Source organism: Mauremys reevesii, linkage group 3 (genome assembly GCF_016161935.1).
Source record: "Mauremys reevesii isolate NIE-2019 linkage group 3, ASM1616193v1, whole genome shotgun sequence".
Taxonomy (NCBI): domain Eukaryota; kingdom Metazoa; phylum Chordata; order Testudines; family Geoemydidae; genus Mauremys; species Mauremys reevesii.
This window is the reverse complement of record NC_052625.1, coordinates 140,068,108-140,212,286: the sequence shown is the minus strand read 5'-3', so window position 1 is coordinate 140,212,286 and position 144,179 is coordinate 140,068,108. Positions and strand designations below refer to the sequence as shown.

The 144,179-nt window shown below is 41.2% G+C and overlaps 2 long non-coding RNA genes across 2 annotated transcripts; both read right to left on the bottom strand.

The window, feature by feature from the left end:
• Nucleotides 1–32,559: 32,559 nt before the first annotated feature.
• LOC120400021 lies at nucleotides 32,560–40,726 on the bottom strand. Its single transcript, XR_005595470.1, has 3 exons — nucleotides 40,493–40,726; nucleotides 36,113–36,321; nucleotides 32,560–32,849 (listed from the first exon to the last, which is right to left on the bottom strand). It is a non-coding gene; the product is annotated as an uncharacterized LOC120400021 (long non-coding RNA).
• A 31,920-nt stretch (nucleotides 40,727–72,646) lies between these two features.
• On the bottom strand, nucleotides 72,647–125,197 carry LOC120401801. The gene is made up of 4 exons (XR_005596743.1): nucleotides 125,092–125,197; nucleotides 76,368–76,434; nucleotides 75,652–75,736; nucleotides 72,647–75,145 (listed from the first exon to the last, which is right to left on the bottom strand). It is a non-coding gene; the product is annotated as an uncharacterized LOC120401801 (long non-coding RNA).
• Between the last annotated feature and the right edge of the window lie 18,982 nt (nucleotides 125,198–144,179).

The window sequence follows — 144,179 nt, the reverse complement described above, 5'->3', positions numbered from 1 at the left end:
TCTCCTGCTCCCTATGCCCTGACCACCCCGCCCAGAACCTCCGCCCAATCCAACCGCCCCCTGCTCCCTGTCCCCCGGAACCCCCTGCCCTTTATCCAACCCCTCCACCCCCTTACCATGCTGCTCAGAGCAGCAGGAGCTCACAGCCATGCCGACAGCACTGCCCAGCAGGAGTGGTGGGCCAGAGTGCTGGCAGCATGGCACATGGTGGCTGCGGGGGAGGGGAGACAGTGGGGGAGGGACTGGGGGGCTAGCTTCCCTGGCCGGGAGCTCAGGGTCTGGGCAGGATGGTCCCATGGGCCGGATGTGGCTCGCGGGCCGTAGTTTGCCCACCTCTGCAATAGATGCTTTCAGAGACCTTGATGGTGGCATTTATATGCCGCACCATATGAACGGAGGAGTCTTGATTTTGCATTGCCTGCTTGAGAAGACAAAAGTTATGAAGACAATTATTCACACATTACTGTTTACTGATGACTGTGCTTTATGGGCCCATAATCTCAGGGACATTCAGTTGCTCACTGACTGCTTTGTGTATGCAGCAAAATGTTTTGGCTTAGTGATCAGAGAAGAAGAGAGAAGTCATGCTCCAGCTTCAACCAGGAAGTGCTGTAACTATTCTAATTATGTCCATTAACAATGTACCACTCAAGGTCATTGATAAATGTTGCTTCCTAGGCAATGTCATTTAACTAGATGTAATGATTACCAATGACATTATGAAGAGCATTGATTCAGCCTTTGGAAAATCTTCAGCATAATCTGTGGAAGAAGCATGGTGAATGACTGCAAACAGAAATTGATGTTTATTGCACATTTATTTATTTTAGTTTATTTATCATCATCACCACACTCCTCTATCACTCCGATATGTGGACTACTTACCAGTATCACATAAAATGATTGTCTATGTCTATGGTGAACAATGGGAATTAAATGGCAATATTTGATTTCAAGCACCGAGGTCTTTGAGTGCTGCAACATAGAATCATAGAATCATAGAATATCAGGGTTGGAAGGGACCTCAGGAGGTCAGGCACTGAAGCTTTTATAATGAGAGTGCAGCTGAGATGGCATGGTTATGTGATCCATAGGTCTGTAGTAGAATATTGTTGGCAATCTTATGGAGACTGGCCCTTGTTTTAGGGGCAGACCAAGAAAATGTTACAAAGACACTCTCAAATCTTGCATTGTTGACCTTAACACCTGGGAGCTCTTAACCCATGACAAGATCTGACTGAGGCACTTCTTCTATCTTGGGCCTGGTCTACACTAGGAGTTTATGTCGAATTTAGCAGCATTAATTCGACTTAACCGTGCACCCGTCCTCACCAGGAAGCTAATTAGTTCGACCTAGAGGGCTCTTTAGTTCGAATTCTGTATTCCTCCCTGACGAGGGGAGTAGCACTAAATTCGACATGGCTATGTCGAATTAGGCTATGTGTGGATGGAAATCGACCTTAGTAGCTCCGGGAGCTATCCCACAGTGCACCACTCTGTTGACGCTCTGGACAGCAGTCTGAGCTTGGATGTTCTGACCAGCCACACAGGAAAAGCCCTGGGAAAATTTGAATTCCTTTTCCTGTCTGGCCAGTTTGAATCTCATTTCCTGTTTGGACATGGTGGCGAGCTCAGCAGCACCGGCAACGATGCAGAGCTCTCCAGCAGAGGAGTCCAGGCAATCTCAGAATAGAAAGAGGGCCCTGGATCTGATCGCTGGGTGGGGCGATGAGTCTGTGCTTTTGGAGCTGCGCTCCAAAAAACGGAATGCAAAGACCCACGAGAAGGTCTCCAAAGCCATGAGAGACAGAGGATACAGCCGGGATGCAACGCAGTGCCGCGTGAAAATCAAGGACCTGAGACAAGGCTACCAAAAAATCAAAGCGGCAAATGGATGCTCCAGAGCCCAGCCCCAGACATGCCGCTTCTACGAGGCACTGCATGCCATTCTCGGTGGGTCTGCCACAACTGCCCCACTAGTGTCCGTGGACTCCGACGATGGGATAGTGTCGACGGCCAGTTCCTCGGCGATGTTCGCGGACGGGGAAGATGAGGAAGGAGATGAGGAGGAGGAGGCAGTCGACAGCGCTTACAACGCTGGTTTCCCTGACAGCCAGGATCTCTTCATCACCCTCACGGAGATCCCCTACCAACCCTCCCCAGCAGTTACCCCGGACCCTGAATCAGGGGAAGGATCAGTCGGTAAGTGCTTTAAACATGTAAACTTTTATTATTAATGTAACAGGAATCTGAACTATGTGAAAAGGAGGTCTATATATATGGGGATAGAACAGAAATCCTCCTGGGAGATCTCCACGAAGCTCTCCTGGAGGTAATCGAAAAGCCTCTGCAGGAGGTTCCTGGGGAGAGCTGCCTTATTGGGTGCTCTGTGGTAGCACACTTTTCCGCGCCAGGCTTTATTGAGGTTTTCTGGGAGCATTGCCTCCATGAGCATGGCAGCGTAGGCCCCTGGTTTGTGCTGGCTTTCACGCAGCATGCGCTCTCTATCTCCTTCAGTGACCCTCCTCAGGGTGATCTCGCTCGGCGACTCCTGCATCTAATTAGGGGAATTAGTGTAATGTTAGGCCTGGTCCAAAGTATTTTTAAAAAATCTCCAGACAGACGCCATAGCAGAGACTCAGCACGCCGCTGCGTGACAAGTGTAACGGAAAGCCAAAGAATCAAATGGACGCTCATGGAGGGAGGGAGGGAGGGGGGACTGAGGACGCAAGCTATCCCACAGTTCCTGCAGTCTCCGAAAAGCATTTGCATTTTTGGCTGAGCTCCCAATACCTGTAGGGTCAAACACATTGTCCGCGGTGGTTCAGGGCATAGCTCGTCAATGTACCCCCACCCACCACTCCCAGAAGGAAAAGGGAAAAAAATTGTCTCTTGACTCTTTTAAATGTCACCCTATGTGTACTGAATGCTGCTGGTAGACGCGATGCTGCGGCACTGTACTGTAGCATCCTCGCCCCCCCTGCTTGGTGGCTGACGGTACAATATGGCTGATATCTGTCATCATCATCAGCCTTGTGGCAGATGGTGTAGTGCAATACGACTGCTATCTGTCCTCGTCATCAGCCCATGAGTGCTACTGCTTCGCAGTAGATGGTGCAGTATGGCTGGTAACCATCTTCATCAAAGCAACAGGAGGCTGAGCTCCATCAGCCCCCGCCCTTCATGTGTAAAGAAAAGATTCTGTACTGCCTGGACTATCATAGCAGCAGGATGCTGGTCTCCTCTCCCCCACACTGCTTAATGTCCTGTCTGGACTATCATAGCAGCTGGAGGCTGCCTTCCCCTCATTTCATTTCACTAACAAGTCACTGTTTCTTATTCCTGCATTCTTTATTACTTCAGCACACAAATGGGGGGACACTGCAATGGTAGCCCAGGAAGGCTGGGGGAGGAGGGAAGCAACAGGTGCAGGAGCAGGAGCACCCCCTGTGAATGGCATGCAGCTCAAAATTCCTGCATGATCTGACACGGAGTGGCTGTGCTCTGGTTCTCTGATACACTGGATCTCTAGTACACTTGCCCCATATTCTAGGCAGGACTGATTCTATTTTTAGATACCATAAAGGAGGGATTGACTCAGGGAGTCATTCCCAGTTTTGTCTTTTACGCCCCCGGCTGATCTCGGCCAGGGGCACCTATGACAGCAGCAGAAGGTATAGTGCAATAGGACTGGTAACCGTCATCTCATTGCCAATTTACAATGGCATGGTAGACGGACAGAACAGCTGCTAACCATCTCTGCTGTCATGCAAAAGCAAATGAATGCTGCTGTGTAGCGCTGCTGAATCGCCTCTGTCCGCGGCATCTAGTACACATATGGTGACAGTGACAAAAGGCAAAACAGGCTCCATGGTTGCCACGCTATGGCGTCTGCCAGGGCAATCCAGGGAAAAAGGGCATGAAATGATTGTCTGCCGTTGCTTTCCCGGAGGAAGGAATGACTGACGACATTTACCCAGAACCACCCGCGACAATGATTTTTGCCCCATCAGGCACTGGGATCTCAACCCAGAATTCCAAGGGTTGGGGGAGACTGCGAGGGGGTGGAACAGGGGCAGAGTTTATGCTTTCTGGATTGCCTGCAGCAGGAGTGTGCACGAGATAGGTGCTGTGCATGGTCTTGATCACAGAGACAGACTAGACTGTGTTCATTGTTCGCAAAAATGTATCTTTGCAAGGAATTCACTCCCTTTTTCCCATCACAGAGCTTCGGCTGTCTCCAGACCTGCCCCAGCATCCCCCTCACAGAGGCTGGCGCAGATTAGGCGGCGAAAGAAAAAGACACGGGACGAGATGTTCGCTGAACTTATGGGCTGCTCCCGAGCCGAGGCGGCCCAGCAGAGCCAGTGGAGGGAGAAACTCTCTCAGTACCAGCGCTCACACAGCGAACGGGAGGAGAGGTGGCATGAGGAAGACAAGCAGGTGACTCAAACGCTGCTTGGACTAATGAGGGAGCAAACGGACCCACTCCGGCACCTTGTGGATGTTCTGCAGGACCGCAGGCAGGAGGACAGAGCCCCCCTGCACTGTATCTGCAACCGCCCTCCCCCGCCACAAAGTCCCAAACCCCCCTCACCCAAAAGAACAAGAAGGACGGGCGCCAGGGGCCATGAAAACTGTCACCGCACCCCAGCAGAGTGCTCAATTACCCAAAAGCTCTCATTCCCTAAATTTTGAGAAGTCCTTCCCTTCCTGACTCACCCAAGCCCCAATCCCAGTTTCATCCCCTGTCTAGTTGATTATTAAAAATACTTTGCTGTTAATTACTGTTTCTGTCATGTTTTTGTACAGAAGACTGTGTTTGAAGGGGGAGGTGGGAAAGGGGGTTGGTAATTGCATAGGACAGTCACCTTTACCAGGGTACAGACATGGGGGCAGGATCAGCAGCAGGTCACACACACAGTGCAGTCAGTAGGCACCCTGGTCAGTATGGGAGGTCGTTTCCAGGTTCTGTGTGGGTTGGGGGGTACGTGACTTTGTAGCGGGGGAGGGTGCTTACAGATCTTATGCAGCGGTCCTTGTCCTGGACCACAGAGCCACGCAGCAGGGGAATCTGTATCCGTCCTCCTCTGCAACAAGGTCACATAGCCCCCGCACACAGAGTCCCAAAAAGGAGGGATGGCAGGCTCCGTTGAAACAACCAGTCCGGCACTGCGGACCGCTCTAGGAGCAGGAGCCTGTCATTCCTCGACTTTAGAGGCGGTCTTTACATTATTGCACACCCTACCCAGCACAGTCTGCGTCCCAGTTTCAACCCTTTAACGCAAAGTCATTCATAAAGAAACCTTTGTTAAGTAACAATGGAACATGTATTTTATTTTTACACGTGTGTTGGAAGGGGGGAAACGGGGTGAACGGGGTATGTAACTGCAGAGGATAGTCAACAGTAACTGGGTAAAGAAACAGGGGCAGGTTCAGCTTCTCTGTAAAGAAACTGAACAGTCACAGCTCACGTTGCTCGCTGAGGAACCTAGCTTTCAAAGCCTCCTGGATGCACAGCACTTCCCGCTGGGCTCTTCTAATCGCACCAGTGTCTGGCTGAGCGTAATCAGCAGCCAGGTGATTTGCCTCAACCTCCCATCCCGCCATAAAGGTCTCCCCCTTGCTCTCACAGAGATTGTGGAGCACACAGCAAGCTGCAATAACAATGGGGATATTGGTTTCGCTGAGATCCGAGTGAGTCAGTAAGCTTCGCCATCTCCCCTTGAGACGTCCGAAAGTACACTCCACCACTTGCTCAGACAGTAGTTGAAGAGTTCCTTGTCACTGTCCAAGACGCCTGTATAGGGCTTCATGAGCCAGGGCATTAGCGGGTAGGCTGGGTCCCTGAGGATCACTATAGGCATCTGCACATCCCCAACAGTTATGTTGTGGTCCGGGAAGAAACTACCTTCCTGCAGGCGTCTAAACAGATCAGAGTTCCTGAAAACACGCGCGTCATGAACCTTGCCCGGCCACCCGACGTTGATGTTGGTAAAACGTCCCCTATGGTCCACCAGTGCTCGCAGCACCATTGAAAAGTAGCCCTTTCTGTTAATATACTGGCTGGCCTGGTGTGCCGGTCCCAGGATAGGGATGTGAGTTCCATCTATAGCCCCACCGCAGTTTGGGAATCCCATCGCGGCGAAGCCATCTATGACGACCTGGACGTTTCCCAGGGTCACTACCTTTGAGAGCAGTAGCTCAACAATTGCATGGGCTACTTGCATCACAGCAACCCCCACGGTAGATTTGCCCACGCCAAAGTGGTTCGCTACTGACCGGTAGCTGTCTGGCGTTGCAAGTTTCCAGAGGGCTATGGCCACTCGCTTCTGCACAGTCAGGGCTGCTCGCATCCGGGTGTCCTTGCGCTTCAGGGCAGGGGACAGCAAGTCACACAGTTCAAGGAAAGTGCCCTTACGCATCCTGAAGTTTCGCAGCCACTGTGATTCATCCCAGACCTGCAGCACTATGCGGTCCCACCAGTCCGTGCTTGTTTCCTGGGCTCAGAATTGCCATTCCACAGCATGAACATGACCCATTGCCACCATGATCTCCGCGGCGCGGGATCCCGTGCTTTCTGAGAGGTCTGTGCCACTCTGAGACTTCATGTCCTCACCGTGCTGCCGAAGCCTCCTCACCTGATTTCTCAGCAGCTGACTGAGGAAGAGGTAGATGATAAGGTGCGAGGAGTTGACAACGGCCATAAGTGCAGCGATGATCACAGCGGGCTCCATGCTCGCAGTGCTGTGGTGTCCGCGCTGTCACTGACCAGAAAAGTGCGCAAACAGATTTCCTGCCGGCGCTTTCAGGGAGGGAGGTCAGGAGTGACAGTTGAATGATGACAGTTACCCAAGACCACCCTCGACACATTTTCCTCCCAGCAGGCATTGGGGGCTCTACCCAGAATTCCAATGGGCAGCGGGGACTGCGGGAACTGTGGGATAGCTGCCCACAGTGCACCGCTTCCAATGTCGACGCTTGCCCCGTTAGTGTGGACTCACAAAGTCGAATTAGTATCCTTAGTGTGGATACACAAATTCGACTTTGTAAGGTCGATTCCACAAATTCGATTTAAGTTGAATTGAACTACTCTTGTAGTGTAGACATACCCTTGGTCTGGAAGATTTCAAGAGCTTCTGGATTGCTGCAAAGAAGGAGGGATGCGCAAGGCATAAACTAAGAGCAGTGCATATTCATCTACAATTGTCTTCACCTGAGGCATTTGCACATGAGGCTATAAGTCTGAAATTGGCCTTTGGTCTCAACTCAGGACCTACCATAAGTGATGGTAGCTAATCTGTTGAGCTTGATGGGAGACTCCACCATCATTATAATTACAGACTTTACTATGGAACATTAAAAATCTGATTCCACAATTTGGGCACAAAGATTGCAATGAGAATAAGAAATGTGATGAATACATACATTTTCTTGACAACCTTAAGATTCTAATCAAATCGTTGACTTATGGGCCTTCTCAGAGGATATACTTCTCAGAGGTAGTGTTTCACAGTGCAATCTGGGAAGTCTGTAATCATATTATTTGTTTATAATGGCAGATGTCAGAAAAGCATATGTAATAAGTTAAATTCTGCTCACGCTAAGGAGAATGACTCTCCTGTTTATACAGTGAGATATATGCTGGTGAGTGCAACAGATGTTTTTTGGAAGATTTTACAAGGATCATCCCTGAGGATTGTTTGTAACTATTCTTTCTCATCTCACATCACTCAAGAATCTTACCCTCTGTAGTCTGTTGGGGGGGAGTGGTCCCTCCCTCTCCGGGTCTGTGGGCAGCCAATCCACCTCACTATGTCTCTGGGAGGTCGCCTGACTTGGGGCGATCAGAGACATGAGCGCAGGTCTGATCAGGGGCAAACGACAAACACAGTTGCAGAGCCCAGACCCTGCATCGGGGGGCAGGGCAGTAAAGACTCTGAGGGCTCAGGCCTGCACTCAGGCTGAGCCACAAACAGTTGGGCCTTCTAGCTCTGGTGGAGGGCTGACAAGTGCCTTGCCTAGGAGAGGAGGAGACTGCCACCCATGGATTGGGGTGGCAGGGGAGACACAGGCTCACTCTCTCCACTGCGTCCTGACCAAGGGCCCTAGCAGTGGCAGACAGGTCAGCAGGGATCCTGACTGCAACACTGACTCACTCGCTGACAGCTCTGCAGTCGGCTACCCCTGGGCCACTGCTCCCCACTTCCACCACCACCACCGCTGCCCCACCACCCTACTTACCATCAGGACCTGCTCTTCGCCTCTCAATGTGGCTGTTTGCTTCCCTCCTGCTTACCACCTGGCACTGATTGCAGCAGCAAATGACAGACTGCATATCACAAGTACACGTGGACGCACATGCCCGTAGTTGAGGGTGCAGAGCTTGTTGAAGCGCCTGGGCTTGGCATCCCCCTCATGTATCCGGAGATGTGTGGAAGGGACAGGGTCCTCTACACCAGCCTCTTCTCTCTGGATCCAACCAATGCAGATGCTTTCAGGGTGCTCTGGGACAGACTCCTGATTCCCAACACGGGCGACCAGGACCAGATGGAGCTGCCTCTCATTCTAGCTGAGCTCTCAGAAACCCTCCATCTCATGCCCACCAATAAATCTATGGGCATGGATGGGCTGACCATGGAGTTCTACAGTGTGTTCTGGGAGATCTTCGGCCCAGACCTCATCACCATCTGGGCCAAGTCCTTGAGGAGCAGGGTAGCTGGCATCCCATCTCGCTCCTCAGCATGGACTACAAAGTCGTAGTGAACGCCATCTCGCTGCGGCTCGGTTCCATACTGGCAGACGTGGTCCATCCCAACCAGACCTACACTGTTCCGGGCTGCACCATCTTTGATAATTTGTATTTGGTCCCGGACTCTTGGAGCTCGGGTGTTGGGATGGTTTGTCATTTGCCCTCCTGTCCCTGGACCAGGAGAAGGCGTTGGACCGGATGGACCATTCTGTGGGCATTCGGCTTTGGGATCTGATTTGTGTGTTTTCTCCAGGTGCTGTGCACCTCCGCTGAGTTTTTGGTCAGACTCAACTGGACCCCGACCGAGCCGGTCAGCTTTGGACGGGAGGTGCGTCAGGGTTGTCCGCTGTCAGGCCAGCTGTATACTCTGGTGATCAAGCCCTTCCTTTGTCTCCTCTGTCGAAGGTAGATAGGGTTTGTGCTCCATAAGCAAGAGTTGCGGTTGGTCCTGTCAGCGTATGCCGACAATGTTCTCCTCGTGGTCCAGGACCTGGGTGACCTGGTGCAGGTGGAGGCCTGTCAGGTGATCTACTTGGCAGCCTTCTTCTCCCGGGTCAACTGGGTCAAGAGCTCTGCCTGATGGTCAGGGGAAGGTTGGCAGACAAGCTCCCTCCCATCTGCGCTTCAAGCCATCCAATTGAGTGTGGCTCCACTGCTCTATCATGGTGTTTACCTCTCCACCACGCATCCTTCTCTGCCAGAGAACTGGCAGGATTTGGAGGACAGGGTGGGTGAGCGGAAATGGAAAGGACTCCTCTGGTGCCTCTCCCTGCAGGAGAGGGCACTGGTACTGAACCAACTAGTCCTGTCCATGCTCTGGTACTGGCTCAACACCCTGAGCCTGGCCCCAGGGATCCTGGCCCGGCTCCAATGGGTAGCTCTGAAGTTCTTCTGGCCAAGACTGCACTGGGTCTCTTCAGGAGTCCTGAGGCTTCCCCTAGAGGAGGGAGGACATGGCCTGGTCTCCCTCCACAGCCAGGTCCATGTCTTCCGCCGCCAGGACTGCAGAGACTCCTTTACAGTGCAGGTAGTCTGGCATGGAGCACGTTGGCACATGCCTTCCTCCACCGTCTCTGAGGGATCTGATATGACTGGCAGCTCTTTTTTCTCCACCTGATGGGTCTTCTGCAAGACCTCTCTGAGCTGTCGGTCTTCTACCAGGACTTCCTCCAGACCTGGAAGCCGTTCTCAGCAACCAGGTCCATTGTGGCCACTGAGGGGGGCGGACCTCCTCTCAGGGCACCTGATACACAACCCCTACCTTCGTGTGCAGGTGGCAGAATCCCCCTCGGTGCACCAGAAACCACCAGAATCGGAGACTTCCTGGATTACACCAGTGGGTACTGGGAGTATCCCCGAGCGCTCAGTCAGTGCCTGGGGCTCTCCACCCTTCTGATCCCTTGTGTGTGCTTCAGGAGGTGTCCCCAGCCTTGTTGCCAAGCTTGAGCGGGCCCTGCAAGATTATGCTTCCCACCCACCCCTAACCCCAGGCCCTCTGGACCTTTTCATCAGGCCCCTGTCCCACAAGCCCCCCCAGCTCCCTCCATTCCATAACCCAAGCTGGCTGCGTGCTCTGTTCAAACTGCACCACAAGACTATCTTTACATGCTCATGCTCCACATACTTCATTTCCTCACCCTCGTGTCCCACCCCGATACCAAGTGGCGGGACTATCTACCACCTGTAGAGGCAACAAAGAGTCCTGTGGCACCTTATAGACTAACAGATGTATTGGAGCATAAGCTTTCGTGGGTGAATACCCACTTCGTCAACCTCTGTTACACCCTGGTCCCACGGCCCACCGGGGATATCGGTTGGTGGCTCCTCCATGGAGCTGTGAGCACAGGCATGTACCTGGCGTGGTTCATCCTCATCCCCGATGCCTGTCCCTTTTGCAGTGTGAGAGAGAACCTGGCACATGCTTATCTCGAATGTGCCAGGTTTTAGCCCCTATTCCAGCTCCTCCATAACCTCCTGTTGAGGTTCTGGATGCACTTTTCCCCACACCTGTTTATATTCTCACACCCTGTCCATGGCCCCACGGAGTTGAGAGACCTCCTCGTCAACCTCCTCCTAGCCCTGGCCAAAGTGGCCGTCTTCAACACCATGAGGAGGATGTTAGATGAGGGGGTGTTCTGCGACTGCAGGGCCTATTTCTGCTCCTTCCTGGTCTCACACATCTGGGCAGAGTTCCTGTGTGCAGCATCCGCTGCCTCCCTAGACAGCTTTGAGGAGCAGTGGGCACTGTCTGGGGTTCTCTGCTCGCCTAATTTTGAACCTGTGACCTTCCCCCCCGTCCCTGTTATTTCTTAGTTGTCCCCCATATCTAGCTGGATCCCGGGTCCAGTGGTCCCTCCCTCAAGGCTGGGGAAGGGGCCTTTAGACATGGGCGGGCTTGCACCCAACCACCTTCCGGTGTTTTCCAATAAGGCCTCACTATACCCCCTCAATGAAATGTAGAAAGAAAACACTGGGGAAATATTCTCCAATTCCAGGAATAAACAGCAAGGAAAGATATAGTCGATGAAGAATTTGCCTTTTAACTAATATGCCTTTTAGCTAATTACATTTATGTAAACTGCTATCACAGTATCACAGTTGATTCTCTAAAGCAGTGACAGTAACTATGTGTTAATTTCCCAAGTATTCAAAATATATAGTCTCTGATTAATTTAAATGCACTGCAGTGTTTAAACTATATTAACAGCGTTTGAAAATGCTCTATGGTATGGAAATGTTTCCAGCCCCTTTTCATGAATATGAACCCCTTATTCACATATGGGTCCTAACCTATTGGAGTCATGAGGTATTTTGTCACTGACCTCAGTGGGCAAGATCAGGGCCTTGGCGAGCAGTTATGCACAAAAATAGCCTCACTGAAGTCAGTGGAGCTTGCTTTCAAGAGTAAATGGTCGTGAATAGGAGTCAGGGACTCACAAGCCAGCCCTAAGTCCTGAGATTCAGCCCTGCATGTCATACGTAAGGCGTATTTGTAGGTCATAGAGGAGACAGAAGGGGTTAAAGCAAACATGAATCAGAATGAAAAATGTGGCTGCTAGGAAGACTCAGCTGGACAGAACAAGGCATGTATCTGTTTGTGCAAAGTGTGTCTCTCCCCAGTGAGCAGAGTGGAACAAACAGGCTTCATAGACTGAACAAGTGTTGCCCATCGATGTACGTAATAAATCATCAGTCAGGAGAAGTTGTCAATAATGTTCTGCCCTAACCATCCCTATGCCTGCAGCATTAGATGCATGCTATTGCAACTACATGAGTTCTCAAAAAGCACAGTGCAATAAAAGAGAGTGGTTTATAGTGGCAATATATGGTTTTTCAAAGCCCAGATATTTTAGCTCATGTTCCTTTTCAAAACAGTGTGGCAAAATCTATATTTATTTAAGTTAATAAAAGAAACAGACACTAGGAAGCACCCATCCCAGGTGGTATACGTCCCTTACGAAGCTCAAAATTCTTGATGATCAGGGAAAACACATTAAGTGTGTTAAATCCACCTTCAGTGCCCTCCCAGATCTTCATCATTCTGGTCCTAAAATGTAAATGTGCTATGCTATAAACAAGCTCATCCAACCAGGCCATGTGCTCATTCGGATAGTGGCATGGGGTGGAGTGGCTATGGCAATGAACTAAGGATCAGGAGACCTGGAGTCTATTTCCAGCTCTGCCACTGACATGTTGTGTAGCCTTGAATAAATCACTTGACCCCTCAGTTACTTTTCCTATCCTTTGTCTATTTAGACCGAACTCTTCAGAGCAGGGACTGCTTCTTACTGTGCATTTGCACAGTGCCTGGCACAATGGCATTGCAGTCTTGGTTTGGCTATCATGATACAGATAATATGCCCAAGAAAATAGATGAGCTTTGCAGCATGGCCAGAAAGCAAAGAAATCCAGGCATTGAAGGACCAAAATGGGGAAGCACATTCCAGATTTAAGGTGACTTCCTGGATAATTGTGATGTTTTGTTTTGGTTTTTTTACTATCTGCTATGCTTACTTTCCATGCCATCCATTATTTTCATGCATATAAATTCAGTTTATTCTGGAACATAAAGACAATTCAGACAGAGTGAGGGAAGGGTGAAAATTGTGGTGAATCAAAGTGAAATACAGTGAATGAGGGAAACTACCAGGCACTTCTACTTACCTCTTCTCTTACAGCAGAAGAACAAGATGACTCTAAACACAATTGAAACACAGCAAATTTAAAACTGCAATACTTTTTCACAGCTACAATTAGCCTGTGGAATCTATTGCCACAAAATATCATTGGAGCTAATAATTTAGCAGGAGTTAAAAAATGAGTTTGGACCTTTATACAAACAGGAAGGACATCCAGCATGTCATTAGTAAGGAGTTTCCAAAAAGATTTTGGAAGGATTGTAAATCTTCATGCCTTTGTGAATAAGTCATCAGCTAATAGATGAGGATTGGGAAGAAATTTACCCTATTGGAAAAATAGTCCATAACAGGCTACTGTAGCGTTTCTTGCTTTTATACCATGGAGATTAAGAAGTGAGAAAAAATTGCTGAACATATAAAGAAGAGCAAGCCAACACGATGGAATTATTGAAAAACAGACTGCAAACTAGTTATTTTCTTTCTGTTTTCAATCTACTGCTTTTTACCACTCTTTCAGCTATTAATTTATTATTAATTCTGATGATGATGATGATGATGATGATGATGATGATGATTTTCTGTAAAGGTATTTTGATAAGGACATTGTGGGCTAAAACATCAGACTCTATTTTCTGTTTTCAGGGTTTTTACAATCCATTCAGATTGCTTTGAGGTACTTTGACTTCCCAACAGGATGCTGCAGGTTTTACCACAAAGTCTACTTTTACACTCAATATGAGGCCAAAATAAATATACTACAAGCACGAACACTGTTCTAGGAGGACAGGAGGATCCCTGCTTGTCATAGCTAATGATGGTGATCAAAGCCAGCCAGGTGCTTACACTGACCCTGGGCTTTGATCATTTACTACATTTTTCAATATCTGAGCTTGAGAGTGAGTTGCCCTAATGGCCTCTGATTACATTTGTGGCAGGACAAAGGAACAGTTAATAAAAAGAGGGAGAAGGAGAGAGGAATGTCTAACTATGCAGCATGTGTGTGTCTAAAACACCCACTCAATTAAAATGAGTCAGCTCACATTCAAAACTTTCCCGACACTGTAAATGTTAATGCTATTGAAATACTCAGTAGGCCTTGTAACCCATTAGTTCATTTTATCATCCATTTACCATTGTGCTATGTGATGTTATGGCCAATTTACATGCTATTTCATATACAATCAATGTATGCTAAATAGGTTGAAGTTGTAGAATTATAAAAGTATAGGATTGTAAGTGATGACTGTGGTTAGGTATATAAGTAAAGCATGGCTAAAACACAAGGCCCACAGACAGATTGAGACCTGTATAATTGTAGCTTAGCTATACCAGACCATAGGCTTAAGAATGCTTGACATGAGTGGGTGTCCTAGGAATGACCATATGCCCCAAAGTTTACAAGATTACAGTAAAGATGTGCCAATAGGTTATTGCAATAGACTGCTATATAGTGTCCAAACCCACAAAACAACTAATTGTAACATCTTTGAATGTCTGCCTTGACTGCAGGATGCATGCAATTGTAAATGCTAATAAGAATAAAATAAACTACAAAAAACCTATGAACAACAGGGCACCCCAATATTCATGGGGTGTGGAAGTACAGATAAGGAAAAGAGGGATGACACCTTCATTCATATTCATAAAGTATTAGGCGTAGTTAGAATTACAATATATAAAGATTCCCTGGCTGGGTAAAAGTGGGAATACCCATGGGAAAAACTCCAGCAGGAACTATCCCTCTACTAATGATCAATTGGTGAAAGGTCCATCGCACCCTGGAATATTGTTGAGGAAGAGAGCATGACTACAGTTATAATTATTGCATAGGTTTTATAGAATTTTTAGATGCAGGGTAATTGTAACTTTATTGTTTTAATAAAACTTGTACAAATAACACTTTGTACTCGTGATTATGTCTGTGTCCTTTATCCTTGGACTTCATGTGTTCCTAGAGCTTCCAAATTTGAGAAAAGCACCAGAGGTAATTTCACTATGTTGAGCTTGAAACTGTAGCAACCGGAGCCAAACCCATAGTGCTGGAATACAACCTCACTACATTCACTTTAAATAAAATAAAAGGCTACAGTCTACACATCACAGGCTTTTCACAAAAGCAACTCACACAAGGCAAGGTTGTGAGCCCTTACTCACCTTGGGGATTACTTCCTCACCTAATTAGACCCATTGCTTCAATGGGACTATTTCTGTGAGCAAGTGCTCGTCTGTGTAGGGAAGGGTTGTACAATCTAGACTTTTTAAGTCCCAAGTGTTTAATCTGACACACTGTGTATGGTCCTATTGACTTCAGGTCCCTGCTACCTACTGCTGGGAGCCTCTATCCATGACAGTTCCATCTTGCAACCCCAGAACTGGAAGTATTGATGCCATTATGCATTATTTGTTTGTGCCACTGCCTTGCCATGCCAGAAAGTGTTGTAATTAACTCTGGGTACAAAGCACTGATTTGAAGAATGGATTAAATGCTTGTGTAGATCAGCCAAAGCCATTCTGGGAAGATTTGCTTCCATAAGGTTGGAATCACATTTGTGTGAACTGCTTTGGAAAACAATGTTCTTTGGTCTATGCAAGTTCTCTAACCATTTTTAAAATCATTCCATGTCTCAATATTCTAGCGTAGTCGGGATCTAAGGCTGTTTTGTATTATCTGAATATTCTCCATGGATAGAATTAACATAACAGGTGACAATATTGTCTGCATGGGCCAAAAACCCATAAAGCCCATAAATACGGTGCTCAGTGTTTAGGTTATGGTTTGTCTAAAAGCAGGCCACAAGTGTCAACAATGATAGGGAAAGGCAGCTCTGTCAACATTTTTACAAGACTCCCCTTCAGCAATTCCAGAAGGGTCCAAAAGCATCCCTGCCCCAAACTCCCTTTTTAGAAAATGGGGGGTAAAATGGATGTATTTACCTCCCGATATACACCCCAATAGCAAGCCAAGCATTCAAGGCTGATGTTTGTCTGCACATATAAGAGAGAGAAATAATTGCTACCTTCAAAGTGACTGCACTCCTAAGTGAGGGGGGCATATTCTCTTGTACCACTGCCATCACTTTTGGTTGGAGGGCAGACTTATAGAGGCCTGCTCCTGGAGAAAGCTAGGAACTATTCAGCACTGAAAAACTTTCCCATGGCTACTGGCCCACCTACTATCATCAACAGTCATGTTAAAAATTCTCTCTAACTAAAATAGACTGGAGAGCATCCCAGCTAATAAAAAGCAGCCGCAGATGGAATGGGCCAAATACCTATCCTCCTGAGGCAATTTCATCAGGTCACTATTTTATACAAATGTTAGGTGCCAGCATTTGCTCAGCAGAGGCCTGAGAGTTGAGACAGTTAAAATGGGATACTCTTGGTGTTCTCTCACTCTTCCCAAACATGACATTTAAGTTTTCTAGACCAGTCGGACCACCGGAGTACTGTCTGTCACTACCAATGCACCAAATGTTTGGTTTTTTGTAGTAACCATTTCTGTAAAATAAGCCCTTGTAGTTTCTTTCTTCTCACCCTTCAACTGTGTGTGCTCAAGAACTTATGACAGTAGCTGTCACTGTAATTCAGGAAAACTGCCATGGGGAATAGACTGATTTTTTTCAATCTGGAATTATGGTCAAAGCAAAGAGGTAAAGTGAAAGTCAAACAGAAATTGGTCACAGGTATTCAGGTAAAGCCTTCATAGATTTAAACCAATTCAAAATAGTATGTATGGTGCTCAATATCACAAATACCAATAAAATGAAAGATTTGGTCTTCCTTTGAAGTGTCTTTGCTATGTAAATTATCTGCTTAAGGCTTGAAGATCCTGCAGTGCATTCCTTAGTTGCATTTTCATATGGCTTCAGAAGCAATGATGCTAAATCAGAAGTAGGCATTTGCATAGTGTCAGAGTCCACCTCATCTAATGCTGTCTCACAATAAATTATGAGTCTTTGGTTGCTGCAGCATTTGCAACTGAGAAACCTCAAACTGTACACAACATTTGTACTAGGTGATGCCAAGGAGCTTTGACCTTGATACGTAATGTGAGAGTCATTCCATATATTAACACTGATTGATGGAAGTGTTTAGCAATGTCACAAGTAATAAAGAAGAGCTCATTCTCTCTACCATGCTTTCCAAACCATAGTTCACCTATGTTACCTATCAGCTCTGTGTTCGTGGGGAACCACGGCGCAGTATCCAGCCTGTATGACTCACAAAAGACTTCCTCCCCCCAGCCTCTGCTTGAACCAAAACCGATCAGAAGAAAGACGTACAAAAAGCAATGAAAAGGCAGTGGGAGACACACCTAAACCCCTGGGACAAGGGTGACAGGATTAAGGAAACTCCTCTAACCTCATTTGCATAGAAGATGGGACAGGGAGGCATCTCCATTAGCATACAGAATGGAGAACAGAGATTCCAAGGCAAGTACTGCACTGAACTCTGGGACCAGAAAAGCAGCGAAGCACTGCATCATGGGGGATCTCTGCTCCAGATGTTAATGAACCCACATCTGCACACACCCAGCTCAGTAGTTATCAGCATGTCCCTGGACTCAGTAGGCTGGGTCAAACAGCATTTCCAAGTTGCCACACTCATAGGCCCTTGGATTCAGCAGGCTGGGTCGAACAGCACCTCCATGGGCACTGGAATAGAGAATGCCTGAGCAGGCACTTTCAATCTGCCACCCTTATATGTCCCTGGACTCAGCAGAGTGGGTTGAGCAGCACTTCCAAGCTGCCACCCTCATATGTTCCAGGTTCAGCACGTCCCTATCCTCACTTTCACGTTACAATTGTTCTGATTGTAACCCACTTGATGAGCAAATCCCAAAGGGGTTTTGGGCGCTGCAGGGATCTTTAGCTTAGGTATGAGGAGCGTTGCTGAAGAGCAAATGAGGAAGCCAAAGAACACCCACGAGGGGGAGAGACAGAGATAGAGAGAGAGAGAGAAGCAACCAGCCTAACCATGAAAATTATTTATTGCCAGGTAATAACCATAGGGGAGCCAAACAAACAAAACAGTTATAATATTAAATCTAACTTAAATTTGATTCTAAAAGTCAGGTTTAGAAAACTAACTGATCACACAAGGCCGGGTCAGAAGGCTATACTGACAGAGAGAGAGACAGAGAGAGAGATGGATTCTCACCACTCTGTGAAGCTTGAATGGATTGGGGGTCCCAGGTGGTGGTGGTAGCTGAAGGTCCGGAGTGCTGGAGACAGGCAGAGCCACCAGTGCGATCAGTCAGGAGAAGATGAACTCCCAATAGAACTGTTGCAGATTTTGGATCCAGGCATCAGAACACTTACTTGAGCATGGGTAGGGATTTTTGTAGAGAAACAACAATGGTTTATTTTTCTTTTATTCTACAGGTAATTATGCTGTGATCACTGGAATCAGTCAAAGATGCATGAGTTTTTCTAAATACTGAGATGGACTTAAATTTTCAAAAGTGACTAGAAATTTTGGGTGGCTCAGTTTTTGGATTTTCAGTATGGGAAACTGCAGAGAGGCCTTGTTTTCAGAGGGCACTTACTCATCACATTTTGATAATCAAGCTTCTTTAATGTATTTCAAGTTTGGCACCAAAATGCAGGCATTCAAAATCACTACTCACTTGAAAAAAATGCAAGCTTTGTGTTCCAAATCCCACACTGAAGGGATATAATGCTTAGTGGAGCCTATGGAAGTTATTCATCCTCCAGCAGAAGGATTGAGCTCCAGGGCTATACTGAAACCATTATTTATAAGGAAGGGAATCCACACACGATCACTAATCTCCCAGGAGTCATCTCTTTGGCCTCACTGACTCCTCTTTAGTCAGGACTGGGAACATACAAAAAAGTGCTAAAAACCCCTCCCTTCTGAACTAGGTCCCAGTCTTGAAATTGGTGGCAGGGAAAGCTATCAAAAGCATGTAAGTGACTTGGCACCCTAAGTCCAATTTTCAAAAATGTCTTAGGTACTTTGTAGTTTAACTTTGACTTTGAGAGCAATGGGAATTATGTACCTAACTGGCTTAGGCACTTTTGAAAATTCCATTAGGCACCTATCTGCATCTTAGGACGCTAAAAGCCTTTGAAAATCAGGCCCTAAATCACTCTCTAAAAAGGGACTTAGGCTTCTATGTCATTTAGGTGCTCTTGAAGAAGTTACCCAGTGTACAGGTGGACTGCTGAGTTAATACCTATGGTTTTCTATCTATTCCAGCCAAGTTCCATGGCTTTGAGAGAACAAACATCTGGGAAATGGTAAAAGTAAAACAAATCTTTAAGAAGGGGGGAACAAGTTTAATTTTATGCATGCTTGATCTGTCTGTTTTCTCTGTATGCTATGATCTAGCCACAATCACAGCTATACCATTTTATTCTTTTTTTGGTGTGCTTTGGAATTGACAGCAGCTGTAATAGATTATGTCTGAATATGTTCAGAACTATTACATTTAACAAATAATCAACACTTATGTATGATGGCCTGCAGCCAGACAAAAATGTTGAAAACAAACTATTTTCCCAGTTCTACAAAGATTTATGCATGTGCTTAACATTACACACACTCTCTGAGTAATCCTATGGACTACTCAGTGCGTAAAGTTAAACATGTGCATAAATCTTTGAAGGATCAGAATCTGTAGCCCTGACCAGGCAAATGACCACATGCAAGTTCATCCTTGCACTTGGGCAGAGCTCCACTGAAATCAATGGTGCTTATGCAGCACAAGGATATGCCTTCACAAAGTGAATTGCAGGACCAGGGAGCATCTGTTTAATAGTGTGCTGATTTCTCTTCACCTAAGTGTTAAAGACATGGCACTCACCTCAGTAATTCAGTTAGTTTCTTTTATTAACACAGACAGTGGGAGCTGGGATGGAGTTCAGGTAATAGTATCTTTGTAGGTAGTCAGTTTGGTAGCATAACATGGTACAGTAGTGGGGTATTCCAATAAAAATAAATGCTGTTTATTTTTCTTTAATTCTACTAGTAATTGTGCTGTGATCACTGGAATCAGTCATTTAGATTGGCAAAGAAGAATTTCTTGGTATTATAGGGTCATACAGTATCTGAATTTACCCACACAACCAGTTTTACACTGGTGACACTGGCTTATCTCAAGTTGCTCTAGATTGAAATCAGTGGAACTGAAATCAGAATCTAATTTGCTGTATTTATACACTGCAACAAAGTAAGGCAAGAGATATTTTGTTCAATTGGCTACTATATGCAAAGAGTTTCAGATATATATGGATGGTGTAGTAGATAAAAAAGGCTGCTTCTAGAATGTTTGTGAAAAACAGTACTTTGCAGAAAAAAAATACTTATAAACTAGGAACCGCAAAGATATTTGCTCAGATTCAGCTCTATTTAAAATGGATGTCTGTGGGAAATACAACTTGAATAACTGAAAGGAGCACTGGTCCCTAATTTCTGAACTTTTCAAGAAGTTCCAGTTAAAATATTCCTCCCTCCAGAAACAGATGATTCCAGTACATATAACTGAGCTGCAGAGTGTTACAAATAGATCTCAAGGAAAAAATGTAGAAACATTTTTCATGACATTTTGAAATGTGGAAGTAGAGCAGTAAACACCACACAGTATTTTAAGCTATTCTTGGTGTGGGCCAGGCTCCACTGATCCCAGATATCCCTGTGGCTAGACAAAGCTGCCAAACCTTCATCTAGCCTTGACTGTCCCATAATCCCTGTCATGTTGGAATCTCAATCGCCAAGCAAACTATCAGGGATTTGTCTATTGACAGACCTGGGAATGGATTGTCTAGGGTTTGCACATCCCTAATCTATATTCTTTTTTTTTTTTTTTAAATTGGAGATATACCAGTCTCCTAGAACTGGAAGGGACCTTGAAATTTTTTCCCCAGATCCCTAAGTAGCCCCCTCAAGGATTGAACTCACAACCCTGGGTTTAACAGGCCAATGCTCAAACCACTGAGCTATCCCTCTACTGGTCTATGTCTTCTTATTTACATTTTGTACAATCTTCCTTATTTTCTAACTGTCCAAGATTCTTCTCTTTATTTGTTTAACACCAGATTTTAAATAAGGAGTTCAGTATCATAACTAATTTGGAGTTTTCATCAATTTTAACCAACTCTTTTCTGCCAATCCCACCAGCATCCACAGCTAGATTTAATCATGCAGTGACATTAATAAGTGTTCCTTATGTGCAAGATTATATCTGTCCTGTGTATTTATAGTTCCAAGTCTTATCAAAGTGTGTGATCTGGTTCAAAGTATACCAAGAACACGAAAAAGGCAGAGGGATATATGCAATGAACATTAAAAATAAGCCACTGATCTCACTTCTACTTCCTCAATGTCACAAAACTGTGCCATTCTAAATCCTTTGGGGCTGCAGGAATGCTGTCTGCATATTCCAGGTTTTATGTCAGCTTGATCTCCATCTGTCCATTTGCTGGGCACCACTTCCTCTATCATTTTTGGTATCTCTTCCTCTGTTCAAATTCAGTGAAATAAGATGGTTGTATAGGGCAAAATATCTAGCCATATTCTGCCTCTCATTCACAGTGGTTTTGGTCAGTGGGGAGAAATACTGGATCTGGTATCCGCTTGTGCTGTAGCCTAAACCCACTTGAGTGTTTCTGGAGAATGTTCTGGTGCCAGGGAACAATTTAATTCTAAAATAAATAAGTCAGCACACATCATTTTAAATATACCCTGAACATCAACATTGTATGCCAATGTTGTTCAGTCAATGTAATGTTTTGGTCTTGGTCAGTTGTCCAGCTAATCAGATTGGCAATAGGCGATGGAAGGTGAGATTCTGTTTTGTGCCTCTAAGAAGTACAGAACAAAACTTGCAAATAGGGATTTCAGGGAGAGGTGGGGAGGCTAAGGTAGCTTTAAGACACCTTTGCACTCTCCTGATTCTGAGATGCTCGGGCCCCAAGACAGTCTTGGGGACTTGTTTTAAATTACACAGCTTCCCTGGCTTGTCCTGTGGGCCACGGTGTTGCCCAGAATCTCCTCAGCTGTGCTGTTAGCTCGTCCCAGATATGCCCCACCTACCGCTGGTATGGCTTTCACCAAGGCTTGCAAGGGGATTCTGAGAGGAAAACCAAGGGATATAATTCTTCTGCTGGCCAGATCCAGGGCTTTTAGAGTCCCTTTACATTGCTCTAGCCCTTTTACTTAGTGTAAAGGGGCTGGATGGGGATGGGAGGGGGTGAGATTCACCCAGATTCTTTCAGTGGTAATTGACCCATTTAAATCCAGCACAGAATGACAGTGAGTGAAAGTTGTTACCATCCAACAACCCAGTGGGCTGAGCCTAAAACCAGTCAGATGAATGAAAAAACTATTGACTTGCAAGGGATTTGGATCAGGCCGCATATAAACACCTACTAGCAACCTTGAAACCAACTTTTGAGAGTCTCATCTGAGAGGCCAAGGCTGGAGACCCTTCCAGTGACTTCATTTCGCATGGCAAAGCATTTAAACATATAAGACCATGGAAAATATCCTCTCACTTCTAGAGTTGCTTCTCTCAGGTCGGGGACAAGACCGGGTGGGTAAGCTATCTTGCTATGGTACATTCCCTATCTGTTCTGTGTCCAGAGGTCAAAGTATCTGGTTCATTTTATTAAGAAAGGAAGAAAGAATCTGTGATCGTCTAGGTCATGACACCTCCTAGCCACTTGGAAAATACCTAATCTACCTGCAGATAAGATGACATGCCTATTTGTAAAGGTATCTGAAATGTTGATTGTTTGTGTGCAACATTTCTGTAAGGCCAATTTTTATATGAGGACTGGCACAAATTTCAATTTCTGACTAGTTGTGTATCTAATGTTTTCCCTACCAAAATTGATTTCTATGTTTAATAGCACAGTAAAAAAAAATCCATATTTCTGCACTGTGCAATTTGCTTTTAAGTTAACAGATACATGTAAAATATCTAGTTCATGAATCTTTTAATGAGTCTGTACCATTTGTGATCAGAGGTGAGACATGGGGGGGGGGGTCAAACTGGGTCAGAGGCCCCTCAGATTTCTGCCAAGTTTTATATGCCTTGCTCTGAACCCAGCTGCATATCACCAGAACCTTTAAATCAGAGGTTTTCGAACTGTGGGGTGAACCCCACTACGGAGATGCGGAGGAATGTTTGGGGTGGGGGGTGAACAGTGGCACCAAGTGGCTTGGGGTTCAGCGCAGTGGGACTCGGGGAGGGAGTGCCACCTCCACCCCCAACTCACCTCTTTTTATCTGGCGGAGGGAACAACCAAAAATTATAACTCAAAGAGGGCGCTCAAATAAAAAAGTTTGAAAACCCACTGCTTTAAATGGTGCCCCCCCACTATCAGCCGTTACACATTGTCTCTGTTGTGATCCTAAAAAGATAAAGGTTTTAGAACATGAAGAAACTGCTAATTTTGAAGATAAAAATCTAATTAATAGATTTATTTGACTTTGTAAATTAATTGATTTGTTTACTTAATTAACAATAATGGTGTGAAATGCCTGAATACAATGGGATTTTGGGGAGTTCAAAGAATGCAGAATCAGGTCTGATGAGGTTAGATAACATGCGTTCCACTAGAAGCTTGATCCAAAGCCCATTGTTGTCAATGGGAGTCTTTCCATTGATGTCAGTGAACTTGGGATCAGATGCACCTCTGAACCCTGGGGCAACCACAGTGAATGGGGTATGGTGAGAGAGCAGAGAGGGGCCCAGAAAAGGAACATCTCCCACCTGGGGAAGAAGGCACCCTGCTTGCCTGTGCTGGCTGCCTCGCCAGCCGCGGTTCCTCTCCACTGACTGCCTCACCAGCTGCTCGTTCTGCTCCCTGCCTAGCCAGCTGCTTATTCATCAGCCAACTGTCAGTCACCTTCTGCTGCCACCTGCTGTGACCTCTGCAGGTCAGTCTCTTAGTGATTTTCAGCTCTTTGCAAGCTGGGCAGAAATGGAAGTGGAAGATTGGACAAATAACCAGGGAGGAGTATAAAAGTATTGTTCAGGCATGCAGGAGTGAAATTAGGAAGGCTAAATCACACTTGGAGTTGCAGCTAGCCGGAGATAGGAGTAACAAGAAGGGTTTTTTCAGGTATGTTAGCAACAAGAAGAAAGTCAAGGAAAGTGTGGGCCCCTTGCTGAATGAGGGAGGGAACCTAGTGACAGAGGATGTGGAGAAAGCTAGTGTACTCAATGCTTTTTTTGCCTCTGTCTTCACAGACAAGGTCAGCTCCCAGACAGCTGCACTCTGCAGCACGGTATGGGGAGGACGTGACCAGCTCTCTGTGGAGAAAGAACCACTTAAAGGAGGGGAAAGTGATCAGGAACAGTCAGCATAGATTCACCAAGGGCAAATCATGCCTGACTAACCTAATTGCCTTCTATGATGAGATAACCGGCTCTGTGGATGAGGGGAAAGCAGTGGATGTGCTATTTCTGGACTTTAGCAAAGCTTTTGATACAGTCTCCCACAGTATTCTTGCCAGCAAGTTAAAGAAGTATGGGCTGGATGAATGGACGGTAAGGTGGATAGAAAACTGGCTAGATGGTCAGGCTCAACGGGTAGTGATTAATGGTTCCATGTCTAGTTGGCAGCCGGTATCAAGTGGAGTGCCCCAAAGGTCGGTGCGGGGGCCGGTTTTGTTCAATATTTTCATTAACGATTTGGAGGATGGTGTGTGGACTGCACCCTTAGCAAGTTTGCAGATGACACTAAACTGGGAGGAGTGGTTGATACGCTGGAGGGTAGGGCTAGGATACAGAGGGACCTAGACAAATTAGAGGATTGGGCCAAAAGAAATATGATGAGGTTCAACAAGGACAAGTGCAGAGTCCTGCACTTAGGACGGAAGAATCCCATGCACTGCTACAGACTAGGGACCGAATGGCTGGGCAGCAGTTCTGCAGAAAAGGACCTAGGGGTTACGGTGGACGAAAAGCTGAATATGAGTCAACAGTGTGCCCTTGTTGCCAAGAAGGCTAATGGCATTTTGGGTTGTATAAATAGGGTTTTTTCCAGCAGATCGAGGGATGTGATCATTCCCCTCTATTCAGCACTGGTGAGGCCTCATTTGGAATACTGTGTCCAGTTTTGGGCCCCACACTACAAGAAGGATGTGGATAAATTGGAGAGAGTCCAGCGGAGGGCAACAAAAATGATTAGGGGGCTGGAGCACATGACTTATGAGGAGAGGCTGAGGGAACTGGGATTGTTTAGCCTGCAGAAGAGAAGAATGAGGGGGGATTTGATAGCTGTTTTCAACTACCTGAAAGGGGGTTCCAAAGAGGATGGATCTAGACTGTTCTCAGTGGTAGAAGATGACAGAACAAGGAGTAATGGTCTCAAGTTGCAGAGGGGGAGGTTTAGGTTGGACATTAGGAAAAACTTTTTCACTCAGAGAGTGGTGAAGAACTGGAATGGGTTACCTAGGGAGGTGGTGGAATCTCCTTCCTTAGAGGTTTTTAAGGTCAGGCTTGACAAAGCCCTGGCTGGGATGATTTAGTTGGGTTTGGTCCTGCTTTGAGCAGGGGGTTGGACTAGATGACCTCCTGAGGTCCCTTCCAACCCTGAGATTCTATGAAATGCTGTCCCACCACAAGTGATTTCAGGTCTCATTTGAGCACTTTAAAATAACAAAAGGCTCCTAATAAAGCCTATCTAGCTTTGTCTTTGAACTGTGGGGAGGAACAGATTAAACCAGACTGGGGACCCTTAGGGAGACACCACATCTCCTGGCTGGGGTGGGGCCCGGCCTGGCCCAGCCTGCCCTAGCCCTCTTTCTACTTTCACAGAAGTTTGGCATTTGAGCCCCTGCCTTCAAGAGTTTCTTTCAACTGACGGTGACCCCTCAATCATGACAGGCTCAACATAGTTTTATTTCCCTTTACTCATACAATAGAGATAACAACATAGATAACACCATTTCACTAGCCGTGCATTCAATACTACAGTGTTTTGTAACCCAACATCAGCCAAAGTTGATCACTTTTGAGCAACACAGCTCCTGTTTGCTGGATACCTATGCAGAGTAGGTGTGCTTCTGAAGTCTGTCCCCCTGCCAGCTAGCTGTCAGGGTAGAACTCATTCAGACCCTGCTTACACAAGTATTTAAGTGCTTTCCTGAATTGAGACCTCTGAATTGGGCCTACAGTGACTGTCAGCTAACTTGTGCTCGACCAGGTGTCATTGCTTTCTCAACCAAAAAGTCTTCTGGGCAGGTCAGCATCATGTTGCTAATGAAGGCACTTCCAATCCTCAGACTGAAGCTATATTAGTCACCACAAAGGCTCAGTGAATGATCAACCGGGCTCCTTGTATGGCCCTTTTCACCTAGGCCAAAGAGCAAGTGCAAGGCCCACATTTCTGGCTGCTCTGAGCCTCATTATTATCTTTTCAAATACTCAGTGCATCAGGAACGCTACAGGGATCTGATCATTTTCCCAGAGAATAATTAAGGGATTAGTGGAATTTAGACAGAGATTGAATCTGCATGGAAAATTGTCCATGCTGAGTTCTATTAGAAGGTGCTGCTGTGCAAGATTTGTTGCTAATCATAAGGCAAAATTACAACAAGCTGCAGAAAGAAGAAACTAGTAAATAAAATAAGAAAAGTCATTTTAATTATTAAACTACAGTATTATAAATTATATGCCATGCATCATTGCCATAATGAAGTATAAAAAAGAGCAGAAAAATCTATATGCTCTATGCACTCTAATTTAATTTTGCATAATAAATTACTATATTACAGAATTTTAAGAAATATGAATAATCACCAAATTACTACCCATTTTCTCCAGCCAGTTTCTAAATTTTAATATAGACAGTTATTACAGATAACCATTGCTTCCTATTGACTGAAATACAATAAAAACTCAAAAGGATCTCATAGACACAATCCCAGTTATCAGCCACTAATGATGCTAAATGATGAATTGCTACATTTTTAATAGAACAATCAGAATGTGGTATTTTCATTATCATTCTCAGAACACTTTGTATGCCTGCTATTGTTCTGCTGATTAGCCAATACTAGTGTGGTACTATTTGAAAAGACATAGGAAATGGTGAGTTAGATGTGACAGGTAATTATATCTGTGCTATTTGGGGGGCGGGGGAATGTGTTTCCTGATACAAGCTATAGTTGTTATTCCATCTTTTTTCAAAGCCATTGAAGTAACAATGTAATTCTACCAAAGAAATATTTTTATTTAATCTCAATGCAATCTGTGGAAATAATATATAAATAAATGAATAAACGCAAGAGAGAAAAACTTCACTATTTGCTTCTAAAGCTTAATATATATCAGTCACTATTAATAATCTATTTAGGTTAATATTCATTGAGTTTGTTCTTCTAAAGTAAGAAAACTCATTTCATTAAACATTTATGACAACTGTTGTCAAATGACTCACCCTTCATAAAAAAAAAATAGAAAATACTAATCCAGAAGAAAGTAGACTATTTTGTGATTAACTTTAATCTCCCCCGCTCAAATACAGAGTTGAATCAGCAGAGAAAGACCATTCACAACTTTAAAACAGAAAACATAAACACTTAACATTATAAAAATGAGAGAGAATATTTAATAATTCAGAGACAGGTTGTGATACCCTTACTCATGTTGAATACTCCAAGACCTTCTCCACTGAAACCAAACTATTTGAATAGTTTGGTAGTACTCAATGTAGCTGACAAAATCTAGTCCTCAGAGATGCTCACTGCAAGGGAGACTTGGTTCTCCTCCAAGTATTGCTCCCTAAGTATACCTAGATGTCACTTCTGGTAGGTGACTAGTATCATTCTAAAAAAAGGATAGGGGGCCTCATATTTGAAGTTTAGGTCCCATCCTGGACAGTGAGTAGACAGATCATCATATATAACTTCAAAATCCCATAGAAGTCACACTGATGGTCTTGCTTAGTGCTCGCTTTCCACAGCTTACTATCTTAGGAGGATTCATCCAGACATGATTGTCTTCTTACATGTAGAGTAGGACATTTGATACACAGAAGAAAGGCGTAGTTGGTGTTCAATTACTTTGGGATGGGTTGCAGGCAGCTCAGGAGGGGTTCTCCATGACATGCTCCCCCGTGTACTTCACATATTTCCAGTAGATCCAACAGTAACTGGTCTCCATGTCTTCAACCATTGTGGAGTCACCCGGATGAAACCTAATTGCAGTGCAGCTTCTAATGGGGTTGTGCGGGTAAAGCAAAGGAAGCTGCAGCAGTGCTTCAGAGGACACCAGAGTGAAGGGATGGGGCCTGGTTTTCCTGCAGTGCCTATGGCTCTGTGGCATTTCCTGGCCTTACCTGTCTCTCTCCCCTTTACAATCGCCCAGATCCCTCCCCTTTAAATGGAGTACACTGAAGGAAGTCTTTGAGATGGAGTATTGAGTTTTCTGAATTATTTTTCCCCTCTGCATGTAGTAAGTATGTAGACCTTACTTAGTATATTATTCACTTGAAATAACCTGAACTGGAATTTTGTGCACCTTGAAATGCACTTTATTTGCTCTCTCAGCATGGCTTGGTAGATAGAGTACAGGGTATGCTGCAGGGATGCAGATGACTTAAGCTGTGAATAAAACAAATTACATTAAGCTGGAGACACAGCAAAGACTATTGTTTTAATTACTACAGAAGAGAATGATCTAGGAATGAATTATAGTATAATAGTGTCTTGTAAATGATACAGCCAAGAACACATGGTGGTGCTATTTGCATTTGACATAATGTCTATAGAGAGAGCTGGATGCAGTGTGCTGGTGTAACCCACACACCTCCTGGGTGTGGTGTGCTGTCCGATCCAGTAGCACCAAGATCATTTAAAGAGAGAGATAAAAGGAGTCTGCTTAACAGCCAGCTGGCTTTTAGTTCATGCCATAGAGGCTCATGCACTAAGCTCGGGAGGTCCCCAGTTCAATCCCACCAACCGTCTATCGGCATTACACAGGTACTTCAGGCTGTGTTGTTTCACCAACTCTCTCCAGCAGCTTCATCTGGAAGTTGAATCTGTTGGGGGAGGGGATTGACCCTTGCTGAATTCCACAGAAGAGGATTCTGGAGGTGAAAGGACATCTCCCTGTAACTTCTCTCTGGAGTTCATTTTGACAAGAAAGACAGGAGCTATTGAAGGGCATTTCTGTTCACCCTTGCAATCTCTTGGAAGCAGGACAGCAACATTAGATTATCTGCTTATCAAATGCCACAGAGGTAGAGCAGTATGAGAAATTATATCTCCCTCTCAATGAACAGAGGAAGGTTAGAACCAAAGCAATGAACACTGTCTCTAGACCATTCCCTGGCCTAAACGCATGACCTGACCAGGATACTGTCAGCTGACAGGTGGCAGTATAGACAACTGTTAACTTCTTCATTAGCTTGCTTACAAAAGGAATGTTTAAATTTGGGCCATAATTCACAAGTACACTAATAGTACTGGTTGGATTATTCTAAATTTCAGCGTGGGTGGTGGATTTCCCTCTCCAAAAAAGGTGTTGGCAATCTTATGGAATAATTGCCCAAAGAAAAGAATAAGGGTTTTTCTGAAGGTTGTTTGGAAAGAAGACAAAATTATTTCACCAAAATTAAAAATTGTCAAATTAGTACAAGTTACCACCACAACAAAAAACATAAGCAAAGCAGAATTGTTTTTTAGCATTGATCCATAAAATCCATTGCACCATAGAGTAGAGAATTATTTCTCTCTAAATATGTTAGCCAGCCATAACTTTTAATTTAACTCCTTTCACTTTAATTGGAGCCAAACAACAACAGCAAGCAATTAAAGAATCAAAACCAAAAATAGTCAGATTAACTCAGTGTATGTCTATATAGCAAAAGCTGTGCATGGGCTAGCACAAATAACAATAACAGTGAAGACAGTACAGCACAGGCTTCAGCATAAGTAGACCAAGCATGGCATAGACCCTGGGTATGCACTTGGCTCACTAGGCTGTTCAAAAGTCCACATTGGGTTGTCTTCACTGCTACTGTTAGCTGTCCTTCCTGGATTCAGGCTATCTTGGATAAGATAGCCCATGAAGACCTTTTGATGTGGACACATAACCTTAGTGAGAGGATTCCTTCTTTATAAACTCCAATTTATTCTTAGGTTCAATATCCAACTCAGATTCTTATTTTAACTGCTGCCAACTGACCAATCTCTACTTCAGAGAGACAAGGTGGGTGAGGGAATATCATTTATTGGACCAACTTGTGTTGGTGAGAGAGGCAAGCTCTTGAGCCACACAGAGCTCTTCTTCAGGCATCAAGAGTGCTGTGTGGCTCAAAAGCGAATCTCTCTCGCCAACAGAAGTTGGTACAATAAAAGTTATTACCTTGCCCAACTTGTCTCACTAATATACTGGGGCTGACACGGCTACAACTATACTGCATACTAGCTGTAGCATTATCAAAAAACATTTTTTTTTCATTTATTGAAATTCCCAGATTTTAGTAAACAAAAAGTGTCAATAACATCTAAATAAAAATATTGATTAAAATATTTCAGACAAACAATTGACTCTCCCTCTCCCCAAAAAACTGGTCCATTTCAAACTTCAAAATAGAAACAACTTGGAAATTTTGATTATGTTTGTTTTTTTTAAATAATGTTCTTAACAGCTCTAATTTTTACCATAGGTATAGGTTTCCGTAAGTTTGTGTTTTCAAGGCTACCTTTGCAATGAAAAGGGCTAGAAACAGTTATGGGAAGGGGAAAAAAAGAAAGGTGAGACTCTTCTTTCAATTTGTATTTCTAAATCAGTGAAACATACAGATGTGGACTTTGAGATCCAAAATCCAGTTTTCTCTTAATTGAAGAAAAAGTCACTTCCAGTTTGGAGAAAACTAAGACTTTCAAACAATTAAAAAAATTAATCACAATTAATCTCACTGTCAAACAATAATAGAATACCATTTATTGAAATATTTTTGGATGTTTTCTACATTTTCAAATATATTGATTCCAATTACAACACAGAACACAGTGTACAGTGCTCATTTTATTTTTATTACAAATATTTGTGCTATAAAAACAAAAGAAATAGTATTTTTCCATTCACCTCATACAAGCACTGTAATACAATCTCTTTATCATGAAAGTTGAACTTACAAATGTAGAATTATTTACAAAAATAACTGTATTCAAAAATAAAATAATGTATAACTGTAGAGCTCACAAGTCCACTCAGTCTTATTTCTAGTTATGCCAATCACTCCGACAAACAAATTTGTTTTCATTTACAGGCAATAATGCTGCCTGCTTCTTGTTCACAATGTCACCTAAAAGTGAGAACAGGTGTTCACATGGCACTATTGTACCTGGTGTCACAAGGTATTTACGTGCCAGATGCACTAAACATTCATATGCCCCTTCATGCTTCAACCACCATTCCAAAGGACATGCATTCATACTTATGAGAGGTTCTGCTCGATAACAGATATCTAAAGCAGTGTGGACCAACCCATGTTCACTGTCATCATCTCTGTCAGATGCCACCAGCAGAAGGTTGATTTTCTTTTTTGGTGGTTCGGGTTCTATAGTGTCCACATCAGAGTGTTGCTCTTTTAAGACTTCTGAAAGCATGCTCAACACCTTGTCCTTCTCAGATTTTGGATGACCTTCAGATTCTTAAACCTTGAGTCAAGTGCTGTTGCTATCTTTAGAAATCTCACATTGGTACCTTCTTTGCGTTTTGTCAAATCTGCACTGAAAATTTGTCCGAGCAATTGGCTGAACAAGAAGTAGGACTGAGTGGACTTATAGACTCTAAAGTTCTGCATTGTTTTCTTTTTAAGTGCAGTTATGTAACAAAAAAAATAGCTACATTTGCAAGTTTCACTTTCACGATAAAGAGATTGCATTATGGTACTTGTATGAAGTGAACTGAAAAATACTATTTCTTTTGTTTATCATTTTTACAGTGCAAATATTTGTAATAAAAATAATATAAAGTGAGCACTGTCCACTTTGTATTCTGTGTTGTAATTGAAATAAATATTTCTGAAAATGTAGAAAAACATCCAAAATATTTAATAAAATTCAGTTGATCTTCTATTGTTTAACAGTGCAATTAAAACAGCAATTAATCGTGATTAATTTTTTTGAGTTAATCGCGTGGCTTAATTGCGATTAATTGACAGCTCTAGAGAAAACATTTGCAGGCTCAACAATATCCAATAAAACTCTGCTGCTTTGAATATTATGTGTGAAAACAAAACTTACTTAATTGGCCTCTCAGAGTTGGTAAGACAACTCCCACCTTTTCATGCTCTCTGTATGTGTATATACCATATATCTCCTCAATATATGTTCCATTCTATGCATCCGAAGAAGTGGGCTGTAGCCCACGAAAGCTTATGCTCAAATAAATTTGTTAGTCTCTAAGTTGCCACAAGTACTCCTGTTCTTAAAACTGGGGGAGTTTTGAATGGCTTTGGGTTTGATGCAAACATTTTCCACAGCTTTAGAGGAAATTTTAGAAAGCCATCATACTTGGGAAAAAGTGGAACACTACATGATCTTCCCTTTACCTCAGTTAATGGCTCCAACTACCACGCTCTACATCAGTGTGAAGAATATTTTTGAGGGGAGAATTAAAAAAAGAAAAAAGAAAAAGAAAAATTTGCCAGTACAATTGGCTATTTAAAGAGCAGGGAAAATAAAGTTTTTGGATTTCTTTCGGTTTTCAGTAGTGTCTTTGAAATCTTTGTTCTTTCAGACTTCAGCTAGCTAGTGTCTCTTTAGCACTCAAGTTTAGCAGCAGTCTGTGCTTTCCACTTCTCTTCATTAGCCTCAATTTATGCAGTCAGCTTTTCTTCTACCATTTTGCTGAAATAGTTGTTTTCTTAAATTGCTTTGTCAAGTACTCTGTATGTGCTCTTCTTTCTCAGCTGCTTGCTTTAAGACCTCAGCTTCACAAGACAATTGCGCTGCAGTTTCCTATTCTTAAAAAAAAAAAAAAAAACAGAACGTGAAAGATTCGTCTTCTGAAGAAGGTAGTGATGAAAGTCTGACATGCTTTCTTTCCAATTAGGACCATCAATTCAAATACCTACCCAAAGACACTTTTTTTTTGCTGTATCAGGAGTCTGAAATGTACTTTAGAAAGTCAAATAGCTATAAAAACCCTGGCCAATTCAACATTTATAGGGCAAACTCTCTTTTGTAAACTCCCTAAAAATGAATATTGTTAGAAAAGATACGTTATCTTCGTTCTGAGAAATGGAAAAGTGTATTCTGCTAAGACTTGTGGAGAAGAATCATGTCTCAATAGGTCATCATGTTCATTTCACAACTGACACAGAGTATAGTGGCCAAAGGGGTTGATCATAAGAACAATTTTCCAATCTTCTGTCTATGCTGATCACTCAATAACATAATGCCAGAAAACGTACTTTTTTTTGTACATTTTGTACATCAGAGTTGGTGTACTGTAGGATTGGCTACAAAATACGAACAGTTCCTAATTCTTACTTCCCATTTAGTTACCAGTAGATAACTAATTATATTATTTGATTATGGAAGCATAAATTCACCTGTTTATTGGATTCAAACATGCAGAGCTAAATGGGACATTTAATTAAACTCCAAATAATAAACAATACTAAGAAAGCTACTATAGAGAAATAGGTTGCCAAAATATTTCCAAGATTATGAAAGTAAATTTCATTGCAACTTTACATTATGATTTAATATTATAAGACCAATACAAGTGGAGATTTCTTCTTTCCCAAAATCTTCTTCAGCCGATTGATTTATATTCATTTTAGTTATTTTCCTCCTGAATAATTCAACTGGTAGTGCAGGAAGAATACACCTCTTTAAATCAAAGTGCTCCTGCCTTCAAGTGTTGATGTTGATGTTGGTTTACAAGTGCAAACCTTTCAAAGACAAAGTTGTATATGTATTTAATTCTATTTAAACATGCTGAGCCAGATCCTTATTTGTGGTAAATCAGTGTAGTTCCACTAACTTCAATGGAACTACACGAGCATATAGCAGCTAAGGATCTGGACCACTATTTGCCAATGATAAAAGAAAAAAAAATTGTCCTAAACATTAAATTTTCACATTTTCCAAGATGTATGATCTTAGATTTAAACTCGGTTGCTTTCCCTCTTATGGCTATTTGATATTTGTTCTTTGTTTGTTTCTTTAATCTAAAATAAAATAATCTAAAATCTTGAGTGAAAGTACATTTGGCTCTTCATATATGGAAAACATAACACTAATTGCATTGTATTTTCTCTTGATTAACAAACCATTCACAAATGCCACCACCATCTGAAACTGGAATGCATTTTATAAATACAACAAATACATGGGAAAATGTATTTCTCTGAGAGGTAATTGGGAACATCCATGACAAAACAAATTAGCAAACAAAAACAAATTGAAGTGTAAATGTTTCCAGATGTTATATTTCCTCTATGGTGGGAATAATCTCAGGGTTTGTGGGATGACACAGAATGCCCTCTGTGGCATGGCTACAGATCAAGGGCAATCATTTCTGCTACTTTCTTGTATATAGATAGCATGGTTGGATAATTGCAGGATGTTTCACTGCTTTTGTGGGAAACTTCTTAGAATGATTCTGTCTTCCCATGCAGGATAGTGAATCGTAAATCTGTAGTGATTGCACTGATGTTTACTATCAATGGCATGGTAGACTAAAATGCTTTGGTATGCAGAGCAAAAATAATTTCTTCCTTTCCAGTATCCTGTTCTTTTTCAGTATAAGTTCAGCTCTGTTATAATTTATTAGAAGTTATAGGAGAGATGTTCTATTACTATTTAATATAGTGTAAGCTTGAGCTGTAAGCATCTTATTCAGTGGTTTCAAGATGAAAAACAATTTTGAATAAAAAAAAACAGGGAAAGTTCCTTTCTTTAGCCAGGTTGATGAACCTGTCACAGCTGGCTACATTCCCAGGTATTTGGCGATCCACTTTATTATGGTTTCCAATTGGCTTTCAAAAAGCTCCATCCAATTGGCTTTCAAAAAGCTCCATCATGGCTTTGGTAGTGATGTAGTTAGAAGGACTTGAAGACCGACATGTATGACAAGACAGTCATGGCTACACAGAAAATCATTAAGGCCAGTTTATTCTGCCAGTAGAGGTTATGCGTTCCGATCACAAAACACGATGCACAAGTCCAGAGAATAGCCTTTTCTCCATCTTGTGGAATGCAAGTTTCCATGCTGTTTAGAATGAAACATTAGGTGCTTGTCTTGATTTGAAGCCCGTTCAAGAAATTGTTTGACCATAATATCATTATATGTATGGCCATTGAAGGCTATTTTTTGATGAAAAAATATTTAATTGAAAAATTCACAGCCAACTCTAGAATTAGGAAGATTAATTAATTATAATCAATATCTGCCCAGATTTGTTTACATTGTCTATCAACTAGCTTACCTAGGAACAGAGGCGGTGTTCAGACTCCTGGTAGATAAAATAGAAAAGAAGAAAATCCGTCTGCCTTGCGTATAGAATTTCAAAAGGCTTACTATGAGTCAGATAAAAAACAACACTGTATACTATTCAGGCGGTTTTCCAGGGGAAGACAAAACAACTCACAATTCATTCAACCACACTATACACCAGAATATAGGAAAAATAATTGCCCTGGATCTGCAGCCACACCACATTGTAAAGAATATTGGCTTCCGAGACTTTTAAGATGTATTTGGGGCATATTATTCCTTCCCAAGCAAAACACTCTATCCGATTGCATGCTTTTTATTTATGATAACTTATTGATCAAAGCAAGGAATGTCTTCAGACAACAGAGAAAGAGTCATGCAAGGAGGCAAACAACTGCATATCTTTCATTCACAGCATATGGGCTTTGCTTTGATTCTATGATAGTGAGATGCACTTATTTAAAGCACAACTGCTGGGCCCAGTATCATGGCTGCTGCCACCACCACCACCAGTAAGCAGAGACTCTGTAGCAAAAAATAATTAATTAAATACATAAATAATAAATAAACTAAAAAATGGGGGATCTGGTCTAAGGTGTATAATTCATGCAAACACACATATATGAGAACATTTCAAACTAGCTAAAGTAGTTGGGGATATTGGGCTTATTGCCATCTGCTGTTTTGTCCATTTTTCTAACAATGACTGGCAGGCATCATACACCCATGCTAAGTTTATGTCCAATTTAACCACTCAACAAAAGCTTTTGAGACTCTTACCTGGTATCAACAAAGGAAAGAAAGCACTTCCATTGCAGCTGCTCATTTTAGATCCCAGATGAAATTCTGCCTCGTTCATTACTGAACATTTTATATATCAGACAGCATCAATCATTGCAGGAAACTTGTTTAATCCACCACATGGTCATCTGCCCTCATGGTGCTCACTATGGAAAAGTTTACCGAGCGAGGGCGGGATGCGTGGCAAGCTTCATGGTTCAGAGAGAAAATGACAAATAATTATCTTGTCTCAGACCCCACTCAGCATTAACCTGGGTTTGATTTACCACGAAGGCAATGAAGCCTTCTCAACCAGTTTCATATCAGACATGAAATTTGTGCTGCAACAGAATTTCAGTGACATTTTAGAGACAGTCCACTATGTCAACGTGGGCAGCAACAAACCAGGACAAAAATTGTTGAGGACTGCAAAATGAGTTAACTTCCTGGAGGTCTTCCTGCCTTAAACATTATTGCTAAGAATGTTGTGGCTTGTCTTGAAGGGATTGCATACACCAAATAAAATAAATAATTAAATAAATACATTTCACCTGGGAAGGCATTTGCACTCTACAGAAGCCCAAATCTAAGGCCCAGGAAGTGTAGCTCTGGCATTATCTCACACCTGTTCCTTGTACGTATTCACAGTTATAAATATCTGTTTATTTTAGACACAAATGTGCTTATATTTTTTAATCCTTGCTTGCACTCTAGATCCAACATTTTTCTGAGAGAATGAGCAGGATTCAGTTCTGCCTCACAGAGCAACTGAATGGTTATGTGCCAACTGCAAAGCTACATTCTGACATACTGCCTTCAAAATAGTTTCACGGGTGTCACTGAGGGTATGATTTGAAGGTTCTAGATGGCAGAAGGTGGCCTGTAGGGTCTTTACTACTTGTGACGATGTGCAAGAAGGAATGAACCCACCTTGACTATCATCTCCCAGGATGAATTTGGAATGATGGCAATTAGAAATAAGAACGTAAAAATCTTTTTACTTGTGAGCTCAGAAAATTTTATGCAGAGTCACAAAGAGAAAATAATAATGGAATCTCACAAAGCTATTTTTACAGTCACTTGTCACAACAAACTTGGAAGCCATCATTTGGGTAAATCCTTTAAAATCTGTACAGCTTTGTTTAGAAGACTAAGAACTTGGGGAAATCTGTGAGCAAGACTTTGTAAATATATACATATATATTTAAATCTCATCAAGTTTGCAAGTTCAGCAAGAGCTTAATTAAAGTCAACAAAGAAAGCTCAAGAAAATAATGAAGTACTTAAAACATACATTATTGATATTCTGGGCTCACAGAGGCTCTCTTTCTCTCAGCTTGATTGGTCTCACTGAATTAGACAACTAAATAAAATATATGGTTTCTAGCAATCTTCTAGATTATTTGGCACCACAAAACCAGTAGCCAAGTGATAGATGTTTTAGAAGCTCTTGTTCATTAGAGTTTGACTAAGGCTGTGATATTAATGTTCTCATTGCTGCATGTTTCGTTTGTCATGCAGTGCCTCCATATTGTTGGAAGTCTGTAATAAAATGCTGCCATTATTTAGTTATATGTATGTTGGTCCCAAACAAAAAGTGTGTAAAATATAATCACCTTAACCCTCCCCAAACCTTGAATAACTTTGTTTCCAGCAAATGCATGATCATTAATCAATGCTATTCTCTGGGCTAGAGTCAAGAACTCATTTGCAACACCATTAGGCAAGGATGTGGTAATGCCAGAAAAAGGCCACAAACTGACCTTCTATTGTAAATGACGTGCCATAAAGTGCAAACACAGCCCAAAATACATTGCAAGGAAAAGGATGCGTCCAGGTAGCAAGGGGATGTACTGAATCAGTTCATCTCCTCAGCACCTGCTACCAGCAGGACTGCTACGGCGTTCTATCTGTGACATGAAGTCCATCTTACCCCAAATCCTATTTGCATAAACCAAAAGGAGGGTGGTAGCAATGACGTTACTGCTTCTGCCTCTCCATACCAACACTTTAAAATTTTTTGACCTGCCCGTTTAAATTAGTGTCAACTCTCTGAGACAGAAACACTGGGTTTGATCTTATATGGAAAAAACTGTCATTTAATTGAAAGAGAGATTTGTCTGCACAAAGAGTGGGTTTATTTTATGTATTGATTTATTTAGAGTTTTAAAATAACTAAAAAGATGCCTATCCAATCCCATAGGAGCCTAACACACATTAACAAGATGATTTAGATCTCAGCAGCATTGAAATGATCATTGTTGCAGGTGCTCAGCCAGCCACCTGTGAAACTTCTTTCCACCCCTTAAATATCTAAGAAGCATGCCCTCAGCTGACTTCCAAATCTCTCTCAAAGGGATATCTATTAGGAGAAAGTGAAGTAAATAGGGTAAAGACTAAACAATACTAATCTTGCTTCTGGCCTTGCTTTTTGTTTAAACAGGCTGAATAAGCAAGCAAGAGAATATAAGTGAAAGCACAAGGCTTCACCCCTCTCCTCTCCCCCACCCCAGCTTGTAGCCTTGCCTTTCAGTAACAAGAGAAGATAAGGGGCTAATCGAGCAGTGGGAAGGAGTAAGGAGGAGACACAAAGTCTGCAAGAAAGTGACCAGGGCCACAAGTAACCTTGCTCCTTTCCTCTCCCATGAGGTACAAAAGAAGTGGTCTTATCGACCCCAGATCCAAGACCCCTCAGAATGGAACATGACCATATATTGGAAGGGGTGGTACCAGGTGAGGGGCACTACAAGTATAATTAAGTTTCCCAAGAAGAGGGAGGGGAAGGAGGGAACTCTGTCGGCGTGTAGAGCTAGGGGTTAGGAGAAGAAGGGGGTTCTATTGGCGTATAGAACAGTAGTTGTGGGAGGGGAAGAGGAAAACTCTATTGGTGTATAGAGATAAGCCCAACTGGTGTGGAGGGCTTTGAAACATGGTTAAACTCTATAGGCATATAGAGATAAGCCCAACTGGTGTGAAGGACTTTGAAATATGCTTGCTTGTTTAGCCCCAATAAATTCATCAAATTGCCTGCAGACTGGACTCTGGACTGTTATTTTTCCAGTGAATTGTGTCTGGGAACTGAGAGGGAGGAGGGAGCTGGACGCTCGCCAACAATGTCCTTTGCACCATGCCTGGAAAGTCACCATGTTCAGATTATTTTAGACTAAGGGGGAGCAAATTCTTATCTTCCTTATTTTTGTGAGGTGCTACGGACATTTATTGTGTGACACTACAAACAAAGTATTCTAAAAGCCCAGTATTTGATCTACTGTGTATTCCCCAGCATTGTAATTACAGATAGATTTTTTGTAGATCAGTAGATATGCTGCAGTTCTCTGTTCATTGTCCCCAATGAGGTCCTGATGTGTATGTTTTTTTATAGAAAAGCTGCCTCTGTGTGTATATATATATATATATATATATATATTTGTTAAACTCATTTGAGTTCTTTTCTGTCTTTAAATAACATTAGCATATAATCCATGAAAAGTTTTCAGTTGAAGGCCAAAACCTTTTATCATGGGCCTCAGATAGATGTAGACCCTGATTTCCCAGGACATATGCAATAGAAAACTATTTCAGACAAAAAGGAAAATAAGTAAATAAATAAATAAATAAATAGAAAAAAGTTACAGAGAAATATATTCCAAGGAAGTAATTTTTAAAAAAGTTGGTTTAATGTGATACTTGTCAGACCCTATACATTTATTTCTTCTAATGAAAGTTGCTTTATCATAGCCATTGTGTAAAGGCATGTTTAAGCCTGAATACATTAGTAAAAATAAGCAATAATGATCGGGGCACAAAGCATTTCCCCAGTATTGATGACTGGTTGGAATGAGTTCATGGCCTGAGGTTCTAAACCTCAGGCCGTGAACTCTTTCTAGCAGGTCATTAATCCCTTGGAAAGACCTTGTCTTGAGGTACTTACTACCACTGTAAGATGAAAATGAATAAACAACACTGGTATATGAATTTTTCTTTATGTGTGATGCAGTATAATTAGTATGTACAGGGCACTTCTTTAAAAAATTGTGCCCTGTACATTAGCCAGTCAAATTGATTGAATTATCTCTCAACATTCCATTCAGCTTATAATAATTAATATACACTTGTGACTATGGCTTGAATAATAATAAATATGTCAAAAATCTGTTTCAGTTATGAGCCACATACTGCAGTTAAATAGACATGGTAAGTTTACCATAAAAATTGAAAATACATCTTGTTAACATCTCTTTCAGCTTATGAAAAGTGAAACATGCCACCCATATTAATCATGCAGAATGGCAGAATGCGAGAGGACATGTTACGAGAGACGATTTCTTACTGTGTTCACCAGCCTATATATCTTATCTTGCACTTGCTTTAAATACTTACTTTGTTACAGCTGCAGTGCAAATGATTGGATTTGAAGCCAGTGCCTATCAGCCTTGACAGTAGTGCCAACAGTGATGAATAAGGCAGACGATTTACTATTCAATTTTTTCTGATGGATCCTTTTTGAGCCAAAGCTGCATAACTGGCAAGCTAGTGTACATAACGTTTCTCTTCCCTCCCCCCCTCAAAAAAAAACAAAAAAACCACACACACACACAAATGGAGCCTGATTGTCCCATCATGTGCTTCTGTCACAATGGGTCAAAATTACACCAAAGACCCTTGAAGTAAATGTGTTACTTCAAAAAGCCATGTATAGTTCTCACTCTGTAGAACTGCCATATGTTCAGGGTAAAATGCCTTACCCATTATGGTCCCCCTGAAAACAAAAACAAATAAAAGTAAATTTGCCTTGAGTGAACACTAGAACTGGTCGGAGAAACTTATTGAAACAATAAAAGAAACTACATGCATGCTAATAAGCTTACTTGAGATTACCACCTAACCCCAACAACGATCTGATAGGTCCTTCAAATTAGTCCTTCAAATACCAAGAGTTTTTCTTTAGTTACAAGTTCATAACAGCAGTTAGCTCACAACAGATACCCCAGGAATCTGAGAGCCACTTTTTTATCCAATCTAGGCCTCTGATTTTGTCCTCATGTAACAGGTAATCAGCAGACAATGGATTTTTCTGCAGAGTGCATCTTTAAGAGGATGGATCAGGGAGTGGGCAATTTGCATTCCTCTCCTCCCAAGTATTTCCTAGGAAGCCCACTCAAGTAAACATTCAATCTTGTCTGGATTATTGTTTTAAAAGAGTCTGAAATTCATAAGACTTCCCAGGATTTACATTAGTTACACACAATTCTACAAAAATACTTAAATACATTTTTAATGCAATGAACTCCTACAATACTTAAACTTATTTCAATAAGGTTTAATTTTATTCAGTAAGATTTGTTGCCAGGATATGTCAGTCTCCTGCAGTATCTGTCTCATTTACTATTTGGAAATAAGACAAATTTTGAAGTCTCAAAATCCTTTGTGAAATGGAACTTCAAACTGCCACACAGCTGTAATGGACACCTTTTGCCACTGCCATTCCTGATGCTGGCATAAGTTTACTTTTCCTTTGGGTGTCTGAGAACATGCAAGTTGGGCTCATGAAAAAAATGTCATATTAGTGATTTGTGATAGAGATGTCATATGGATGCCGGGGTGAAAGTAACTTACAGGACTTACCGGTACGGCCAGAGTCCTGAGGGGGTGTGTGGCCTCAACCAGAAGAGGCGAGACCTCAACCAGAAGAGGTGGGGCCTCTCAAGATTTAAAGGCCCTGGGGCACGGGCTGTGGCGGGAGTCCCAGGGCCTTTAAATTACCCCAGAGCTCCCAGCTGCAGAGGTGGCTGGGAGCCCCCGGGGCTCGGGGGTGACTTAAAGGGCCCAGGGCTCTGGCCACCACGGAGCCTCGAGCCCTTTAAATACCCCCCACAGCTCCGGCAGCCGGGCTGGGGTGGGGATTCAAAGGGCCCAGAGCTCCTGCAGCTGCATTGGGGATTTAAAGGGCTCAGGGCTCCCTGCAACCATGGGAGATCCGGACCCTTTGAATCCCCGCCCGAGCCCAGCTGCCGGAGCTGCGGGGTGTGTGTGTGTTTAAGGGCCCGGGGCTCCCTGCAGCGGCCAGAGCACCGGGCCCTTTAAATCCCCACCGTGGAAGCCGGTGCAGTCTGGCATGGCATACCGGCTCTTGCCGGTATGCTGGACGGGACAGGACTGGACTGGCTTACTTTCACCTCTGTATGGATGTCCCTGATAATAGGCCTGAAATTTTACTCTTTTCTCAGGCAAAACTCCTGCTGATTTCAATGGAAGTTTGGCCCAAGTAGTAAGAGCAGATGATTATAATGGACCAATATGCATTGAGATATGTGCTGCATATTGTTCAAGTGTATGCAAGTGTGGGGCATTGCATATGGTGGATTTGTCTTTACATGGGTCATATTTCTTTCATGGATATGATCCCTGGTCATCTTGCTGATTTTTTGTCACTGGCTGTTACCATCTATCAATACAAATACTACTTCAGAGCTTATGGGCATGCAGGGATACAATATAATTCAATCTGTGTGCCTGATTTTCAGAAATAAGCATGCAAATTTGAGTGAAAACAAATTGTAGGAAATTGCACAACTAATTTAGATGTACAAAACTGGTTATTGGCTAGGTTGACACCTAATTATCAATTTACATATACAAATACCAATTAATACATGCAATCATGGTAACTGTGCACATAAATTACCGAGGCAATGACACACATATTTTGCATGTGCAATGATGCCTACATGTTTTTGAAAATAAGGATGTAATTGAGTACTAGTAGACATGGCATATTGCAGCACTGTCTGCACTCATTTGCATCAGATTCAGGAAATCATTTCTTTTCCAGTATTTCTAACATACCTCTATTATTGTGGACTATTTCATTCCTGGGATTATGGACTCCTTTCCTACTGTTTATTCATCTTCCATATTCTAGTTGATATAGACAGTGTCTTGGGTAACTAAAAAAATCACATCAGTATTTTCAGACTTTTAAGGATTCCCTATAATAAATATGAGAAACTGTGGGGAATACTGCAAAAACTGAGGTAATCTGATCCATTTATTTATGGCAAAGTTAACAAGTTTTGTGCATAGCCACTGTATATTTACATTATTTTCTTCTACTATGATCTAATGTTAGAGGTCTGGTGTGCTATTCTTTCTTACATTAAGAAATACCTTTATTCTGCAAGTAGTCTCACTGGACTCAATGACTATAGGCCAAAACCTGAAGTTCTTACTCAGTTTACTCTGTCCTTCTTCAAGCAAAGTTCTACATGAAGTCAATGAGAGTTTAGAAGTTAAATATTTGTCCCTAAACTACTTTACAAGAAGACCATTTATAGAGTAATATATTATTCACTATAAGTAAAGGTGGTAGAATACAGCCTTAAATTAGCAAATAATCATATTAAAATTAACATTTTCACCTGCAGGTAGCATCATCCATCTGTGGGCTAGATTCTCAGATGGTTCAGATCAGCATAGTTCTACTGAAGTCAATGGATCTATGCCAATTTACACCATCTGAAAATCTGGCCCACATGCTTGTTCTGATTAAAATGGCTTAGGGCCAAATCCTTAAGTCCCTAACTTGACTTAATTGAGAATTTTGCCTACATTTTTAATTCTGTTACAGAGAAAATGTGGCGGGAAGCAGCGGTCAGCACATCCCTCGGCCTGCGCTGCTTCCCACAGCCCCCATTGGCCTGGAGCAGCGAACTGCAGCCAGTGGGAGTCACAATTGGCCGAACCTGCTGACATGGCAGGTAAACAAACCGGCCCGACCTGCCAGGATGCTTACCCTGGTGGGCCATGTGACAAAGGTTGCTAATCCCTGGGCTATTTTAAAGATGTTGTGGAGCCTTTATATGAACAAACAAACAAACAGACAGACAAACAAACAAACCTTATGCACAATAGTAGAGGGAGGATCTGAGTTCCACTCAACATTCCACATTGATTTAGTTCTCATTCCATATTTTCTGAGCGGACTAGAGATAACAGCTTTGCTGTTGCTTCTGTTGTGTTATATCTATTCTATGTTACTTTGCTGGCATTTCTAGTTACAATGTTGGAATGTCATGTATTGTCATCTTGATACATGTGGCTACAGTGAATTGGTACATTTGTCCCTAACATACTAACAAAGATACTATATACAGAACTGCAAATGAAAACTAGATTAATTTCCTCTTCTGAACAGATAAAAGGCACTTATCTAGCAAGTTGCTGTGACCTAGTAACAGTATTTAAGTATTCTATGAGTGTCAACTTCATGGCTAGTTTTTTTCAGCTTTCAAGATATTCTTGTGCCCTTTTTAGTCAAGTCTGTTATTGAATGGTTCGAGAAATCATCAGGTTCTCAACCTATTTGCTTTAGATATCTGGTTATAATTTCATTTTTTTAATTAACCAAATAATCATTATTTCAACCAAATTAACTTATTTTCTCCCAAGGAAAAGCAATTATTTAATTAAAGTTTCTATAATGATTATGCAAACTAACTAGACAGCATGTGTGCATATAGGATACATTGCAAAGGACTTGTTCTCGCATTTGTGCACAAAAATTATTCTCATTGGGCTAGGTTTGCTTTTAAAGCATCACCCCAGGAGCAGCCCCGGAAGGCAATGTGACTTACAGAGACACGTCTACATCATTATTTCTCCTCTGCTTCCTTTTATTTTCTTGGGGTAATAATTTTCTGCTAGCCTATACCATGGTGCTAGACAGTGAATAGGAGGTAGAAGCCTATGCTTTGCCCATTTCCTGTCCCTCCTTGCCCTTCTGCAGTGATGGGTAGGCCCTGATTATACTTATGCACCTAGACCCAAGATCTGGGTAGCCTGTCTAAAGGCACAAAGAAAAGTGTTTAATTCCTGCAATTTGCCTGCACAGGCATATAGTGCTAGTCACAGTGCTAGTCACTGATATTACTGGGAGTTACATAATACACATTAGTTAAGGGGTAAATAGATAGTAGACCTCCAAATCTTTATTATTGCAAGATTTTAAATGAAATATTTTTTCAAACAAACAGAGTACATTCCAAGGCAGTAACACATTGTTCAAGGCTATTATGATGCTGGACATTTTGATTCAATTAGCTCCAATAGTAAAAAAGATATATATGCCTTAATAGAGGAAGACCAAGGGGGCTATAATTATATAGACACATAAAAGCTCTGGCATTTCCATTCATAATTTTTAGGTTTCTGGTTTTTCCATTAGAAAACCAGCTTATGCTATAATTTCCTCTACTGTGTATTACAGTAGTTGAAATAAATGTTTAATTAAAAACAAACTGTAAAAAGTTTGTATTTAATTCAAATAAATACAAGATAATAAGCAACAAAGTTCTGCTGGGTGTTTTGGAAGATATATTTGTTAAACATTTCTTTGTAACCAGCATTGAAATCAAACACAGTCAAAAAGAAACAAGTTATTCTTCGTTGTGGCCTTGAACTTTCACTTAAGCCCTTTGGTCATCTGGTGAACATATGGGTATTGTTCATCTCATAGCTAAGTGTGGTCCAAATCCACTGATACGTTTTTGTGATGTTTTTAGAACTGAAAGCCAGACAAGCCCATTACTTGCGTCCCCTCCCTGGACTTAGTCAGGTGGTGGGAAATACATTACCACTGAGGTTGTCAGCTGGATTTATTCAATGGATTTTGAGGGTCTCAAGAGTAGGTGTTGCATAAACATAGACAGACAACAATATGGTACAAAAGACTTTGACCTTAAACCTTACAAACTCCAGGACCTAGCTTACGTTGGGAATCTCAACCAAAACAAACAAACAAACAAACGAGTCTTGCCGCTGCTAACCTCCTTTCCTTTCTCTTTACTCTATGTTATAGTGAGTCATCTCAGAGAAAGTAGAAATTTGCTGTATTATAATAGCACAGGAATTCTGAATAGAATTCCTGTGCTATTATTAACATTTATATATGTTAATTAGTATATTGTAGTCAGTGAGTCAAATTCAGATCTGATGTAACTCAGTTGAAGCTGGCTTTTCATTCATTCTCAATTATTATGTGAAGAATATCATTCTCCATTTGTTATTCTACATATCCTACTTTGAATAGACTGTAGGGGACAGAAGCAATCTTCTGCTGGCAAAGAGATGGATGAAATTACCTAGTAAGCCTTCTCCAGCACTCATTTAAATGATTCATAGACTACAAATAGGGCGAGAGCACCAGTTGAATTCTCCCATCATCACACAAAAACATGTGGGGACAAACTCAGAAGTGAGATAGATGATGGTATTGGGTACAAGTCAAGCTAAGTCTGTGGGACTAGAGCAGGAAAAGTAACCTATAGGTTTGTGTGTGCTCAAGAGAAGATGTTATATCTTACACCTTTCTTTTGATTGCCTTTGCTGCCAGAATCCTATCCTTGCAGCCCCTGAATGTGTAAGCGACACTCAATCAACCTGGTAGACAACTACTTATATTGCCCCATAATCTGCTTTTATTTGTATTATGGTAGCACCTAGAGCCCCCAACCAAGACTGGAGCCATACTATGGTAGGAACTGTACAAACTCATAATATCAGATAGTCCCAGCCTCAAAGAGCTCACACTCCAAGTGTGCAAGACACAGTATTATTTTACAATGGGAAAATGAAGCACAGAGAGACTAAGGGCCAGATTTCAAAGGTATTTAGGTTCCTAAAGGTGTAGCAGGTGCCTATTTGAATTTTCAAAATTACTTAGGTGCCTGTTTGCATATTTATGCACCTAAATAGCTTTAAAAATCTGGCCCTAAGAGTAGGCCTAGACTGCAAACCAACCAACCTGTGGCAGCATGACTCAGAGCCTTGGTCTACAGACTTGGAACTCATAAGGCTGACAGTATGGCACTAAAAATAACAGTGTAGACATTCTTGCTTGGACTGGAACTCAATCTCTGAAACCCAGCAAGAGGGATGAGTCTCAGAGCCTGAACTCCAGCCTGAGCAGGCTACACTGCTATATTTAGTGTCATGGCCTGAGCCCCGTGTACCCACATCAGTAGACCCAGGCTCTGAGATGTGCTGTGGTGGGTTTGTCACAGGATTCACCCACTGCTAGTGGCACCTCTTGCTGGCCCTCCTATGGATTAGCTCCAGCCAGGCATTTCCTCTCCTGCTGTCTTCTTGCCCTGAGGACCCCTCTCACTCCAGGAACCATTCCTTTTCATGGCTCAGCCATGTCACCATACGTGTTTCCCCATTCTGGGATATCAAAGTCCTTCTTGAAAAATGGGCTCAGTCAATCTTCCTGCTCACTGCCCCACCAGTGCCACTTCATCAGCAGCTGGTACGGGGACTCAGGCCCACCCTCTACTCTGGGTCCTTGCTCAGTGGCCCTCTCCTTAGTAGCCAAAGTTTGGCCTACCCCATATCTCACTGCTTTTCCCATGAGCCTTACCTACTTCCATAGGTGGTGGGTATAATAGGCTAGGGGAGGCTAAGCCTCCCTTATTCAGCCACCACCACCCTGCCACTGGACGCTAGGCCATGGTGGCCCTGCCTGTGCTCCTCCACTTCTTGTCCCTGCTCTTCCCCTTCCCTGAGGCCCACACTGCTCACTGCTACCTGGCTGAGTCCCTCCTCTCCTCCACACCCCTCCCCTGTGAGGCCCTCACTGCCCACTGCTCACCGCATCCCTACGGGTGGTGGGTGCTTCGTGGGGGAAGAGGGGAGGAGAGGAGAGACACAGCGGGCAGTGAGGACCTTGAGAGGGAGAAGGTGGCAGAGAGGAGGGATGTGGGGAGCAGCAGGCTGCTTGTGGAGGAATGGGGAGGAGAGGAGGAAGGCAGTGAGCCATGGCCAGGGGAGGCTGAGAGGGGAGGGGACCAAACGAGGGCAGGGCCTGGGGAAAAATGGGGGCAGGTCCTGGGGCAGAGTGGGGATGGAATCTGGGCTGGGCCATGGGCAGTGGAGGCATAACAGGGAGCTAGACTCCCCCAGCGGAAGCTTCACTCACCGCCCATGCCTACCTCTCTGGGTCTCCTCCTTCTCTGGGCTTTCCAAGTCACACTCCCTCCTCCCAGGAAGTAACTGTGAGTTATTTTCCTCTAGCCCCCCACACACACCTCCTTTCTCCTAGGGAGTGAATGAAGATTCCTTCCTTCCAGCCCCCTTATGTTGCCAGCTTCCTGGCTTATATTGGACCCACATGTTTCTGCCCAGACAAGTCTGTTCTACTTAAATCCCTGCTCCCTATCTCCTTCTCCAGGTGCAGCCTGGGCAGTTAATTGGCCCTTTTAACCATTCCAGGCCTTGTGTGGGGTGGACACCCCATCACTGGGCTTTTTGTTTTTGTTTTTGTTTGCCGTGTAGATGTAGCCTAAATAACTCACCTGAGATCCCATAGGAAGTCTGAGGCAGAGTCAAGAAACCAGAGCTCCTGAATCTCAGGCAGGCCAGTGCTTCAACCACAAAACCACCTTGCCTTTCTAATCCCATAATAATCCTGTTTGCTTCCTAAAGGCACCCCACATCCCCATCAGTCATAGCAGCTTTGGAGTCCCTGTCATGTTGTCACTAGTCAGCAGAATTAGAAAAAATGCAGAAAGCTAAGAAGCTTGAGGTTTTAATAGAACACAATATGTACCTCATGATCAATAAAGGAAGGTTGCTAAAAGCAATGTTTGTCGATATCACTTAATAGTGGTTGGTGTAGTCAGTCGGATTTCTAGAGAGAATAATTATGTGTTTTATTACTTTGCTATTGCTATATCAGCACTAAACACACATCATTTGTATTTGTAAGCACCCCTTCATTCATCAAGACAAATGTTCACGGTGTAGTGAGTTGAAGTGAAACAAGAGGGGGAACTGAATGTGTTGACCCAACTCTTCCTGTATTATGTTCACATGTAGACAATTTGTTCAAATTCTTATTTTTAGAATAAAGAACAGAGTGACTACTTTGCAAATTTTGCATTCCATGTACAGTACAATTGTGCACTACTCATTTACTGACAATTGCAGGAGGTTAATACAGTGATCACAAATAGTGAAACTCATTTATAGTGTAGTAAAATCCAAATACAAGTTTATTATTGTTGATTTGCGCTTTATAGGTGTCATGTAGGGCTTTGGGGGAGATGGTCTGGTATTTTTATAAGTAAGGACATGCACAATCTTTTGTGTGGCACTGTTGTACATGGTATACCAGGGATCGGCAACCTTTGGCATGTGGCCCACCAGGGTAAGCCGTGCCACTTCCCGCAGCCCCCATTGGCTTGGAGCGGCGAACCGCGGCCAGTGGGAGCCGCAATCGGCTGAACCTGCGGATGCGACAGGTAAATATACCAGCCGGGCCTGCCAGGGTGCTTACCCTGGTGGGCCATGTGTGAAAGGTTGCTGATCCCTGTACTATACACTGGTAATTGGGGCCACATTGTGTTTGATATAAGTATATGAATAGGTATCTGTTGCAGTACTATGCTATACACATAGTCTGTCTCCACCCCCTTCCACCAAAGAAATGATGAGTAGTTTCAGTTTGGGGAGAGGTATGTGGGTTTTTAGTGCAGAAATGTCATGAATGGATCAGAATGCAGGTGTTGTATTCAGTATATCTAATATATTGACATCCTGCTAACTAGATCAAAATGGAGTTTTGGCAGGAGATCATAGTCCAGTTTTTCTTTGTGTTCTTTGGTCATTAAGCTTAACGGTGTTTAATTACTCCACTCTGCTGAAAGACAAAGATCACAGTTGGATTTTATATATACCAGAACCAGGAAGCAAGGTATCCACTCATTACATAATTCCCTGGCCGCTCAGTGACTGTGCTAATAATGAGATTAATGGATTTTCACTTCTGGTGTCCATCCATAGAGAGAAAATGGCTGAAATACCATGAGAAAGACTGTTCTGGTGAGATTTCCAGTTTAGTTTTGTAGACTCAAAATGTTCAGGTAAGCTTTCGGCAAATAACCAAACAGTTGGGTGTGTCAAAGAACCTGAACTCTGAATCACCTGGTGGTCAGCCATCACTAGCTGAAATGACCAGTGTTCTTGCAGCAGAGCTGAAAAGAATAAAAATTCTTTCTGATAAGGAATTAGGGTAAGTAGAAGACTGGATGGATTTTGAGCTAATAACTTCAGTAGGAAGTGTAGTACTTACCATGTTTTAGGTCATTTTTATTTAGATGCCTAAATATATCTGTAGTGCACTCACTCATAACTATGGATTCAGACACTTTCAAAACTTTGGCCTCAGTGATCAAGCAAAATAATTAACAGAAATTATCCCTTTAGAACTTCATTCACTTTCAAAAACGAAGTTCCCCGGAATGAATATGTTCAGTCCAGTGGTATTATTTCCCTCTGTCATTTAATTAAATGAACCACTTTCACCTGTGCTGTTTGACATGATCTGCATTTCATTTTTGTTCCCCTTTTGACACTGTTAATAACAAGGATATTCCACAGGCTCTCTCCATAGCAAGGAAAAAAAGCACAAAAATCAATGGAAAACAATAAAGTGCAATGAAAGTAATTCTGCAGACTCAAAATTTGGGTAAGCAGCAGGGCTTTTGAATGTTTATTCAAACCAAGCCTTCTAACATTTCTGAAATCTGTCCATCACTCCTGCATAAACTAAAAATGATGGTGTTATCCATAATGAATAAAATACTCAGTAGCATCATAGAGAGAATGTTGTAGTAGATGCACATTCTACTATAATTTAGAAATTAATATTCTGATGTATAAAGGTTGTAATAGAAAGCTGTGGGTCAAAATTTCAGCTGGTATAATTAATTATAACTTAGCTGACTTCCATAGAGCTACACTGATTTTCACCATCTGAGGATCTGGTCCAGTGTTTGCACAGAAGTCTGTGCCCTTATTCTAAATGTGTATGAAAATTAACTGCTCTCTCAGTTACAGTAGCTCTGAAAGCAAATAATTAGTTAGATGTCTAACCAGTCATTTGCACACAAACTTGTTGTGATTGTGTATACAAATCATGTACTAGCATTTTTGTGCTTAAACAATTTGTTCTTCAGCATGGAAGCAAATTGATTAATCATACCCATTGTTTAGAAGAGCTTCACACTATTACTAGAAAGGGGATTATTAAAACATCATAATTATTTGTAGGAATAGTATGGGTGTACCTGGAGGTTCCAAATGAGAGTGTGGGTCCAATTGTGCTAGGTGCTAGTAACAGACAATCCCTAACCCTTCAAGCTTATGTGCTAAATAGATGAGCCATACAAAGGAATTATTATTATTGCCATTTTACAGATTGGAAATAGAGGAACAGAGATTAAATAACTCAAGCAGTGAGACTGTGTGAGAGTTGAGAATTGTACCCAGGGATCTTGAGTCCTAAACCCAAAGAGTTCTTTAACCTTATATGTAGCTAATCATTTTGTGTCAAGTAACATTTTGTTAAGGCTCTCAGTGTCACTTCCAGTTTGATCTAACATACTTAATGTGTTTAAGCAATTTAGAGGAATATTAACATTACATACTTGGAATAGGTAACTGGTTCATAACAAGCAACAGGTCTTACTATATAGCAGAAGGGCATCCTTGCTCTGCAAGTCATTATTCAATATTGGAAATCTGACCCCAAAGCTGTATAACAATGATCTTGTAACATACTATGCAAAAAAAATTTTTGACTATCCATATTATAGTGTCTGAGACACTAACAGCAGCACTGTGTTCATAATTGTTTTTGCATATACTTTATATCTAGTCCAGCTATGGTTTAAAGGGTGGCTGGCTATGCATCCCCACCCTCTTTGCAAATATGGAAAGAAGAACTGATTTTGCACAAATTCAAATCGTGCCCATTTTCACATGGTGGGTTCAAAATTCAGCCTCCAATCTGCACATTATTAGGGGCCTGGAGAGGGTCAGGAGAATATACGGTCTTCATGCCTTTCATCCCCTGAGCAATTTCAGCTGCAGACTGCTAATAGCTGTCAGCTCTTTCCCCCAGCCCTTTCCTTCGCACCTACAGAAGGGTACTGATATTACTTGTCCCCATTTGCAACATGGTCCCAGATACTACTGCCTGTTAGAGAGATGTGCTAGATGAAGGGAATAAGCTACTAGCAGGAAGGGGAACTGGCAAGGATAGAAATGACTTGGTTCAATTACTCCTGACTCTGAAACAATCCTGTCTCATATTTGGACTGCTCCCTGCCATCCTCTTGTCATCTAATCCTGTCAAAACATGATGTGAACTGCATTTTTATTGGCCTGTGTTTGACCTCATATGACTATCATTGGCTGGTCTGAGGGAAGCAGAAGACTCAACTGTCAGTCAAATATCCCACTCATCAATCTTGGAAAGATCTGAAACTGCTGAGATTTGCCTGGTATTGAGGTCAGAATGATCAGCCTCACCCTGTAAGTCATGAGGAAGAAAGGGGTTGGATTGAAACTTGACCCAGATTTACTTGAATGCTTAATAAACCTCAGATTTAAACCTCAATTCATTGTGGGTTTCATAAAGGAAGTTTCACATAATTCTACTCCACACCTGCTTCATGCAAAAGCTATTTTAATTGATCAGGAAATTGTTACACGTTGCCCTTGGAGAGGAGGACTGGTAAGTTTCTTTCCACTTCGGATTTAAACTCCTACAGTAGTTTTGAAGCAACTCAGGAATTGAAGTGCATCACATAGATTCTTCTTTGTACCATCCAAACTCTCCCCATCTAGGCTAGTTATCTATTCTCACAATAGCCTTAAGCCCACTTGTTAAAGTGAAAATAGCTAGGTCCTCCACATTAAAAAAAAAAGAACATGTAATAACAGAACAGTGTCACGATATTCATCCATAATGACCCAACATTTTGACACTTGGGACAAGTGTATGACTAATCAATTGATGCCTCCCTACCTGATTTGTGAGTGTAATTACAAACTGTCATTAAGGGCTAGAGCCAAAGAGGGATTTAGACACTTAACTGCCACTTTACACACACGTAATGAGGCCTTCTTGTTTGGCCCTTGGAGTACAGGACCCCTGTGCCCAAAAATCAGCCAGAGACCTCTTCTGGTGCAATCACCAGTGCCTTATATTTACAGTGTCAGCTCCCACCACCTTCTATTTACAGACCGCTCCAAACTTAGCAACCTGGGGACAGATAGCTTCACCAGCCAGCAGGGATGCACAGGCCTTGGCTCCTCCCTTTCCTTTCCTTTCCTTCCTCCCTGCCTGCCAGCCTTATATAGCCCCCAGCTAATGAGGCCCATAGGTGCTTCTCTTCTATCAATTAGGCATGGCCTACTCAGCCAGCCCCAATTAATGCTTCTTAATTGGAGCTGGGCTAACAGAAGGCTGGCTCAGGACCTCCTGGCCAGCACCCATTACAACACCTAAATCCAAAATGTAGATCCTCAAAACACCTGCTCAGCTGTCACGTATCTCTTTAGATGCCTTAGGATATATCTACGATGCAGCTGGGAGCATGCCTCCCAGATCAAGTAGACAGACTCACGCTAACTTCATTTTTAGCTTGCACATTACAACAAGAAGCATGGATGTCATAGCACAGGTGGCAGAATCACAGAACTTTGTGATTCTGAACAATGACTCCTGTTTTCCCGGTATTGTTTTTCTGAATAAATATTGAACCATGAGCCAAAAGAAACTCTAAAGATTCTAGAACAAGTAAGTTTACTTTATGCTGTGTAATCAACTTTATCCTCAGCCAATGGAGACCACTTTCAGATGGTGGATAAGATGGATAGTGTATTGGTAAAATGTCAGTTCAAAGAGATATTCCATACAAAACAAAACAAAACCAACCAACCAATGTACAGTTAAGAACTCAAAAGTCAGGAAATGCCAAAATAAAGCTGCACATGCAACTATTACTCTGTCCCTCGTGCACAGGCATTATGATTCAATCTTCAATTACATGACCAAATACATTTCACAAATGAGGAAGAATGATTTTATGGTTAAAGCACTGGTCTATGACTAAGTAAATCTAAATTCAATTTCTGTATCTGGTACAGAAATCCACTGTGACCTTAATTTCTGAAATCTTTCTGTGCCTCAGTTCCCCATCTGAAAAAAAACAGGGAAAATAATATTTCCCATCCTCACACAGGTATTGTGAGGATAAATGTATTGTTAATGGCACTGAAGGACTAGAGTGATGGAGGAGGGGAGGATACAAAAAACAGTTAGAAATAATACAATATAATATAGAACATTATACTACATTAGAAACACACAGGCTACAGTGGTGATTATTTTCATTCTTGGCTCCTTGCATTAATCTCTTGTCCAAATGGCCCAGTTAATCTTCAATTAAGGCCCATATTTTCAAAAGTACCATCTCTTTTTTGTGTTCCTTTTTTGGACATCCAACATTAGAGGCCATTTTGCATTCTAAGGTATTTCTTATATGTATTTGTATGGCTTTCTAAAATAAATAAATAAATAATAAAAATAATAATAAAAAACCCAGCACCTATCTAATACCTCATTATGAATTTGTTGGATGCTGCTCCCACTTACATAAGGACTGAATTTGGCCCAGGGTATCCTGATGGTTCAGTCATTTATAGAGCTCTGTAAAACAGTCTAATCAAACATAAAACCCACTCATATGGAGCCTTTAGTTCAAGGTTCAGTGAGTTCACAAAACTTAGTTTATGCTCAAGAAACTTAATCAGAAGTGAGTTTAGGCTACTTGCACAGCTGGGAAGACAATGAGCCAGAACTCCCCTGAAAACAGTGACAGTAAGAAGGGTGAATCCTGTGGCATTTGGAAGGGGCTGGGGAATTAGATGTTCAGGATTCCTCTTGGAGGTCTGAATTAACTTCAATCCCCAGGTCTAGGGAGGAGCAGGGCTTGAAGGCAGAATCCTACTGCCAGGAGAAACCTCTCTGAGGAAGCAGCTGCCAGGGAAGAGAAAGCCAAGGAAGCTAGTTAGTCCTGGCCACCAAACCTCCAATGACGGTGACAAAATCAGCTTCTGTCTGAACCCCCTGTACCCTGTAAACTATGTGCAACAAGACGGGCCTAGGAGGACATACATTCTGACAAAGAAACCCCAGGAACATTTCCATCAGAAAAAGAAGGGGTATTGTATTGCCTGGTTACCATACATCCAGGTTTTCCCAGTCATGACCTCTCTTTTGATCCTCTTCCCTCTGTCCCAGTGGACTTTCAAATATGAGGAAATGTCAAGGATTTTTGTGGAGCAGATACTGCATCTCAGAAAGAGCTGTCTCCACACCCTGATTGGTCCCTCCTCTGCACCCACAGCTGCATCTGCATTTGCTGGATCCTGCCCACCCAGGCCCTGGTTTCCAGCCCCAGGGAGGGGGCTAGGCCCAAAGGAAGGTGCTGACTGATGGGTTGGCACTCTGATACCCCCCCATACCTCAAGAGTGAGGCTGCAGGTGCCTCCTTCAGCACCTTCCTAATACCCACTCCCAGTACACACACCCCTCCAGCACTCTCCCCAGATATTCCCTCCCAGTACACACTTACCCTTCCAGCACCCCCAAAATTAACCAACCCCTCCTGATCCTCCACCTCCACCCCAGCAGCATCCTCTTTTTGGGAACCTGATATGTAACTGTACATGGAATGGCACTTTCAGCCCTAGGGAACAGATAGGGCCTCTCCCCATTTGTGTGGGCAGGGAATTACTAGGGGTATCCCAGCTGCTTTGCAATTGGCCAATCCTGTGGCAAGGAGCTCTCACATGATCCCCACCCTTTGGGCCACATGAAGGGAAGACTCATGAAATGAACCAGACTCAAACTTGCTGCCACCACCCTCTCTCAAACATGAACACAAAAAAGCTCACTTCCAGTTTGAAGGTTGGCTTTGTAGGGGAAGTGGCATCACTACCATAGTACCCACAATGTGAAGGATCAATTTCCCAGGTAAGAAGTGTGGATCACCCGACCAGTACTCATCCAGGTCAGATACTGTTACCGCTAGTAAGTTACAGTGCTATTTCCAGCGTAGAAGGACTAGGAGGAAGAGAGAGCAGGAAGGATCACAAACAGAAAACGATTGCAGTTTCACGCAACATGTGAAATTGTAACACATCTTATGAGTAAATCAAACAATATTGTTTACATCATTTCAGAATCCTATAGGAGCCATGAAACACATATTTAAAAGTATGGAAAAGGACCTTATTCATTAAGCAACAGAAAAAAAATGTAGTTGAAACTTTATTAAAAGTTGACTAATAGGCATTCTAGATAATTGAACTGACAGCTTGTTTTGACAGCTGCAAGCAAAAATGTACTATGGTGTGTGTAAATCTTTTACATTTCCAGAAAGAGAAATGATGGCCAGGTTTAAGTTTAATCAGTTTATGAAGTTTTTCTCTTTCTTTTTTTAATTCCAACTGTTCACCTGACTAGCTGAAGTTACAGTAATTGGAGGTACAGTCAATCACTTGAACAGTAAGGCTTGAAATAAAAGAATTGCAAAGTTCTCAGTAGGAGAGGTGGGAGGTGGATACTTTTTAAAGTTTTGGCTAAAAGGAAAACTAAGTTAAGAAAGGAAAACATTACAGGGCCTGAAATGCTGTGTAATCTACAATTCAGCTGAAGTCAATAGGAACTATGAGTGCTCATCATCTTTGAAATCCAGGTACCAAATAACTAACAAATGGGACAAACAACAAGTACTCAATAGAACAGCATAAAATAACCCATATCTATATTGGCAAGGTAGAAGAGAGTGAAATCAAAGTGAAATCAGCTTAACCAGTATTCTGACTGTAAGAATTCAAAGTAACACAAATACAAAAAGTATAAAGAGGGAGCCGGGACAGACACGAGGAAAGATGAAATTAAAGTAAGATTTTGTGAAAAAAAGATTTCATATTAAAAGGGATAAATTGAGCAGACAGATTGGTGTCAAAGAGAAGGAAGGAAATTCTTAAAACGACAATCAAAATGTTGAAAAGGAAAGAAAAATGAGAACTTGAAAGGGCTAATAGAAGGTTAAATGCTTTAAAAAGATCATACCGGTATTCAGAAGCTGCATAATTAGAAAAGACACAGACAGTACAAGACTTGAAGATGACATATGCTACACTGAGGACAGGAACATAGTACTTTACATAAGACCTTTAGATGTCCTTTTAATAGGCACTCTGACAGCACTATATATAAAGTATACATTATATTATTAGGAGTTGTTTCAGATTCATTCACAGCACAACACTCACAAAATGCAGAATGAATAGGGGAAATTCACTGTAGCTGTGTCACTTCAACTATAGGTATATAATAATGATACAGTAATCACCAAGGGGGAGGAGGGAATAATACATGTAAACTAAATGAGTAGATGAAAAATCTAGCAAAAAGATTTCCAAGAATAATCAATGTGACATTTAATTATAAGGTTGCTATTTAATTGTATGACATTTTTTCACATGTAAAATAATAGGAACAAACAAACAGTAGAGTTCACTTACCCAGATCATGCCATATTAAACTTATGTAAAGTTTGATTAGAGAGTACTGGAGAAATCTACATGGTTATTTGATGGATTTATTTTATTTGATTGAAGAATTGTTTTAGTTGTGCCATTTGAAACACAGTGGTACTGGAAATGCCTGTTTCACAGTTATCAGTTTTAAACCTCCCTTTGTTCCAACAGGGAAGAACAATTGAACCACTGACTGGCAAAATTAGGCTACAAATAAGAGTTGATTGGATATTTTTAGATTTCTCGGGACTATAAGTTTTCAGAGATTTGGATGAAATACATTTGTTTAAAATATAACAGAGCTCAGAATTGCCAGAAACAATTTGAACCCCATAAATGTTTCCTCTAAATTGAATCAGAGGAGGCTAAAAAGCCTGTAAATATTGTATGAGGAATCAGTGTTTACATTTTAAATGAAACAATTTTAAAAATTGGAGCTTTGTCATTGCTGATAACATTGTCAGATTCATTGCTCTAGTATATCAAGATGATTTCTCCCCCCACATCCCTACCTCATCTTTTCTGGAGGTTTTTACTGTTAAATACAGTATTTAAGAAAAAAAAACTCTTTTTTCTTTTTTAAAAACATTTGAGCAAACTGTATTTTATGTTTACTGGGAAATCTATTGCCTATACTCATTTAAAAGATAACTTTTGACCTAAAGGGAGAAAAAGTCCCTTTAGCTATTTTGTTCAATTTCATTGTTTCCAAATATATTAATTTCTTGGGTTTCAGATGAAGATTTATACTTCATATATTGGACAAACTAAGTGTAAATAAGAGCTATAAATTACTAAGCAGTTAATATGGCTTGTGAATGGGCCTATTGTTCTCAAAACATCCTGATTTTTAGAGGATTGAGCCAACTTAACACGCAGGAGGTGCCATAAAGAAAAAATGCTATAAAATCTCATAACAGTGAATGTGCATTGGTATTAAATTACCTTAGTGGGGGTGAAACTGCACCCATTTAAAATTTATTAACAGCTTTTACAGTTAAAAGCGGTTTCAGTTAAAAATGGTGTAGGCACATGTGCGTATGGATCATCGAATGTGTTTTCACCAAATTTTCTTTGTTTTTGATGTCTGTGTATTAGTTCTTGAAAATGCATTTTGTCTGGAAGAGTATCATCTGAAAAGACTGTGGTTTTAGCAAATATCCAGTGGAACCTGCAATGAGAATCTCATGAGTGGAGGATTAGAAGAATATTGACATTGTTCTTGACATGGTAGTTTTTGCCATGATGCTCAAATTTAGATAAAATGGATAATTTTATGACTAGAGATAGATCTGAACCAAACTCTAGATTTGAACCCCTCAAATACTAAGTAAGCTTATGTCCAAAAGGTCCAGAATGTACCTTTGCATCTAGCCCATCTCTCTAATAGCCTAAAGCCTAGATCTGAACACCCCGAGACTTTGCTGAAATTCAGATGTAGATATGAATTTTGTGGTAGAGCTCATCTCTAGTTATGGCTATACATTTTGTCCAGATGTTGAGAGGAGCCTAAGAGAGTTAGGCCCCCAGCTCCCAATGAATTGCATTAGGATTTGGGTGCCAGTCTCCTTAAGCTTCTTTGAAAATTAAAGTCTCAGACTGGAAAGGGATAGAGACACATAACACCATCACATTTTACCCAAAACTCCCTATTGGTTTCAATGGAGAGCTATGTTAAAACATCAAATGGCATGGACTGGCCCAATATATCTTAACTGTACATGTCTGTATATGTGCCGTAATAATAAATACCTAACTTGTAGATAGTACCTTTAGACCTAGAGGTTTGCTTTAAAAAGGAAGTTTAGTATCATTACCCTAATTTTACTAATGGGGAAACAGAAGCACAGGGAGGTGAAGTAACTTGCTCAATGGGCCAAATTCATCCCTCATGTTTTTTGAATGATTTTTTAATTGAGACTTTTTGGATGGTTGAAATAATGCCTGTGGACTGACCCACGCCTTCAATGACTACTGGCCTGCTGACTTACTGACTGGGTACCTTTCTGGATTTGTGCACTTTCCAAGCCTTAAGTTACTGAAATGGGGAGATTCTTCACTTACATAAAGGTGACCTAATTGGAACCCATTGGGTGATGCCAGTGACCTTAGAAGGAGAGTGCCCCTTCTGAGTCACCAAGGGACTCCTGAAGATGAGGTCCAAGGGGAGGAACAAGCCAGGCTCTCATTTTCAAAAGTTGGAAATGAGGGCCCCTCACTGTCAAGATTGAAAAGAAGTTGGACACCATTCAGATGAAGCATCTTTGGATGATTGAAAAAAATCAAATTGTATGAATTCAAGTTGACTGAAGAGATCTTTTTTTCTAACTAAACAAGTCCTGCTCTCTCAAATGGTCACCGTGCTCTCAAAGGTGGTATGGTCATCTGCTCCAAATACCTAGCAATATCCTTCAGAGAAATATCTTTGACTTTGACACAATGATAGCAGGATAGAAAAGATCTCCAAAATACCTAAAACACAATGGATAGATGGCAACAATAGCCAATTGTCCCTCACAGGCATCCCACCTCATAATACACTATGCCTGGTTCAGGACAGAGCATTGTAGAGGCGCATAATGCATGTGAGTCTCTACTCTGTCCAAACAACAGCATGAGAGCTAACCAATGTATCTTAAATTAATTAACAGTCAATAATCCTAGAGACAAATTCTGCTCTGTGTTCCCTGTGTTATGAGAAGTTATTCCTAATATACTTTGATCTGATTTTTCTTCAAATATATTGGGAGTAATGTGTTGATAGTGTTTAATTATTCCTTTTTTTAAAAACCATATACAATCAGCTCATTGCCACTTAATATTGAGCCAAAGAAGTTAGTACAAGTCAGTAGAGGATTTGCTATTTATATGTATAATAAGAATATCCACAATTACATAGATAGAAAAAATATATAAAGGGACATCACCCTTTGTGATAAATACCAATCACTTTCTATGGCATTATATGTCTTTTGAAGCCTTTGGGGCTGGCCACTCTCAGAGACAAGAAAATGGATTAATGACCCACTGTTCATATCTGATATGGGAGATTTCTCTCGGCATGAATAGCTGATATTTGAGTAGACCCCTGACAGTAAGTTAGATCTTCCCTGAGACTGCTAACTTTCATCAGAGGCCAAAGTGGTCTCTGACCAGGCCTAGAATAGGATAGTGGCAAAGATGGCATAAATTCCATGCCCACTGCTTAAATCAGAGTCTATATTTTTACAATTAAGATTTTGGTAGTGGTTGGTATAGAGCTGACCCCTTCATGCCCCTGGGAGATATTAAACTTGGAAATACCTCAAAGTGCAGCAAGCACTCAAGTGACAATACAGCTTACTATTTTCTCTGGAACCATACAAGCAAACACTAATTTAAAAAAACAACAAGCTGTAATTGATCTTGGTTTCACTGTCTTCTGTGGTTGCAAAAATGCCAGCCTCAGTTAATATGTATTAGTTTAAAAAAAATGCATCAGTTAAAGTTAATGTACAGTGTTCTGAATGACAATTTGTTAGTTACTATAAATAGTACATATCGAGCTGAGACAAGTGTGTCTCATTTTAAAAATAAGAGTTGAAACAAGAAATATATCATATGAATTAAAATGAAATGGATTTGAAAAAATATTTTAGTAGATTTCAGTGAAAGTTAACAGATTAAAAAATATGTTGCAACAAAAACCTATTCCCTTCTCTCTCGCACTCTCTTTTCTTTACACTCAGTCAGTGTTCAAGTTAAGGTAATTTCAGTCTTTCATTTCTTAGCTTCTGTAGCGTAGCTCTACCTGAACATCTTTGGATGTAACAATGTTATGATTCAACATCAGTTAAAAACCATTTCAAGTATAAGTTCAAAAAGTTTGTTAAGAGAACTTTTTTCTATATGGCTGTTACAAGTTCCCATTTTTGTAATGAGATCAGGATTAATGTCTTAAGAAATTCATATTCCTTACACTGACAGAAAAGGATTCCAGTGGAAGAAAAATTACAGTTGAAAATAATACAGTAACACATAGAGAAATACGATATAATTCACGTTACTGATAATTAAGTCCTCATGAAGGGCAGATATTTTCTAGAGCAGCAGTGAAGTTGTTTGACAAACACTTGAGCTGCACTGAACTAAACTCTTCAGAATCATCAAGGTTAGGTTCTACACTTTTCTGCCAGTCTCATGTGGGGCATGTGATGAAGGACAAATTAAAATTTTGCCAGGTAGCCAAGAAGCTGCGAAAGATGTCAAACAAACCCATGCATGGGAACTAGTGGAGCGACTTAAAGCCATAAGGTGATATTCAGAATGTGACCGTTCTATTATGGTTTTATTGGAGAAGGGTGTGTATAAGTGTATAGCTAAGGAATGGAAGCTAAAAAGGACTGTGCTCTGTATAGTAATCTGTTGAAGGAGCACTTAATATTGACCTCCTTTTTGTGTGTGTGTGTCTTGAGACTGAGAAAAATGGGAGCATGGACAGAGCCTCATAAAGAGAATGCAGTGGGGTTAGAGGGAATAAAATAAATGAAACAATAACACGATGAACAAAAGGAGTCTGTCCTTTCACCCACTCTACAGGAAGAATCCCATTACCTTCCACATGGGCAGCAGGAGGCTCTTGAGGAGGGTAGCCAACTGTCTTTGAGCAGGGTTTGTACATTTTCTAGCCCTGTAAGCCTTCTTTGCCCTTGATGGCAGAACATATATAATCTTGAAACCATAATGACTGTGAACTGGTTTGAGGTTTAAAGCCAATGTTTCTCTGAGCTCTAGTGAGGAAATGAGGAGAGGGCTGGATAAACAATTTTAAAGGAAACATACTAACAGTTATACTGCTTCAAATATTTGTCTGAAGATTGATAGAGAATGTAAGGACATAGCAACATAAGAGCTGCCATATTGGGTCAGACCATGGTCCATCTTGCCTGGTATCCTTCTCTGACAGTGGCCCATACTAGAGCTTTAGGGGGTATATACAGAACATGGTAATTATAGAGTGGTCCACCCCTGTCTTCCATGGCTGTCTTCTGGTAGTCTGAGGTTTAGGGTTGCCCTGACCATTTTGGCTACTAGCTATTGATGGACCTGTCCTCTATGAATTTATCCAGTTCTTTTTTGACCAAGTTATACTTTTGGCCATTATAACATCCTGTGGCAATGAGTTCTCAAAGGTTAGTTGTGTGAAAAAGTACTTCCTCTAGGTCATATTAAACCCATGGCCTGTTAATTTAAATTGGGTGACCCCTGGTTTAGTATTGTGTGAAAGAGTAAATAACATGTATCTATTTGCCTTTTCCACACCATTCATGATTTTATAGAGCTCTACCATATTTCCCCTTAGTCATCTCTTTTCTAAAGATGAACAGTCCTCATCTTTTTAGTCTTTCCTCATAGGGGAGCCATTTTAGAGGTTTTAAATTAGAGGTGTAAATACTTATGTGGTTTCTTGTACATGAAATGACCTCCTCGAACTTGGGCTGGTCAGAATCTTTCCATCAAAACTGTTTTTGATGGAAAATTGGGTTTTCAATTAAACTCATATTTTTTCTGTGTGAAAACTATACTACCTACAGAAAAAGTTAGTGGTTTTTTTGTTGTTGAAAAATGGAACATCTAAAAACTGGTAAGTTTTGTCTTAAAGCTTAAATATTTGGATTCAGCCATGCTGCCATGTTGCCTCATGGGATTTTAATTTCATTGCTTAGTGTTCTCATTTTCCTCCATGGGTTAGGCTCTTCCAGCCAAACTTCATCTTCCATAATGCAAGGTGGCCATAGGATTTCTATCATGCATTGCCTCCTCTCAACAAGAAGGTAAGACCATAGTGTACCATGGAAAAAGTAGTCCAACCAGGGAGCCCAGCCCAAAGAGGTGAATAGGAGCATGAAGCTCCTGATCTACAGCATGGGGAACTACCCTGCACTCTCTTCTTCTCCTTCAACTCCTTCCTCAGGAACAATTCCTTCCAAGACACCTATAAGAAATCAGACAGCTAATGATGGTTAGGTTGAAGGGATGTCAATTCTCGGCTCTATGAGCTCAGATTATGTATTTATTTAAACAAACAAAGGAAAAGAAAAGATAAAGGGCTAGATCCTAATCTAGTCTAGACTTCCACAGGTCCATTGATTTCATTATAACTACAATTTATGCCCCTGGTGTATAGGATCAATCTCTGAGTAAATTTCAATGCATTCTTTTACAGGTACTTGGTTAATCATTCATTTCTGTGCATGATGGTTAAATGGATACCTTTGATACTTGCTTAGTATGTTTATTCAAGATAATGTTTAACAAAATAATTGGGGTAATGGATCAAGCCACAGTTACATTAAAAACAAATGTCTATTTAAGATTCAGTGAGAGAGTTTTACTCCTCTGTGACAATGCATATCACAGACTCCAGGATGAAGCACAGAAGAGCTGGGGAAAACATCCTTCTCAGTTGAGGGGTTCTGGCTATTGAATGAACTTCCAGATGAGATTAGGTGAATACAGATGTTTAAGAAATGTTTCAAAATCCTCCCCTTTGAAAACACCTTTCCACCACAGCAATAATGGCACTCATGAGTCACAACAATAACACCTCTTCTATCCCCAAATCCCAGCCCCATATATAAAAATACTCATTACAAACAAATAAGTCAACCAAACAAACAAAACTACTTGAAGCAGAGTATTTACCCTGAAAAGGAAGGAGAACTAGGCACACCACTAAGGACTTCTTTATCATTGCTGATTTTTATGTGGAATAATCTCATTTATCATGGTGATGGTTGACTTTATAAAAACCTAAGTAAGATAGATAAAAGATTAAAAACTTGCTATGGAGGGTTGGTAAAAAATGCTAGAGTCCTGATGATGATGTCACATATGGTGTTGTCCATAATCATACAGATAAAGCAGATGGTGACTGATAAAGCAGAATCTTGCCAAAATTTTGTTTCCTCAGGGAAGTCTGCAGCTGATGCAAGTTAGAGCAACTTGGGCTGCACTAACCTAATTAAGGGGCCCCAAGCCTGAATGAGCCAACATTGGGATCAGGCTGTGCAAAGGTGAGTTTAAGCTTCCATTTCAAATACACTTTGACTGGACTTTTTGTAGATCAGCAGAGACACTGACATGAAATTATCTCATAAGTCACACAGAGCATTTCATAGGGCCTGTGAAACCTCTGAGAACATTTTAGTCGCTCTGACTCAATGGGAATGCCAATTAGTGTGTCTTTACTGAAGTTACCTATGTTGAAGATAGTTTCTTTAAATAGACTACCTGCATCTCCAGTCAGAGCTTTGTAAATGCATACAATTTTTTTTGGGGGGGAAGGGGGGTTGAATTAAATAATATGTACATCCTAAGGGTTTCTTTTGATTACCCCCATGACTGTACTACCTTCCTCTTTTCCTTTCAAGAGCTCCTTGTTATGATAGTGTGTGATAGTGATGACCACAGAGGTAACTTTGGGAGGATCATATTAACAAAGACCTTTGGCTCACACATCTGCTCCTTGTTCTATTGATCTGTGACTTGTAGTTAAACTGGAAAAGAGGCAAATTCTACAACCAACAGCATTTGTGTGTGCAGAAGGCAGCTTAGCACTGCATTCTGACTCATCATCTCTTATCACTGAGATTTTCTCACACAGAACATCTTGCATGATGTAGATGAGGAATAACACATCTGGAGTCTACAGTATGCCTTGCTCTCAGAACAGCAAAGGAACAAACATCAGCTTCTGATAGCTCTTCCTAACAATATTCTCCCTACTGTCTGAGTAGCTCCTATCTTCACAAATAAAGCAGAAATGCGAGAAACAAAGATATCATGGACAGTTTGGAAGTCCCATAGTTTTACATAATAATTGTATTAATTGGCTATTCATTGTAGCCATCAATCTGTGTGTATTGCATGAGTGCAAGGATGTACTAGTGAGTATTGAGCATGTTCAATCCAGTCAATCTATAAATCTAAATCCAATTATTGGTAAAGCCTGAGCTTTATAAACAGAGCAAGACACTCTAGTGTATATCAGGAGTTTAATATTACTTTATATTAGCTTTTCCCCAGCTTTTTTGGCTAGTATAAATATGAAAGTGATTCCTTTTTATTCTGATGTATTCATGAATTTGTATGAGTCATTGTTTCAGCGGGACTGCCCCCTCACTTCTCTTTCCATCTCCCCCCCAAATCCAGAATACAGCAACACAATTTAGCTAAATTAGATTTGTTGTTGTTGGGAAATTCTGTCCTCCAGATTGCCCTGCTTTCAGTACAACATCGTAAAATGTATTTTTGTGTAATGTAAACATATGTTATAAAGTGTGGTCTGCACTTTATATGAAAATGTGAACAACATCCACAGATCCATTAGCATTGCCATACATTTCACATACCTTAATTGTAGATATTTTGAATTATTTTCTGCCTCACAATAATCTCATTCCTCTAAATTGTATTCTGGTGTCAGACTAAGTCATTGGTTCTAGGTGACAGCTAAATGAAGGATCTCCACTCCCCGATGTTGCAAACAACTGTGAGAAACAAAAGAAAAAAGCAACAAATTTGTCAGGTAGATGAATAAGGCTTCTTAATATCAGCAGTAATGGAGAAAGTGTTTGCCATCATGCAAATTTGTGCTTAGTGAGCAAAAAGCATTCTCAGAGGTTTTCCATCAATGTCAGTCTCGTACCTACATGGTTTTAAAACAAACTATGCTAATGTAAAAGTGTGATACATTCATTTCCTAAAGTGATTTTGGATTAAGCAGCAAGTTTTAGTGACTGTAAAGTTCACATGTAAAATTACTTTTTATTTCATGATGTTGCCTTAATATAAATATATAATGTTTAATCAAAAGACCCACAAATTTAAATGCTTTGTAGTACCTCTGAATAAATCACAATCTGTGCTGTAATAAAATGGCACGCCCATATTTCACTGTAAGAAACAGATATGTGTTAGCTGACCATAGACAAGTAAAATAGAAGATTTTGAGGTTAGGTCCTGAAATATGTTTGCACTACTTACAAGAAACATTTCTCTAAAAACTGAGAGACAGCTGGAAATAGTAAAAGATGGGAAATTAGAAAAATCCAGGAGTCTTCTGCCAGAATCAGGCACAAATTAATTTTTTTGTATTACATCTACCTGCATATGCATACATTACATATCTTCCCAGCTGTCTTTAAATGAAATCTAAATGACTGCTACATTTAAAAAGCTTTTCCTGATACATAGATATGAACCGACCAAAATCTTTGTTAGTGCAGAGTTAAGGTTGCCCAGTGGTGCTCTGTATCCTTTCAGAATGTCTAGTTCAGCTACACTCAAATCTCTTAAACCAAGAAAAGAAGATTTAAGTTACTCTCTTGCCCTCCAATCACATTGCCTTATGGTGATAGACAGGCAAAATCTACATGCTGATATTGCTGGGCCTCTCTGCAGCTTTTGACACAGAAAACAACAAGGTACTGCTGCTAACCCATATACATGACATGGCAGGAGTTTATGGCCCATTGCTACATTTGCTCCAGTCATTCCCCTCCAGCTGAATTCAGAGTGGCAATAGGTAACTGCTCTTCCTCTCCAAAGACCCTCACCTTCATCAGGGTCCTGCAGGGATCCATACTATCCCTGCTTCTCTTCAATACCAACATGAGAACACTGTGAGACATAGTGAGATGCCCTGGGCTCCAATGCCAACACTGTGCCAATGACACCCAGCTTTATATCTCATTTCCTCATGCAACCACTGCTACTACTAAAATGTCAGAATGTCTACAAGCTCTTAGACCTAAAACATTCATCTCCAGCTGAACACAGGGAAGACCAAAGTGATGCTAGTTAGAAAGGGGAAATGGTTTGAATAACTAGCAGATATACCATCTCCAACTTACATGGAAGTATATAGCCCCCATTGTTCAAAGTGGTGAGAAACCTTGGAATTCTGTTTGACTTTTCACTAAGTTTGGATCACAAAGTTGCATCAGCATCTACACATTTTTCATCTCCAACTCTATAGGAAACTTTGGTCTTATCTCCCAGATGAGGACATGGCCACAACGTCCATGCATTTGTCAACCTCCAGGCTGGATTACTGTAATTGACTACATCTCAAGTTGCATGTGAAGACAATGAACCATGTTCAAGTTAGTACAAAATGCACCTGCCTACCTACTCCAGGGGTTAGGCAGCTGTGAGTATATCAGGCCCATGCTCAAATCCCTCTGCCCAGTTATCCTCCAAAATCAGATTAAAACTTTGGTCCTATTTTTTAAAAAAGCAATTAATGGATCAAGCCTCAGCTACCTTAAGACTGGAATTCAGTGTATGAATTGTGCTAATGTGGGACAATGCAGATCATAAAGTCCAGGATGAAGTGTGTGGAGCAGTAAAAGCACTGTCTATTGAGGGGAGCCAGCTACAGAACCATCTTCTAAAGGAAACCAAGTAAATCCAGAGTGTGACTCGTTTAGTAGATGTTGCAAAACCTTCCTGTTCAAAAACACCTTTCACAATAAAAATGACATTCATAACATTGACAGCCCTGTATACCCAATAAATCCCTACCACCACACAAAAAAAGAGCAAATTAATAAAATCTAAAAATTCAAAAACATAACTCCCACATCAGGAAGGAGTGTCAGAGACCCCATGAGGTCCACTAGGGACTTCGCTATTGCTCTTGATTTTACATGGAAAGCACTCAGGATATTTTTGTAAATAAGAACTCACTCAGCTTAATGTTTACGAGTAAAAGGGGTCATGAATACCAGCAAAGTTAAAAGGTTTGTTTCTATTCTATTTTTTGTTGTTGCTGTATTAACCCTGCTGGTACTTGTCTCTGGACACACCTGCTCACCTTTCTCAATATCAGCCTCAGTCTACTGGTCAGCAGCTCTTTTGTTTTTCTTTTGAACTTATATGTCTTGAGTTCTCCCCAAGTCATCTTTTTAAACACAAAAATCTACTGACAATCTGAGGACAAAGGACACCTGACACATCTGAAGTAGATGAGAACAGCTGACTGTTTTTGCTGTCTCACTGTAAAATTCTTCCAGACTGGGGATGCTCTGCTTGTCATGCATGGTGGCATCAATGTCTACCCAGAATGACAGACATTACATGAAAATTCACATCATTTCAATTAAATCTGTCTCACTTACTCTATTTCTGCATATCTTTTCCTTATGTGCTGTTTTAGTTCTTCCTAAACCTTAAAATTCAGACTTCTCCTTCCACTTACTTTTAGAAGACCCGTAAGTAACCTGAACCAAAGTCAAATAATTTATCCAAACCACTCATAATAAACTTTAGGGTTCAGATAAAATGAGAACCAAGATCCAAACTATGGGCTTAGGTAGATTTTTTTCCCCTGGTATCTAACCTAAATCTCCCTTGCTGCAGATTAAGCCCATTACTTCTACCTTCAATGGACATGGAGAGCAATTGATCATTGTCCTCTTTATAACAGCCCTTTACATATTGGAAGAGTTATCAGGTCTCCTACAGTCATTTTTCAAGAACAAACATGCCCAAGTTTGTTTTTTTTTAACATTTCCTCATAGGTCAGATTACCTTTTACCATTTTTGTTGCTCTTCAATGAACTCTTTCCTGTGTGTTCACATCTTTTTTAAAGTCTGGTGACCTACACTGGACACAGTACTTCATCTGATGCCTCACCAGTGCTGCATAGATCACACAATTACTTCCCTTTTCTTATATCTGACACTCCTGTTAAGAGACCACAGAATGATTTTAGCCTTTTTTTAAAAACTGCATCACATTGTTGACTCATATTCAATTTGTGATCTGCTATAATCTCCAGATCTCTTTCCTCAGTACAACTGCCTAGCCAATTATCTCTCACTTTGTAGTTGGGCATTTGATTTTTCTTTCCTAATGAAATACTTTGCACTTGTCTTTAATGAATTTCATCTTGTTGATTTCAGACCAATTCTCCAATTTATCAAGGTCATTGTGAATTCTATTCCTATCTTCCTAAGTGCTTGGAATTTTATGAAAATTTTAGCTTGGTGTCATCTGCAAATTTTATGAAAATACTCTCCATTGTCTTATTTGGTTTTCTAATTAAAATATTGACTAGTAGTGGACCCAGGACAGACCCCTGTGAGACCTCACATTCTCCCAGTTTGAAAGAGAACCATTGTTAACTATTTTTTGAGTATGGCCTTTCAACCAGTTATGCACACGCCATATAGTAATTTCATCTAGACCACACATTTCCCTGGTTTGTTTATGAATATGTCATATGGGACCGTGTAGAAAGCCTCAGTAATTCAAGATATATCAAGTCTACAGCTTCTCCCTATACACAAGCCAATAACCCTGTCAAAGAAAGAAATTAGGTTGGTTTGTTCTTGACATAGCCATGTTGGGTACTACTTATTAATTTAGTATCCTCTAGGTGTTTAAAAACTGATTGTCTAAAAATTGTTGCAGTATCTTTCCAAATACTTAGTTAGGCTGACTAGTCTATAATTTTCTGGTCCTCTATCTTTTTTAAAGATAAGTACTATGTTTGCCCTTCTCTATTCACTTGGGACCTCGTCCATCCTCCATGACTTCTTGAAGATAATTGCTAACAGTTCCGAGATTACTTAGGCTAGTTTCTTAAATACCCTAGGATGAATTTAATCAGATTCTGTCAACTTGAATATATCTCACTTATCTAGTTATTCTTTAACCTATTCTGTCCTTATTTTTGGATTGTGTTCCTTCCCTCTTGTTGTTAATATTACTTCCGTTACACATCTTGTCACAATTAACACTTTTAGTGAAGATTGAAGCAAAATAGGCTTTCTTAATGTCATCTGTTATTAGCTCTCCTTCCCCACTAAGTAGTGGATGTACACTTTTCTTCATCTTTATCTTGCTCCTAATATATTTATACATACTTTTCTTATTGCCTTTTATGTCTCTTGCTAGTTGCAACATGTAACTCATATTGTGGCTTAGACTTTGATTTTGATCCTACATTCTTGTGCTGTTATTTTTGCACTGGTTGGGGTACCATTAAAAAAACCTAAATATAAAGGCCCTAAAATTGAAGTACCTGTGAAAATACATTCACAGGAAAATTTCTAAGTTCCTTTGTAATGATTCACAAATGATTCACAGTGTGGTTTTCCCAATTCTTGTTTTACATAACAAGTTGAGTTGGAAGATGTAAGTAAAAGCTACACAAACATGTACTAATAAATATAACCCCTCCCCACCCTTTTTCTGGCAAAACCCAGGGCAGGCAGACCGAAAAGCAACATGACTCAGAAACTGCATAACCAGCAAGAAAAATACAGATGTTTGGTAACTGAAGCTTTTACATGGATTTTAGGTAACCCATACATTACACAAGGGTTGATGCGCTAAAAACAATTGGATAAAGATTAAACAATCTGTAATGTAGAAATGTATAAAAAGACCTAAGCGAACAAGTGGGCCCAAACTGGACAAATACCAGATCAGAAACTAAAAAATGGGACTGAAAGGCCAGATCAAGGGAGCAGATAAGGCGAAGACTATCATGAAAGGTGGAAGAACTTCCCTATGTCCCAGAATGTGGTAACTTGGGCCCATTTATCGATTCGGTCTTGTCGGTTATTATATTTTTTTTGCATATATGTATGCCCAGACACTGTAAATGACAATAATTCTGTTTGACAGTGTTAAAATAAAGGCAAAAATTGGTTAATCTTAAATTAGGTGGATTTGTGACATAGATTCCCAACTTTTTATTTCCAATAATACTCACCCTTAGCAATTTGTCCATGTTTCCATTTTTTGTGTGATTCCTTTTGGATTTTCAGGTCATTGAAGAGCTCTTGATGGAGCTATATTGGCCTCTTATTGTTCTTCTTATCTTTTCTTTGCATCAGGATAGTATGCAGTTGTGTCTTTACAATTGTATCTTTGAAAAACTGAGCTCTCCTGAACTCTTATCCCTGCAATTTTCTTCCCATAGGATCTTATCTACCAGTTCTCCAAATTTGATGAATTTTGCTTTTTTGAAGTCCACTGTCCTCATTCTGCTGCTCTGATTGTTTCCTTTTCTTAGAATCAAGAAACCTCTCTCTTCTTGATCACTTTAATCGACATTGCCTTTAACCTTCAGTTACAGAACCATTTAATCCCTGCTAGTCAGAATCAAGTCTAAAATATAAAATGGCTGTCCCCCTTATTACTTCCTCCATCTTCTGAAACAAGAAGTTGTCCTCAGTATATTCCAATAATTTATTTTCCCCTCCTCACCATGTCAGGGTATCTGCATGCCTCCCATTCCTCATTCTGCCCCCAAAGCCATTCTCCCTTATTCTTCACATTATTCCAGAAGCTCAATGTGCATCATGATTTCCCATTTCCCCCTTCCCCACCAAGCCAGGGGTTCTATGTGCCTGCTCTGTTGTCTGCTCTTCAGTGCAGAAGAGAAAACAAACGAATTCATATAGGGATTTGTATTTCTGTCAGTCACTCCATATTTTTTTATCACTCATGCTTAAAAAACCAAAGTGCAGAGTACAAAATACAGATTGTGACCATTTATGATAAGCAAACCTGATACCCTGAAATCAATGAAACATGGAATACTTCAGGGTTCATGAGTAGCAGCTGCTTCATATTTTATTGAATAGATTTCTTATAACCTTGCCTTTAAACAAATAAACACACAATGAATCCATTGTATGTTTGTTGTTTGTTTAAATTGCCCAACTGCCTTCCTTAAACAACACATTTTTATAGATGTGCACTAAATAGAGATGGTTGAAAAAAATTAAATACAACAATTTTCCATCAGAAAATGTTGTTTTATTTTGTGGGACAATGTCAATTTTGACTAACTTTTGAATGGAAAAATATCTGAACTAATTGTTTTGACTTTCTTGTTCATCTCAATAATGTCAGAAGATTTTGTTCAATAATGTTTATTTTTTCTTTATTATTTTGATTGTCATTTAAACATACATATTATATTAAATATTACAATTAATTTTAATATATTTGTTTATAACATGGTATTTTAAAAAATGAGTATATAAAATATTTAATACAGTCTGTTTTGAAATTATCAGGATTCAATGTTTTTATTTTACAGTGTAAGAATCTTTATTTCAAGGGAAACTTGCAAATTTTGTTTCAAATTGGAAAAGAAAGTACATGTCAAAATGCCAGATTTCCCATGAAATAGAAAATCCAGTTTCTGACCAGCTCTATGCACTAAGATGACAAATTGAGTGCACAACAGTCTACATAGTTTCTGGCAGGCCAGTAAATTTCTAAACAGAACCTGCATATTTTTAGAATCATTTTCCTGGAAATTATAAATTTTACATCTGACTCTTTTCCTCTGAGTTAAAATTTTCAAAGTCATGTAAGTGACTGAGAAGCCTAAGTCCTATTTTCATAAAAGATTTAGCTATCTAGGAGAATAGATCTCACTGAAAGTCAATAGAACATAGGTTCCAAAGTGCCTAATTCACTTTTGAAAATGGGAGTTAGGCTCCTAAGATACCTACATACTTTTGAAAATGTTGCCTATGATTTATAATTATGCTTCTCTTCTTCCTATTTTTATTTTATCTTCTTTTTGTCTCTACTCCGACATGACACTTTATTTAATCTTATTCCTCTTCCCCTCCATTTTCATTTTCTTCTCCTTATACATTATTTTCCCCCTCTTAATCTCACACTTTCCATCTTTTCTTGGCATTCTTTTTTGTTTCCCAGCAGTCGGTGATACTCCAAGTACTGCCAGCCATGGAGGGAACAATTCATCACCTTCTGACAGCGTCTGCTTCCAAAGTACCACTTCAGTGTGCTCAAAGTCAGGAACACTGAAACTAGTAACAGGAGACTTTAAAACACTGATTCTTTGAGTTCCCTCCACCTATTGTTATTCCAAATAAAAATGAGGAAAATCCCATCAAAACTACAGGGACTTTCATGCACAAAGCTCATATGCATATCAACAGAATAATAGGCCCCTTTATGTTTCCCTGTGGTTTAGGACAGGCCCTGTTACTACGGTGCATTCATTGCTACCATATTTATGAAGTTTCTTTCTTTCAGTTTACCCACTATGCCAACTTTTGCATTTATCCAACTGTGTAAGATGTTCCCAATACACCTCAGATAGATGGGGGCTGCACCCCCACTGTAGTTCCCCTGATGCTAACAAAACAAGTCATTAGACATAATTTGGGGACATTTAAAAATAGCCAGTTTAGTGGAAGATTTAATCAAACATGGCTCAGTTTAACTTTGATGAAGATAGCTTTCATTATACTTATAAATTAGAGCAGGTTGAAATTTTCTTGACCAAAAGATTTTCCTGATGAAATAAATGATTTTGTGGGATTTCCTAAACTTCCTCTTGATGTGTAGGTATACAACACCTTAGAAAGTCCAATTCATTGAGAGTTAATGGGAGTTGGACACCTAATTCCCATAGGTGTTTTTGAAAATCAGGGGAACCCCTTCAAAGATCTGATCCATAGCCCACTGAATTCAGGAAGAGTACTTTAATTAATTTCAATGCACTTTTTCAACTTCCCAGAACCCCGAGAATGAGCATGCTAAGGGTTAAGTAAAGAAACCAAAAGTATGTCTCTTTTAGCAAGTTAAGTTATGCCCTATAAGAATACTGCACTAATGTTCTTGGAGGTGATTATTGCTGTTGTAAAATATTAAACAAAATATATATAATACAATGTGACAGGTGAGGGTGCAAATTTAAATGAAAGCAGAGCTCATATATTGTTTTTACATTGTACCTGCCAGTCAAGCTGAAACTTCATGAACAACCAAGAAGCAATTTTCAGTCATGTACTGTATATCACGTAGGTCAGGTTCTTTTATGTAAATCTCTTTCACTCGAGTGTTTAAATTTCAATAAAAATGTAACTATAAAAAGTGTGGCTTTTATTTCTCCTCCTCTCTCTAATTCATCCTGAGTTTTGGAGAACAAGTGTTTTATTAAGCTTGACACCTAAAAGGGACACTGTTTTAAAAAGGTGTTAAAAGAAAATCCACATATGTTTTGAATAACCGCAGCATTGCAGCCGATTTCCCTACACCCCCTTTCTTTCCTGAAAGTTGGGGCTCACAGAACTGTTTTGATTAGGTTAGCTTGAGTTCATCTGAATTTTTAAAATCACTGGATGAGATTTTCCATACTTTATTGTTGGGAGTAGCCTAGTCACTTTCAGCATTTTCTATTGTGTGTTTGTTTTTTGTTGCTTTTTGTCTGTAGAAGATTCTTTTTGCCCATTCAGTTTGTAATTCAGGACAGTACTTGAGCCTGTTCTTATAAGATATAAGAATTTCAGAGATCATCTTATTGTGAGAAATATTATTTTCCTCTTCTGATTTGTTTCTCTTAATATTTTGTGTATTTTTCTTAAATGGACCAGCAGGAAATTTGTAGCTGATGCTTAAGCTCTTATTTACCATGTTGAGGGATTAATCCTTTTTTTTCTCTCCAGGTTGTTTAGTCAGTGTTGATTTGTGTGGAGACTTTTCCTCTCGTGCTGCTAGGGGATTTTTGCCAGCTCTGGCTCCTAGGAAGGAAAAAAAAAATCACCCAATTAGCAAAAGTGTCTGGAATAATTTCTCTACCTTGAATTGGGTGGGAAAGATGTCAGTTAAGGGTTTGATTCCTGGGGTTAATCCCTCTTCCCCATAGTTGTCTTTGATAGGACAATGTTAGCTACTGCACAGACTAAAGAAATTACCCTCTTTCTTTGTAGTGCAAGTCTCTTTAAAATTCAAATACAAAATGAATCCCAAAATTGATGGGCTCCTTTAACAAATGCAAAATGTGAATGATCAGCAAACCAATTACAGAGTAATTATCCTAAAACCCCAGAACAATTAATGAAAAGTGTGAGAAATTTCAAAATAATGTGCAATTCACTGGTAAGAGATAATGTTATTTTGCATAAGTTGGAGTCTCTGAAAATAAGTCTTCCATATAAAATATTTAAAGAGTTAAAAGAAGATTTCAGGCTATCCTAGATTACATAGCCGTGCCAGGGAGCAAGGGAGGGTAGACTCTGGGACTCACGTGAAAGTTTTGCTGGTTTAGCTGTGTCGATTAGGAGCGTGGGGCGGGGGGAGGAGGAAGCACTCTTCTAACCAAAATAGCTGTTCTGGAAAAAGCCATAGTGTAAATACCAGCAAGAATGTCTTTTTTTGCCAGCATAGCTTATTCCATTTGGGAAATTAGTATACACTGTATCAGCAAATAACTCTTGTTTATCTAAATTGTGTCTCCACTAGTATAGCTAACCTGGCAAACCCATTCTAGGCTAGGGCAGAAGTAGTTAGGTGGTATTTGTTCACCCTTTCCCCAATCCCACGACCTGGGGAAATTGTCAGGGAGTGGGCAGATAGGGAACGGCCATACAGCACAGGTGAGCCAGGGGAGAGCAGGTGGTAATTGATTGCTGGTATAGGCTAGTTGAAAATTACTCTCTCTCCAACCCAAAGCAGAACTAGGAAAAGAATTGTGTCTCAGAGGGGGTGTATCTGAATCACAATGCCTCCCGGGTCTAATCATGGGAGATGCAGCTTACACACCATCTCAGGGCTCTGTCTAAAGGCACAAACTATCCCTTTAAGTGTAGTAATAATGATAATAAAATAATTAATTATTATTGTCTAGCTCTTGTATAGCACTTTTCATAAGCAGATTTCAAAACATTTTACAATCCAGGTCAGCATCATTTTCACTAGTTTACAGATGGAGATAATGAGGCACAGAGAGAGGAAGTGACTTACCCAAAGATCCTCAGCAAGCTAATGGCAGAATCCCGGTCTACTGAAGTCCAGTTCAATGCTTTATCCACTAGGTCATTGTTGGAGTTTGTAAAATAAATAAATATTCTTAGGGTTGGAAGAGGCCAACAAGTTTTACACCCTGTTACATACTTTAATAAGAATGTGACAGGTTGAGCTTTCTTGATGTGACATCTTAAGACTTGCTGATGAGCATTCTGGGTAAACTACATGTTTCTTTGACATCCTAAATTGAGTACAAGAGTTGATTTCCTTCATTGTATAATATGAAATATGTTTGTAAGATATTGTTTGATAAATTAGTGGCTTCTGTATGTCTGATTTGTTAAAAGCTATAAATAACGTGTTAAACACATTTTTTCAGTTTAAAAAATAACTATTTTAGTTTTCTTAATAATAAAAAAATGAACATTTGTATACAGGGCCAGATTTCCAAAACAGTTCAGCATAGCTGGGTGATGAGCACTTTGAAAAATCTGGCCCTTATTTAGGTTCTTAAATGGGAGCTGAGATCTCTTGAAAATGGGCCTAATGGTATATTTCATCCCTAAGGATTTTGAGGCATTTAACAGATGACATACAGGAATCAATTCAATAATTCTCCAACACACAGAAACACTAAGTGAATAGTTTAGGAAAAGAAGCAGAGAATAATACTGTATCCAGTTGAAAGTTCCTGGGAATTTAGGTATCAGAAGTAATTGGAATTTGGCTGGCACAGCAGGGTTAGTACCTCTATTGTTGCAAAAATTACCCTGGGATTTTTAATGCTCAGTGTTATTTGTTACTGAAATGGTAGCCCAATACCTTCTCTCCATCACCTGCACCAGACTACAACAAAGGGCTTTTATTTTGTTTTATATACACAAAGTTATTGGTAAGAAACTAGTTAACATTTCCCATGGAAATTATCCACTTGAACATGTGTGCCATGCAAACTATGTTGAAGTTCTAAGCCACAGAGCAATTTACAATCATTCATTAATTATCAGTAAGATTTAATGGAAATCAATACTACTTTGAAGTGATGAAAAAAATCAGTAAGTTCCAATTCTGCACTTGACTTCATTATCACTAACTTAAATCAATAAGCAAACTTTAAAAGTTCATTTGTCTTTAATATGCACAAAAGATTAAGAGGAAAAAAAACTACTAGAGCCAAAAAATCCAATTAATTTCCATCATTTTTGTCATGTATCAATAGCAGCAGTGTGCCTGTCCTATCTCGGAGAAGTTGACATTGGTGTTCTCTCAGTGCCTCTTCAAAAGATACTAAAAGTCATTGATATGTATACAGCAGTGTACAAAGAACTCCCCATCACCAGAGCAGGGTTTTCCTCTTAATGCCTCTGCATCGCTCTCATTAACACTAATTGCAGTTACAAGGGGAAAATAAACCCCAAAGCATTATCTAAATGCAGCCCAGAAAACATTAAAGAGATCTATTCAGTTACTTAATGTTTTTATTGTTACTGTACATTTGGATGCTGATATCTTTTGCTAAATAAAAAAAGAGATTTAATTCCTCTTATATTTCTACTGGATTTCATATTCAGTGCCAGTCACAGGTGAGCAACTTTGAAGCATAGGTGGCCACAGTCTGCATTCAGAACACATATGTACAAATATCACTGAGAACTAATTTTTCATATGCACAAACTAATAAAAGCCAAAGACTGTGCAGAATTATGGGATGTATGGTTCTCAATGGCAGCAGGTTTCTGCAACATCTTGCTACTAAAACATTTATTTCACAAATGTAAGACAAGTATGTAGAGGGATATAAGTAGTGTGTCACCTTTCCATGTTAATATTGGGTGAGATGATGTGTTTTAAATATACAGCATTTGTCAGTATTTTTGAGATTCCATATGTACAGTCTAATCTTTCAAGAATAATAGTTAAACTAAGACATTTCCATAAGCCAGCACAATAAATTGACCATTCTTTCTTTAGCAGTTTATAGGGTGAATGTGGTGTGCTGGTAGCATTTTCACCTCTAGAACCTCTGGTTGAAGCCCTACATCAAACCTTGGGCTCAAACACAGTGCTGATAATATAGCGCAACACTAATGGCAGATTTTGCATTGTTAGGCCCTGACCCTACAATGATTTTTGCATGTGCTTAACTTTATGCAAAGTACATAGTCTCATTGAAATCAATAGAGCTATATGCATAAAGTTAAGCAGGTGAGTACATTTTTGGCAGGATTGGGGCCTAGAGGCGATGTCCTCTGCATGACACATTAAGCCAACATCCTTTGTTTGGCTATACCAAAAGAAAGGACAGGAGACATTTGATGTGGTTTTAATCAGGCCACAACTTTATTACTAGATGTCTGGGAGTACCTGGCAGATAAAAGTGTACAGTGAAGGTAACCCCATGTTCATTTAGTATCCACCAGGGGGGCTTCTGCCAGCCCCTCTATTTTTCCATCCAGGTCCCCAAGCCAACCCATTGCTAGGACCTTATCCCCACCCTCCAACGATGGGCTATAAGAAATAGGGTTTGGCTTCTTGCCGTACACGTCATAGGAACCCCGAATTCTGGCCCCATTCCGCTTGAACAGACACCTCCTTTTTAAGTCCTTTACCAAGCCCTTTATCCAGTCACTGTGTCTTTTCCTTATGGAGCACTAGCACTGGGCATTCGCCTCACCCTTACATAATGAGTTGTGACATCATAACCTAACACCCTTCCCATCTCAGTCCTCACAGGTAGAAGGACTATACAGTTCCTATCTTAGAGGCTACATCTGGAGTGAAAAGCAAGAGCATATTTCTCTGAACAGGGTGTTTTTAGAGAGTGGCTGAGTGGTTTGCTGAGGGGCTGGTAGAGGAAATACTTGAAGTCATGGTCAGTTTGTTGTGAGGGTATTTATCTAAGGGTGGTTTTAAAGAAATGTTGAAGCTGGTTTTCTGGGCTTAGGAAAAAGATTGGAAGGAATTGATTCATGTCAGACGATTTGCTGGGAGAGGTGGAGGGGGCATTGTATGGTGTGACTATACAATACAAGAAGAAATAAACTTATGAAACATGTAAACTTTGAATGCACTTTTATGAGTCTTAACAATTCACTAAATAACAGAAAATACATTCTTCACATCTCAGAATTCAAAACAGCCATTGAACTCAGATACCAGTCTTTTATTGAGTGAATGTAAAACAGTCCACATAAGCTTCCAGAACAATGCACAAGCAGAACAATGTCATCATGTTAGTACATGGAACCCTTGAGTGCGAGGATGCAGACACAAATGGCTGCATTTAGATTAGAAGTTTTAAAAACATTGTAAAGTGAGAGAAGGAAAATTCTGTTTTGAAAACAGATTTCATTTGGATGTAAGGTTTTATTATTAGCACTAAAGGCTAAACTATAAACTTATTTTTTAAAATCTGTTTCTTGAAAGCTTTTCAGTGCACTACACTAAATTGACTGAAAAAAATATACACATTTCATACAGTCTACAATCTCTCACCCAGTAAACTAACACTAATCATTAAAGCTGTTTGGGAAACTTTTTCTGTTGATTCATCATGGAAAGGGTCAGATGTCAGATTTTCAACTTGAAAACTTTTTGAAAGAAAACATGGTAAAGTTATCAAAAGTATTTCTTGTCTACATTTTTAAATGAAAAATTCCAGTTTTCAAGTTCAAAACAAGTTTTCATTTCAAAATTTAAGCTGATTACAGTTTAAATAAATAAATAACTGGTTAAAATCAAAATGGAACATATCAAAGTTGTCAATTCAAAATGTCTAGACTGATTAATTTTCTTCAGATTTTGGTTTATTAAAAATTTTGAGATTTCTACTTTTCATTCCATTTGGGAAAGGAAGATCTTTTCTGTATCTCAAATATTTTCATGGGATGGAAAACTCATTCATGACTACCTCTACTAACCACTTCATTCCCATAAATTTCAGCCAAACCCATCTCTATTTGCATAGTATAAATATGGACACAACCTTACTACCACCAAAATTTCCAGAACACAAACACATAGCACATACTCTCAGCTTTTATAAACCAGCATAACTCCATTGACTTCCATGGACCTATGCTGAATTACATATGATACACTTCATGTGATTTACTAGGTAAAATTTTTCTCTTGGTTATACTTACAATATTGAAATCAAAATATGGCCCAGTGTATCTGGTAGTCCCTATGTGTATTGCTATGGATGTTAATATTTATCACTCGTGCAATACTCACAGTAATAGATGTCATATCCAGTGTTTGGGACCTAACCCACATTATTCATGGAAGTTAACCACCCTGCTCAGAAATGCCCTAGCTCTGATAGGTGCATGTTTCATTTCTTCCCCACTTCAATAATGAGAGTAGGGAGCAGAGCAGGAAGAGAGCTATGCTAGGAAAATTACTCCTATAGCAAAATCTTCTGCCACACCCCCGACAGATATGGAAATGGTTCTGGTGGTGTATATGCGCTCATTTAAGGTCCAATCCAATTCCCAGTGAAGTCAATAGGAATGCTTGCATTGAGTCCAATGGGCACAGTATTGGGCTCTTAGATTGTTGTCATTTTTGACCAGCTCAGAATTTCCTTTGAGTCACCAATCTTCTGGGATTTACCAAAGGAAGGAAAAGACCCTGCTTTCTCTAAAAGCAATAGAGACAGAGATATAGATCCTAAAAATAGGAATATTCAAGGATACATGAGTACTCTATTTTTTTCTTAAATTAGAGACAGTGTTGTCCACATTAGCACATGCTGATCAGTGGTGGACTACCATATTGGCTGACAGGGCCTGTACCCAGGGGCCCTGGCTAAATTGGGGGCCCCCGCAGGAGCACAGGCACCCTGGCCCTGCCCCCTACTCTCCCCCACCCCGTCTCTTGGCCCTGCTCCTCCTCTTCTCCCTCACCCACCTCTCCTACACCAGGTCAGAAGATGGAGTTGCGATAGGGAGAGTGTATTCTCCCCACCCTCCTCTGTGTGCAGGTAAGCGAGCTGCTCACCTGAGCCTGGTGCAAAGCTGGCCCGAGCCCTGCTCCCTTCCCCCTGTCCTGCACCCTCCCATGCAGGGGTAAACAGTGAGGTGGCAAAATCTGCAGATGATACAAAACTACTGAAGATAGCTAAGTCCCAGGCAGACTGTGAAGAGCTACAAAGGGATCTTTCAAAACTGGGTGACTAGGCAACTAAATGACAGATGAAATTCAGTGTTGATAAAGGCAAAGTAATGCACCTTGGAAAACATAATCCCAAACATACATACAAAATGATGGAGTCTAAATTAGCTGTTACAACTCAAGAAAAAGATCTTGGAGTCCTTGTGGATAGTTCTCTGAAAACATTCACTCAATGTGGAGCAGCAGTCAAAAAAGCGAACAGAATGGTAGGAATCATTAAGACAGAAAATATCATGTTGCCTCTATATAAATCCATGGTACATCCACATCTTGAATACTGAGTGCGGATGTGGTCTCCCCATCTCAAAAAAGATATATTGGAATTGGAAAAGGTTTGGAAAAGGGCAACAAAAATGATTAGGGGCATGGAATCGTTGCCATATGAGGAGAGATTGTCAGCTTGGAAAAGAGATGGCTAAGGTGGGATATAAGAGAGATCTATAAAATCATGATTGGTGTGGAGAAAATAAATAAGGAAATGTTATTTCCTCCTGCTCATAACACAAGAACTAGGGGTCACTAAATTAAATAAATATGCATCAGGTTTAAAACAAACAAAAGGAAGTATTTTTTCCACACTCAATCTGTGAAACTCCTTGCCAGAGGATGTTGTGAAGGCAGGAAATGGGCAGGAATAAGTCATCTTATTTATTTATTTGGGTTGGGATAAGGCAAAAAAAAATACAACTTAGGTTGGGGTCCTGCCAATACATTTTGTGAGATTCCAAATCTTGAAGAGCCTTAGCCCTCAATTCATGGTGAAAAGTACCTTAGTCCATGAGTTTTTCCTGCTGATTTCAGTGGTAAGGGTGGCAAATATGCAGGAGAATTGAGCCTTGTGAGCACACATGTACGTGCATATAAATTCTATAACAAATTGAAGTCAGCTGGCTTGTATACCTAAATTTAAGGGCAGAAATTAGAAATTAAGTGAAGTTTCCTGTTTTTTTGGAGAGTGATAAAATAGCCATCGTTCAGCGGATGCACAGAAACTCATTGTTTAATAGCTTTTAAAAATTCCAAACATATATTTGCATTGACTAACATGGAAATAATGTTTCTACTTTATGTTATAATAATGCATCTATATTTGTTATGAACATTGATTTGAAATAGTGCATTTGCTTTAATACTGTGTTTTTAATAAACAGTACTTCAATGAAGACAATATTGAATGGACTGAAAAAATTAGCATATCTATTTGAAATAGTATGCTCGAGAGGGGAAAACCCAAGATATTCTATTTTCAATAAAACAGTTATAGTAAAATTAGAATTATAATACATGATACCAAGTTTTTTGAAAATGTGAAATTGGAATGTAAACTAGGGGGAAAACAGTGAACAGTCATTGGAATATTGGTCATTAAAATACACATTATCCAAAGTTTCTCATAAATGATTTCCTCCCATATATCTAAAATTAAATGCATCATATGTAGGTGATTAAAAACTGCCATTGGCTTTACAGATTATTTGTTGACAATACACAAATCATATACACAGTTTTACTTTTTGATCTCTCCTTACACTCCTTGGTGAGATAATATTTTGTTTGTCTCAGCTTAATTGTCACCTAAGCCCAGTGTTTCTATTCTTTTAATTGCCTTTGCTTATCAGATTCAGTGCTACTTTCTGTCACAGGTGTGTATCAGGCCCTTTGAGGTCCCCTACTGGAGGCCTCGTGGTCCTACCACATCCCGCCCCAGGAAAGGAGCAGTGGAGGTGGGTCCTTAAAGCCTGCCTAGAAAGGTTGCATGAATCAGAAAAGAAAAATGGCCATACTGGGTCAGACCAAAGGTCCATGGAGCCCAGTATCCTGTCTTCTGACAGTGGCCAATGGCAGGTGCCCCAGAGGGAATGAACAGAGCAGCTAATCATTAAGTGATTCATTCCCTGTGGCCTAGTCCCAGCTTCTGGCAAACAGAGGCTAGGGATGCCATCCTTGCCCATCCTCGCTAATAGCCATTGATAGACCTATCCTCCATGAACTTATCTAGTTCTTTTTTGAACCATGTTATAATCTTGGCCTTCACAACATCCTATGGCAAGGATTTTCACAGATTAACTGTGCGTTATGTGAAAAAAAATACTTCCTTTTGTTTGTTTTAAACCTGATGCCTATTTATTTCATTTAGTAAACCCTAGTTATTGTGTTATAAGGAGTAAATAACACTTCCTTATTTACCTTCTCCACACCAGTCATGGTTTTATAGACCTCTATCATATCCCCCATTACATAAGTCCTGGTCTCATTAATCTCTCCTCATATGGCAGGTGTTCCCTACCCCTAATCATTTTTGTTGCCTTTTCTGAAGCTTTTCCAATTGCAATACATCATTTTTGAGATGAGGAGACCATATCGGCACACAATATTTAAGAAGTGGGCATACCATGGATTTATAGCGAGGCAATATATTTTCTCTCCTATTATCTGTCCCTTTCTTAATGATTCTCAACATTGTTAGCTTTTTTGACTGCCGCTGCACATTGAGTCGATGTTTTCAGAGAACTATCCACAATGACTCCAAGATCTCTTTCAGCTAATTTAGACCCCATCACTTTGTATGTATGTTTGGGATTATGTTTTCTAATGTGTATTACTTTGCATTTATCAACATTGAATTTCATCTGCCATTTTGTCCAGTCACCCAGTTTTGAGAGATCCTTTTGTAGCTCTTTGTAGTCTGCCTGGAACTTAGCTATCTTGAGTAGTTTTGTATCATCTGCAAATTTTGTCACCTCATGGCTTACCCCTTTTTTTAAAGATCATTTATGAATATGTTGAACAGTACCGGTCCCAATACAGACTCCTGGGGCACACACCACTATTTACCTCTCTCCATTCTGAAAACTGACCATTTATTTCTACCCTTTGTTTCCTATCTTTTAAACAGTTACTGATCCATGAGGGATAGCTCAGTGGTTTGAGCACTAGCCTGCTAAACCCAGGGTTGTGAGTTCAATCCTTGAGGCGGACACTTAAGGATCTGGGGCAAAATCAGTACTTGGTCCTGCTAGTGAAGGCAGGGGGCTGGACTTGATGACCTTTCAAGGTTCCTTCCAGTTCTAGGAGATTTGTATACCTCCAATTATTAAATTAAATGAGAGGATCTTTCCATGAGAGGATTCTTTTTTGGCCTTCCTAATTATAGCTTACATTGCTTCAGAGCCTTTGGTGACGAACCTTGTCAAAGACTTCCTGAAAATCTAAGTACACTATATCCACTGGATTATCTTTGTCCACATGCTTCTTGCCTCCCTCAAAGAATTTTCATAGATTGAGGAGGCATGATTTCCATTTACAAAAATTTTGTTGACACTTCCCCAGTAAATCATGTTCATTTATGTGTCTGATAATTCTGCTATGTATTATAATTTCAACAAATTTGCCAAATTAGGCTTATTGGCTTATAATTACTGGGATCACCTCTGGAGCCTTTTATTTAAATGATATTTTACATATCACAATTAAGAGTTTTGCAATTTCACATTTGAGTTCCTTCAGAACTCTTGGGTGAATACCATCTGGTCCTGGTGACTTATTACTGTTTAGTTTAACAATTTGTTCCAAAACCTCCTCTAATGACACCTCTATCTGAGACAGTTCCCCAGATTTGTCACCTAAAAAGAATGGCTCGGGTTTGGGAATCTCCCTCACATCCTCAGCCATGAAGACCGATGCAAAGAATTCATTTAGTTTCTCCGCAATGGCCTTACCATCCTTGAGTGCTCCTTTAGCATCTCGATCATCCAGTGGCCCCACTGGTTGTTCACCAGACTTCCTGATTCTGATGTACTTAAAAAAAATTTTGCTTTACTTTTTGAGTCTTTGGCTAGCTGTTCTTAAAATTCTTTTTTGGCCTTCCTAGTTATATTTTTATACTTCATTTGCCAGAGTTCATTCTCCTTTCTATTTTCTGCATTAGGATTTAACTTCCACTTTTTAAACGATGCCTCTTTGTCTCTTACTCCTTCTTTTACTTCATTGTTTAGCCACATTGGCACTTTTTTGGTTCCCTTACTATGTTTTTTAATTTGGGGTATACATTTAAGTTGAGCCTTTATTATGGTGTCTTTAAAATGTTTCCATGCAGTTTGCAGGGATTTCACTTTTGGCACGTAATCTTTTAATATCTGTTTAACTAACTTCCTCATTTTTGTGTCACCCCACCCCTTTCTGAAATTAAATGCTACAGTGTTGGGCTGCTGTTGTGTTTTCCTTGCCACAGGGATATTAAATTTAAATGTTATTGTGGTCACTATTACCAAGCAGTCATCTATATTCACCTCTTGGACCAGATCCTGTGCTCCATTTGGGATTAAATCAAGATTTGCCTCTCCTCTTGTATGTTCCAGGACTATCTGCTCAAAGATGCAGTCATTTAAGGTGTCAAGAAACATTATCTCTGCATCCCGTCCTGAGGTGACATGTACCCAGTCAATATGGGAATAGTTGAAATCCCCCATTATTATTGAGGTGGGTTTTTTTTATTATTTTTATAGCCTCTCTAATCTCCCTGAGCATTTCACAGTCACTATCACAATCCTGGGCAAGTGGTCGGTAATATATTCCCACTGCTATATTCTTATTATTAGAGCATGGAATTACTATCCATAGAGATTCTATGGTACAGTTTGGTTCATTTAAAATTTTTACTTCATTTTATTTGACACTTTCTTTTACATCTAGTGCCACTCCTTCACCAGCACAACCTGTTTTGTCCTTCCAATAGATTTTGTACCCTGGTATACTGTGTCCCATTGACTATCCTCATTCTACCAAGTTTCTGTGATGCGTCTTATATCAATATCCTCATTTAATATCAGGCACTCTAGTTCACCCATCTTATTATTTAGACTTCTAACATTTGTATATAAGCACTTTAAAAACTTGTCACTTCTTAGCTGTCTGCTATTACATGATGTAATTGAATGGGACTCTTCGTTTAAAAACTGCTCTACGACCTTTTTAATTTTAAGTGCCAGCAATCTGGCTCCATTTTGTTTTAGATGGAGCCCATCCTTCCTGTATAGGCTCCCTCTTTTACAAAGGTTTCCCCAATTGCTAATAAATCTAAACCTCTCCTCCCTACACCATCGTCTCATCCATGCATTGAGACCCTGCAGTTCTGCCTGTCTAAGTGGCTCTGTGCATAGAACTAGAAGCATTTCAGAGAATGCTACCATGGAGGTCCTGGACTTCAATCTTGTACCTTGTAGCCTAAATTTGGCCTCCAGGACCTCTCTCCTATCCTTCCCTATGTCATTGGTACCTACATGTACCACGACCACCAGCTCCTCCCCAGTACTACACATACGTCTATATAGATGTCTTGAGAAATCCACAACCTTCGCACCAGGCAAGCAAGTCACCATGCAGTTCTCCCAGTCATTGCAAATTCATTTATGTTTCTAATGATCAAATCCCCCATAGCTATTACCTGTTTCTTCCTAATAACTGTAGTTCTCTGCCCCGGAGAGGTATCATCAGTGCGAGAGGATAACACATCATCATCTGAAAGGAGGGTCTCAACTATGGGATATAAACAACTTGTGCCTGACAATACTAGTGGGGCACATGTCACCTCTGAAAGGAATTTCCAGTCCCACCGCTCTTGGCCAAGGCAGGCAATCCCACTAGTTCCTAGGAGGCTGGAGCAACAGGAGCTGGGAGCACATGCCTCTGGGTAATCTCATTCACAAACACAAATGCAACTATCATCTTTATGCTGATGACTCACATATCTACCTCCCTAATCCAGACCTGTCTCCTTTTGTCTAAACTAAAATCTTGGCCTGTCTCTCTGACATTACCTTGTGGATGTCTAGCCATCAGCTCAAGCTCAACATGGCTAAAACAGAGTTATTACTCTTCCCCCAAAACCCTCTGCATTACTTTCTTTGATCACTGTGGACAAAATCACTATCCTGGCCATCAGTCTGGCCCATAATTTGAGTAATATATTTTACTCTGTCTCCTCAAATACAGACTGAATCTAAATTTTGTTGATTCCTTCTGTATAACATCACTATACAACAGCCTTTCCTATTAAACCAGACAGGTAAAACACTTTTCCAAGGTCTCATCATCTTGTGTCTCAATTGCTACAATATCCTTCTCTCTGGCCTTAACAAATGCAATCTTGCCCCCATCTGTATTCATTCGGAATGCTGCTGCAAAGAACCTATTCCTAGCCCATCACTTGGACCATGTCATCCCTCTTATTGCATCCTTCCACTAGGTCTATTGCATCAAACTTAAGCTATTTGTTGCTACTTTCAAGGCCCTTCATGCTCTAGCCCCACCCGGTCCATCATCTCTCATTCACTGTTGAGAGGTTGACTCCTGCTTCAGTGAGCCTGTAGACGTGCAGACTCACCCCTGCGGCACCTCCTGCTGGTCGTCCTTGGGAATTAGCTCACTTCCAGCCAGAAGCGCCCTCTGCAGGCCGGTGATCCACCTGTCCTATTGGCCCCCATGTCCCTCCCTGGACCCCAGTGCCCTTTTAACTGGGGTGCTGCCCCCTGGCAGTACCCCACCAATCTGGGTCTCCCCTCCCTGGGGAACCCACAACCCACTATCCCCACTTTGCCTCAGTTTTGGCTACTGCCCAGTCTCCATCTAGCCCCCGTTCACGGGGGCAGACTGCAGTATCAGCCACTCATCACAGGCAAAGGGGTTTGGACCTGCTGCCTCTCCCTACCCATGGGCTACCCCTTTGCAACCTCAGTACCCAGCTGGCCTTATGCTAGGCTGCAACCTGGGGCTTTCCAGGCTGGAGCTCCCCAGCCCTACTCTACTCTACTCTACTCCACTCAGGTACCCTGTCTCTAGCTCCCTGCAGCCAGGCCCTTCTCCCTCTACAGGCAGAGGGAGACTGTTTGCTCCTGGCTTCCCTGGCCTTTTACATAGGCCCGCTGTGGCCTGATTAGGATGTGTCCCAGCTGCGGCCGCTTCCCCAGTCAGCCCAGAGTGGTGGAGTGAACGGTGACACAACGAACAGCCATGGCCAGAGTGAACTGTGCCTTTTTGTCTCCCACCTGGAAGGTGTACTCACGTGAAAGCACCTTTGAACTCTGAGTCTCCTCTGACCAAGGACAACACCGGTGAGTGGAGTGCGGTGGAGGGAAAAGTGAGGGGCATGTTAAATAAACATTTGTTTGTTGGACTATATTTTAGTCACTTTGCTCCAGAATGCTAGATTTGTGACTGGGAATGGAAACTTATATAAATATGTTTCCCAGTAGGCCAAGATTTTTAAAATGCAGTATTTGCCAAGGTTGTTATCTCACATTGTTGCTATCTTGGGAGGTCATTATGCTGGGGAGTTTCTGTACTAAACATTTTTATTATAATTAATTTTTACATAAGAATGGTCATACTGGGTCAGACCCGTGGTCCATATATCCCAGTACCCTGTCTTACAACAGTGGTCAAGGCCAGGTGCTTCAGAGGGAATGAATAGAACAGGGAATCATCAAGTGATCCATCCCCTGTCGCCCACTCCCAGCTTCTGGCAAACAGGCTAGTGACACTCAGAGCATGGCGTTGCATCCCTCTCATCCTGGCTAATAGCCAGAGATGGATCTGTTCTCCAGGAATTTATCTAGTTCTTTTTAAAATCCTGTTATAATTTTGGTCTTCACAGCATCCCCTGGCAAAGAGTTCCCTGGGTTGACTTTATATTGTGTGAAGAAATACTTCCTTTTGTTTTTTTAAAATCTGCTGCCTATTAATTTCATTGGGTGACTGCTAGTTCTTGTGTTATGTGAAGGATTAAATAAAATTTCCTTATTCACTCTTTTCGCATCAGTCAAGATTTTGTAGACCTCTATCATATCCCCATTAGTCATCTCTTTTCGAAGCTGAAAATTCCCAGTCACTTTAATCTCTCCTCCTGTTTCATACCCCTCATCATTTTAGTTGCCCATCTCTGTACCTTTTCCAATTCCAATATATTTTTTTTAGGATGGGTGACCAGATCTACACACACTATTCAAGGTGTGCATGTACCATGGATTTATATAGAGGCAATATGATATTTTCTGTCTTATTATCTATCCCTTTCTTAATGATTCCCAACATTGTTTGCTTTTGTGACTGTTGCTGCACATGGAGTGTATGTTTTCAGAGATCTATCCACAATGACTCCAAGATCTCTTCCTTGAGTGTTAACAGCTAATTCAGACTCCTCCATTTTGTATGTATAGTTGAGATTGTTTTCCAATGTGCATTACTTTGCATTTATCAACATTAAATTTAATTTGCCATTTTGTTGCTCAGTCACCCAGTTTTGTGAGAGCCCTTTGTAGCTCTTCGCAGTCTGCCTGGGACTTAACTATCTTGAATAGTTTTGTATCATCTGCAAATTTTGCCACCTCACTGTTTACCCATGTTTCCAGATCATTTATGAATATGTTGAACAGCACTGGTCCCAGTACCGACCCCTCAGGGATACCACTATTTCTCTCTCTCCATTCTGAAAACTGATAATTTATTCCTACCCTTTGTTTCCCATCTTTTAACCAGTTACTGATCCATGAGAGGACTTTCCTCTTACCCCATGATGGCTTACTTTTCAAAAGTCAATTTAAATTAAATACTTTTTTTTAAAATGTATATTTTTTGAGAAATATAGACCTGTTATGTGTTTTGGTGTAACTTGCATTATTCTTATGTTAAATTTGCATAATCCTAACAAAACATTTACTTTATTCATATCTCTTTTATATATCTCTTTGGTCCTGACACCCCCCCTGTAAATTCGAACACCCCCCCTAATTTCAATTCCTGGGGAAACCACTGTTTTAAACCCTTCTTGCCCCAGCCACAGCCCTCTCCTGGACTGTTTTAAGCCCCAAAGGGCAGGAGCAGGTAACCACCCCTCTACAGAGCCCATAAAGCCAGCCATCATCACCCACTTGTTACATTTTCAACAAGCACCTTCATACTTTATCTCAAGCCATCCTTCATGCTTGGAAGGAACTCCCTGGGAACATCTACCATCTTCATTGTTCTCCGTCCTTAACATCTCCTTTGCCATGATGTCTACAAAAACCTGACAATAGTTCGGCAGTTAGTGTGCTGAGACCACTGCCTGTTATGCTGACCAAAATTCTCTCCTTGCTTCTGTGTTCTCTCCTGTCTGTCTATATCCATCTGATATCTCTGGGGTTTTTTTTATTTAGACTGTAAGCTCTTTTGGCGGGGAGGGGGAAAGGGCCTGGGACCATCTTTTTTGTTCTTTGTTTGAGTAGTTCCTAGCACAATGGGATCCTGGTCTACGACTAAGACTCCTAGGTTCTGGGATAATACAAATAATAAGTAATGATGATGGGCCAATCCCCCATTTTGTTAGGTACTGTTCAAACATACAACAAAGAGATTTCAGTCCAAGTAAGAGACAACATTTGGACACAATGGACCAAGAGGGGGAGCACAAGTTAAAAATGAGACTATATTGGTCAGCATAATAAGCAGAGGTCTCAGCACACCAGCTGCCTAAATTACTTTATTGACAATCTTTAGTGAGACTCCCAAGTTGCAATACAAGCATTAGCAAATTTAGCTCAACACCTGTCTGAGGCAAGAGAGTATTTATTATGCCTTTTGCATCAGTGAGGAGATTAAGACACAGACAGATTTAGGTCCAGATCATGCCCACTGAGACCTATACATTGTCACATTGAAGTCAGCGACACGCCGCATAGTAATATGCCTCTGCAGAATCAGGACATAAGTGACTTGCCTAATTTCACACATGAATTGTGATAGATCAGGGAATAGAACTCTGGTAAACTGACAACCAGTACTGTATTTTTACTGTAGCTTATACTTCATTTCAAATATGCTTCACTCCAGAAGGTTTGGTTTTGACAGCTACTGCATTGTAAATAGTGCCAACAAATGCATACAATGACACAGTTTATGGTGGATGATTGATAATCAGATTTTTTTTCTTCACATTAAAGCAGGTTAGAGAATCTTTTCTTTCCCCACTGAAACTTTCAACAGAAATTAAATCCATTTTTCCCATGGACATTTTCAGTGGAAAATTTCAACTTTTTGTGAGGAAAAAATTAAATACAAAAGTTTTGGGGCAAAAACTGCAGGATTTTTTTTTTGAGGTTTCAGATGTTCAGTTTTTAATGAAAGACCGAAACATTTTGAAGAAAACATACTACTTGAAAAAACATTCATTTAGTCAAAACCCAATTTCATAAGTTTCAGTGGAAAATTTTCAACCAGCCCTAGGTCAAATACTCAACGCATGGATTTGAACTCACATAATCAGTTCTGTTAAAGTCTTCGTGTGAGTGAATGTATTATTTAGCCTCTATAAAAATATACACTATTACAGGTCTTTCTTTGAGAAAATGAAAGGAGTTTGCTTGGAAACTGTGGACTGTTATATTTGATAATTAAAAAGATTTAGTAAAAAAAAGAAAAGTGGTGCCAACTTTTGCAATGTTATCCCAAGTTTCATGAAATTGGTGTTTTCCCTAAAGCACTAGATTCTAGGCATTTTTAATATATCAGAATATCAGCCTCTATTAAAAAAATAAATTTCTACCCCTCATAGTTGAGATAAGCTTGAAAATCTGCATCCTAAAAGTTCAAGAGCAGGGAGGCAAACAAGAAAAAATAACACATGATTTTTGAATGTCTGGGGTTGGCAATACTGAATGTAGCATTTCTATGCAATTGCTTGGGTGTTCATAGGCTGTGCTGAGGGAGATGGTATAAGAACATAGGTTGAAGAACATAATCAATTCACTACTAAGGGCTCAGCTGTGACCCTGCCTCTGAGCCCACAGGGGAACACGAGCATATAAGGCCCTGTGGCCTGCATGGATCACAAGTCCGATTTCAGGAGGAAGAGTACTGCTAATACCCTTACCCAGTGAGCAAATGACCTGGAAGTGGGTGAACATGAGCAAGCAATACATGGAGTTTTGGTTTTATCCCCCTCCCCCTTCTGGCAGCATGCTGGTCATCAGAGATGAGCTGATGCAAGGGAAGAGAGAAAAAGAATCACACCCTCCTAAATTACTATCCCTGTCCCCTCAGGAGCAAAAAGGGTAGCAGAACCTAAGGGCTCTTCATGGGGTGTCAAAACTACACATGCTCTCTGTTTTCTTATTTTGAGCTGAGCTGATTGTTATCTAGAAGTCTTAACAGTTATTTCAATAGCTTCTAAAAATCACCATATAAAACTGATAACCTCTGCTGTGTGTGCTACCTACTGAAGAAAAGAGAAAAGAGCATAAAGTCTGGCAAGTCAAGTACAATTACGCAGGTCAAAAAAAGAATTTGAAGAGCAACTAGCCAAAGACACAAAAACTAACAGCATTTTTTTTAAGTACATCAGAAGCAAGAAACCTGTCAAACAATCTGTAGGGCCACTGGTGCTAAAAGAGCACTCAAAGAAGACAAGGCCATTGTGGAGAAGTTAAAGAATTCTCTGCACTGATCTTCACTGCAGAGGATGTGAGGGAGATTTCCACACCTGAGCCATTCTGTTTAGGTGACAAATCTGAGGAACTGTCCCAGATTGAGAGTGTAAGTAGAGGAGGTTTTGGAATAAACTGATAAATTAAACAATAATAAGTCACTAGGACCAAATGGTATTCACCCAACATCCTGCTGTTTTCACTGCCGCTAGGACCGGCCCACAACATTTTGGCACCTGAGGCAGGGAGGTCAAATGACACCCCCTCGCTTGGGCCAAAACTTTGAAAGGTCTCAATTCTGGGTCCTAGTGGCGCACCCCCATCCCCCACAGTCTGGCACCTGAGGCAGCTGCCTCAGTTTGCCTCATGATAAGGCTAGCCCTGACTGCCGCTGCACATTGTGTGGATGTTTTCAGAGAACTATCCACAGTGACTCCAAGATCTCTTTCTTGAGTGGTAACAGCTAATTTAGACCTCATCATTTTATATGGGTAGTTGGGATTATGTTTTCCAATGTGTATTACTTTGCATTTATCAACATTGAATTTCATCTGCCATTTTGTTGCCCAGTCACTCGGTTTTGTGACATCCCTTTGTAGCTCTTCGCAGTCTTCTTTGGACTTTAGTATCTTGAGTAGTTTTATATCATCTCCAAATTTTGCCACCTCACTGTTTACCTCTTTTTCCAGATCATTTAATACACCCCAATGGGGTGTATTGATAGTGCCTTTTAAAATGAGGAAAATATTATTAATTTTCTAGCTATTGAGCCTAATTGTTTAGGCTGGAAAATTATTAAGTTGCCAAGCACTGGATGGACTGTCTTCACACTGTGCCAAAAGTCACATTGTTCCTAAATCTATGGGGCTGCTATTCAGAGATACAACTGTGAATCCTGTGACAAAAACTCTAACACACACCTTAGCTAAGAACAAATATGCATCACTAGAAAAGGCAGAGGTATTACGCACTGCAGATCCTAGAGAACATATTAATGAAGCAAGATTTAATGCTTACTCACAAGATTCTGGAATATGAATCAAATGACCTATTTTTTTAATTAAAAAGGCATTTTAAATGAATTATTTATGAAAGAGTACAGCTGTAACCTTGATAATATAGAACTGTTCTGGGCTGCTGAAAGGTATTGCATAGCATTCCCTATTCATAGTTAAACCTGCAAACTCTATTAATATTGTCTACTGAAAATATGAAGCAGTCTCTAAAGAACTGGAAATAAATGGGTACATCCATTTATATTGGATCATCAGTATAGCTTGAAACCAATGGTTCATTCAGAAATCTTATACAATATTATGTTGTATATACAGAATGCATTCATAGTTATTTACTTCAGTTTTCATAATTAGATCATTTCGCTTATTGCAGTTAACATTAGGGGTAATGCATATGCAGAGCTGGGGTGCGTGCTTAACTCATGGGTGCAGCTCTCTGAAGAGATTTATGTGTTTGTGTGCTCATTTAAAAGGTGAAGTAACTGAAAATGAGTTATCCAGTAAGAAATTAGGGGTAATCTCTGGTTAGTGGACATAAGTCATTTATATGCCACCACTGCAGACAGCAAGCATACAGTGTGAAATCCTGACACCACTGAGTCGGCAAAACTCCTACTGACTTCAGTGGGACCAGGATTTCACTCTCCATCTTAGATTATAGTTAAAGATAGGCAAATTCATTTTTTTTCATTTTAACCTATTGCAGGTATGAAAATTCGGTTTGAACTCAAGCTAGATTGGCTTTGGATTCTATGTCAGGAGAGACTGGGAAAGCAAAAGTACTAGAGGGAGCAGACAAAAAAAATCCAGTGACAGAATCTTGAATGGATCTAGAGAAAGGGCAGAATGAAAAACAAATGTAGGGGCTACTATAAAAAAGGAGCATGGAGAGGTATCAAGAGAAAATTTTCAGTTAAAAAAAATGTGTGTGTATATACACAATACATATAGCCCACCCACCTGAGCCAGCCTAGTTTACGGAAGTTTTTGCTGTCACTGGCACACAACAGTGGTTATTAGAAATCTTTGGGTTTGTTTCGGAATTAAACCCTTAATGATTTTGAAAGGAAAGGGCGGTGAAATTATTATTAGTTCTGTAAATCAACAATAGTTTGTGGTTCACCTATTTCTGGTTGTAATATTGTCTCTTTACTTTACAGACCTTGTAATGCAGCTGGCATTTATGGGTCAATGGCCCTACATTATTTCATTAACAACATATTTTGTTACATTGCCTGACTTACCCATGTGAATCAACACATTGTGCTAGAAATAACCCACCACAATTTAATATATCAAATAGGTAACAGCACTGGAGAAAACAAACGCATCTCTCCCTAATGAAATACAGATTTAGTCTAGCCATTTTGCTAATTACTCAAGTACACCAGATATAATTATGAAATCTATCTTTAATATGCTTGCTTCACCCTGCACATTATGGGTGTACTATTATAATGATACAAGTAAGTAAATGGAAGTAATGGTCTCTGGTGTTCTACTGAACCTCAGAATCTTTAACTCAGCAGGCATTCAGTATAGAATTTTAGCTTGTTTTTCAGATGAGTTCATATAGTTTTGCTAAATTAAGCCTCAGCTGCCATGGTTGGTATGTCTGCTTGCAGTATACTATAAGGGCTCCAAGGTAGTCTATGTGTTATGTAGTTCCTTGCAATGAAGATGTCATCAATGTAGCGCAAGTAGAGTAGGGGTGTTAGGGGACGAGAGCTAAGGAAGCGTTGTTCTAAGTCAGCCATAAAAATGTTAACATACTGTGGGGCCATGCGGGTACCCATATAAATTTGTTAGTCTCTAACGTGCCACGAGTACTCCTGTTCTTTTTGTGTTATGTAGTGTACATTTTAAACATTTTCTCAATACATTTTTTACATAGTGGATTAAAAAGTCTAGCTTTGCAATACTCATATTTTCATGAGTCAGAAAAAGCCATCCCAACACTAAATTAACAAATAAGCAAATTAAATATTTAAAAAACACCAAAGTTTGGCATGATGGGCTATATAAATCCGGGCCCCTTTCTGCCCCACCCCTCTGCACCTGTAAATCCTGCCAGGTCTGGAGGAAGAGTTAAAATGAGGGAACTACCTACATATGGGAAGCAACCCTCAGAAGGGAACAAGCTGGCTGTTGATCCCCCTTCCCCTGCCTGCTGCTCTTCCAGAAAGAAGAACATGGATCCTTTGAGCTAACAAAGGGAAAGAGTAAAGACTGATTTTCCCTGTGATCCAGTGGACAATCTGGAGTGGATTACGATACCTCCAATGCCCTCTGAAGCAAAAGAGGCCAAAATCCTGACTGAAGCTGCCTGCAGGTTTGCCTTCTTTTCATTTATGATTCTATTTAACCTTGTTTGTTAACTATGGACTGTTTTAGTTCTTTGACCTGGGACCCTAAGAGAGAATGAGTCTGTCAGAGGGCCTCAGATGGAGGGTAAAATGCAGGCCCTGCTAGACTGATGGACCCCACAGTGCCTGCTGGGGTGGAGGGAATTGGATCTGATGCTTGTGCTCTCCATGTAGCTCCTGACAGGGGTGCTCTGCCACCAACAGACTTGTGAAACTTGGGCTAGCCTGTGGCTCAATTCTGTGCAATGGCTTTAGGTGGAATAAGATCCATACATGGAGTAAGATCCTATAGCAATGATGGGAAACCTGCAGCACCTGGCCCATCAGGGTAATCTGCTGGGTAATCCTCTGGCGGGCCACGAGACAGTTTGTTTACATTAACCTTCTGCAGGCACAGTTGCCCATAGCTCCCAGTGACTGTGGTTCCCGGTTCCCGGCCATTGGGAGCTGTAGGAAGCAGTGTGGGCCACAGGTTGCCCACCACTGCTCTAAAGGGTGGTAGGAAGAAGGCAGGGCCTTGTCTTATCCTGACACCTTACATCAGCCACTAGAGCTGGCCAGGCACTTGGCAGAGAGAATGCTTTACCATCTCCACACACTGAGGTAGTGTGGCTGGTGCACTGTGAAGCCATAACATTATTGATCCAAAAGTTAAGTACATAGAGATCCTTTTGAATGAAAGGCATGATATAATAGTTAGGGTTGTCAATTGTCTAATCACACATACCCAAACCTCTGAGCCTCGCCCCTTCCCCAAGGCCCCACCCTACTCACTCCATCCCCCATCGCTCACTCTCCCTCACCTTCACTCACTTTCACCAGGCTGGGGCAGGGGGTAGGGGTGTGGGCTCAGCTGGGGCTGAGGGGTTCAGAGTGTTGGAGGGGGCTCTGGGCTGAGCCTGGGGCAAGGGGTTTGGGGTGCAGGAGGGTGTGCGAGGTGCAAGCGCTGGGAGGGAGTTTGGGTGCTGGAGGGGCTCAGGGCTGAGGGAGGGGGTTGGGTGCAGGCTGTGGGAGAGGGCTCAGGGCTGGGTCAGGGGATGGGGTGCAGGTGGGGGTGAGGGATGTGGGCTCTGGGAGGGAGTTTGGGTGTGTGAGGGGCTCCGGGCTGGGGCAGGGGTTGAGGTGCAGGAGAGGGGAGTGGTGTGGGCTCAGGCCAGACAGCACTTTTGTCAGGTGGCTTCTGGTTGGTGGTGCAGTGGGGCTAAGGCAGGCTCCATACCTGCCCTGGCCCTGCACTGCTCCTGGAGCCTGCCTTAGCCCTGCTGCACTGCCGCCAGGGAGCTGCCCGAGGTAAGCGAGGCCAGGGGGCTCCGTGTGCTGCCTCCTCTGCGTGTCACTCCCGGAAGCAGACAGCAAATTCCTGCAGCCCTGGGGTGGGGTAGGGGCTCCGTGTGCTGCCCCTGTTTGCAGGCACTGCCCCTGCAGTTCCCATCGGCTGCAGCTACCTGCCAATGGAGTTATGAAGTCAGCGTTCGGGGCACGGGTAGCATGCGGAGACCCTCCACCCCCACCCCCGGGGAGGCAGGGATGTGCTGGGCGCTTCTGGGAGTGGCACGAAGCCAGGGCAAGCAGGGATCCTGCCTTAGCCCCAGTGCATCACTGGACGTTTAGCGCCTAAAATCTCCGGGTTTGGCTTCAGTAGCCTCTGGGAGATAAAGCCTGATTCTGGGAGACTCCCAGTGAAACCAGGTGGGTTGGCAACCCTAAATAGTACTAGTGTACTATCTTAACAACTTGAATGTTTCCAAAATATTATGATCAATTATTAGAAGTACAATAAAGAAATAATAAAGTATATTACATGCAAAAGAGATAAATCAAAAACAAATTCACACACAGTACTTGGGGATATGCCCAGCTTTGTAAACCCTGGTGGTCATTTAGCAGTTTTGCTATATAATTGTCTTTGCTTAATAAGGGAGCAATGTGGTGGCTAGAGAATGGCATTTTTTTCATACATTTATAACAGCTATTAGACCCAAATAATAATACGCCATCTGCCAGCCCCCATAGGATCCATTTGTTATTTTAAGGAAGAAACTGAACTTAGTTTTCTGCATTGGTCTCTGAACAATTAATCGTGTTTTCAATGCAGGTGAATGCATTTTCACATTTAAGTGGCCCACTCTCATTTAAGATTTAGCTTTGCAAAGGAGAACAATGCTGAGAGAAGGAGTGGAGTTAGCAAAAAATAAAGGGTGGTGTAAGCATATGCACTCTAGATATTAAAGAGAACTTTTAATCGGAGGATGTGCAAATTATTGTAGCTCCAAGTTAGCAGGAATGCAAAGTCCCCTGTAGTAGGGTTGCTGAAGCAACATCGATTAGGATTTTCAAAAATGTCTGAAGGAATTCGGAGCCCAAATCCAACTGAGGCCTGGTCTACACTAGGACTTTAATTCGAATTTATCAGCGTTAATTCGAACTAACCGCTCAACCGTCCACACCAGGAAGCCATTTAATTCGAACTAGAGGGCTCTTTAGTTCGAATTTGGTACTCCACCCCGGCAGGTGGAGTAACGCTAAATTCGCACTTGCTAGCTCGAATTAGGCTTGGTGTGGATGCTAATCGAACTTAGCAGCTCCGGGAGCTATCCCACAGTTCACCACTCTGTTGGTGGACAGCAGTCCGAGCTTGGATTCTCTGGCCAGCCACTCAGGAAATGACCCGCGAAAATTTGAATTCATTTTCCTGTCTGGGCGGTTTGAATCTGACGTTCTGGTTGCACATCGGGGCGAGCTACCTGGCAATCCCAGAATAGAAAGAGGTCCCCAGCATGGAGTGACCGGGAAGTCCAGGATCTGATCGCTGTGTGGGGCGAGGAGTCTGTGCTCTCGGAGCTGCGCTCCAACAAGCGGACAAGACCTTCGAGAAGGTCTCTAAAGCCATGAAAGAGAAAGGATACAGCCGGGATGCGATGCAGTGCCGCGTGAAAGTGAAGGACCTAAGACAAGGGTATCAAAAAGTCAGAGCGGCAAACGGACGCTCCGGAGCCCAGCCCCAGACATGCCGCTTCTACGAGGCACTGCATGCCATTCTAGGTGGGTCTGCCACCAGTGCCCCACCAGTGACGGTGGACTCCGAGGACGGAATAGTGTACCGGGACAGTTCCCCCTCCCTGTTCGCCGATGGGGAAGATGAGGAAGGGTCTGTTGAGGACGGCGCAGGCGACATCGAACCCACTCCCGCTTTCCCTGACAGCCAGGATCTCTTCATCACCCTCACAGAGATCCCCTACCAACCGTCCCCGCCCGTTAACCCGGACTCGGAATCAGGGGAAGGATCAGGCGGTAAGTGCTACAAACAGGGAAACATTTATTTTTTTAAGAAACAGGGATATATATAAAAAATAGAAATACTATATAACAATTTTTAAATATGAAACTATACAAACAGCAGGTCTACACAAACAGCAATGGAGCAATAGTCCTCTGGGGATAGTTCAAAAAAGCTCTCAGAGAGCAGCTGGAAAAGCCTCAGCAAGAGGTTTCTTGGGAGAGGTGCTTTATTGGGTGCTCCGTTGAAGCACACTCTTCCGCGCCAGGCCATCCTCAGGTACAGGGGGACCATCGCCTCTATGAGCATGGCAGCGTATGGTCCTGGTCTGTGCAGGGCTTCTGTTAGCATCCGCTCTCTCTGTGTGCGCCTGACACGCCTCAGGGTGATGTCGTTGTGGAAGTGCTGCATCTAATTAGTGGAATTAGTGTACTGTTACTATTGTGCATGGTAGACTTTTACTTTGCATAAGAATGACCCTCGCTTAACAGAGTTTTACTTTGCATAAGAATGACCCTTGCTTAACAGAGTTTTACTTTGCATAAGAATGACCCTCGCTTAACAGCCACGTGTTGCAGGCCACAGAGGAAACGCATACAGGGGTCTTTCCCGTTCACTGGCTGGAGGTGCCGCATAACGCTCATCTTTTCTGCTTTGCACATTGCCTCCAGCAGGAGAGCACAGCTAAGCAGTAACTGATAAGCACTCTGTACTGTAAGGCTTACCAGGACTTTGTGCAAGAGGATGCAGCTGTCTCTCCTCGCTTGCGCTATCCAGTGCAATCGCGCCGCCAATGAGAGCGTATTCCGAAATCTGGGACTAGTTCCGAGATCTCCTGAGACTTGGTTCCCTGTTTGGTCTTCTTAACTGAAACTGACTAGACTGTGTTTACTGTTGGCAAACATGTATTTGTTCAAGGAAATCACCTACTTTTTCGCATCACACAGCTTCGGCTCCTTCCCGGACTGCCCGCCATCCCCCTGCAGAGGCTGGCTCAGATTAGAAGAAAAAGACAAGGGACGACATGTTCCAGGAACTGATGGCCAGCTCCAGAGCGGAGGCGGCAGAGCAGAGACAATCGAGGGAGAGCCTGTGTCAGCAGCATCGCACACACATGGAACGGGAGGATAGGTGGCGGCAGGAAGACCAGCAGGTGACTCAAGCGCTGCTTGGTCTAATGAGGAGCAAACGGACACGCTCCGGCGCCTTGTAGATGTTCTGCAAGACCGCAGTCAGGAGGAGAGAGCCCCCCTGCAGTGCATCTGCAACCGCCCTCCAACGCCAAGAAGTCCTGTCCCCCCCTCACCCAAAGTGACAAGACGGAGGGGCGGTAGGGGCCGTGAGAACTGTCCCTGCACCGCAGCACACCGTTAAGGTTCGAGACCACTGTCGTGTAAATTTGTACAAGCTCTTTCCTTAAAGCATCAACCAGTCCCAACTCCAAGTTCAAACCCCCCACTGTGTACTACATTATTAAAAGCGGTTTTGTGTTACTGACTGTTTCCGTCACGTTTCTGGTGTCAGAAGACTTTCTGTTGTTCTGTAGTGGGGGGGTTGTAATTTCACTGCATAGCCCACAGTGCCATGCTACAGACTTGGCTGCAGGGTCAACTGCAGGGCACACACAGACTGCAGTCACTAGGCACCAGGGACAGTCTGTGTGGTGTATGCTACACCGGGTCTTTCCTTGATGTGTATGCTTGTGCAGGGTCCTGGTGCCTGACATCCCAAAATGTAAAGGCAGGCTTCCCTTCACATGCACTTGGACCGTAGTCACGATCCTCCCTGGTGCCCTGAGCCCCAAAAAGAGCCCTCATCCAGGGGCAGATACTCACCCTTCCCCCACACCCCTCACCCCTTCCAACGCCCAAACCCACAGCCGTCATGTTAACCCCTATCCAAAGACGGCACCCCTCGCCCCTTCCTGCAAACCCACCCATCAGTGCACACCTTAACCAGCACAGAGTGCTTCCATGTTTCAACGAAGAAAGAGAAATGCAAAGTCAACGAAAGATTTATTATTAATTACTAAAACATGTCCTTAGTTTTAAAACGTCCTTCGGAACTGGGGGAAACTTGGTTTATGATCAGGCTCTCTTAAAATCAAGTGGACAGTCACAGGTTACCCTGCTCTGCGAGGAAACTCGCTTTCAAAGCCTCCCTGATGCATATCGCTTCCCGCTGGGATATTCTCTCAGCACGGGTGTCTGGCTGATCGTAAACAGCAGCCAGGCGATTTGCCTCAACCTCCCAAGCGGCCAAAAAGGTCTCGCCCTTGCTCTCACAAAGATTGTGGAGCACACAGCAAGCAGCAATAACTACGGGGATATTCTTTTCGCTGATGTCCGAGCGAGTCAGTAAGGTCCGCCATCTCCCCTTGAGACGTCCGAAAGCACACTCCACCACCATTCTGCACTTGCTCAGCCGGTAGTTGAAGAGTTCCTTTTCACTGTCCAAGGCGCCTGTATAGGCCTTCATGAGCCAGGGCATTAGCGGGTAGGCTGGGTCCCCGAGGATCACTGTAGGCATCTGCACATCCCCAACCGTTATTTTGTGGTCCGGGAAGAAAGTGCCTGCCTGGAGGCGTCTAAACAGACCAGAGTTCCTGAACACACGCGCGTCATGAACCTTGCCCGCCCACCCGACGTTGATGTTGGTAAAACGTCCCCTATGGTCCACCACAGCTTGCAGCACCATTGAAAAGTAGCCCTTTCGGTTAATGTACTCGCTGGCCTGGTGGGCTGGTGCCAGGATAGGGATGTGAGTCCCATCTATAGCCCCACCGCAGTTTGGGAATCCCATCGCGAAGCCATCTATGATGACCTGGACATTTCCGAGTCACTACCTTTGAGAGCAGTTGCTCAACGATTGCGTGGGCTACTTGAATGACAGCAATCCCCACGGTAGATTTGCCCACGCCAAAGTGGTTCGCTACTGACCGGTAGCTGTCTGGCGTGGCAAGTTTCCAGAGGGCTATGGCCAGTCGCTTCTGCACACTCAGGGCTGCTCGCATCCTTGTGTCCTGGCGCTTCAGGGCAGGGGACAGCAAGTCACACAGTTCAAGGAAAGTGCCCTTACGCATCCTGAAGTTTCGCAGCCACTCTGTGTCATCCCAGACCTGCAGCACTATGCGGTCCCACCAGTCTGTGCTTGTTTCCCGGGCCCAGAATCGCCGTTCCACACCATGAACTTGACCCATTGCCACCATGATCTCCACTGCCCGGCATACCCTGCTTTCTGAGAGGTCTGCGCCACTCTCCTCACCGTGCTGCCGGAGCCTCCTCGCCCGGTTTCTCAGCATCTGACTGTGGAAGAGGTGGACGATAACGTGCGAGGAGTTGACAACGCCATAAGTGCAGCGATGATCGCAGCGGGCTCCATGCTCGCAGTGCTGTGGCGTCCGCGCTGTAACCGACCAGACAAGGGCGCGAACAGATTTCCCGCCGGCGCTTTCAAGGAAGACAGGGAGGGCGGGATTGACGGTTCAATGACGACACATTTTTCCCCCCAGCATGCATTGGGGGGAAATCCCACAATTCCAATGGACAGCGGGGAGTGCGGGAACTGTGGGATAGCTTCCCACAGTGCACCGCTTCCAAAGTCGAAGCTGGCCCCGTGAATGTGGACTCAGAAGTTCGAATTTGTGTATTTAGTATGGATCCACAAATTCGACTTATTAAGGTCGAATCCACAAATTCGACTTAAGTAGATTCGAAATAGTCCTGTAGTGTAGACAAGCCCTGATATAAAAGGCAATAAGGTTCCTAACTCCATTAGAGTCCTTAAAAGCTCTAATTATAGTGGAGAAAATTCTTCTGATATAAATATGTAGTTCAGGCACGTCTAACATTGCAAAAATTGTCCTTTGAGATCAAATTTATCAAGTTATCAGTCAATGTAAATATGTCTACATAAAATCTTTATAGTACAACACATTTATTTATTTATACGTGTACGTGCACACACATGCAATGGGATGCACTATAATGATTTTACTAGTGAGAGTTTAGGGCTGTAACCAGACTCAGAGTTGGGAAGCCTGGGTTATAAAGAACATCTTAAACAAGCATTGATAAAATCTTCATATCATACCACACCACATCATACATTTTATATATACAGCATATTTGTTACAGAAAAATCTTCTTTAGAGAGTCTTAAAATTAGGGCACATTGAAGAATTATTGGCAGAACAGTTTTTGTTGAAAAATGCAGCTTTGTAGAAATTGAAACTTTTGCACAAACATCAGTTTCAATATTTTAATGGCAAAAAATTGAAACATTTCACTTTTGACACTGTTAAATATTTTGTTTTGATAGTGTTGAATTTTTTTTTTTACTTTTATAGATATTTAAAAAATATGTCAATGACATGAACAGAAATGATAAAGTCCAATAGAATGTTTATCCATTATTAAAACAAAATATTTAAACACTATCAAAATGAACATGTTTGGAATTCTTGCCTCATAGAACACTTTAAGTTTTGAGCTTTTTATTCTGATTTGGAATTAATTTTTTTTTACATTTCCCATGGAACAAAAATTCCAGTACCTGACTAGCTCTACTTAAAACACTTTAATGGGACTGTTTCTTGTACCCTTACTCCTGTAGAACCAGCTGCCTTAGCTACCATGAATCCAGTTGGTCAAAGCTCAGCTTAGTATGTCCCAAAAATATACTAGTTCTGCTAGTCTAGCACCTCCTAGCTCTGCCAACTACTTCCACTCTTTCTTTAAGAGAATCAAAGGTCCAGTGATTTGATGACACATTTCCTTCTGTACTAAAGGTATCTTATTCAATCTGGAAAGAGAAACAATACCATGTGGTCCATGTGAAAAAAAAATCCCAGTGAAAATAGTAGTAAATAGTTGCAGTAAACACAGTACGAGTCATCCACGTTTGAAATTTGTTCACATAAAATATTTGCAAATAACAAACAATCATACAAATCCAGGTGTTTGTAATCAGAAGGTAAAACTTCTTACATAATTTGCTATGTACAGCTTTATTCACATCATATGTTGTGGGGTCAGACAATCAAATAAATGTATGACCTATTCTCAGGTTAGGCCTTCAAGAGACTCAAGACATGAGTACCACTGGATGGGTCAAGGAGTACAAAACTGTTTTCATCCAAATTTGGGGACCAGTGAATGTGCCAAGTATTCAGATAATACAATGACAGACCTGCAAAATCTTGGCTAGATGGACTAGACAGTGTCAATACTTTGAAACACTTCAGTAGAGCTGAAGTTCCCATCACTCAAGGATGTGCATACAGATTTCCTTCCACTTTTGTGGAAAGACTGGTACATTTCTTGGAATCTGAAAAAAATTGTCCCATTCCAATGAATGATATATATTTGAATGTGATTATGAGATGAGGTAGCCTATGTGAAATGGTGTTGTAGGTTCATAATTGCTCTCTGTGGACTGACATGAAAATCAGAGGGGCGGGGTTGGGGCGGGGAAGCAATGATCCCAACTGATGTTTCCTGGAAGTCTCAATGGTAGTCTCAGGCTGATTGAAAATGGAGTCTAGTACTCTCATTGTCAGAGTTCCTTCCAGAGCAGAGCTGAAGATAATTCTATAATTAGTATGGAAAATTTTAAATGATCTGTTCCCTCATAGCACTAAATTCACTTTAAAATGCTTTAGATATTTGTTTAAACAAATGCATTTTATTATATGCAAATAATGTCAATGTGTTGAGAAATGATTGAGTCATTTTTAAATAATGAGCTATTTGGAGATCTGTAGATAACCAGATATAAATAGAGTAGCGAAATATCTTAAAGCTAGTACAATGATGTGTCTCCTAGAAGTATAGCCCTTTTAAAATGAAACTTTTGTGAATGAAATACAAATCAAACCCTGGTGGTCTTCTGCTCACGATATACTGATGTTGGGCACCTGGGATGTCCCAAGATAGCAAGACAAACTTTACATTTAAGATTCCATCCATCTCAAACCACAAAAGCTCTTTCAGAGATAATCTAATATCACTGAATGTCCAATTACAAATTGTCTCACAATTTTCTGCATCACTCAAACCAAGGAACTCATAAGCATCCACCACAAACCAAACAAAATTAAATTAACCTAATCTTAAACCTACAGTTTCCTCCACATTCTATTTTTTGGACCAGCAGCATACCACAAACATCAGCAGCAGCTTCCTTATGTCTGCTGAGCCCAATCTTATCAAACATTAGTTTGGTGTCTAGAACATAGGCAATTCAGATCAGGGGGTTTTTTTTAACATCCTATCTGGACCCTTCATCCATTTTTAATTGAGCTGTGCAAAAATGGTGTTTTTCCTCTCTCTTTTTCAATGTTTGCTTATCCTTCAGAGGAGTTTTGTTTAAACCTTCATTATCTTGAATTGAAATATAGATGGGGAAAATATAATGTTCCTTATTCTCCACTGCATTTTTCAGTAAATAAGATATTAATCCAAAAAGTTTTCCCCAGCTCTACCTATTAATTATAATGGGGATTATGAGCAGATATCAAAGGCCTGTTTGTGAGCTCACTAAAGCCCTCATCCTGCTAAGGTTTATGAATGGACTTACTTCTACATACTATTAGTTGTCCTATTGACTTCAGTGTGACTTCTTTACATTAAGAATATCCTTAGTGCTTGCCATATTGAGGCCTGTGACAATTTGGGGAATCTGTCTATGTTCAATTTATGAATTGTGTGAGATTATGAACTCTGTATCCTTATCAAGCTACAAATGCCATCTTGAAAGACAATCCTTTGCTTTCTCGGACTGATATTGCAAGGGGTAGTGTACCAGACTGAAAAATAGATGGTCATTAAATGGAGATGATCATCTAGTCAAATACAGACATCCTATTCAATAGGCTGGCTCCCACCCAGGAGAACTAGTTTTCCAGCAGAGAGGTTGCCTAGCAGGGGAAGTCACCTGGTTGGGGTCTGGTCACCTGAAGAGGCTGATCTGGGAGTCACATGACAGAAGGACTCAAAGATTATAAAACAGCAGGAGCTGTTCTGCTCCTTTGACCATTTTCACCAGCTCATGCTGTAGGAGCCTCTTGTAGGAGACTCTTGAGACAGTGGGGAACCCTGTCTATCTGAACACTGAAGACACTCCTCCTCCCTCCAAGGAAAAGGTAAGCTAGAACAAGGGGCACTAAGTTCAGGATGGTTATTTTCTAAATGATCTGTATTTTATCTCTTATGTAAAGACCAATGAGGTTTTTAAATCTTCTGCAAAGTTTGTCTGTGTGTGTTATGTGCTATATCTACCATGTGCCTCTGAAGAGGGAAACTGTAATCCCAGAGCACCTTCGTGGCTGACCCTACAGGAGAAAGTGTGTTCAAACTACAGGGGAGTTGTGGGGAGAGGGAGCAAAACAGTCCCAAGGGCTGGGCAGTTGGACAGTGAGGCTCAGCTCCCCCGAGCGGTGCTAGAGAGGAGACTACACCCCGGAAATGTGCTCGGAGACCCCAAACCAGGGTCAGGAGCAGACTCTGCTCACTTGGAAGGCTTTAAGAACACATGGATACAGAGTTGAGATCCCCTCACAACAGTGCATGCCCAAAAGGGGGTGCTCAATTAGGTCTGTGATAGGGCCTTACCATGGCTATTCACCAGTTTTGCTCCATTGACTTCAATGGCATTACTCCTGATTTATGTCAAATTAACTGAGATCAGAATCTGGCCCCAAATGGGGAATATATTCCTAATTCTAAATACACTAGATATCATCATGAAACTTTAATTGTATGGAGAGAAAAACAAAACTAAAAATAACTTGCTACATGCAGCAAACCATTTGGCATTAGAGAAACAAGTTGGCAGCTTGTGTCCCAAATTTAGGTGTTTTTTTATTGTCTAAATATAATATTTACAGAAATTGACAGTTATTTTAGTTCTTAAACTAAATTAACTTTTTGGGGGGTTAGGACATGTGTAAATGTGGTAAACTTTTCATTTAATTTTTGAAAAACTTTCTGTGACATTTGTTCACCACTTCATTTCAACTGCTCAGCTCTTTATAAAGTTTCAAAATCCCCAAAATATAGTACAGATCAGCCTGCAAAATTCATTTCTCATTCAATTTTTTCCAAGAAAATACCAGCATAAGTGATTTAATTAGGACAGTCAGTAAGAAGATCAGAGCTGTCTAAATCAAGATTGTGTTTACCTGTTGCTACAACATTCCAATATTTTAACCAGTAGCAAATGAATAAGTGATTTGAATGGGGAGGAGTTTAGTATATAAATACTATATACATTAGTAAAACCTCAAAATACATTAGCTATTAAAACTGTTTCTTTTTTTAAAAGAGATGTAGGATCAAGCAAACATGCTCCTTTGCTTTTAATTTATTAAATCGGAGACTTCAAAAAATTAAGTCTTTCCTCAGACCATTAAGTGCATTCACGAGAAATCTAAATGGTCTTCAGTTTCCCACAATAATGGCAAGGCGTCCCTTTGTCCTTGTTCAGTTGGTGGAGCCCTATGCTATTTGTCTTTGTCAGACCTATGCATCTGAATACCTGCACTCCAGAGTCCCTGTTTGGGCCATGTTCCTTTGCTAAATGGATACACCGTAGGATATTGACTGAGAGTTTGACAAGGCTGCCCTTCAGACAAGGTGAAAGAGGTCATTATATTCACCTCTGGGAAGCACACACTATAAATCTCATTTGTAAGGAGACACAATGTATTTAAGACACTGAACATGTGATATAGTAGTCCCTCAAGTCCTGCCTAAGCAGCACAGGATTTTAAAGCTGTTCTAAACATTGTCACCAAATACAATGTGAAGGCAAGAAAAATATACAGTGTCTATCTATAGCACAATCAGACAGACCTGGCTTTGAGGTATCAAAGTGCAGCAAATTGATATTCAATGGCTGTATTCTGTATGCCAGGGAAAAATAAACAAACACCACCCCTTCCATGGGGAGGAGGGTAGAGAACTTGTGATCACACTACATCCACAAGCTGCTATGCTTCAGAGATTTGCTTCCTTTCTGCCACCCTGCTATGGATAAGGGAGTTATTGCAACCGTAAAGCTGTATAACCCCTCGCACAGAGGTCTTTGAGGCTGAATTCCTATGAGTGGGAGATGAAATAAAATCCCACTTGTGACTGAGCAGCAGCCTCTCCCATTTCAGTTACTGTAATGGGCAAGTGTTGAATGCCAATGAGGTAAGGAATCTTTCCCACTCCCTGGATGAGATCCTTTCAGAACTTTCAGCCATGGAGAAGGCCTCAGGCTTCATGGCCTCTTTAGTAGGCTCTAGAGAAGGAGAGACCTTCATTATCAAACTATGAAGCTCAGCTGTCTCTGTAAGAAACTTAGAGCTTTGGAAGAGCAGCAACTGCTAAGGCAGGTATGAACAGAGCCCAATGTTAGCACTTAAAGCCATTTCAAAGGCATAAAGGAAAAATGTGTCTAAAATGTAGCATTTATATTAACTTATCATTGCTCAATATTTAATTAATTAATGGAAAGCTAAATTCCTAATCTAAGCATTGAGAAAGCAAACAACTGACTTCTTATATAGTCACTGATTCTTACAAATGCAGACAACTTAAGGAACATCGTAAGAGTAAGCTGCTACCCAATAATTTTACATTTAATTTAACAAAAAGTTAAAAAAAAAGTTTTTTGGTGAATACATTAATATGAAAAAACCCTCAATCCTTTGAAATCAAAACAAAGGATAATGTTTTTTTAAGAAATAGATTTTTTGGTCCCTCTAATATTGGCACTTTACTACTTAAAAGGCCTATTCTTTTCCTTAATTAAGTCAATGGCAAAACTTGCATTGACTCCAATGGATGCAGGAATAGGCCCTAAAACTTTCATTCATATTGGTTTTGTGGAGGAGCAACCTTCTTTTTGGGGAAAAAAAAATCACTCCTGTGCAGAGAGCCACCATGAGGCTTAAGCATAGCTCAGTCTCCACTTGAGCCCTATTTTGATGCCAGAAGTGGAACTTAAGATGTGTAGAGGTCTGGTGCTGCCTTCTGCACAGTGATGAATGTCACCCCAACAGAAGAGTAGATTCCTAACCATTCTTTAGATTTACAAGAAGTGAGCCGTGATTTTAGTTGTTTTTTTACACAACTGGTGGTTTTTAAAAAAGTCTAGCCCCCCCCCCCCAACACACTGCTGCAACCTCAGCATTAGTAACCCCCATGATAACGAAAAATTAGAAAGACATTTCCTCTTTTCCTAAACCTCCATGGAACTTACAGCTACAAGGAACTATGGCAGAGGTCCATATTATTTTGAATAAATGCTCTTTCTTAAGAGTATTTTTGTAAGGTGCTAGATAGCGGTAATTGTTAATTCTAGCTCCCAGAGAGGAGAAAGACAGCACCTTTTTCTACTTATGCTAAAATCTTCAGTGTCCAGATCTTCTGAGAATCTTGAGGGATCCACCCTTCCCAAATAACAAATGTGTTTCTGAAGATGAAGTACAGTATCTCAAAGAATGGGAAGATTTAGTCTGAGTATTTATAAACATTATCTGTGATGCTCCTTATTATAGGACCTGAATCATCTACTGAACCAGCAAGAAGCAGTTTTTAAAAGAGGTAATATTAAGTATGAAAGATTAAAATAACCCATATATTTTACCTATCACACACAAGAATATAGATGTGGCAGGGGAAAAGCGGGAGGGCAAAAGGATGGTTGAACGTGAAGATCTACAGGTATCTGAGGGGTATTACCCCATGGAGAGTGAGGAACTATTTAGAAAGATAAAAGGATAAAACTAGGAGTTACAGGAATAAATTAAAAAACAATTGGGCTCAATATATCTTATGAAAACATTTTGAGTAAGTCTATTAGATTATTATTTTAAGGAAAACCATTCTTTATGCTCTATACCTAGTGATACTCAAGCTCTTACCTGCATCACATGTCACCCTCTGAGACCACTGAACAAGCCTTGCAATTCTGCTGAACACTAGGGATTAGGCAGATTGGAGCATAGTCTGGAGTATGTGTATCTCAAGGACAACCTGATGCTTATGTTCATGATGATCACAGACAGAGACAAACGCCTACAGAATCTTTATCAAGCATTCTTAAAACTGCAATACCCACCTAGTGAAGTGAAGAAACAGATTGACAGAGCCAGAAGGGTACCAAGAAGTCACCTACTACAAGACAGGCCCAAAAAAGAAAGTAACTGAACGTCACTAGCAGGGGCGGCTCTAGGTATTTTGCCTCCCTAAGCACTGCAGGCAGGCTGCCTTCGGCGGCAAGTCTGCGGGAGTCTGCCAAAGCCGCGGGACCAGCAGACCCTCCGCAGGCATGCCGCCGAAGTCAACCTGCCTGCCGCCCTCACGGTGACCAGCAGAGCACCCCTCGTGGCTTCCCGCCCTAGGCACGCGCTTGGTGTGCTGGTGCCTGGAGCCGCCCCTGGCCACTAGCCGTCACCTACAGCCCTCAACTAAAACCTCTCCAGCACATCATCAAGGATCTACAACCTATCCTAAAGGATGATCCCTCATGCTCACAGACCTTGGGAGACTGGCCAGTCCTTGCCTACAGCAACCTGAAGCAAATACTCACCAGCAACCACAGACCACACAACAAAAACACTAACCCAGGAACCTATCCTTGCAACAAACTCCTTTGCCAACTCTGTCCATATATCTATTCAAGGGACACCATCTTAGGACCTAATCACATCAGTCACACTCAGGGGCTCATTCACCTGCACATCTACCAATGTGATATGTCATCATGTGCCAGCAATGCCCCTCTGCCATGTACATTGTCCAAACTGGCCAGTCTCTATGCAAAAGAATAAATGGACACAAATCAGACATCAAGAATTATAACATTCAGAAACCAGTTGGAGAACACTTCAGCCTTCCTGGACACTCAATTACAGACCTAAAAGTGGCAATTCTTCAACAAAAATCTTTAAAAACAGACTCCAACGTGAAGCTGCAGAACTGGAATTAATTTGCAAACTGGATACCATCAGATTAGGCCTGAATAAAGACTGGGAGTGGTTGGGTCATTACAAAACCTAAACTTAATTTCCCCAATACTAATTTCTCCCTACTGTTACTCACACCTGTCTGTAATTGGCCACTCTCTTACCACTTCAAAAGTTATTTTTCCTCCCTTGGTATCCTGCTCTTAAATGATTTATCTCATTAGACTGACCTCACACTTGGTAAAGCAACCCCCATCCTTTCATATACTTATACCTGCTCCTGCATTTTTCACTTCATGCATCTGATGAAGTGGGTTCTAGCCCATGAAAGCTTATGCCCAAATAAATTTGTTAGTCTAAGGTGCCACAAGGACTCCTCATTGTTTTATCTTATTCAATGAGACATAAGTCTTGTAGGGGTTTTCAGCCCAAGGGGGGCGGGCGGGAGGGGGGAGAAGGCAGGTACTTCACCTGTAGGAATTTTGGAATGGCCCCATCTTTGAACAATACTATGTGACCTGTGCAACCGAATGTGAAATAGAAATTGGGAAAACAGTTACATGTAGACGGTGTTGTTTCAATTCCCTGACTGGATGACTTATGTGACTAAACAAACCATGAATTGCCAATTGTGAATGGCAAATATTGAAACTGAAAGTAGAATTAAAAATCCATGTTGTTGGTTAGTAAATTGTTTACACAGATTTCACACATTAAAGCATGAGCAGGGAATTTATGCTGAATTGAAATGCTTGGAATTTGCAGCTGAGGTGATCTGCAAACATAGTGATTCAGGCAAGAATGGATGACTAGATAATTTAGCCTGACCTCCTGTATATGATAGCCACCAACATCCTCCAGCACCCTCACACTAAACTAAAGGATGAACCACAGGAATAATCAATCTTGCAATCTGTTTGCAAACAATTTGTGAATTGGGAATGAGGAAATGTCTGTAATAAATTATTTGTGGCCAACAGAGTAATTCGCCACAAATAATTCATTCTGATCTTTTCAAACCCTTCTTTTGAGCCAGAAATACCTTTATTTCAAAGTCAGTACATGTCTGAGCAAGATTTACTCATGAAGCCCCAGTTTTGTTCGTGAATGTATGTGGCTCCTCTCAATGTCAGTGGAGGTTACCCAAATGTCTCTGTGGATAGAATATGGCCCAGAGAAGGCAAAACAGGGTTACTACTCAGCTTAGGGTACAGTCTGAGGCCTATGCATCAGATGGACTCTACTTGTACCCTATTCTGAGGGCTTAATTGGAGTTTAGGCCCTATGCTGACCTTCAGTAGGAATGAAATTATGACTAGACTGCACAGCATGCTGATAGAACTCTGACTTGTTGTTGGCTGCAACCATGGTTTTCCCTATGATAGATCCCTATTAATTTTGTTTTCCTGCCCCTTTTTATCTGCTTCATATTTCATATCAGGATTTATGTCTTTAGTCTAAATTCCAACCCTCATGCCCTGTGAGGGGATGTACTTATTTGCAAAAGTCATGTATTACTTAATGCTTCCTCTCTCTCTCCCCCTATTTCTTCAATTGATTTTCCTGATGGCTTTGCGCAATCTGCTGTCAGAGAATCCTTTCTTCCATTGTTTAATAGTGACTTAATTGCTTATGCACTTAATCCTCTTCAATCACTTCTGTTTTAAAAAAAGATGTTTAAAAAGTTGGGAAAGGTGATGCAGGCTATTGTGAGCAGCTAGCAATTTGGAGAGTTCAAAAGTTCTCTAAATGGAACAGAAATGTCAAAGGATGCTAAATGGTTCTATATGTAAGGCTCTGCAGGGTGTTTGATGGATAGTTACTGCTACATTCAGCTGGAGCTACACACATGCATTGAGGGGACTGTTAGACCCCTATGTTCTCCCAACTCGTACAAGGAAAGTTAGAAAGCTAGGAAAAGTTTGGGTTTTTTTGTTTTGTGTTGTTTGATAAATAAGTGATACAAAAGAGGAAGTCTACCAACTTGTGATGCTCAAGCACACTGTTTCCTATAACATGATCGATTCAAGTAATCTTTAAAAATATATGCTCCAAGCTCACCTATTACTGATCCCAATGGAAGCTGGGTTGTTATAAGGGAAGTTCTTTAAAACTTTAAACAGTCTTTGTCTATTCAAGTTAACTGCTTTCAAACACACATCCTCATTTTCTGCCTCAGACTATGTTTGCAGCATATTCACCAACAATCCTAGGAGAAAAGAGTTTACGGTATTTGCTGTGAGCTTAATACAGATATCTGGAGGTGTTAATAGTAATTTTTCATTGGTTGCAGGTACAAAGCAGGCCACTGTGAGGAAATCCCCACACTCATGCTAACTCTGCACTCATGGGGTCAAATTCTGGTCTAACATATACCCTGAGCAACTAGGTTTGCTCAGAGTGTGAGTAGAGGCAGAATTTAGCTCATTTAGTCCTGAAGGAAAGACATTCATTAACTTCCTGCCCACAGTTAGTTCTGGCCATCTACCCACAAGTGTATACAATTATATGGCCTTCAGTTATTAGTGTACCTTCTCTGAAATCCCTTATTTCTGCAGTGAGTATGAGAAAGGAACAGGAGGTTCATAAGACTGCCTGAAGAATTTGACCTTGGCTAGGTACATGCAACTAGAAGATAACAGATACAAAGAATTACAAGTAGAAAATACCAGGTATAATGTCGTTGAACTGAAAAAGATGAGGGGAAAGAAAGAAAAAAGATTTCTCAAGTCAGAATGATATTGCAATTCTTTCTACTTTTGAACTCAAGAATACACCAGAGATTGGATTTATTATCAACAAAGAATAGGCTGGGGAACAAGGAATTTTTTTTCAAATAAAGTAGATAATACAAAATAGACAAAGAATTCTAAAGATCATCAGATGCGACACAAGGAGGGGATGATCCCTTAGATTTATGCTAGTTGGGGTAAGAGAAAATGGAAGATCTATAGTACGTTAATTCCTACACAAACTAGTTAGTGCACAGAATGCAGTAGAATAGCAACACAAGGGATTTTAACTGTTTGTTATGAAGTATGAAATTAATGAATGCCTTTACAGGGGAAAACAAGAGAACTAGCACTGCGCAGTATCACAATAGTCTTGTAATAACTGTGATGTTTTAAAGGAAATAATGGAGAGGAGAGAGCATGTAGATAAAGCCAAATAAAAATGTTGAATGGAATCATCTTAATAAGCATGAGATCATTACACTGCAAAGGGCATCATCTGTTTGATAGATTTTTTGGAAAGAGTTGGGGTATGTTCCCGGAATGATTGGCAGGGATGGAAAGGAGCTCTTTTGTAGTTGGCTGGCTGGCTGACTTGGGCTGGCCAAGTTGAGTTATTTGCTCCTGTCTGAATATTTTCATTTTAATACTGCTGGGGCATTATGCTGTAACATTTAATTGTCAGTGTGCCTAGAAATTTTGTACGGACAGCTGGCTTATTTCAGTCTAAAAAACAAATATTTGAGTTATTGCATAATTAGAGAGGGTTCAGAGATAAGGGATGAAAATGATTAAGGGCATGAGAAATCTCCCATGTGAAGAAAGAGTTAAGAGATCTGGCATCTTTGCCATTCAGAACTGATGAATAGACCTGGTCAAAACTTTCCAAATATTGACGTCTTGATGAAATGTTTACACTTTCTCATAATTTCAATATGTGGAATAATTCAATTAATAAAAATACATTGAAATCACATTGAGGACCAAATAATTCACCCTCAATTCAGCCTCTACATTTATGTGCATAAACGTGATTTGTATCTGTGTGCACAAATCTTTCATTTGAGCATACATAACTTTTGTATCCATGTCTGTAAGAGTGGAGAGACCACATGTACTTGAGGTTATCAGTTAAGGAAAGTAGCATATCTCAATTAGTTTAGACTCCTAATATACCACTACAAAGACTTTGAAAATAACAGTCAAGTCATACAGCAAGGTATAGCACTGCAATTACAAAATAACACATTCAAAAAATTAAACAAACAAACCTCTAGCTTTCCTTCAGTAAAAATCTTGACCGAGTAGCGTCAAGAAAAAAAGTACTGCCAGGTACACCGCTAAAATTACAATGTAGCTCATGTAAAGGCTAAATTTTAAAAAATAGCTTTCAGCGGGGGGGAGGGGAGAGAAAATCAAGCAACTCGTAGAAATGCTGACTTAGTAGATTCAAGATATAAAAGAAAGTCCATAAAACAATCTTATGTAATGAAGAATCTAAAGGAGAAGAGAAGTGTGAAAAAAAGATAGGCAAAGATAAATATAGAAAGTAGTTCAGGACAGATAATGAAGATCAAAATGCAGAACAAAGTACATAAACATGTTCTGGGATATCCTTAAAGGAAGCAGTAGCTGTAAGAAACTGTTTTTGTGGTGGGGTAACAGCTAATGTTGTTCAAGCAAAATGACTGAACTGCAGACAGAAACAGCATCCTGCAGAGAGCAGAAGAGCTTTACTAATGACTCTTTGAGGCTACATGTAAACAAATACAACTAAAATAGTCACTTTCCATGACTTCATAAACTGGAATAGCTAGGGATCCTAGATTCACAGATTCCCAGGCCAAAAAGGAACATTCTGATCATTTAGTTCACAAGCTTTTGTACTGGTGACCCCTTTCACGTAGCAAGCTTCTGAGTGAGACTCCCCCTTATACATTGAAAATACTTTTTTATATATTTAACACCATTATAAATGCTGAATGCAAAGTGGGGTTTGGGGTGGAGGCTGACAGCTCGCAACCCACCAATGTAATAACCTTGCGACCCCCTGAGGGTCCCAATCCCCAGTTGGAGAACTCCTGATCTAGTTTGACCTCCCCTATAGCATAGCCCATAGACCGTCCCCAAAATAATTCCAAAATTATTCTTTTAGAAAACATCCACTCGATTTAAAAATTGGCAATGATGGAGAATCTACCATGACCATTGGTAAATTCTTCCAATAGTTAATTCCCTTCACCATTAAAAATGTATGCTTTCTTTCCAGTCTAAATAGGTCTAGCCTCAACGTCCAGCCATTGGATCATGTTATACCTTTCTCTGATAGATTGAAAGGTCCATTAATAAATATTTGTTCCCCATGTAGATAATTACAGACTATAATCAAGTGACCCCTTAACGTCCTCTTTGTTAAGCTAATTCAGTTGAGCTCCTTGAGTCTTTCACTATGAGGCATGTTTGTAATTCTTTAGTCATTCTCATGGCTCTTTTCTGAACCCCCTCCAATTTATCAACATCCTTGTTGAATTCTGGGCCCTAAAACTGGACACAGTATTCCAGCAGCTGTTGTACCAGTGACAAAACTATAGGTAAAATAATTGCTCTACTCCTACTCAAGATTCCCCTGTTTATGCATCCCAGAATCTCATTAGCGCCTTTGACCACAAAGTCACAATAGGAGCTCAGGTTCAGCTGATTATCCACATGACCTCCAAACTGATCCCCAAATCATTTTCAGGGTCACCACTTCCCAGAGCTCCCCATCTTGTAAGAAAACCAGATGAAAGCAGTCAAGAGGAAAACTCAGATTTCGTGTCCCATCTGGGAAAAATGAAAGTAATCATAAGAGTTCTTCTGCATAATATTTCTTTTCGTAAAAGAAACTACAGAGTGTGTTGTTTTGCCACTACTCATGAGGGAAGCAGGTATTGCTAAAGTGCTACCTTCCCAATAGTGCTCTGATATTTTTATTTCTTTTTTCAGGAGATAGACTAAAACCCTGGATCTGAATAGCTCTGAATTTTGGAAATCAGATCAACGGTCTGTATCTGAAACTTGTGACTCCTGACCATTGCTATTTTTCCCCCCTAAGAAATATTATTCACTTATTGAAACCATCTGCTCATGCAAAGTACTCACTTTTATCATGGTAATTTAAAGTAAAATGAATTTTTCCAACAATATAGCTGATGCCCATAGCTGTTATTTGAGATGAATCATGAGGACATAAATCAGAAAAAAAGCAATACAGGTTCAGCTGACAGATCAGGTAGGAGGGAACAGCTTAGCCCCGGTCTACATTACACAGTTAGGTTGACGTAAGACACAAAGAGGATCCCAGCGAGTGGTAGGACCTCGGGCAGTAGCCCTAAGGCTCCTGGCAGTAAGCTTCAAGGAGATGAGGCTCCAGGCTCTCAGCCCCCCACATTGCCCCTCTTACGTCAGTGGATGTGCTCCTGAGGAGGACGCACACCACCAACAAGATGGTAATGTGAACGTGAACCACCTCAGTAATTACTGTGGTGGCTGTAAAATGACCTAATATAGGTCGATTTAAGCATGTAGTGTAGACATGCCCTTAACCACAGTGATTAATAGTTCTTTTCAGGAGATACTTAGATACCATGATGATGGGTGCTATAGAGAATCCTTGGAGGCCTCAGAGTCTAATTTTTGTTGACAATAAAAGCCAAAATTTTTAAAGGGTGGGCAAAAATTAGGTTTCAAAAGCCATATTTTGGAACCTACATAGATTTAGAGAGGCTGAGCAAACTCTTCTGAAAATATGGCTTTAGGCTGGGATTTTTACTTTCAAAGGGACTTGGGTTTCTAACTCCCATAGGTATTTGAAAAGACTAATCTGATCTCACAAAGCGTAGTGCACAGGTGGATTTCTGTGTTTACACAGAGACCCCTTGAAGTAAATGGAGCTCTGTTCAGGTGCAACAGTCTGTGCATGAATTATGCTTGGCAGGATTAGAACTTTAGGAGCCTCACTTTTGGCTCCCTGATATCAAAAAACATGCCAAAGTCTTGAAGGGAGAGTCACCTCTTTCCCCCCTGAAGCAGCATTCCCATTTCATCAATAGCTAACATTTTTACATTATATTTCTTTGACCTGTTTTAAAATTTTCAGCAAGGACTTTTCTGTAAAGAAGGCTTCTTAAGCATAAGAGTATTTTCTGGTAGTAACACTGGGTTTAAAACTCTCTCCATATTCACCCTTTAAGGGATAAAGGTAAAGGGGAAAAATTAAAAATATTATGAAATTTATAAACTAATTAAAAATAAATAAAAGAACATGGCCCCTATTACCTTTAAAATGAAAATTAGACTCAAGTTTTCGACACATCACTTTGGATCTGATACTCAACTGGTATAAACTGGGGGAATTATCTTGATTACAGTGGAACTAGCCAATTTATACCAATTGAGGATGTGCCCCTTTAATCTCAGCAGATGTCAATAGCTGCTCAGTAACCCTTTCCTTCAACTAGCACAACCCCTCAATCTCATACATAAAAATCTGGCAGGGAGTTCACAAGCTCTTGTATTTACACAAATGTTGTGTAAACTATACTGCAAATTCTAGATAACCCACAGTATACTCTGTAATCTTCCGGTCTCCTAACATCCTCATTCCTGAATATACAGAGCCCAGTATATGCAGAGGTGGTTTTCAAACCTGGGTGTTTTAAATTAGACTCCTAAATTTACACCTAAACAGAAGTAGCCTGACTTTCAAAGCTGCTGAGTAACCCTAGCTCTCATTGACTTCAGTGGGATGCCATCACAGAAATGCATTGACCACTAGGTGGAAAGCAGAGGTTGTTTTACAGCACAAAACAGGGTGGTAGCATTGAAAGATTTAGGATTATAGGCTTATTAGTATATAGCTTTATTTTTAAAATACCTTTCTTTCATTCTAATATCTTTTGATCCACTCAACTTTTATTCTCTTGCAAGAATGGCTTTTCTAAGAACTGAATTGCATGGGCCCACTATACCTAAAACACCAATTTGCTGTCTAGGACCACAATTGCCCATGAGAGCGCCACACCTCAGGAACAATGGAACTGTCTACCACAAGAGGGACACACGCTTATGTAGGAGACAAGGCTTTCTCAAGGCTGAGCCCCCAAAAGGTGGGGTCATAAATTATCACAAACCTCTATATATTTCAGTCCAAAGGCCAGGGGGAACTTATTTGACTTTGCCTTATTAGAGAACACCACATAGTGTTCTCTAATATGCTGATTTTACTGAAACAAACAGAAACTACTTCCCTTACTTCTCTGTGCCTCATACCCTTTCCCACCTACCCACACTCTCCCCCCTGCCCCATGGCAGTGGGAATGATGGTGAAGGGAGTGCTTAGATAGTGATGAATGAAGCATAAGAACCTGAATAGAATAGAATAAAATACATTAGAATGACAGCAACATCACTATCATTTACAGCAGGAAGTGAAGAATTACTGTATCATATTAACATTGCTTAGGTAATTTAGATAGGCAGAATATAATTATCCTACTTGGAACTGGCAGGACTCCAGAGTTTATACCTTATGAAATATCCCATGGAATTTTTCACATCTGAGTGTTCAGTTTCTTATATTTAAATCTCATCCAAAATATTTTCTCTAGAATCAGAGTCCCCTAACATGACATATGTTCTAATTCAGAGAGAAGAGTGTCACAAACAGTTTCTCCTTGATTACTTGGGGTGAAATCCTATACCCACTGACGTAAATTGAAGTCCATATCAAATCTCCTATCAAGTTTCAACCCCAGATTTTCCTTGGAGGACTCTCATTCAAGTACACACCAGGGTTGGCCCTATTTCCTCCCACAGTTATGTGGCTGTAGATTTAAATTCAGTTTAAGAAAATGTGTATGCCACACTTCCAACATAAATTATGGAGTCAAGTATCAGAGGGGTAGCCGTGTTAGTCTGGATCTGTAAAAGCAACAAAGAATCCTGTGGCACCTTATAGACTAACAGACGTTCTGCAGCATGAGCTTTCGTGGGTGAATACCCACTTCTTCAGATGCAAGTGGGTCTGAAGTTGCATCTGAAGAAGTGGGTATTCACCCACGAAAGCTCATGCTGCAGAACGTCTGTTAGTCTATAAGGTGCCACAGGATTCTTTGTTGCTTTTATAAATTATGGAGTGGTGCAAAATTGTAATTTATGGTACAGTTAAGCGAAAGAACAATCTTTTCTTTCTCACTAACAAATAGTTACTACTATCTGCTAGCTTTAAATTGGAGATACATTTTTTTGTTGATAATAAATCCCACAAAATGAGGCCATAATGAAAATTCTGACAGACTCTTTAACTATGGTGTCACTACTGGTCACTGCTGTAAGTTCTTATTTAGGGAGAACTTTGATTATTTTAGTGAGAAAATCCGCACTCAGATTCATAGTTAGACAAGAGTAAACACTGACTTGTTCTTCGGTCAAGGATTTGGAATCAATGAAGAGATGAATCACTTGAAAATGATTGCAGTTCATTTGCCGTCAATTTGAATTGCTGAAAGAACAAAGAATCACGGCTGATGCCAATCATTCTTGGGCTGATGCCTTTTTGAAACCTCCAGGTTGTTGGGGAAAATTGCTGCTTAAAGCATAAAACCTTTTTCAATGAATTTTACATATTTAACATGGCTGTACTAGATTAATTGCCATGGCTTCATAGAAATCTATTGTCAGACCATCTGGTCCTGAGGACTTCCTGCTTTTGATTTTTTTTTAATTGCTGTCTGTAAATTCCTGAATTATACTGTAAAAGCAGCAAAGTCTTGTGGCACCTTATAGACTAACAGACGTTTTGGAGCATGAGCTTTCGTGGGTGAATACCCACTTCGTCAGATGCATGCTCCAAAACGTCTGTTAGTCTATAAGGTGCCACAAGACACTTTGCTGCTTTTACAGATCCAGACTAACACGGCTACCCCTCTGATACTTGAATTATACTGGTTCATTCAACTTTGTTTCCTCCAGAACCTTGTGTTCACTGTACATTTCTGAGTTCTTTAATATATATGCCAGAACATGTTTTTCTTTTCAGCAAGTTTTTGTACGTTTTTTTTAAATTACTGCATTGTTTCTACTTTATTTTATTATGTGTGTCTTTCTTTTTAAAAAGCAACTCAAAATATAAATGGCTAGATTTGTGCTGGCTACACTGTTTGGGTAACTATCCCTAAACTGTACTGGTTTTGCTAATGAACATCTATCTTTTTTTAAACTAATATTTTGAAGGACCTGAACATAACAGATTTGATTCTGATTCCTTTGTACCAGCATTATATTGGTAGTTTAATTTGCTTCACTGGAGTCAAAGGCTCAGAATTTGGCCCATAATAACTGAAGTAGAGTATGATAATTTGTTATTGTGTGCATGTCTATACATTTGCCTTCATAAGTCCAAACCTGATTACTTAAAAGTTGGCATAGTATTCTTTAGTCTAATGCAGTGAAAATGGTTTCTGATAGTTTAACATAAGAACGGCCGTCCCGGGTCAGACCAAAGGTCCATCTAGCCCAGTATCTGTCTACCGACAGTGTCCAATGCCAGGTGCCCCAGAGGGAGTGAACCTAACAGGCAATGATCAAGTGATCACGCTCCTGCCATCCATCTCCATCCTCTGACAAATAGAGGATAGGGACACCATTCCTTACCCATCCTGGCCAATAGCCATTTTTGGACTTAACCACCATGAATTTATCCAGTTCTCTTTTAAATGCTGTTGTAGTCCTAGCCTTCACAACCTCCTCAGATAAGGAGTTCCACAAGTTGACTGTGCGCTGCGTGAAGAAGAACTTATTTTTATTTGTTTTAAACTTGCTGCCTATTAATTTCATTTGATGACCCCTAGTTCTTGTATTATGGGAATAAGTAAATAACTTTTCCTTATCCACTTTCTCCACACCACTCATGATTTTATATACCTCTATTATATCCCCCCTTAGTCTCCTCTTTTCCAAGCTGAAGAGTCCTAGCCTCTTTAATCTTTCCTCGTATGGGACCCTCTCTAACCCCCTAATCATTTTAGTTGCCCTTTTCTGAATCTTTCTGAGTGCCAGTATATCTTTTTTGAGGTGAGGAAACCACATCTGTACACAGTATTCGAGATGTGGGCGTACCATGGATTTATATAAGGGCAATAATATATTCTCAGTCTTATTCTCTATCCCCTTTTTAATGATTCCTAACATCCTGTTTGCTTTTTAGACCCCCTCTGCACACTGCGTGGACATCTTCAGAGAACTGTCCACGATGACGCCAAGATCTTTTTCCTGACTCGTTGTAGCTAAATTAGCCCCCATCATATTGTATGTATAGTTGGGGTTATTTTTTCCAATGTGCATTACTTTACATTTATCCACATTAAAATTTCATTTGCCATTTTGTTGCCCAATCACTTAGTTATGTGAGATCTTTCTGAAGTTCTTCACATTCTGCTTTGGTCTTAACTATCTTGAGCAGTTTAGTATCATCTGCAAACTTTGCCACCTCACTTTTTACCCTTTTCTCCAGATCATTTATGAATAAATTGAATAGGATTGGTCCTAGGACTGACCCTTGGGGAACACCACTAGTTACTCCTCTCCATTCTGAGAATTTACCATTAATTCCTACCCTTTGTTCCCTATCTTTTAACCAGTTCTCAATCCATGAAAGGACCTTCCTTTTTATCCCATGACAGCTTAATTTACGTAACAGCCTTTGGTGAGGAACCTTGTCAAAGGCTTTCTGGAAATCTAAGTACACTATGTCCACCGGATCCCCCTTGTCCACATGTTTGTTGACCCCTTCAAAGAACTCTAATAGATTAGTAAGACACGATTTCCCTTTACAGAAACCATGTTGACTATTGCTCAACAGTTTATGTTTTTCTGTGTGTCTGACAATTTTATTTAAGTTTAATTTTGTTTTTTTTAGTATGTGGAATAAAAGTTGATGTATCCCCTGACAATGGAGTTCATAGCCTCTGAAGCAAGGAGAGTAACATTTCCTCTTTGTGGATAAACAAACAAAAATATCTAGAAGTGGTTTCTAATCTATTGTATGAACATTCACTACTTGACTAATTGGTTATTCATTGTACTCACTTGTACATAACGTAAAATTAACAGATCACCTAGTTTGTTTCTCTTTAAAACCCCTGGCAATAAAATATAGAATCTTTTCTTGACCCTTTTCTGTTACTTTGTGAATGGAATGTGAAGTTCCAGCCTTGAAAATGCGCATGTTCTCAAACTGTACAATACAAATCAAGATCTTTTAAAGACTTGACCTAAAGGTTCCTGACTTTTCTACAATGGGTCCCTTTGTTGATGTTATTCGCTCCTTTTCATTGTATATGTTGGAAGTTGTATGCACAGGAGAATGCCACCACTTTATTTTGCAATATTTGTCAATGCTGTATTATAATAAAGGTTGTATGGCTTTCTATTTTAGATTACTTTCTGAGTTGCTGAATATATGAATGAAATTTGTGTTTGTTTTACATACACTGGTTGTTTGATATCTATACATATTATATCATGAAGTTTTCAAAAACTGTTTTGATTAAAAAAAAAAACCAGTGTACTAGTACTTTTACCCACTATGGCACTGTCTACACTAGGGAACAGATTCACCTTTGAAAATAATTTAGCATGATTTTAAACACGATTTTACATCTAATGTAGACACGTTTAAAAAAACCGAACATTAGCTAGTACAGTCAACCCTAGGCTGCACCCATGGTTCACAGGTGATTTTAAAGGTGTTAAAGCATCTCCATGTTAGGTGCAAAGTCATATTTAAAATCATGTTAAATAACACCTTTTCAAGCATAACCTATTTTCCTTGTATACACAAGGCCTAACAGAGTGACTCTGAGATAGAAGAATTATGCACCCACTGTTTCCCCTACCTAAGAATGTTTGACTATTGTGCTTGGTATCCATCAGCCTGAGGCAAGACAGAAGCTCACCAAAAAGGTTTTCATAGCTGATGATGCTTGCATGATCACCCTTTACCCACACACTTGCTGCTGCCTTAGGGTAATACCTGATTTAATGAATACTTGATTTAAATAAGTGAACCAGTGTTCAATCAAACCAAACCTATTAAAATGAAACTCTGCTATACTAACCCTTGACTTGTTCTTATTTGCTTATAGGTTGAGCAGCTCTTTGAAAAGAGGAGCTGAAGATTGTCTTTACATGTAGCAAATTCTGAATTTATGTTAACTGCTAAATGGAAACTTATTTTAACATCAGTAGCTTGAAGAAAAAAATATATATATCAAAATCTGAAAGCCTTAAAATTACATTAACAGAGTTCACACACTGCTTGGGCCTCCCCCGGGGGGCCCGGAGGAATTGTGTAGCAGTTCCTCAATAAGCAAGCACCCCCTATTGATAGTCATGCACATCTTTCTAAGGGAACTCAGCCCTCCAGCCTGGTCACAATCTTTAGTCCACCCCCTCCAGGGTCCCAGCTGTGCAAGCTAACATCCTAAACAAAAATACTTCTACCCTCTCTGGAGCTGTTCTTCAGCCAGTCCTCACTTTAGGGCTCAACTACCTCTGTGAAGGGCTTGTATGTACCCTCCTTGGGGTGGCTAGGGGAACCCCAGTCCCAACCTCAACTCCAGATACCAGCCGAGGGCCCTGTACTGCATATCTAGGCTGAATCCTCTACTGATATTGTAGTCCTAGGCCACCTCTTACCTTGCTCCTTTACTTTCCCTCAGGGTCTCCCAGTCTCTTCCCTGGATAGCTAAGGTCTCTCTCAGGCCCCTCTCTCAGAGAGCTTGCTTCCCTGCTTTTAACTCCCTTTCCTGCTCTAGTTCTCCCTCTGCTGAGTCAGGACTTTGTAGGCATCTTCTTAATCCCTGCACTCTCTTCCCTCCTGCTCTCTTCCCAGCTGTACCCTACCACTAGCTAAGCCTGGCTACTTTTTGCATATGAATCACCTGATTCCTCTTAGGTGGGGCCCATTTTGTAATCAGGTAGGCGTATCCCCAGGCTCTCCAGCCCATGGGGCAAGTCACCCTATTACAAACATTAACAGCAAAGAGCTAAGACCTGGACAGTGACTTGGACTACATGTCCAGACAAGGGAGTTATAGTGCCCCAGACACCCCTTAATTCCCCACATGAGTAACCTGGATGTTGGAGCCAGATATTCAGGAATAAGCAGGGCTACTTATTGCCTCCTCAGAGAGGAAGGGGTAGGCAGTGGCAGGAGGCTCTGCTCTACACTAGCTCTGCCTTGTTTGTTGTTCAGTTCAGCTAAGCGTATGCAGGGATAGGGGTTACTGAATTACTTCTGGTATAGGCTGTCAGTTAATTACTGTTCTCTGCAGCAAGCATGAAATAGGAGAAGAATGGTGACTCAGGTGTCTCTCTGTTACTACACCTCTGGCCCCCAGAGATACTCCTGGCATGGTGCATCTTGTGCACCACCCTTTGTTTAGGGCTATGCTTAAAGGCACAATCTATCCTTGAATCTTCCGAACTGAGTTACACTATATATCTTGTGCATTTTCTGAACTAGCCTAAACAGCATAAGCATCAATGTTAAAAAAAAAAGAGAGAGAGAGAGAAGGAAAAACTCTCCCACTGCTAAGCCTCTTAAAACTTCCTCACAGCTGTTAAATTGCTTTTGCTACATTTCAACACTGCTACAGCAAATGTCTAAAGAGGCACCTGGCTGCTCCTAACTCACTTTAGCAGCCACTTGTAACTGACACTTCTGAAAGAGAAGCAGGTTTAACTGAGGCACTGTTAATTGAGGATTCCTAATCTCAGGGGTCTGTTCTTCCCTGCAGGATATGAGTATCTTCCATTGTCTTTAATGGAGGTTATTTGTGTTATTCAGGGAAGCATAAGGCCCTGGGAGCTTTAACAGAATCATCTTTAACTTGGGAGCTGGGGTAACTATAACTGAGGACATCCTAACTCAGCTGTCTTGAACTCTAGAGCTCTTAACTGAAGACGTCTGCCCTTAACTGAAATTAAGGTTTTGTCTGTTAACTAAAGCAAACACAGAACTCCCATTGACTTTAACAGGATCTGGAGGATTTTACCCTGTGTCTTTAACTGAGACATACATATATGAGAAAGCCCTTAACAAATATGGCTTTAACTGAAATGTCATTGTGGGTAGAAGGGACTATATTTTGACGTACATGTGTGAAAAGGCCACATAATAACTAGTTTTTTTCCCTCTGAGGGTAACTATACCTACAATTAATGTATATGTGAAATCAGTGGGAGCTTTGCCTGAGTGGATCATGCTTGCTTGGATGACGCATACTGTACACATTTTGTACAAAGTAGATTTCAAGTATGGATACAAGAAGAAAAAATATAGAGTTCCTTGAAATAAAAATTGATAATAAACTTACTCAACTTTTTAAGTTGTTTAGGGCTAGACTCTGCCCTTATTTGTTGGCCAAGCAGGGGAATAAAGGGAGCCCCCTCCTCCCCTCTTGCTTGACCTATCTGGATCTTGGGTCCAGGTCCTGTATGGAGTGCAACTGCTGCTCTCTAGATAATTTAATCTGAGAGCAAGAGTGTGGCAAGTGGACAGAACCTTGACTCTACTTCTCAGCCATCCCTGCCTCACTAATCACACTAGCTATCCCTGTATTTGCTGCACCCTTTCAATAGCTGCAATAACATAATTCCCCTCAAAAGAAGAAGGGATCAGTGGAGGAATTGTGGTTATAATTCCTGGGGCTTCTTTTGTGGCAGGGCATTTAAACTCCATCCCCTTCTGAAAGGCGACTCTATTAAGTAATGGATTTTTTAAAGAGAAGGTTAGAAGAGAGGCAGAGATGCACAAACGGTGGAATACACAGGAAATTAAGAAAATAAACATATTTTGAAGTGCTCACACAAAATGTGTACGCCCAGTTTCTATACATGAAATGTTAAATGAGTGCACATAGCTCAGGGATCTGCATAGACACATGCAATTTTGATTTTCATGTACACATCAGACACTGTGCATATATATCATACATATGAACAGTTAAAAATATGTGTACCATATGTACTGGTAGAGATGCTAAAACAATTCAGTAGTTGGCAACATCTACTCAGATCTTCAGTCCACATGACTACTAAATCAAGATCCATGTAATGTGAAGTTACATAGCTTTCATGCAGAAACAATAGGTAGTAAATAAGATACTAAAAAACCCTAGAAATCCTGTTACTTTTTTGATCAACATTGTTCTTTCCAGTAACAGTGCATTAGCTTCTGCATCAGCATTTGTATTTTCTTACCCATGACCATGATTTGTAGTGCAGATCATTGATTCTGGAATGCTAAATGTTACTGGTTATAACAGACAAGGGGGCTGGATGTATGTCTTTAAAGTGCCCTTCGTTTAGAAAACTCACTTTGCAGAAATGACACTTCTGGTATTATAAATACAAAGCTTTCACTATTATTTTCTCTCAGGTGAACAAGTGTTTTTTGTTTGTTTCCCTGACTAATTCCCTTTGTGTTACTGCAGCAGTCCGTCTTATAGTTAAGAATATTTCTCTTCTTATGAAGAATTTCCCTCATTAGTAGACATAAATTTACCTCCACTGCACAGGAAAACTGATACTGTAGCATTATTCCTATGAAAATTGTGGATGTGAACTGCTGGCTAGTTAAGTGGTATAGGTTGAAGGGTTTTCATTTTATGGAACATTGGTCCACTTTCTATGGGGAGAAGGGGCTCTATAGTTTGGCTGTCCTCCAATTTGGTAGAGGGGGACCAGTCTTCTTAGGGACAGGCTGGCTAGAGTGGTCAGGAGGATGTTAAACTAATAACAAAAGGGGAGTGTTAAACAGTCAGAAGTGAACACTCCGCAGAACATTAAGTTGTTGGGAACAAAAGTAATCAAGAAACCAAAGAACATGAAAAGAAATTCCTGAATTACCTGTACACCAATGGAATTGGAATTGCTCATTTTTGAATACAGTAGAACCTCAGAGTTACGAACACCAGAATTACAAACTGACCAGAGAACCACACACCTCATTTGGAACCAGAAGTACACAATCAAAAAGTACAAAATAAAAAAGAAGCAGGTATAGTATTATTCTGTTAAACATAAACTACTAAAAAATAAAGAGAAAGCAGCATTTTTCTTCTGCACAGTAAAGTTTAAAAGTTGTATTAAGTCAATGCTCAGTTGCAGGGGCGGCTCTAGCTTTTTGGCCGCCCCAAGCAGTCATGCGCGGGAGGCGCCCCGGAGCCGCGGGAGCAGCGGACCTCCCGCGGGCATGACTGCAGAGGGACCGCTGGTCCCGCGTGGCTCGGCTGGACCTCCCGCAGCTGCGGACAGCTCGCGGGTCCGGCGGCTCCGCTTGAGCTGCCGCAGTCATGCCTGCGGGAGGTCCAGCCGCGCCGCGGGACGAGCGCCCCCTCCGCAGTCATGCCTGCGGCAGGTCCAGTCGTCCCGGGGCTCCGGTGGACCTCCCGCAGGCATGACTGCGGCAGTACCGCCAGCCCAGCCCGCTGCCCCCCGCGGCCGCAGGGGACGCCCCCTAGATGTTGCCGCCCTAGGCACCAGCTTGTTTTGCTGGTGCCTAGAGCCGCCCCTGCTCAGTTGTAAACTTTGGAATGAACAACCATAGCATTTTGTTCAGAGTTACAAACATTTCAGAGTTATGAACAACCTTCATTTCTGAGGTATTCTGAGGTTCTACTATATACATTTGATTTAGCTGGTATTACTGAAACTGGACGAGATGATTCCCATGGTTTGAATATTAAAATCAATTCCTATAACCTACTTAGGAAGGATCAAGTGGGCAAAAGAAGAGGGGGAGTGGCACTCTATATTAAAAATTGTTTCCAAGTCGCTGATAACACTTGACTTGATTACAGTCTGTAAGTACCTATATGGGGAATAAATATTTAATAATGGGCTTTTCAGTCTAGCAGAGAAAGGAATAACATGGTCCAATAGCTGGACGTTGAAGCTAGAAAAATTTCAGATTGGAAATAACGTGTCCATTTTTAACAGTAAGAGTAATTAATCTTTGGAACATTTTACCCAGGGTCATGGCAGATTCTCCATAAATGTCAATTTCTAAATCAAGATTGGATGTTTTTCTGAAAGATATGTTCTAATAATTATTTGGTGGCAATTTTAAGGCCTGTGTTATAGAGGAGGTCTTACTAGATCAGTGGTTCTCAACTGGGAGTCTGCGGGACCTCACGGCCAAAGCCTGGAGTGCTGACGTCCCCCTCCGGGTAGCAGCCAGGAGTTGCGGGGCTGAAGCCCTGAGTCCTGGTGCTATGGCTGGTCAGCAGCTGGGAGAAGCGGGACTAAAGCCCTAAGCCCTAGTGCTGCAGCATGGGAACACCCAGGAGATGCGGGGCTGAAGTCCTGAATCCTGGTGCTGACATGGGGCTGCAGCCAGGAACTGCGGTGTTGTAGCTGGGAGCCTAGGTGCTGATACTCCAATGCTGCTGCTGGGCTGAAGCCAGGAGCTGCAGGCTGAAGCCCTGATCCCAGTGCTGCTGCAGGGCTGCAACCAGGAGACCTGGACTAAAGCCCCAAGCTTTGGTGCTGCCACAGGGCTGAAGCCAGGAGCCACGGTGCTGCTATGGGGCTAAAGCTGGGAGCTGTGGGGCCAAAACCCAGAGCCTGCATGCCCCCGCAGGGCTAAAGCTGGAAGCCGGAGCTGAATCCTGGAGCCATGGGACCCAGTGACACCCAGAGGCTAAAGCAAGGATCCACATAGCTGAAGCTAGCCAGGAGCTGAAACCCAGAGCCCTGTGTCCCATGGGATGAAGCCCCACCCCCCAGTGGGCTGAAGCTCATGTCCCAACTTTATGCCCAGAAGGTGGGGCTCAGACTTTCAGATCAGCCCCTGGGATAGGTGGTCACTCAGGCTGTAGGTCACCCTCAACACCTTCTGGTCCAGCTGTGGCTCTGGCCCCAGAGACTTTGCATGTGAGGGCTCACTCCTTGGTTGACCCAGTGATTCTGATGTCAGCCTTTCAGGTTAGCTCACTCACTTTATTGGTTGTAAAGGATCTATTTCAACAAGAGCAGGACAAGTTACACAATACAGGGAAAAAATTTGTAAGTGTAAACAATAAATATCAGATATGGATACATTTTTAATTCGACCATCATCTTCAAAACAACAAAACCAACAGAGCAATGATACCAAACTTCCTTCAACAAGTTCAACCACCATAATGGCTGAAGAACACTGAGGAGGTGATGTGAGTAAGAAACATAAAGCCGCTATTAACCTTGCAACATTTAGGAAATACGACAGCTATTTGAATTTTGGTTTTATTTGTTCCGGAAGTGGAGATATACCTCAACGGCAGTGTGTAATTTGTGCACAAGTACTGTCACATGAATGTTTGAGACCCTCCAAATTACAGAGGCATTTAATTACAAAACATGAGATCTGTAAGGATAAGCACTATTCAGTTTTTGAGCAAAAGGCCACGGAACTGTTTTATACTAAAGCAGTAATGAAATCCACAACTACTGCAGATAAAAAGCTTTTTAGGTCATCCTACATAGTAGCGTAGAAAATTGCTAAAACAAAAAAATCACATATGATTGCTGAGATTTTGATAATGCCATGTGTTATTGAAATAACAAAGGAAGTGTTTGGCGAGAAGGCCAAGGTACTGACAAAAATACTGATGTCAAATTATACTGTCAAATGACAGATCATTTCTGTGTCAGAAGACATATTTTCTCAGTGTATTGATCGGCTGTGTGACAATGATTTTGCAATACAACTAGATGAATCCACAGACATTTAAAAAATGTCCCATTTACTTGCCTAAGTTTGGTATGTGTGGAATAAGGAAATAAAGGATGACTTTTTGTTTTGCAAAGGCCTAAAGACAACAACAAAGTCAGACAACATTTTCAAACTGTAAGATTTTATAATTTCAGCAGAAATCAGCTGGACTAATTGCATTGGGATCTGCACTGATGGAGCTGCAGCACTGCATTCTAGTATCATGCAAAAAATAAAAACTGTTGCTTCTTGCGCTATTTAGACACACTGCTTTTTACACCGAAAACACTTGCTGTAAAATATATTGAACCAGGTCTTCATTGTGTTCTGAATACAGCAGTAACACTTGTTAATTTTATTAAATCCATGGTAACAAACTCCAGGTGTTTTTCTGCACTTCATGAGGAGGTGGGTACAGAGCACCATTCCTTGTTCATGCATACCGTATGTACTTTCTTAGTTACTGAAGTGACTTAAAGATGACACGTGGCTGGCAAAACTGGGTTACCTTGCCGATATATATTCAGTGAAATGAATAATCTGAATAAAACTATGCAAGGGGAGAACACTAATTTTATTGCCCAGCATGAAAATATTGAGGCATTGAAAAGAAAATTACAACCCTGGAAAGTCTGGGGCACTGTGGAGGCACTACTGATATGTTTGAGCTCTTACGTTCTTTCATTCAGGAACAAACCATTGACTTTGACGTAATTAAACCTGAGCTAGAAGTGCATCTCTCTGGTTTGCTTAACAAATGTAATGCTTATTTTCCCAAACTCACAACAGAACAAGCTGCTACACACATGTGGACTACAAACCCCTTTAGTGAGAACACTGAGGCTAAACTTCCACCCAATGTTCTATCAAAATTGTTAGATGAGCTCATCAACATTTCATCAGACAGCTCCCTCAGACCCAGGTTCAAAGAAATGCCGCTAGAGACATTTGGTGTGAGTGTTCCAATGAATACATCACTGCTTCTTTTGCAGCACTGAAAGTTTTGATCCCCTGTAGTATCTCCTACTTATATGAAGCTGGATTTTCAGCCATAAGATCAATGAAAACAAAATACCGAACCTGGATGAACATTGACCATGACATGTGTGAGTGCTTGTCAAACATACCCCCGCGTCTTGATAGAATTGTAGATCAGCACCAGCAAGTTTTACATTGAGTAAATAAAAAAATAATATTCGGTTTATTTTTGAGCCTATATGTGTGTGTGTGTTTAACTGTATAACTATCCATTTAATACAGCTTTTAATCTATGGGATATGCAGAAAAACTGTTATGGCACAGATGGGCCTTGGAGTTTTTGTAGCATTTTCTGGGGGGGCTCAGAAAGAAAAAGGTTGAGAACCCCTTAGAGAACCACAATGATCCCTTCTGGCCTTGGAATTTATGAAAAGTGCTGAATCATAAATGTAATGTTTCAGGGAACTTTATTATTATCAAGAAAATAAGTGGCTATTTTGCTTTTCTCATTTTTTATCTTGGTTCAGATTATTTTCTACCTTTTGGCTTTTAGCAGGTTGAGAGCTGTAATCGGATGGGCCAGAATTTTGAGGGCCGATATATGGTTCAAGCATCTGTTAACTCAGCTTTATGAATTTGTCAATTTCATATATAATGTAAAATAATAGTCCCTTGCTTTAGGTCATGTTTATACTGCAGATTTCTACTGGGGTGTAAAGGGTTGTGATCCCTGACTGACATAGCTGTGTGAGCAGAAACCTCTAGTGTAAATGTAGTTATAGTGTCAAAACTTAAATTTTACTAGTATAGCTTGTTTTGCTCGAAGTCTGCAGCTTGTGAGTAATAAGATATACTAGTAAAAGCACATTTTTGCCTCTATAAGCTGCATCCACACTATGAACTCTTTCCTGGTAGAGCACTCTACTGTACACACTATCTTAGTAGGAACATAACACAACATGAAACACTGTACAGTGAAATCTGGACCGAGGTCCATGTCCAATTCAGGAGTTTTGTTCAGCAATTAATTAGAGATCACTTCTTTTAGAGAACTGATTTTCTGATCTCTTGGGTGCTCATTTTAAGACAGGTCTTACTGCATATGACATAAATGGCAGTATTTCCAATGTTTCTCCATATGGGTGACAAGCAACACTATGTCTGTGGTATCAAATCAACAAAAGATTTAAATAATAATACTGTATCTTAGAGGACTTGTGTCTGCCTTGTACAGTTATTTCTCTATAGGCTATGTTACCTTACCAGATTGCTTGTCAAGAGTTGACTATGTCCAGAGGAATAAAGAATCAAATAAAAGCCTTTTTAAAAAAAATCTTTCCCTGGAATCTGGAAATAAGTGTCTTAGTATCGGACCACTATGAAGACAAATCCATTGTTTCATTCAAAAACTGAACGTGCTCCTTTCAAGATTTACTCTAAACAATGTCCCGCCGTCCCACAAATTGTTTCTGTTGTAATTGTGTAGTGTCATTTAGGACCATGTATTGATTTTAGTAAAACTGAGTCTTCCTAAATTTGTATATGAATCTAACAAACCCATCCCAGAGAAGCTGATCAGTCAATTCACCTCACAAACCTGTACTACAGATCTCAGATAGTGGTAATATGACTTTGACATCCTGATGGAAAGCTCTTTATTAAATCTTTAATCTACCAGTATACTGGTTTCTTAAAGGACTTGCCCATCCTTAATCTAGATCTGCAACACTTGTGGAGCCAGATCATCAAAAAGGACAAGATTTAGACCAAATTTGGCATTTTTGTCTAAAGGAAAGAATGCTTTGGAGCCTGTTGTCTACAAGAAGTGTGTGTCTGGAGGCAAGTTAATGAGCATAAATTATATTTGACATCAATACCATTAACTTGTGCTTTTTAGATATGTTGCCAAGGGGGAGCTGCCAGCTTGTATGAGTTTTTACACATCTTTCAGCTAAATCAGAGATTTGAATTCAAACCTTTATTCTCAGGAATTTTATAAAGGTTTGTGGTATTCTCTGAAGGGAATAAACCAATTACTAGACTATATTGCTCCATAAAGATGCTCTTAAAAAAAACCCTGAGATGTAGAGCCCAATTCTCTTCTCTTTTACACTGGTGTTATAAGGAGTGACTCAACTAAGATACATTAGTGTAACACCAGTGTACAGGAGAGGACAATGAGGTCCACAGTCTTGATATTACTCTTCATTTTGCTTATCTTCTTAAAAGCATGTAAGTGAAAACAACAGAATGGTAATAACTTTGAAGGGTGATATAGAATTTCATGAAAGCCTCTCTGTAAAGTTGAATGGAATATCGCATCCTGCCTTTTAGATTGTTTCTTTGTTTAACATATCATAAGTCATGGAATGCTACAGTCCCCACTATAAAACACGCCAGTACATAGTGATAAGAAATGTTGGTGTTGGCCTCTGTTTTTAAGACAGCATCAATCACAAAGAGGGACCCTATTATATAGAGAGTACTACAAATACATGACAATTCCTTGTTGTATATTGAAGAACTTTTCTGCACTCTCCTTATACAGGTAACTGTTGGCTGTTACTCTTATGTGACAGAAGAGTAGTTATGTTACTTAATGAACTACTAAAGGGTCTCTGGTACTCTATACAATAAAATCGATGTAATGGATATTGCATATGCTACATCTCTTTTGCTTGGTTTCAAAAATTATTAGGATGACTGCTCTTTATTGGCCAGCCAGCATGAGACATGATAGGCACAAATACTGTATGACTGTGAGTGTGTGAATATGTGTGCATGTGTTAAATGATGACTTTGTTTGTCAGGAGTGGGCATCAACATCCAGACCTGCACACATTGATCAACATTACAAAACCAAAATCTACTTTAGCCTGGTTTTCTCTGCTATGTTCATATCCACAGATTCAGTGCATGGTTGAAAGACCATACTCAGAGTAGTTTCTCAATGGTTGGCTGTCAGAGTAAGAGGACTTATCAAGTGGGGTTCCATAGGGGTCCATGATATGGTAAGTCTTTGTGGGTAAGGTAATATCTTTTATTGGACCAACTTCTGTTGGTGAGACAGACAATCTTTTGAGCCAACATAAGTTGGTCCAGTGAAAGATATTACCTCACCAACCTCATCTGTCAAATATCCTGGGACCGACACAGCTACAACTACACTATATACATTGTGAGTCTTTGGACAGAGTGTCTGGATTTAAAAATCATGTGGTGGTGAGGAGGAGTGTGAAGGAGGCTGGTGAAACCTAGATGTAGCTGTTGCTCACCCTCTTTCATTGCTACCAGGTTGGGTTGCTTTTAAGGACATCCTGTTTTGTTTTCTTAAGTTGTGGCACTTGTACCAATCTATGTTTGTGTCCTTCCTCCCAGGTCTCTTCCACTTGCTGTGGGAGTTCTGTGCAGGGAGAGCATGCAGTTCAGTCCCAGAATGGCTCCAGTTCTTTTGAGCTGAGTCAGTTGAGCAGAAAAATTTTCATTTATATTGACTTAGTATAAACAGTTTGTCTCCTCATCAGAATCCAACTAAAGAAAATACCCTTTAAAAACAACTATTAATGTTCAGCTCCATTGGGGTGATGCATGATTTAACTTGGTAACCTCAGATACCCATACTCAGGGGCGGCTCTAGGCACCAGCAAAACAAGCTGGTGCCTAGGGCGGCAAAATTTAGGGGGCAGCAAAAGGCTGGGGCCCCAGCTCATCCTGCCACTGTGAGCCGAGGAGCGGCCCGTCCCCTGTCGCCGGGGGGGGGGCGGCAGGCTGGGCCGGCGGACCTGCTGCAGTCATGCCTGCGGGAGGTCCACCGGAGCCCCGGGACGACTGGACCTCCCGCAGGCATGACTGCGGCAGCTCAAGCGGAGCCGCCGGACCCGCGAACCGTCCGCAGCCACGGGAGGTCCAGCCGAGCCACGCGGGACCTCCCACCGGAGGTCCGCTGCTCCCGCGGCTCCGGGGCGCCTCCCGCGCATGACTGCTTGGGGCGGCCAAAAAGTAGAGCCGCCCCTGCCCGTACTGTAGTCAGAAGGAGCTGGCCGAGAAAATTTCCTCAAGGCTGCATTCTCCTCTATAACAACAGAACAGCTTCTTCTTTGAATGGACTTTAAAGTTTAATACATATTCTGAAACAAGGTAGGGCAGCAGTTGTGCATTCCCAGCACTTCCTGGAAATTATTTTCACAGAATCGGAAAAAAAAAAAAAGACAAAATTCCTGGGTCTCAATTTTATAAAACCAGCGTCAAGAAGATTGGTGGGGTTCAGACAGAAAATGTTGTATATATTAAATCTCTGCAAAACCTATTTCATATTGGTTTGCAAGGTTTTCACTAACCTACTCAACCAGATTCAAGTCAAACTGGTTGAAAACTTTCCATCAAAAGTGCTTTCCAATGGAAAATAGAGTTTTTGATTAAACATTTCTTGTGTGAAAAGTGTCTGCTTTCTGCCAAAAAAAAAATTGAGTTTACATCATAAAACCAAAACCTTGCAAACTTTTCATTTTCAGATAAAAACTTTCAAATCTGAGTGGTTTTTTTTAATGAAAACTAAATTTTTTACAGAAAGCAGATGCTTTTCATGAAAAAAATTGTTTTGTCAAACCCATTTTCCATCCACCTCTTGGTTCAGTCCTTTCAGATTTATTCAAGCCACGTTCCTGTCCAGAGCCATTCCTCTCCCTTCAGCTACTCTTTGGAACCCTGTTTTACCTTAAGAAGTTTTCTGGGATATGTTTGAAAATCTTTCCTGTGGGAAAAGTAGGGCAGTTAGGGACATAGACAGCTGTTTTGAGGTTTCCTTCTGGGGATTTGCTCAGGAGGTGCTAGATGGCTGGGTTTTTTTAATTATTTTATTTCCCCTATGATTTTTTTCCATTTTGTTGAAAAATTTCTGTATAAAACCAAACTTGAAAACTGAAAATATTCAGTTTTAAACTGACAAAATTTGGGTTTTGGCAACCAAAACCCAAGAATGTTTTAGTTTTTTTCTTGAAAAAATCAATTTCAATGGAACCACATTTTTTCACTGAGAACTTTTGTGAAAAATATTCAATCTTCTTTACAGATGGCTTCTCTTCTCACCTTCAAACTTTCCTGGGGTGTCAGGATGGGGGATTCACAATTAGGTAGAATCTAAAAGCTGGTCTAAGTTCACGAATTTGGGAGTACTTTCCGATTGTTACAAACTGTGATAATTGGGGCCTACTCAGCTTACCCCTTTTGTGACCCTAGCTGTGAAAAAGTGGATAAACACTTATGAAGTGTTACAATAACCTATAACAATAAAAGTTGATGGGAAAAGGTGCAAAAAGGAGAAAGCTTACATTAAAAGGTCTATTGCATTAAGATTGTGCCTGGTAAACAAGAAAAGTGGGGGACCAGAAATCAATGGACTGAAATTGAATGCATTGGAAACTAGGACTAATTGGTGAGCAAAATAATGAGGGGATGGACAATTCCAGGCATTACTCCTTTTTGGGATCCTTAAAAGAAAAGACTTTTTGGTGAGGACTGACTTGAAAGAAGGGGAAAGACTGAGCTTCACCATTGTGGCTATCACCCCACTTGCTCCTGGAAACCTAGGATCCACTGTAACACCATTGGGCCTTTATCACCCTGATCCTGAAAGATGTTCTGATCTGACTGTTCCAGAGAGAGGGATCCAGATGACACCACCATGTCCACTAGCTTCAGCAGAAACTCAAACACAACCTGGGATATGATATTTTGTTCCCTCCACTTCTCCCCCATCTGCCCATGTCCCTTTCCTTCCCTACCTTATTTCTTTTTTCCCATCTCACTTCTTTTTTTTCCTTATGTCTAATAAGAATCTGGCTTATCCAGCCAACATTGCATGTTCTGCAACTCTGCTGTAAACTCGTGACCAAAGAGACATCTAAAAGCTATGCCCTAAATAGCATGATGTTGGTGCAAGTTTGCTAGGTCTCGGAGTTGTGGATGTGACTGTGTGCTGTGCCTATGTTTCTCCAGCAGTAAGATGGCAAGGAAGAGTTAACACCAAAGAGAAAAGCTGCATTGTCACCATTTGCTGTTCTTTTCTTTCCCCTCTTTTGTGTCTTGCTTTGTCTTTTAGAAAGTGGAATCGGACTTTAACCAGAGCAGATCCAGCCAATCTCAACTAATTTAGTCTCTTCCCCCCCACTCAGAAAACAGTATTGCCATCACTGATACCAATTATATTACTATCAGACAGGGGTTTATTTTCTTTCTAAAGACTCTCTTCAGCTAAAAAAACAGAAGGGAACAAAGGATGTTGTTAAAATGAAAGCCTGGCTCTTAGCGCCTTACATTTCAAATGGCTTAAGTATTTTTCCCTCTTTTTCTGTATATTTAATAAAAGATTTAGAGGATATTTAATGGTGCATTTGCCATGGTACTAAGCAGGCTGAGGTCTCAGTATACCAAACTCCAAACCTTGTTTAAAGCTGTTTAATGTTGAACAGTGACAGGGTCATGTTAATACCTTTGAGACTTAGGGCTCATTTATTCCACTGAAGTTAATACAACAAATGTCCCAGTTTTTGCATATTTTGTTTTTGCATAAATTGTGTAATTGTTTCTCACTCTTGCTGCTGTTCCTGAGACAAAAACATAACGACCCAGTTTTATAATGAGAATTTCAGCTGTATGGAGCATGGGGTTTTTGTTTTTCACTTTTGTTAAAGTGGTGACTCCATAAATGCGTCTATATTAATGTGCTAGTTTTCTTTCCTTTAGGCTGTTGCAAAGAGCAGAGTAGCCATCCTGTAGAAAGTATAGATTGATTTTATTTTGCTGTTTTGTTTTCATAGAATCATAGAATATCAGGGTTGGAAGGGATCTCAGAAGGTCATCTAGTCCAACCCCCTGCTCAAAGCAGGACCAATCCCCAACTAAATCACACATGATCATGTATCTTTTCTTTAGCCCTCTTAAGTCTGGTCAGAGCCCTGTTTTATATTTCCATGTACGGTATAGAATTTCTTTCTCTGGGTAACTATTTTTTTTCCTGAAAAAGTTAAAAATTATGGTTGTATTACCTTTTGGATTTTGGAAGTTCATTCTTTCCTTTTCATGACAACAATCAATAAAGTAAGTGTAACATGATGTTCTAGTTCTTATTTCTGGTGATTGCCGAAACAAGCAATTTTTGTAATCTTTGCCTGAGTGTACTACTGAGATTGCTTTAAGATGACTCATCTGAGCTACTATGTACTTGACACATTGGTCAAAATGGGATATTTTCTTAGTAAGAATTAAATATTGTTGTATCCAGAACAGCTGAAAGAAAGCTAAATTCTCCTTTATTCTGAGATAATAAAATTTTGTTAATGTGTTCTGTTTATATATGGTCTGCATACTGGAAAGTAGTACAGTTCAGTGTGGTTTGTTAGGACATAGCCCAAGATTGCTTCATCGTGCACTGTATATACAGTGGAGCACTGGTAGCCGTTATAATTAGGGTTAGACCAGTAATTCCATTTTAAGACCCTATTTCAAGACACTCTTACTTTTCTGAAACTTCAACCTTTCAGGCTGAAATTTAGTCTTTGCCTCTGTCTGAGCCTGACGGTGATTTTTCTATGATTTTTTTTTAAATCGAGGAAAACTGGTTCATCCATACTTGAATATGAAGATTGCAGGGGAGAAAGGCCATTTTTTACAGTAAATAAATATATAATGTATCAATATTATTAAGCAGTTCCAGTGCAGAAGCAACTGGTAGTATGAAATTGAAATATGAAATGGTAAGACACGTGGCTGGTGAAACAAAGGCAGCTGGGAGACCATGGGAGTTAGCCAGCTGAACCTGCAGTCAGAGGAAAATGGCATGTTGCCAACATCACTGATAGCTTTTATTTTCCCTGCATCTGTAAGACTCCTTGCTAATCATATATCATGAACCTGGAGGCTTCTACCCAGGAATGTGGCCTGCATAGACATGCCAGCAAAAGCCAGGCAGAGGGAAGCACCCAGTGTGAGAGACGGCTGTTCGGTGTCCCTCAGGAAGTGAGTAAGAGAACTGCAGGAAGTATTGGCTCATATGCATAGCACCCAGGAGCTCAAGGAATTCATTGACAGGATACATGTGGAAGCTTCTGGGGTGGAGGATGCTAGCCAACTATGGCTGACCAGAGGAGGGAGGAGATCAGCTGCTGGCCACCTCAGGCAGTACACAGTGCTCTTGGGGCCCCATTCATCAAAGTGAAGAACTGGTATGCTGTACTGGCAAGAGGAGGTGAGAAGCAGACCCCAGTAGCTGAGGAGGAAAAGCCACCTTCCCTGAGGCTGGGAGATTCACGGACACTGTACTGAAGAAGAGAAGCTGTAGGGTGCTGGTAGTTGGGGACTCCTTTCTGAGGCATCCATCTCCTAGCTTGACATGATGTCCTGGAAGGTGTGCTGCCTGCCTGGAACACATGTGGGTTACGTATTTAATGGAAGGTGTTATGGAAAAGTTGCCGAGGCTCATCCATCTCTCTGACTACTCCCCCATTCTGCTCATACACAGAGGCATTAATGATACTATTGCCCTGGATTTGAGAGGTGTGCATACCCCAGAATGTAATCAAGCTAATTGCAACCATCTTATGTGAATTCAGCCACCCTGAATTAATAAAATAGAACACCTCATAGTTAAGGGTTAATTTAAAGACAGGCTTTCAGAAACAAGGTCAAAACTAGCTGGCAGTTTCTGCTAATCAGAATGGGAGGAGGTAGGGTGACCATATGTCCTGATTTTATAGGGTGTAGTGATGCGGGGACTCACCGGGATGGTGCCTCCTGCTGGTTGTCCTGGGAATTAGCTCTCCAGCTCTGGAGCACCCTCTGCTGCCTGAAGTTCGCCTTCCGCTGGCCCCCATGTCCCTCCCGGACCCCGGTGCCCTTCTATGCTAGGGTTCTGCCTTCCATAGTAACCCCACAGTTCTGGGTCTCCCCACCCTGGGGAACCCCCAACCCTCTATCCCCACCTCACCTCAGTCTATGGCTACTGCCAGTCACCATCTAGCCCCTGCTCACTGGGGCAGACTGCAGTGTACAAGCCATTCATCATTGGCAAGGGCGGGTTGAACATGCTGCCTTTGCCTATCCTTGGGCTGCCCCTTTGCAAACCTAATACCTACTTGGACTTTGGCAAGGCCACAGCCTCGGGCTTTTCCAGGTGGGAGCTCCCCAGCTCCTTTGCCCTATTCCCCAGCACTGCTCCACTCAGGAACTTTGCTCAGTTCCCCGGCAGCCAGGCCCTTCTCCCTCTATAGCTAGAGAGAGACTCTCTAACCTAGCTCCTGCCTAGCAGTTCCTTTATAGGGCCAGTTGTGGCCTGACTGGGACATGGCCCCAGCTGAAGCTGCTTCCCCAATCAGCCTAGCAATTGGATCCCCAGGACAGCCTTTTCCCCGGGCTGCTTTAAGCCCTTTCAGGGCTCAAGCGGGTAACCACCCCACTACATAGGGACAGTCCCAATTTTTGGGTCTTTTTCTTATATAGGCTACTATTACCCCCCACCTCCTGTCCCAATTTTTCACACTTGCTGTCTGGTCACCCTAGGAGGAGGGGACAGACAAGTAAACAAGTGTGAATGAAAGAAGATTAGTGGATGGAAACCTTGAGTCTAGATGCCTCTGATATTAGAAAGTTTATTGAAAGTTAGGAAAATGATCCAGTAGTGGTTATTATAACCCCTACTGGACTATAAGGTGGATAGAAAGCTGGCTAGATTGTTGGGCTCAACGGGTAGTGATCAATGGCTCAATGTCTAGTTGGCAGCCGGTATCAAGCGGTGTGCCCCAGGGGTCAGTCTGGAGGCCAGTTTTGTTCAACATCTTTATTAATGATTTGGATGATGGGCTGTATTGCACCCTCAGCAAGTTTGCAGATGACACTAAGCTGGGGGGAGAGGTAGATATGCTGGAGGGTAGGGATAGGGTCCAGAGTGACCTAGACAAATTGGAGGATTAGGCCAAAAGAAATCTAATGAGGTTCAACATGGACAAATGCAGAGTCTTGCACTTAGGAAGGAAAAATTCCATGCACCTCTAGAGGCTGGGAACTGACTGGCTAAGCAGCAGTTCTGCAGAAAAGGACCTGGAGATTATAGTGGATGAGAAGCTGGATATGAGTCAGCAGTGTGCCCTTGTTGCCAAGAAGGCCAATGGAATATTGGGCTGTATTAGTAGGAGCATTGCCAGCAGATCAAGGGAAGTGATTCTATTCAGCACTAGTGAGGCCACACCTAGAATCCTAGAATCATAGAGGAAGGGACCTCAGGAGGTCATCTAGTCCAACCCCCTGCTCAAAGCAGGACCAATCCCCAACTAAATCATCCCAGCCAGGATTTTGTCAAGCCGGGCCTTAAAAATCTCTAAGGAAGGAGATTCCATCATCTCCCTAGGTAACCTATTCCAGTGCTTCACCACCCTCCTAGTAAAAAGTTTTTCCTAATATTCAACCTAAACCTCCCCCATTGCAACTTGAGACCATTACTCCTTGTTCTGTCATCTGGTACCACAGAGAACAGTCCAGATCCATCCTCTTTGGATCCTCCTTTCAGGTAGTTGAAAGCCGCTATCAAATCCACCCTCATTCTTCTCTTCTGCAGATGAAATAATCATTTTTGTTGCCCTCCGCTCGACTCTTTCCAATTTTTCCGCATCCTTTATTGCCTTGTTCTGTTAATTGACTGTGAAACATTAATTCTTCCACATCCTTCTTGTAGTGTGGGGCCCAAAACTGGACACAGTACTCCAGATGAGGCCTCACTAATGCCGAATAGAGGGGAAAGATCACATGCCTCGATCTGCTACTGGCAGTGCTCCTACTTATACAGCCCAAAATGCAGTTATCCTTCTTGGCAACAAGGGCACACTGTTGGCACATATCCAGCCTCATACCTGGAGTTTGTGTCTAGTTTTGTTCCCCCCACTATAGAAGGGATGTGTACAAATTGGAGAGAGTCCAGCGGAGGGCAATGAAAATGATTAGGTTGCTGGGGCACATGACTTACAAGGAGAGGCTGAGGGAACTGGGGTTATTTAGACTGCAAAAGAGAAGAATGAGGGGGGATTTGATAGCAGCCTTCAACTACCTGAAGAAGGGTTCCAAAGAGGATTGAAGTAGGCTGTTCTCAGTGGTGGCAGATGACAGAACAAGGAGCAATGCTCTCAAGTTGCAGTGGGGAAGGTCTAGGTTGGATATTAGGAAACACTATTTCACTAGTAGGGTGATGAAGCACTGGAATGGGTTACCTAGGGAGATGGTGGAATCCCCATCCGTAGAGGTTTTTAAGGCCTGGCTTGGCAAAGCCCTGGCTGGAATGATTTAGTTGGTGTTGGTCCTGCTTTGAGCAGGTGGTTGGACTAGATGACCTCCTGAGGTCTCTTCTGACCCTAATATTCTATGATTCTATGACCTATGTGTTTTGTAGAAGTTAATTATAAAGGATTAGCTAATAGAGTGCACTTTGGAGCAGTCCTCTGTTGCCATCTTGAAAGACATTTTTCTTAATATCTTTTCTCCCCAGCAGGTGAGCAACTAGCCACTATGAACCTGCTGTTAATTACTCAATACCATTCCATATGTTAGGTAAATATTTGGGATGTTCTAAACCCATTGCTTATATCTATGTGTGCTTAAATCTAATAAATTGAAGTGTTAGATAAAAGCATGCTTACTTGCATTTAATCCTTGATCAGACAGAATTGCTGTGTTCATATTGATTTACTCCTGACACCATCTGATGTGAAATAGTTAAGTTACCACTGTTCTGGGGTTCTGAAAACCTCAGGTAACAACATCCCCAGGTCTGACTCTGAGCAGATCAGCAGTATCTACAGGGCTCTGGGAGTTAGGGTGAAGGAGTCGGAGGCACAGGTTGTGTTACCGTCAATGAGGAGTTTGGATGAGAAGGTCCCAAGCTGGGACACATGTATCCTGGAGATGAATGATTGGCTGAGCAGATGGCGTCAAGGGGAGGGCTTAGCTTCCTCAACCATGGGAAACTGTTCTGGGAAGAAAGTCTGCACTGAATAAATGGGATCCACCT